General features: G+C 42.6%; 2 protein-coding genes, 1 long non-coding RNA gene, 2 other non-coding genes and 3 pseudogenes across 6 annotated transcripts; 7 read left to right on the forward strand and 1 right to left on the reverse strand.

Annotated features, from left to right (window-relative positions):
* Window positions 1-5,699: 5,699 nt before the first annotated feature.
* On the reverse strand, window positions 5,700-69,544 carry LOC150000723 (uncharacterized). The gene is made up of 3 exons (XR_016513311.1): window positions 69,467-69,544; window positions 68,973-69,094; window positions 5,700-5,808 (listed from the first exon to the last, which is right to left on the reverse strand). It is a non-coding gene; the product is annotated as an uncharacterized LOC150000723 (long non-coding RNA).
* LOC150000724 (glyceraldehyde-3-phosphate dehydrogenase pseudogene) lies at window positions 31,084-32,092 on the forward strand (annotated as a pseudogene).
* Window positions 36,401-36,571, forward strand: LOC150000725 (small ribosomal subunit protein uS14 pseudogene; annotated as a pseudogene).
* An 8,655-nt stretch (window positions 69,545-78,199) lies between the features above and the next one.
* On the forward strand, window positions 78,200-94,472 carry HSPA9 (heat shock protein family A (Hsp70) member 9). Its single transcript, XM_090288244.1, has 17 exons — window positions 78,200-78,380; window positions 79,787-79,845; window positions 80,449-80,536; window positions 81,406-81,587; window positions 82,371-82,495; window positions 83,003-83,076; window positions 83,181-83,287; window positions 83,808-83,970; window positions 84,483-84,575; window positions 87,716-87,925; window positions 89,034-89,261; window positions 90,142-90,246; window positions 90,847-90,964; window positions 91,399-91,493; window positions 91,836-91,928; window positions 92,117-92,257; window positions 92,563-94,472. The coding sequence occupies exons 1-17, from the start codon at window positions 78,300-78,302 to the stop codon at window positions 92,638-92,640; spliced, it is 2,040 nt and encodes a 679-aa protein (XP_090144370.1). The 5' UTR covers window positions 78,200-78,299; the 3' UTR covers window positions 92,641-94,472.
* Window positions 88,320-88,394, forward strand: LOC150000727 (small nucleolar RNA SNORD63). The gene has a single exon (XR_016513806.1). It is a non-coding gene; the product is annotated as a small nucleolar RNA SNORD63 (small nucleolar RNA).
* On the forward strand, window positions 89,737-89,820 carry LOC150000728 (small nucleolar RNA SNORD63). The gene has a single exon (XR_016513807.1). It is a non-coding gene; the product is annotated as a small nucleolar RNA SNORD63 (small nucleolar RNA).
* Window positions 94,473-108,717: 14,245 nt separating the features above from the next.
* On the forward strand, window positions 108,718-136,458 carry ETF1 (eukaryotic translation termination factor 1). 2 transcript variants are annotated; one of them, XM_090288245.1, is made up of 11 exons: window positions 108,718-108,856; window positions 109,019-109,122; window positions 125,916-126,091; window positions 126,461-126,600; window positions 129,914-130,052; window positions 130,383-130,573; window positions 131,571-131,700; window positions 132,243-132,398; window positions 132,824-132,888; window positions 133,647-133,794; window positions 134,156-136,458. In XM_090288245.1, exons 2-11 carry the CDS (start codon window positions 109,037-109,039, stop codon window positions 134,236-134,238), a joined length of 1,314 nt encoding a protein of 437 aa, XP_090144371.1. In that variant the 5' UTR covers window positions 108,718-108,856; window positions 109,019-109,036; the 3' UTR covers window positions 134,239-136,458. The 2 variants fall into 2 exon arrangements, with proteins under 2 accessions (XP_090144371.1, XP_090144372.1); XM_090288246.1 differs by lacking the exons at window positions 108,718-108,856; window positions 109,019-109,122 and adding an exon at window positions 109,167-109,248.
* On the forward strand, window positions 119,886-120,889 carry LOC150000730 (large ribosomal subunit protein eL8 pseudogene; annotated as a pseudogene).
* Window positions 136,459-144,179: the final 7,721 nt, after the last annotated feature.

Consider the following 144,179-nt stretch of genomic DNA (forward strand, 5'->3'; position numbering starts at 1 on the left):
CCTGATCTCTTTTCAGACAGAGCGGATGACTCTCCTTAAGTCAGTACTTCCGTCTACAAACAGTCTGATCTTGAGCAAATTACTAATTATTATGAAACCTCTATAAAATGGGGGTAATATAGCCCTTGCGGGGTTAAGGAGGAAGTAGAGATAATGTATCTTTAAAACCTACTATTGTGCCTGGCACATGATGAGGGCCAGAAAATGACAGGTCTTGGAACGATGACAGTGATAATATTTTCCAGTGGTCTGTTTATATATCTGTCATTTGTAAGAGACTATGAACTCTTAAAGGACAAGGGCCACAGTTGAGTCATTGTTGTATCCACGGCACCCTGTCTCAGAGTAAGCACCCAATAAAGGGGTAATAAATGTCAGCATTATCATTAGAATACTTCAAATAATACTAACTGGCCTTTAACGAGTGTTTACCATGTGCCAGGCACTGTTCCAAGCAATTTACCAGGGTTATCTCACTTAATCTTCACAACAATCCTATAAGGTGATGTCTCCATTTTATAGATGAGTAAACTGAAGGTTAGACAATTGGCCTGAAGTCCCACCATAAGAAATGAGGGACGGAGGCAGTTTCAGAACCAGGTCAGTCTGACTCCAGAGTTTTTTAATAACTACATACTTGACTGCTGAGCATGTTGTATATTCTATCACAATGCTCAGTCCACCTGTCTTCTCTTCTACCTGACAACAGGAACTGGATTTAGTTTACTTATGTAGTCCCTGACACTGGCACAGATCCTGATGCACAAACCCCCTCCCCTAGGCAATGTTTCTTGGATAAGTAGATGAGAAAGGAGAGGGAGAAAGGAGAAAGTCAAGGGCAAATGGTAGGGCTGGGCGGGGCAAGACATCTTTTGTTTTGAAGAGCAATGAGAGAAGAGGGTGGGGAGGAAGCTGTGTCCTGGCCCTCAGGTTCACACACCTCCTCAGGGGCACCCTGCCATTCCCACCATCCCAACTTCATCTGAAAGGGTGTTCCTTTGGAAACATAGAAGCTCAGAAAAATGTGAGCTGAGGGCTCAGGCAGCCCCTCCGCACCCCCAGAACCACTAACATGAGTTGTAGGAGATAGAGATATTTATGGAACATGAGTGAGCCAGCATTTGAGAGAAGAGGAAATAAAAGTAGGCCAGAGCATCTCTGTGCCTCAGAAAACTAGACTGCAGGGGAACAGGGAGTCACCCCCAACCTCCCCAAACTCAACATTCAGGGCCTGACTTCACTCAGCAGGGTCATGGCCTAAGGGAGGACAACCTTGCCAGAGGTACAGCTCTCCTGTGAGTGGGTGAAAGGTCTCTGTTCCTTGTCATCTTGTCAGCACTCTGGTGTGGGGGCAGGGCCTGTCTGCTCATCTGACCTCAGGGCCAGGGTTGTGGGGACCTTGGCCAGCTGTGTCCTAGCTTGCCCTGCTTCTTCAAGTCCAGTTGGGGCTAGGGAGGGAGAGGGAATTTTAATTTACATTTCTCCCCTTGATTCAGAGTCTGGGCAGCTATTTTGACTGCTTCACTGAAATATTCTTTAATTTTGAGTTTCTTTTTCTCATTACAACTCGAAAATTAAAATCTCTCTGCCTTGGGCAAGTAAAGGCTGAGTGCGGGATGGCTGATGCTGCTGCATATTTCTTACTTAAGTCAATTTGGAGACACTGGCTGCTTTCTCTCAGGGCAGATGATGGGGATAACGTTAGCCTCCCTCCCCCCTGAGCATCAGCATTAATCCTCCCATTATTCCTGCAGCCCTCCCTGACCTGTTCTAATCACAAAATTAATAACACTTTGCGTTTGAAAAGTTCTTCCTTGTGCACTATTTACAGCTAATCCTCACAACAGCTCTACAAGGAAAAAAAGCAGATATTCTTGTTCTCGTTTTTTTTTTTTCTAATGAGGGGACTGAGGGCCCAGAGCATTCTCCAGATGAGAAACAAAGCCCCCGAAGTCCATAGATGGGGTTGTGACCCATTCCCTTCAGTCTCCCTGCTTCTGAAAAGACAGCTGGGGCAGGGCTGCCTCTTTTCATTGCCCCCAGAACACTGACTGGGAGACCTACCCATTCAGGAGAGGTGTGATCTCAGGTAGCTTCTGTCCCTCCTTGAGCTTCAACTTTCTCATATTGAAAATGGGGGTTGCCCAGTGGGTACTCGAAATGTTGGGAGGGATCACTTTGTAAAACGATTGTCTACCTACTGTGCTGTACACCTGAAACTAAGAACAATATTGAATGCAAACTAATTGAAAAAGAAAATTACAAAAAGAGAAAAGAAAAAGAACAGAGGAGCTGCCCTAAATTTTGTCTAAAGCCACCTTGCAGCACATGTGCTCCGACCCCAGCGCCAGAAAGACCATGTCCTCTGTTGCTATGCTCAGTCTCTGTGTTTCTGGCTCTCTGTGCTCGAGTGGCATGGTGACTGCTGCTCCATGTCTTTGCCTTGCTCTGCTCTCCTCTCTGAAGACCTCTCCCTGATTTGCTCACAGAGTCTGAGAGGGATATTTGGTCCACATGGGTTCTCGCAGTAGAGATCCAGAACATCCCCTCCAAGAGGGGCCTGGAGAAGAGTCTGGTGGAAGGTGGCCCCAGGATTGCATCAAACCTTAGCAACACACTGATTTCTCTGAACATATCAGGAGGTGCCTGAGGCCTTCCAAGGCCTGGAACAGGCTCATTTCAGTGGGGGACACAAAGTCTAGGAATGCAGGCTGGGCTAAATCCCAAGCAGCACTAGTAGTTGTGACGGCCCTGCCACGAACAGCAGCACCAGCCTTCTAGGGGCATGGTCTGATGGTAAAAGTAGTTCCTTATTTCACTTTTGCCCCCATCCCCAACTCCCTTGGGGATCTGGTACTTTTCCATGTTCTTCTATTCCTTTTAGTACGACTCCAGAGAACCAGGAGCCCAAGGCACCATGTGACCCTAAACCTCTCCAATAACCTCATGTTTTTGTTCCTGGTGTGAAAATGAGACAAGATAGTAAGAAGCTAGGAAAATTCCTTGGCAAGTGGAATAGGGAAACTGAGACAGATAGCTGAACAAACTGGCCCAGTAATTTACAGCCAGATACAAAAGGTCACACCCCCAAGAGATAGCATCTAGGCCTCAGTTGTATTTGAGCTCCAGGCCCCGAAAAGAAGCAAAACCAGGTGGGCGGTACCAGAACAGCTACAATGACTAAATGAACCCCTGCACTGTCACTGACCAATCATTGCAGACCATCACTCTGAAAGGGCACATCTGGAAAACTGATGAGTAGTCTACTGAAACTCTCCCCTGAGACCTCCCCTAAGATTCCTGCCAGCAAGAGAGAGATACAAGACTCAAGACAAAGGGCCCAGGTCACGCTCTCCCTCTGGAGATAGCCAGCACCATTCCCTTTCCCCTCTTCTTCCCTCAGTTCTTCCCCCACTGGCAGGCACCTCCTAAGCTAAGGAATGCTGAGACTTGCAATCAGGGCAGCAATGGGAAGCAGCAATTTGTCCCAGGCCAATCCCTTGAACCTGTCCCCAAGGCCTCCTTTTCTCTGACTCAGTGAGCTAAGGCAGCCCAACCTAGGCTCTCTAGTTTCTTCTACGCTAAGCCGTTCCTTGTTTTACTGTCCCAAACTTTTTTTTCTCAAATAATAAATATACCCTCATAGTCACATTGTTGGAAACAAGGACATAGTGACTCCCAAACCAGTAAAAGGTCATTAGTAACAAAGGGCAAATGTAATTAAAGAATCTCTGAGAAGGGAGTTGACAGCATTAGCATATTCATAAATCACAATAGGGGCATTTAAATGAACACGTTATGTTATCTGGAGTATCCAGTCATGGAGAAACGGGGAAGAAGGAGAGGGGAGGGGGAGCTAGTTGTGTTAGGGCAGGGAAGCTAATCGCTCTCACTTTAGGGTGGCAATTTCAGGGTGGGGAAGCCAAAACTATAAAACCAGGTTCCTTTGTCTACTTGGGGCCCACATTCTCCTGGCTGTGAGGGTGCACCCAGCTCTGCAGACTCGTGAATAAAGGCCTCGCTTTACTGCTCAAGTCCTGTGTCCCGGTTTTTATTGTGAGCGTTTCTCACAACATGAACTCATGTTGTGAAATCTTTCCTACACGAAGTCAAGAACCCACACACTACAGTCTGGCCCTAGGCAGACCCACTCAGGGCCCAGCCCCTGCCCTGTAACATAGTAACGGCCACCCTCAGCCCCCTTTCTTCCTCCCTAGGGAGTGGGAGCTGAAGGCCAAACTGCTCTCAACCTCAAGGGCCACAAAGGGAACTCGAAATCTAACTTGAGGGACAGTCTGGGCAACCAGGGGCTTTCTAAGGCTGGTGCAGAAGGGAGAGCTGAAGGAAGGAGCAGGGAATGAGAACTTTCTGGAGATAAAGGCTTTGAATTGCAATTCAAATTGAAAAGCAGGCTGCAATGTTGAATCAGGGAATATCAGGCTGAGCTGGGATCAAATTTTAGCTCCACCTCACGCTATGAAATATTAAGCAAGCTCTGGAAAAGAGACCTCATTTTCTTCCTTCACTTTCCACAAAGGTGATTATCCAATGATGTTGTTACAGGATTGAATAAAATAACATACATAAAAACACTTACCAAAGTCTCTGGTATATATTAGGAACTCAGTAAATGGTTACTATTATTATTATTGGTATCAGTATCATTATTGATTCAGAAGTAGCAATTGAAGAGCTACTTTCCTGTTTGTGGAGACACTCAGCCACAGAACAGGGGAAGAAATCCTGAGACAGGGGGTCTTCCTCCACCTGACACTGCGGTCTCATGAAACCTCAATTTTACTTCTCTGGTTGAGTCAGACATAAATCCAAAGGCTTGTTTCCTGTGGCAGCTCAATTTACACTGGGAACAAACAGCATCTTGGGAAATTAGTCACAGAGACTGAGTAGTCAAGTCCCTCCCACTGTCAGATAAAGGGGCCCCTGTTCTGATTCCAGTCAGTGGCAAGGGATGATGCTCAGGCTGCCACTGAACTCAAGAGCAAAGCCAGAGGGTACAATGGTTGGGCAGGTGCCAAGGCCGTGGAAAAAAACTTAGGTCCCAACAGAGAAATCAGAGCTGCCCCAGTGGGTACTACCTTCCCCTTTGTGCCTCTCACTCTTTGCTCCACCCCCTACCCTGCCCTGTTTCTAGCTCTCCCATCCCCATTTCTAATAAGGAGGGTGGGACTATGGTGAGCCCTCACAGGGGAGACATTGGAGTTCCTCTCCCGGGATGGTAGTTTAGAGTGTTGGGCTCTCCCTTATACCACTAGGCCTGGGAATCCAAATATAATTGGAGAACAAGGGAAATGGGGGAGCAATATTGTAAGGGACAAAGAAGTCAGTGACTCTCAAACCAATAGAAGGTAATTAACAGATGAATCATGGAAAAGGGCCAGGAAATGACATTCCGCAGCTCCTCTCACATCACATATCTCTAGGATCAAAAGGAGGAAGACTGTCATTGTCAGAGGAATGGGAAGATGTAGATAACTTTGCAAATAAGTTGGAGATAGACCTATAACCAGATTACCATTAGTTAATCACACTCTTAGTTAATTAGTTAATCACATTAGATTGTGAACGCAAATTAACCAGTAATGGAGAAAAGAGGGAGAAGGAGAAGGGAGGGGGAGCTAATTGCATTAGTATAAAACCAATTTATTTATTTTGTTTATTTGGGGCGTGCATACCTTTGGCTGACTGTGTCCAGCTCTGCAGACGTGTGGATAAACAAATGCCTCACATTGCTGCTGAAGTCCTGTGTCCCAGTGTTTTATTGTAAACATTCTTCACAATCCTAAAATCCTGAGAAATGAGAATTCACAGCTGTCAACTTCACTTCACTCTGTCTCTCTTCCCCAATCCCAGATCCCCTGTCTCTTCTTTCTCTCTGACTCTCCCTTCCATTCTCTTTTCTCTGCTTCTTCACAGGATAGCTCTGCAAATTTGCAACTTCTGTTCCAAGACCCATCTAATATACACAAGAATGTCTCTCTTTTCCCTCGTTTCTCTCTGATTGCCTCACCCAAAAGCAGGGATTCCTGTCTTATCTGATAGAGCAGCGGTTTTCAACCTGTGGGTCACAACCCCTTTGGGGGTCGAATGACCCTTTCCCAGGGGTTGCCTAAGACCATCGGAAAACACATATATAATTACATATTGTTTTGTGTTTAATCACTATGCTTTAGTTATGGTTGGGGGTCACCACAACATGAGGAACTGTATTAAAGGGTCGCACGCAGCATTAGGAAGGTTGAGAACCACTGTGATAGAGGCTAAGCCCTAAGGTGTAGGCTCAGGGTCCTCAGGAGTACAGGGGCTGGGATGTGTGGCAGAGAAAAGCATGAATTGGCTCAGGAGAGCATAAGAATGGCATAGACAAATGGAATGCAGTATTGATTGGGCTCCCAGTGACTCACAACCTCAGAGGAAGAATCTGGGAGAGTGATGTCATTGCTGGAATTGGTGGTGACACTGGGAGCTGCACCTCATCCCTGCCCTAAGGCCTTTGCTTGCCTTAGCTTCTCTTTGCCTCCCCCATTACAGAGCAGGTCTGGGAAAACAGATTTCACCTTTAATGTCATTTAGGACCACAAAGTGGTTTTCTTAGACAGAGACCTTTCTTCCCACATCCTCACCTCCACTTCCTCTGCCTGTCTTAGGAGATGTACTAATGTGCACATGGGCATTCACTGTCTCACAAATGTGTGCGTACTTTTTACATGTATGTACCATTTACATGCATATGTGTATGTACGCGCACACACATACACACACTCACTCACTCATACACATTCCCACCTGCCATCTGTTTCTGTCAGAGAGGGGGGAAATCTGGACTTCCAAACAATGTTAGAGGACTCTAGAGGACTGATTCTCCCTGGAAGTGACCTGAGGAAGAAGTTCTTGTCTGCTGGCATCTTGATGCCATGTGCCTCTGAACTTCAGGGGCCACACAGTAAACGCAGCATTTGAATAGGCATGGATGTCCTCGAATACTGTATGTTCATTACCAACTTCATAATCGTAAGGGAAGGGATGAGGTTGGCAGGTAATGGTGATAAATGGAGGAACAACTTGAATAGAGCTAAAGAATTTAAAAACTGACTTCAAGACAAATGCATCATCATCCTCTTCTCCCACCCATGCCCAAATTGACTGTATTTTATCTTCAACATCTGGGAAGAGAGTTCAATCTCACATGTTAACTAAATACCAAAAATCCAGCTTAAACTGGGACAGAGGAAGGGTTCCAAATAGGAGTGTGAATATTAACGTTATGCAAATCACATGGAAACAAATTGAAAGCAAAAATAAATAGCTTGTGGGTCTTGAAAAGGAATAATTAGCCTGAGGTGAAGGCAGTGCAGAGGCCACAGCCTTTATAATGAGGTAACTTCCAGAGTCTGTGGAAGATGTGTCCACTCTAGTGCTCTGAAAAGCCTGGCCTTTAATGAGGTGAAAATCGTTTGTTATGGCTATAAACAACCAACTGACAAGTATTTGTCAAATGCCCACCTGATGTGGTGGCAGAGGTGGATTTTGTGAAGCTAATGAAGCTAAGCTTCAGGGCCCTTAGTTCTTACAGGCCCTTTTCAAAGCCTGCACTTAATTTTTTAAATTGAATTTATTGAGGTGACATTGATTAACAAGATGATACAGGTTTCACGGGCACAATTCTCCTGTACATCATCTGCACAGTGGATTGTGTGTTCACCACCACAAGTCAAGTCTGGATCCATCACCATTTATCCCCCTTATAGCCTCTTCCACCTTCCCCCAAAGCTGCACTTAATTTTGTTTATAATTTTATATTCGTTTTCTTAAAGAGGGCTCCCCCAAATTGGGGGACCCACAAAACTTGGGTCCACCTCTGCAATGAAGAGAATAAACTCTCTGTTCTTAATTTAATTAGCAGCCTTCTTTGAAACCATCTCTCTATCAGAGGCTCATCTGTCAGAATGACCCAGTATATCCCTCCCTCTGGGCAGAAGAGGATCATATGACCTCCAAGGCTGCTCCTAGCTCCAGAACTCCACATATTTCTGCCTTGAGGCTGGTGTAGGAGGAGGATAAAGGTAACTGCTTTGTTGTCAAAGGGAAAGTGATCTACTTGCCCAAATCCCAAGAACCTCAGGGAGCAAGTCGTCGTCGTCGGCAGCCATCCGTCTCGAGAGACGATGGTGTAGCTTCTTAAGAGTCTATCTGCACGCCGAGAATGGCTGTGCAGTCCAACTCGGGAGTGACATGGTATCTGTCTCCTCCCATGTTGAATCGACATCTTGTGATGACGCTGGAGTGTCCTCTCCAGTGAAGCTGAAGCTACAGAGCCTGGGCAGGGTGATATGGAGGGTCTGCTGTTGCCCATGCAGCAGACCCCCCCTCTCTTCGCAGCTGAAGGGTCCAAGGGAAAGACGGAGTCAATACAGCTTGGCTTCAGGTGCGCCGCAGGAGTTGCCGGTGTTGACTACAACGTCAAACCGCCTTAGGGACTCCGGCTCCAGATTTTCTGTCGGGGTTTACTCCCTTAGCCTTTCCCCTGAAGAGGTATGCCGAAGGGCAGCGGAGGTTTTTTGGAGTCAGAGTTTTCCTTCTCTGATGTGCCGACTGGAAGATCGAACCAGCGACACTTAGCTCGCAGGCCGACGCTCAATCCACTGAGCCAAACCAGCCAGGGCAGGGAGCAAGTACCTGATAAATAATAATAATACCTTACATTCGTAGTGCCTTTGAGAGTTGATAAAGGGAATGTGTCATTTTGTTACAGAACCCCTGGGCTGCTCCAGTTGAAAACAAACCCACGGGCTCTTTAGTTAGGGGCCCGATTGCCCACCGCCAAAATTATAACTCTCAATACCAGAGTTTGGTGAAAAGAAAAAGAATTGTTTATTTAACAGTTATATAGATTTAGTTATTCGCGGATTTCTGTTGTTAAGTCTTATGCTCTTTAAAATACCCACAAACACATATCCTTGCCTCCCCACCTTCCAGACCAGGCTAGTTTTAGGAAAGTCAGAGAAACCGTTTCCCTACTTTCCAAACACAGTTCAGCTTTACCAGCAGCTGCCAATCATTCAATCCTGATTGGGGAGGTCCTTTCTGTGCTGTAGTGCCCTCCAGCTCTCAATGCAGAACCACCTGGATTCTCAGCCTCCTTGCAAACTGTCTCCTTCCTGCAAACTGCGCGGATCTCCTTTCCTTCTCAAAACCGCATGGCGAGAGCCTCTTAACGCAGCCTGGAGACCCCTTCACCAAGCCACGTGGAGGGAGCACATGAGAGAGCGAGAGAGCGAGAGCGCGCGAGTGAGAGTCAGAGCGCCAGAGCCAGAGCGCGAGTGAGAGCCCGAGTCAGAGAGCGAGAGTCTCAGAGTGAGAGCACGAGCGAGAGCCAGAGAGAGTCCGAGTCAGAGCGCCAGAGCGAGAGCCAGAGTGCCAGTGAGAGCCAGAGCCCGAACGAGAGCTTGAGAGACCCGAGTCAGAGAGCGAGAGTGTCTGAGAGAGTCTCAGTGAGAGCACGAGCGAGAGCCAGAGAGAGTCTGAGAGAGAGTCTCAGAGTCTCTGAGTGAGAGCCCGAGCCTGCCAGAGAGAGTCCGAGCGCCAGAGCGCCAGTGAGAGCCAGAGCCCGAACGAGAGCTTGAGAGAGTCCGAGCGCCAGAGCCAGAGCGCGAGTGAGAACCCGAGTCAGAGAGCGAGAGTGTCTCAGAGTGAGAGCACGAGCGAGAGCCAGAGAGAGTCTCCCAGAGTGAGTGCACGAGAGAGAGCCAGAGAGTCTCAGAGCCAGAGTCTCAGAGTGCCAGTGAGAGAGAGAGCGCGTGAGAGAGTCCCAGCTAAAATGTCCGCAGCTGCTTATATATCGCTGACTGCGTCATCTGACGCAGTGGGCGTTGCAAACAGTTCTGACCATTCACAGACCCTTACGTAGGCTCTGTGTGATTTCCATACCGTCCCCTGGTTCAAGACTCCTCCCATCTGCCTGAGGCTTTGGATGCATTAAAGCCATTTGCATAAGAAAGACAGTAGCCACCAGCCTCAGGCATGTGGAAGCATTTGAAAAGCTGCTTACTTCTCCCCATCCCCCAGCAGCAAACTCTGGGGATTTTTGGACTCCCCTGTTTCTGTAACAATTTGATCTTCAAAACAACCTTGAGGCAGGGAGGAGATATATTATGTAGATTTGTTATAGACAAGAAACTGAAGCTCTGAGCTGAGGGGTAAAATTACAATATTAATAGCTCACATTCCAGGAAAGATTACAAATATTATTACGTACTATACTTCTTTAATCTGCACAACAACCCTATAAGGTAAGTACTATTATAATCTTTATTTTACAAATGGGGAAACTACACAAAGACGTTAAGTAATTTGCACTAGCCAGACTAAAGATTAGCAGACCAGAGTTCAAATTCAGGCAGTCTGGTTACAGAGTTCTTCCTCTTAATCAGCTCAAGCTCAATTAAGTCAGGAACGGTCCAGGTCAGAATTCAAATTCAAGTCTGTCTGATCTCAGAGCCCTTCCTCATCACCGTAAGCACAACCACCTCCCTAATGAACCAGAAAGGAGCAGCTGCTGGTGGCCAGGGCTCTGGAGGGAGGGACAAGGGATTAGTGGAAGTCCAAGTGATTTATCTAAGGACCAGGGTCTAGCCAGAAAGGAAGGCTAGAGTACCAGTGTTCCTCCTGGGCTGATAGCTCAGGGTGGGCAGAAAGCCAGCAATCACCAACCTACGAAGAACCTGGGGAGAGTTCTTCCCTCCTGAGCCCTCAAGAACCCAAAGTCTTGGACCATTTCTCCCCACACCAGCAATACCCTTGTTACAGAGTCTGTGGTTGGGGGATGGAGAAGGGGGCAGCTTTCAAGATTCCTTTGCATATCTATAGCTGGTAGCTAGTGTCTTAGTTATGCAAATACTTTCATTCTTCCAAGACCCCAAGGTGATGGGAGAGGTTTTGACCTTGGAATATTGAGAAAAGAGCATACAAGGTTTGTGCAAGGTTCTGTGAATGGTCAGAATCAGTTACCACGCCCACTGTGTCACAGGCCATGGTCAGGGATTTAAAAACAAGGTGGCAGCCACTTTGGAGTAGAGAGTGCCACCCGGTTTACAATAAGGTAGAGTAGGGAGAACCATGTCACTTTGAGAGAGTAGAGGAGAGCCACGTAGATTGCAGAGAGTAGAGAGTGATCCACTCGGTTTACAAGGAGGCAGGAAGGCACCATGTGGTTTTAGAAGAAAAGACAGATCCATGAGGCTTTGAAAGGGCAGAGAGAGAACCATGTGTGATCCAGTGCAACACGGTACATGCTTTCCTGGACTGTTATATGGAGGCTGATGACATCGTACCGCAGGACCTAAAGGAGACAGCTGACAGATAAGGGATGGGGAACTTCTGGGCATGTTTTTGGCTTCTAGCTTTTTGGGAAGCAAGGGAAGTGGTGGGTCTCGTGGGAGAACAGGGCTCTGAGCTGAAGTTCTCACTGCCCTCCCCAGGTTGGAATATTGTAAATAAAGACCTGTTTTCCTCAACACTAGTTGTTAGGTTTTACACCAAGGCGCCACGTGAAAGAACTTCCTTTCGGTCTGTAACACCCTGACAAATGAGATCAAGATTATGGTCAGAAGTGTGTTTAGGGAGGTCATCATGGCAACAAAGTAAAGAATATTGGATTGGGGTAAGGGTGAGTTAGGAAGGAGACAGCTGCAAAAATCCAAGAGAAAAATAGTGAGGTCCCAAATAAACCTAGGCAGTGACTGTTGTGAAAAGATGCTGCAGGAATCGTCGTCGTCGTCGTCGTCGTCGTCGGCAGCCGTCCGTCTCGAGAGACGATGGCGTAGCTTCTTGAGAGTCTATCTGCACCTCCGAGAATGGCTGTGCAGTCCGACTCGGGAGTGACAATCCCTGCCGCACTTGTTACAGGTGAAGGCAGATGGCCGTTGTTGCTGCTGTTGACGCTGCTTCCGCCTCGATCTTTTCTGGACCGCCTCCTCGTTGCGCGCAGCCTCTGCACGTGACGTACCTTGCCTGACCGCGAGCCTCCAGGCTAGGCGGTCGTCTGCTTGAACTTCCCATGTGTTGAGATTGATGGAGCATTGTGTCATGTCCTTTTTGCAGATGTCTTTGAACCGCAGTTTTGGGCGCCCTGTCATCCTCTTGCCTTCTGCTAGCTCGCCGTAGAGGAGGTCTTTGGGGATACGGCCTGTATCCATTCTTTTGACATGGCCGAGCCACCTGAGGCGTCTCTCGCTAAGAACTGCATGCAAACTGCTCATATTGGCTCGCTTCAGCACCTCGGTGTTGGGGACCTTATCCTGCCAGGCGACATGCAGGACGCGTCGCAGGCACCTCATGTGGAAGCTGTTGAGTTTCCTTTCGTGCCTTGCGTAGGTGGTCCACGTCTCGCTGCCATAGAGGAGAGTGCTGAGTACGCAGGCTTGGTAGATGCGCAGTCTGGTTTTCTCAGTGAGGCTGGAATTGTTCCACGCTCGCCGGTTCAGTCTGGCCATAACTGTGGCTGCCCTGGCGATTCTCCGGTTGACCTCCAAGTCGATTGACAGAGAGCTCGAGATGGTGGACCCGAGGTAAGTGAAGTCGTTGACAACCTCCAGGGTGTATCCGTCGATGGTGATGCACGGGGGAGTCCCCGTGCCTTGAGCCATAACATTCGTCTTCGTCAGGCTGATGGCTAGTCCGAACTCCTTGCATGCGTGGGAAAGGCAAGTGACTAGCTGCTGGAGTCCCTCTTCGGAGTGTGATGTCAAAGCTGCGTCGTCGGTGAAGAGCATCTCACGGATGAGCACCTCTTTGACTTTGGTCTTGGCTCGTAGACGGGCCAGGTTGTAGAGCTTGCCATCGGATCTGGTGTGAATGAAGACACCCTCGCTGCAGTCCTTAAAGGCGTATTGGAGGAGCATGGAGAAGAAGATGTGCCAGCAACCCAGTTAAGACCCAGCAATTCATCAACAAGATGGAAGATGCACTCGGCGAGGGAGTGGCGGCAGATGACATTATCGAATCCAATTGGCCACGTCTCCGCGACGCCATATACAACTCCGCCATTATTGCTTACGGGAAGAAAGAGCGGAAGAACGCTGACTGGTACGAGGCTCACTGGGAAGAAATGGAACCCGTGATCGAGGCTAAGAGGAAGGCCCTACTGGCTTACAAGGTCACGCCCACTCCCAGTACACTTCAAGCTCTACGGGCTGCCAGGAACAAAGTCCAGAAGACCGCCCGCCACTGTGCCAACACCTATTGGATAAACCTGTGCAGAAGCATTCAGGAAGCCGCCGATATAGGCAACGCACAAGGGATGTATGAGGGTATCAAGAAGGCAACAGGCCCAATCCCCTCCAAGATTGCTGCAGGAATAAATGAATGACAAGTGGATAGGGATGTCTTCTTCAAATGACAAAACCCACATTCAAGCCCCAGTGGAAGAAGGGGGATAGAGAATGTGGGAGGTATTTGGGGTCTGGGGCGGGCAATAAACATGAGGACTTTAGGATAAGCAGCCCTTGAGAGCTGCCAGAGGTGTTAATATCCCATCTTCTTACTCTGTGGGTCTCCAGTCAGGCTGGTCCTCCCACCCCACCCCCAGCTGTATGTGTGTGTTTGTGCATGTGTGTGATTGCAAGTGTCAGTCCTAGGCTCTGGGGCCACACCACAGGTTGGTGAGCTATGGGGAGCATCAAGGAAGTGATTTAGAGTCTCATTCCCACTGCCCTTCACTGTGCTGCAAGGACAGTTCAATGTAATATATAATTACCACCGCCCAACAAGGCTGAACTGTTCACAGAGCAGAGCTCCCCACCTTCCTCCCACTCCCTTCTGCTTGCCTGCAGACTATAAATCAGTTTTCAATCCTGAGTGCTACCTGTAAATGTTCAAGCTCAGGATCCTCACCTTATATTCTTACATCCCTGGGGGGTGGTTCAGGCTCTGAGTGCCCCCCATTCCCTCAAGCCTGATTCTGACATCCTTCTTATTTCCCGATTGATGGTGCGAGGGGCAGCCTAGAGCAGCCATTGCCTCTACTGTCGCTGGAGCCCTGGCTTAGGGAGTGGGGGTGGGGGGCTTTGTGCCTACCTGTTCAGTAGGTCTGAGCTGGGCACTGCCCAGTGTGCAAAACTATGGACATACTCCGGATCAACTGAGCAAGAAGGCTTTGAAACTGACCCCTACCCCCAGAATGGCAACCTCCTCCTTGTATGTATCAGAAGGAGGCAGGTGAGCACCCTCCCTGGAGAGTCTCCAAAAGACAGCACCATTATCATGCGCTGATGTGGGGATGAGGCGGCACCAGCCTATGTCTTTGCCCTGAGCAAGGGTGAGAAATCCCATGGTGTACCTTGGGTGTGGTAAAACGACAAATCGAGAGAGAAATTTTTTGATTTCTACCTACCAGGTACCTTGGGGACTTTGATTTTCCCTTAAAAAAATTTAAAAGTTGGCTGCTTTCCTTCTCTTACCTGCCCCAAGAAAACGAGAGGTGTTTTGACCATGAAATGGTGCAGTAAGAGCACACACAGCCTGCGTAAGGTTCTGTGAATGGTCAGAACTGGTTACCACACCCACTGCATCAGAGGATGCAGTCAGGGGTTTAAAAAATAGGTGGCAGACATTTTTAGAGAAGGTGAGAGGTTTTCCATGCGGGTTTAAAAGGAAAGGAAGAACACCATGCGGCTTTGAAAGGGCAGAGAGAAAACCATGTGTGATCCAGTGCGACAAGGCACATGTTTTCCTGGACTGTTATAAGGAGGCTGATGACATTGTACCCCAGATCCTGAAGGAGACAGCTGACAGATAAGGGATGGGGAACTTCTGGGCATGTTTTTGGCTTCTAGCTTTTTGGGGAGCAATGGAAGTGCTGGGTCCCGTGGGAGAACAGGGCTCTGAGCTGAAGTGCTCACTGTCCTCCCCAGGTTGGAATATTGTAAATAAAGACCTGTTTTCCTCAACACTAGTTGTTGGGTTTTACACCAAGGTACCATGTGAAAGAACCCCTTTCGCTCTGTAACATCTGCTTTCCAACACCTGCCACAGGCCCTTTGCACTGGCAGTTCCTGCAACCTGAAATGCTCTTCTCCTGGTTCCTACTTTTCCAGATCTGTTCCTATGTCACCACTCTTCTCTTATTACTCTATTTAATGTAGGTCCCCCTTTCTGTCTCAGCACCGTTTGTTCACTTTATAGCACTTATTATATACTATAAATTGTATTCCTCATTTCCTCACTTTTTTGTGGGTTTCCCAATTAGGCTGGAATCTCTGTGAAGGTAGGGCCTCACTGTCTTATTCACCACTGTATTTCAGGTGCTTAGCATAAAACCTGGCACATACCAGGTATTAATTATTCTTTGAAAGAGCTAAATGCATGGGAGGTGGCTGCCAGAGGAAGTTGTAGAAGTTGAAGCTGATTCTACCTACCATTGCAAACCCACCTGCAAGCAGCAAACAGATTTTTCCTTCCCTAGATCAGAGTTGCACTCGCCCTGGGGAAACCAGGAGGGTTCCCTGGGTCCTTGGTTCTCTTTTCTCTCCTTTGGGAAAACTCAGCTAAGACTCCTTCTGGCTGTCCCTGGAGCTGTCTCTCCAGGGATCACGGGTCAGAGGCCAGTGTTTGCCACCTCTCATTTCTCAACAAGGTCCCTGGGTTGCTGAAAACCATGGCTCAATCGAACTAATGCCTGTGCCCAACTGTGTGGGCAGAGGAAAGGAGCATGGAAGGAAGGGGTCGGGCGTGAGGGGTGGGGACTTAAATGTAGACAGTGAAGAGAGGCAGAGGAGGCAGCTCTTCCACACATTATATAATGTCTGTGAAGTAAATGCAAATAAACTAAAAGCACCTTTTGAACAAGTAGCTTTCCTTGAGGGAGCTGCTCCAATCTCTAGATGGCTTTATGACTGTGAGGAGCTTCCTGGCAGAAGACAGGGTAGGGATGGAAATGTGAACTCCCTGTCAGGAACCACAGCGCAGTGCCCTAGTCCCTGTGCTTTTAGATTCCAGACATGCTTCTTGTGGCTAATGGAACTCAGAGATCTCTAACCTCTGCTTCCATAGTCCATGGCCCTCTCCCACCCTGAGTCTGGGGAGCCTCACCTCTGGGCTTGCAGGATGCCGAGGCTGCCTCGCAGGTCTAGATGTCGCATGAACTGTAAGCAACTGAGTGTGGCTACAGTGAACCAGCTCTGTGGGCTCTCTGGTATAAACATACCTGGGCATGGAAGAAGTCCCTGTGCCTGTGTGTAAAGGTATGTGTGCCATATGCACTAGTGGATTTGTGTCCATTTACATGCACCTCTGGGACTGTGCACCTCTGTGTGTGTCTGCCCCCCATGGCTCCATCCATTTGTACTGCTCCTCACGTTGTCGGGGGCTGCCTCAGCTGGGAAGTCATGCTTTTTCAAGGACTAGTGGTTTTTATCAGAATGATAATGAACTGATGACACATGGAGGCCTTTGGGCTCTGGAGAGAAAGCAGAGAAGAACAACTAGGGACAGAATAGATGGTGATGCTTGGGGGCTCAAGGACTTTGTCTCTAGAAAGCCCATTTGAACTCTGTTCAGATTTTAGAGGGTAAGGTGATGGGGACAAAGGAGGCCCAGGCGATGTGGGAAACACATTACCAATATTCCCAGCCTGGCCTGCCTGCCTCACCCAGAACCCTCCATTCCTTGCTTTGCTGACTCTCTTGTCCTCCCAAAGCACTCACCTTGCCTATGGAGCTATGAGGCATAAGACCAGCTAATCCACTCTCCCAGCCTCTGCCACTCTGGCCCTCACCCCAAAGCAAGTCTGCCCACAGGTGGACAGAGGGGACGGCCCCTCTGTTTTGGATGACATAGAATTCTGATAGGGACAAGGACACACAAACAGGCCTTGGAGCGCAAAAACTGGAAAGTTGTCCCTTGGACATGGAGACTGTCAAGGACTTAGGGCCAGGTAAGTTATCACTGGGGAAAGAAGAAGGGAGTCCAGAAGCTTGCAGAACATCCACACTAGAGGGACCTTGGTTGCAAACAGAAACTCCTCTCATGGGTCAGAGCAGAATAAGTGCTACCTACCTCCTAAAGGTTTCAGAGAGACGTTATGAAGACCTAGGCTTACAGCACACAAGGCTCACCTCACTGCAAGCTCCTCCACCTCACTGCCACTGAGAAGCAGCCATTCTCCCCACACTGGAAAGCTGCACCTCCTCCAGTACAGCCTGGCACATACTAAGTGTTCAGTAAATATTAGGTCTTGTGAATATTAGCATAATCTCCTGTTGGAAAGTCTCTGAGGGTGGTCCTTGCAGAGAGGGCTGAGCCTCTAGGACTCTGGGAGTCAGGAGAGGCAGGAACAGTGCAAGGCAGGCATGGTGCCAGGATGCTCAGCTGAAGCACCAGGGAGGAAGGGGCCTGGCCTCCACTATGGGATCCCCTTCCCCTTCCCCAGCTTCCAAGGGGCGTCTGCTCTCTGGGGTCTACAGGGAGTCCTCCCTCTTTCCCAGGCAGGCCCAGTGACCTTTTGCTAAAGTCTGCAAATATATTCTTGGCAAGTCTTAGAAATGAAATTTGCTCAACATTTGTAGAGGGCTTTCCTACCGCCTAGCCCTTTACAGACATTAGCTAATTAAATGGAGGAGAAGGAGGAGGGCCTGGCCTGTGTAGCCAAGGACTCCAGGCCCTCTTGACCTGCGCAGCTCCAGCATCACTCCCCTTCTTCCCTTGCAAGCTTGGACTTACTCTAAAGAGGAAGCGACTCCTGGGTAATTGGCCACTGAGTCAGAAAGCTAAGGGAGGAGGGAGTTTGACAATATGTTGAATAGGTGACTGTCTTCCTGAGGACATTCTGTCCCACTGCCAGCCATATCCAACAACTAGCTGTCTGAAAGTGCACTTATGTATCTGCCATGAACAGGCCAGCCACCTTCTCCCCCTCTAGAGGAAAACATGTGATCAGACAGACTGTAACTAGAGCCAGATCAGGTTGCCAAAGTCTTCCCAGAGGGTTAAGAGGAGCAGGGCACACAGCTGTTCAGCTCGGTCTAGGGACAGGGCCAATCTCTCAGCCCTTCTGAGAGTCACAAACCTGGACAGCAGCTCCTAGCCTAGAGGGAATCATGTAAACCTCTGACCCCCTCCCCCCATGCTCTTCCTAGCCATGAAGGTTAAAGGGAAGCCATCCCAACATCAACGGAATTTCTTTCACTGTACACGCCCCCCATTTTCTTCCCACCATAATCAGACCCTGCCTGTGCCAGCAGTGAGTCAGTGAGTGGAGTTGCCCCTATAATGGGCAGAAAGTCAATTCTCATGGGGGTGGAGAGAAGGAGAAAGAGGGAGGGAGGGAAGGAGAGAGGAGGAGGGGAGATAGGGAGATAGAAAGATAGATAGATAGATTGATTGATTCAGGACTAGAACTGAGGGGAAAGACCAAGAGAGAAACAGAGAACAGTTATAAAGAATGATCTAAGGAAGAAAGGAGGCATATTTCAGACTGAGACTGTGGGGAAAAGGATAGGAAGAAGACTAGGAGAGAGGGAAGAAGAAACAGCACCATAGGTGACAATGGTGTCAAGACTGAGGATTTATTGGCACAGCCAGGTACAACCCCATGTAGGAACCTCCTCAGGAAGCCTGGGAGAGCTGCCACAGGTCCCTGGAAGGAGAGCCACACCTCTTCCCTCCTCCCTCAAGGGTAGCATTCGCAGGGGCCCGCCTCCGATGTGTGGGTTTCTTCAAGGGGCAGGCAGTGCACATTCTCCATCTTGATCCCATCACAGAGAGCAGAGCTAGAGACTTGACCCATCCTCACTGTGAGTTTATCTCCCCTCCTCCACCCACCTATCCCAGACCACCCTAATCTCAAATCAGTCTGCCTGGTGCTGATGGGAAAGTCAGCAATTGTGGAGGCCCCACCAAGTTCAGCAGAGGAGGGCTTGACTTCCCCTCACCATAATTATTTGGCTCATAAAAAATAGGCATTGAGGCAAAAAAAAAAAAAAAAAGCCTTGACTGGTGTGGCTCAGTGGGTTGGGTGTCGCCCCACAAACCAAAGGGTTGCTGGTTCGGTTCCCGGTCAGGGCACATGCCTGAATTGCAGGCCAGGTCCACCATTGATGTCTGTCCCTTTCTTTCTCTCTCCCTTCACCCTCTCTCTCAAAAACATTAAATAAATAAAATCTTTTAAAAAAGAGGCACTGAACTTCATAAAACCAATTAAGACTTCAGAGCCAGGGCAAAGGAGCAAGCAGGAGCCCGGGAGCTCTGACAACAATGACAGCCAACTCCAAGGGCAGAGCAGTACCTGACAGCTCCCTCCTCTCAGGCCCAGCCCCCAAAGCTGCAAAGCTCCAGCAGATGCAACAGAAGAGGATGAGGTCAGATCCAAGGAAGGACTGGCTGGCTGTCTGGCAGGAGCAGTAAGTACAGGGATAGTTTCTTTTCTTTTGAGACTGGCAGGCTAACAGAGAGTGGTTCCTCCCTCCATAGCCCTTTCTGGTTCCAGAAAGCCTCAAGAGCTTCCCATCAAGTTACCAAGGCAACCACAGCCCAGCAAGATTCACAGTGATGCTGGAGAGAGAGGAGAGACTGACAGCAACCCCACAACAGGCTGCCAGGGTGGGGGTACACATCTCAGAATGAGCAGGGAGGCAAAGGCTTCAAACCACAGCTAACATTCCCTGCCTCCCTGTCCAGCCTGTTCCAGGGTCTGTTTTCCTGCAGTTTGTGGGTTTGCACAGCCCAGTCCCAGGGGGGTGAGAAGACAATATCAGTTTCCCTCATTGTCAAGTGGGAATAGGAGGGCGCTCTCCGCTACTTCCCGGAATGGCAGCTGTTGCAGCTTCTGGCCCAGCCCATGGGCCCCCTGCTTTTAAAGGCCAGTAGAACTCTCTTCCATAACCACCTGCTCTCTCCATGATGGCCCCTTGGGAGGTAGTGTTACTAAGGGGTTATGAGAAGCACAGGCTGCTTTGGAATCAGAGAGAAGTGGATTTGGTTTGTGCTTGGTCACTTTCTAAGACTATGTGACCTTGGACAAGTTACTTCTCTCTCAGTCTGTTTTCTTAGCTGAAAATGAGGATAAGATGATGAATTCCCAGGACTTAATAATATTATACATACAATACACTTGTGTAAGGCATGGCATTGGGTCGGCTTAAAAAATTAAAGCTTCTAAAATTTTATCATTATTATTACTATTTTAATTGTTATTAAGTGTATACCCCAGTTTACTCATTTGCAAAATAGGTATCATGATTTAATGGATTGTTTAAAGATTATATAAGATAAAGCATGTGAAATGCTTAGACCAACGCCTTACCCATATAAAGTGCTCAATGAATAGGAGCTTTTATTATGATTTCCACATTCCCCTTCTTACTCCAGGGCCTTCAGATTATATACCAGGAGCCATCACTGAGCTGGGCCAAACTCCTAATTCCCTAAGCAGAAGGGGCCATGAAAACGAGGCTTCTGGAATTGCAGTGGGTGAGTGGGGGGGCGGGGGGGAGTGAGCATTCCTAATGGATGTGCTAGTGAACTTCCAACTCACTAATGGACAAGGAACAAGTCTTTGACCTCTGCATTCCCTTATTTCCCTCTCATGAACTTGAGGGCCCCTGAGCACTCTGATGTGCAGCTGATGGCCAGTGTACTGGAGAGAGGGATAAATGGTCATTTAGAATGGAAAGGGTTTTGACCCCTACACAGAGGGTCAGATGACACAAGAGAATGGATGGGAGGACCATGTAGGTGGGGCTACAATGCATCTTAAAAGTTTCTCTTTTGTTGGTCCAGCTGAAGCCTCATTTCCATAGGGAGATCTCAGATATGGCTAGCTACTGCAGACTGATCTCAAACTCTCACCATCTTCCTCCTTAAAACCAACTCTCCTCCAGGGCCCAGTAACATTTTTGACATTTGAGACCCATGAATAGGCTGATTTGGGATGCAGTCTTCTTCATCCTCATCCCTTTCCATACATCTGTGCCTCGCTGGTCCAATGGCACATTAATTGTGTAAGTGGGTGTCCCAGGGGTCTCCAGAGTGTGCCACAAGCTAAAGGGTGGGGTAAAACTATAGCTGGAAGAACTTATATAAAACATCAGGGAAAATATTCTGATTGAAAGAGCTGGTTGAAAGAGACACATGGAAAAGGCTACAGGCAAGCTACAGAATCTGATTCTCTGTAGATCTGTGATTTAAAAAAAAAAAAAAAAGCCTATCTCTAACCTCTATTGCACTAGAGAGCTTGAAAGGTAATGCCTCAGTGGGGGTGGGCTGGGGTTGCCAGGACCCCTAAGACATTGAGGAAGGTGAAGCAGTTCTTTTGCTATACCTGGTCAAGATCCCCAACACTGACATTGTCTTTCCCTTCCCCTAACCCCCCTCTTCCATAGCCTGGAATACCAGCTGCCTTAATGTTCCCAGCAACCCTAAAGCCCTGTGGGATGTACTGGTGCTCCCGCAGAACCAGACTCTAGGGAAAACTGGTGACTGGGTTCTGATATCAGAAACCAGATCTGAGGATGACTCGGACATGTCCTCCCCAAGAAAAATTCACAAACTTTGGCCTGTGCCCTCAGCTCTGTTGGCAACAAAGACTTTGTCTCCAGCCCAGAGATCCCATCTTCCACACAGGCACCATGCCCCATTCTTTGGTCCGAGAAGACTTGAAGGTGCTAGAGCTAAAGGTCAGGCTTTTCTATTGGGGCTGTGTTACCTGATACAGGCATCGTGCCCTCCCTGTACCCATAAATCAATGCCCACACAGGCCCTGTTACAGAAAAGGAGGAATTCCTGAGGGTCCGTGGCTTTGTGGTGACTGAGTGGGGATGACAAAGTCTGAGGGAGACAACTGGAAAGAAAGTAGGAGTGGAGTGTTGGGAAGCAGAGGCTGCTGCCCAGAAAGCCGTGGCCCTGTAAGCTGCAGGTCAGGAATGTGCCACACCCCATCAACCTGTTCACTTCCTGCCTCCCCTCTACCCATCTGACTCCCAAATAGGTCCAGAAACAGACACAGAGCACTGTGTTAGGTCTAGGAGAAAGAGAAAAGGCTCCCTCCAACCCCCTGCCCCGCCACAATGAAGAACCTAGTGGGAAGGGCATGGGCAATAGCAACACATTAATCTGGAAGTCATTTTGAAGAAAATTCAGCTCCCCAAAGATAGCCAAACCAGGGTCAGTTGCTGGGGACTGGCATGGGGCCAAGAGCTACACTGTGTCCAAACTGGGACCTACCTGGCATTGGCCATGGGCCGGGGTTGCAGACATATCCTACTACATGCCCTACTAGCTGATCTCCCAGAGGCCGAAGTCAGGTTCCTTCCTGCCCAAGGAATCTCAGTGACAAGTCAGAAAAGTCGGTTTTCTCTCAAGTCTCTTTCTCTCTATATGCTAGAAAAAGATTGCTTCCAGCCTCAAATGGCCTGCCCTGCTCACCCTCAGACTGGCAAGAGGACAGACAAAATTTCAAGTGTTCTGAGTCCAGGCTGAAAAAAAAAACCCAGCAGCCCTGAATCCTCTCCTGGGATGACCCAGGAGCGCCCCCTGCTGTCTTGTTTGGCTGAAGCCAGTTGAGTGAAGGAAGGAAGGTTAAAGCAGATTCCAGTTGCCCCGGGCAGAAGAGCCCTGGCTTTATGGTGCCCCCTCTATACGCTGCCAGAGCTTGAATTAGAGCTGGACTACCCCAGGGATCACTGAGGAGGGAATGTCCAGAGAGCAATCTGGGAGGAGGACAACAGACTGGGGCCCTGCAGCCTGGCCTCTGGGCACATGTCCAGAGCTCTGATGAGGGCTATCCAGTCTGCAGATGTCCCTGGCTTCAGGAGAAAAGTCATTTTCTGCATTGCAAAATCAACTTCCTTCTCTGAGCCTCAGAAGAAAGAAGCTGTTCCACGCTCAGTGAATCATCTCAGTGAGCACGTGGTAGAGGATCTGCTAGCCTTGAGGAAGCACAGGAGAGACTACACTTCTTCCCAGGTACCAGTGGGACACATCCAAATTTACCAATACAGATTATAACAGATAATAGCTGTTTCTAAAAGAACTTCAGGCTACAAAGTGTCTTCAGGTCTCTATAGCTCCAACATTCTATGAGTATAAGATTCCATAGTCCACCCCAGTAAGTAGCTGCCTTCTCTACTGACCATCCACTACTCCTCCCTCCTCATTCTTTCTTTTATCTGATTTAAATCCATCTTGCTGCATCCTGAATAGTGGCAGCTAGAAGAAAATGTCTTTGTTCAACACTTCCTATTTTCAAGATTAGAGAGGGAGAAAAACACTAAAAAGCCAAGGCAATAGGAAGAAGAAGCAAGACTACGGAGTAGAGAGATGACTGAATAAGACCCAAATAAGTATCTGAGAAAAACCATCTGAAAATCTGGAGAGCTGGGGAACAAGCCTCAGTATAGTCTCTAGTCATTTTCCCTCTAAACATGTCATAGCTGTATCTCTGCACTCACACTAAATGTAGGAGTGAGTGCTTAGATTGTTGGGAAGGCTTGGCTCCTGGGGGGCTGGAGGGGGCAGCAGTCCTCCCTTAGCCCAGAGAGTTCTGCCCCCACCTGCATAATTATCTTCCCTGTTCACATCCCTCCTACCAACCTACCAGCCTCCAAGCCTTACAGCACTAGTCTTTGTGCTTTTAAAACAGCTCCTTCCCTGAGTGCCACCTTCAGGAAGTGCCAGGCTGCTCAGATGAGGGAATGGAAGGAAGGAGAACCAGTCATCGCCTGTCCAGAGCACTATCCCAATACAAACAGACCCTCTTCACCTCCCTTGACCTCCTCTCCATTTCTTTCATCACTGCCAACAACAGCTACAAAAGCAGCCCTCCTCACCCTGAGCCGGGGGCTACAAGGAATATGCCTACTTCCCAGAGCAAGAGACAGCTGGGGGAGGGGTTTTGAGGCAGCAACAGCATTCCCAGCAATGCCAATACCCTCTGCCTCCCTTCCCTCCATAATTAAAGAACAAAAGGGAAAGCCTTCCCAGTCAATCTCTACAGCCATTGTGCAGTCTCCCATTTCCCTAGCCAGGTTGCCCCCAACCCTGCCCTCCCAAAGTGGCATCTGTTTCTCATACCTTGGAAAGTCACTCCAGGATAGCTCACCCTAAAAGACAGATCTGCTCTTGGAATGCAAAGAGACAGTGATGAATTCACCCATACATTAGCAGCCTACTTCCATTAACTCCTATGTTCAAATAATTTCTTTACATCACCAAGAACGAGGTTGGGGGAGGGGAAGGCAAGCCTGTAACATCAATCTTTAATGGGGATTCCTCCTTCAAACCTGGCTAGGGCTCGGCAGGAGAAAAACCCTGCACCCACAAACTCTGGGGGCTTCTGAGGCAAAGCAGTGGAAATGAGATCTCCCCTTCCCACTCTACCCCATCTGCCCACCCCATCTTTACCTCCCCACCCTATACTCACCTCCCCAACCCACTCCCACCACCCCACAGTGTCTCCTCTGACCTAAGTCATTTTTCACCCACTACCCTCCCTTGGGCCCTTGGAAAAACAACAGAGCTACCAGTAGTTTGAGTTATCTAGCAGGACCAAAAAGCATCAAAAGATGTCCTTCCTGGAGGTTTCAGGGCTCTGGCTGCTCTTGGGAAGGACAGGGCTACCCTCTAGGGGCATCCTGACCCCTCAGGCAGCAAGAGAGCATTTCCCATGTGACCAGGATCCAGGAGATCCAAAGGAACAGGGCAAGAGAATAAAATCAGTACTGCTATTCCAGGTTAACTTATTCCTTCTCAGTTACCCTACTTAATGCCCTAAATTTACAGATGAGGAAAGTGGAGTCTCAAAGGAATTGAATTGCGCTTGCCCGAAGCTACCAGCTAGAAAAGGAATATATCTACGTCAAGCACCGGTCTTCCATCTCTAAAGCCTGCTTCAGGGACATCATGTCCTAGTAGGAAACGGACCAGGAAGCAGGTGATATTTCATTTGTTAAGTGTGCCTACCTACTCTCGGCCCTAAAACACAGGATCATGAGTTCAAGGCCTACAGTTCTAGCTCCTGCCCAGCTTACACTGACTGCTTGCAAGCCAGCCTCAAGCTGGAAGGTTTGTACATCTTGGGGATGGGCCAGGTGGAGCCCAAAAGGAAGAGGGGACAGAGAGGGGAATGCTGGCATTTCTCCAGGACCCAGGAGCAGGAGAGGGGATGAGAGCTGGGCAGATGGGCCTGAACAGGCCATGTGGAAAGGCTGGGCTGCAGGAGAAGTGTGGGCAAAATGTGGCCTGGCTGAAACGTGGCTTTGCCCAGTTGGTAACCGAGCACTTCTCCCTTCCTCCATTCTCCCCATCTCTCTCCAAACTGCCTGCTTCAAATATAATTCTTTCCAAGCAGGCCCCTCACCCCCCATGAAAGGACTGGCACGTGGAGGATGCAGTAGACTGATTATTGGCAGCATAGAATTCTTCCAGCAGCAGCAGGCTGGGGAGCTGGTAGCCCAGACCACAATAAGAGCAGCTTGTGATGTTCTGATCTAGCAGATTGGAGAGAGCTCCCCACAGCTCAGGCCTGAGGCTAAGGAGCCAAGTTGAACAAAGCGGGAAAGAGGAAACTCCCAAACTCTTGGCCAATCAGTAGCTTATTGGCAACCTGGAATATAGGTGTCCATGTGGGCTCTCCCTGCCTAGAAGGAGAAAAGTCAGCATTGTCTAGCCCTGTGATACTCAAGGATGTTGGGGCTCAGTGTTGGGATCCCCATTAGAGATATTCAACCTATTTGGTGACAAAACAAAATGTGGGTTTTGGATTTTGGAGGGGGAAGCACGTGATGTGGGAGAGAGACCTTCATGCATAGAGGTGCTTAATAAATGCTGAATGAGGGTCACTGGTACAGGAATATGCTTCCAAAGAAGCCCGTTGTCCTTTAATGCGAGGAGAGAGCAGGCTAGAGTAGGAGTGGGGGTCTTGCTATTTTACCAAAGGTGATTACGGGTTCTACTCTGGCATCTCTACCAAAATGGAAATGGAAGGACATGTTACCATTAGATGGCATGAATCATTTTCAGGACACCTCTGAGCCTATCTGGGCCTTGATCTTGGTCTGCATGCTTCCTCTCCAGCTGATATTGGCACAGACACTTACAACCTCACTCTTCACAGTGCTGCTATTAAGAACCTGATTAGCAGAGCCCCATGCCAGGCTGCTAATGGGTTGGGGACATTAAGCATAAATGGTTTCCCAGACATCAGCATTGAGCAGAGCCCAGGAACAAACAAATATTTTAACTTCACAGAAACAGAACCATGGGTGGGGTGGGGGTTCCCTCTGTTTATTCTGCATCTATTGTTCTCCCACCCCCCCTACCTGTAAGAGTTCCTACAATTCTCAGGTCCAGGGATTCCCTACCCTAGGAGGAGCTATGTACAGGGGTTGGGGGTGGGAGTGTGTGCAGACAACAGATCTTTACTTACTCAGACATATGGGAGTGGGAGAGATTTTCAAAGATTTATGAGGAGGGAGATTCCTGGGACTGACTTGGCTTACAACTCTGATGGTCAGAAAATCCTTGACATCTAATTTGAGTTAATCATGTGATAACTCAAGGCCCACTTCCCTGTGTTTGAAGAGTGGGAGGAAAGGACTAGAGTGGAAAATCAGGTATTGGACATTTTTAGACCCAAATTAGCTGTTGTAGGCTAATGGTTTCCCCATTAGCTTGTGTGGTAGGGACCAGCAGCAACAGCAGCAGCAGCAGAGAACTTGCTATGAATGTAAATTCTCAGATTCTGCCCCAGATGTAATGAATTAGTGACCTCTGGGTATGATAACCGGCAATCCTGTTTTAACAAGCCCTCCAAACAGTTCCAATGCACATTTAAGTTCAAGAACCACTGCTCTTGGCATTTCCTCTGAGATGGAAGGGCAATGTCAAAAGAGAAAGAAGAAAAATTAGAAGAGGATACAACAAGCAGGCTTGTCCAAAGGGGAAAAAACTGGAACTTTCCCAATGTGGAAATTCAAAAGCAGGCCTCACAGGAGGCCTTTGATCTTCCCAGGCTGTAAATGTCAAAGCATTGTCTAAGTGGCCCTACCAGGAGGAGTCTGGGGAAAATAACCAACCCTGACCTTTTCCATTTTGCCCAGAGCAGGAAAAGATAATGGAGCAATTGTTTCAGGTAATATGTTTTCAATTAAGCTTTCCTGAGCTACCTTGTCCTCCAGCTGCAACCCCCAGACTCCCATCCCTCCCCTCCACCTTCCCAGCCCTCTGGTCACTCCACTTGTCTTATGTCCTTTCCTTCGTCCATTGATTGAGAACTGGTTCAAAATGCTTCTTAACCAGAACAGCAGTGAGTGAGGCCCTACCCCCCAGGGAGTAGGAAAAAGAAGTTCACTACAATACAGGACCATAACCTATAATGGATCAGCTTCTGTTTATACCCTACCCTCTTCCTCCACCCAGGCCACAACAATTCATGGTGCTCCCATAAATGAAGGAGCCACTCTTTCCCTGATATTTTACATTGTACCTCAACGATCATACTTGCAAAGAAAAAGAGAACGACAAAATTAAGGCTCCTAACCAACCTGTAAGTTTCCTGAGGATCAGTAATGGCCTACAGTTTATACTCCTTTTATATACACCTTACTAGATACCTAACACAATAGATGGCTAATGAATATTTGATAAATTGAACTGAAGGGAATCCTCGGAAGCATTCTCTGCTTCCAAACTGGAACCATGACAGAGGTCAAGAAATGGGTCCTCCATGAAATGATTAGGAAAGAAGCCCCTTCCTGCCATTGAGCCCAGACACTGCCATCTTCATCCATCATTCATTCAACAAGCACATGCAGCACACACACTATATGTGGACCCTAGATGTTATGTGCTAGTGAGGAGAAGCAGAGAGAAAGTAAGTAAACATATACTATTTCAAGGGGTATTCATTGACTTGTGAAAAAAGGAGGGTAAGGGGGCTAGAGATGGTGGGAATAGGGATCAAGAAAAGCTGCTGTGAGGAGGCAACATTTGAGCAGATATCTGAAGGAAATGAAGGAGCCAGACTTGTAGCTATTAGGGAGAAGAGTGTTCCAGGCAGAGGGAACAGCAACTGCAAAAGCCCTGTGGTAAGAGTATTTTGAAAGGAGGCCAGCATGGCTGGAGTGGAATGAGCAAGATGGACAGATATAGAAAATATTATCAGAGGGCCTTGTAAACGACAGTAAGAATTTTAGATTTCACTTTGAGAGAGAGATCATTATAAAATCTTCACAGAGAAATGACGTTATGATTTTACAGGACTATTCTGGCTGCTATGTTGAGAACATCCCGATGGAATGTGAGCAGAAGGATAACTGCAACTTTCAGGTCATGTTCTTAAAGGAATGGGTCTGCCCTCTACTTCTTCCTTCTCCCCTTTCCATGGGCTAGAATCTTATGGATGTGATGGTGGCAGGTGGAGCAGCTATCTTAGGCCACAAGATGAAAGTTACATGTTGAAGATGGCAGAGCAGCAAGCCAGGAGAACCTAAGATCCCTGACATTGTGAAGTGACTCTATCAACCCCAGACTACTATGCACAGATTCATACTTGAGAAAGAAGTAATCTTCTGTCTTACATAAAACACTGTATTTTGGAGACTCTAATATAGCGGCCTAATCTGAATTGTAACTCATTCAGAAGTGGTTGTAATTTTCTGGACAAGTAATGGTGGTGGTTCTGATGAGGGTGGGAGAGGTATAAATGACCAGATTCTGGAGATAATTTAAAGGGTAGACCTGACTGCATTTTCTGAGGAACTGGACAAGGGGGCATGAAAGAAAGAGAAAAGCCAGGAATGACTCCAACGTGTGGAACCTGGCAGAAGAGAGTTGCATTTATTGCAGTGGAGAAGACCGGGGACCAGTGTGTTTGAGTAGACTATGAGTGACGTTCACATGGAGATGTCAAGTAGCAGCTGAATATGATTCTAAAGTTCAGGGGAGATGTAGGGGGCGGAAGATATCTGTTTGGGATTTATCAATATGTAGCTGAATTTCACATCCTGAGATGGATGGGATTTCTTAGGGAGAGAGAGTAGATAAAGTAAAACAGAGATGTGATGGCAATCCCAGGTCATTCCAGAAATGAGGAAGATGAGGAGGAGCCAGCACAGGAGGCCTTGGATGTAGGAAAAGAATCGAGAGAGAAGTGTCTTGGAAGACAAACGAAGAGAATGTTTTAAGAAGGAATAAGTGAACATCCATGTCCAATGCTGCTACTAGGATGAGTAAGATGAGGATAAAGAGATGAACTCTGAAATTGGCAACAGGAAAGTCACTGGTGACACTGATACAGAATTTTCAGTGGAGAACTTCTGGCCAACATGGAAGCCTAGGCAGATACTCTGCACCTCCCTCCACAACTAAAAAGGAATACAACTGTCTCAAAACTAGAGACAACCAGAAGTACCAGAAAGTTGAGCTGCATGGAAGTCCAACAAACAAAGATATAAAGAAGAAATACTCATCCAGACAGGTAGGAGGGACAGAGCCAAGGTGGAGAGGACATGGTGTGGTGGTGGCAGCAGCAGTGGCAGCAGCAGGTTGCTGGAAAGCACAGTCACACATTTTAAAAGTAGGGAGGGACTCCTGGGGAGCACTCCCAGCACCAGACCAGACTGCACATCTCACAGTTTCAGCGCCAGAGAAAATAAAGTCACATTGCTTCTGACTGTGCAAACCAGTGGGGGTTGGGGCAGAGGAAGAAACTGCCAGTCTCTCAGCAGAGTCCATTTGTTTGAAGGGCCTCCATGGTCCTAGAACATCCGCAGACCCACCCACTCTGGGAATGATGGCCAGGGCAACAGCTAGAGAGGTTCCAGTCTCATACGGGAAGCTGGAGAAGTGTCTGAAAAAGGGGCAAGTGCTGAGCAAGCAGCACTGCTTCCTCTCAGACACCTCCCCTACATACAACACCACAAGGTAGTGAAATGGGTCGCCCATACTGATGAATACCTAAGTCTCTGCCCTTTACAACATAACAGGTGTGACAGCTCTATCTAAGTCACAGAGGGAAACAAACACAGGAGCCTGTCAAGATGAAGAGACAGAGTATGGCCCCAAAGAGGGAAGGGATCAAGGTTCTCGTGAGAGAACTAAGCAATGAGGAGATAGCCAACCTAACAAATGAAGAAATAGCCAACCTAACAGACATAGAGTTCAAAACACTGGTGATAAAGATGCTCACAGGCTTGGCAGATATGCTTAAGTATGGTAAACGCATAAGGGAAGAAGTGAAGGCTATGCTAAATGAAACAAAGAAAAACCACACAAAACCAATGGTGGAGGGAAGGACGCCGGGGTTCAAATCAATGATTTGGAACATAAGGAAGAAAAAAACAGTCAACCAGTACAGAATGAGGAAACAAGAATTGAAAAAAAATGAGGAGAGGTTTAGGAACCTCTGGGACAACTTTAAATGTGCCAACATCCAAATCATAGGGGTACCAGAAGGAGAAGAGGAAGAGCAAGAAATTGAAAGGTTAGGTGAAAAAATAATGAAGGAAAACCTTCCAAACTTAGTGAAGGAAATAGTCATACCAGTCCAGGAAGCACAGAGAGTCCCAAACAAGCTAGACACAAAGAGGACCACACCAAGACACATCACAATTAAAATGTCAAAGGTGAAAGATAAGGAGAGAATCTTAAAAGCAGCAAGAAAAAAAGCAGAGAGTTACCTATAAAAGGGTGCGTATAAGACTATCAGCTGATTTCTCAAAAGAAACTTTGCAGGCAAGAAGGGATTGGCAAGAAGTATTCAATGTGATAAAAAGCAAGGACCTACAACCAAGATTACTCTATCCAGCAAAGCTATCATTTAGAATGCAAGGGCAGATAAAGTGCTTCCCAGACAAGGTAAAGCTAAAGGAATTCATCATCACCAAGCCATTATTATATGAAATGTTAAAGGGACTTACTTAAGAAAAAGAAGATCAAAACTATGAACATTAAAATGACAACAAACTCACAACTATCAACAACTGAATCTAAAAAATAAAAACAGGTTCTCTGCTCCTCCAGTTCAACGGACTGCTGTGTTTTCCTTTGCAGTGTCAGCCTCAACCCTGAGACACAATGGTGAAGGTTGGAGTGAACAGATTTGGCCGTATTGGGTACCTGGTCACCAGGGCTGCTTTTTTACTCTGGCAAAGTGGGTATTGTCGCCATCAATGACCTCTTCATTGACCTCAACTACATGGTCTACATGTTCCAGTATAATTCTATTCATAGCAAGTTCAAAGGCACAGTCAAGGCTGAGAACAGGAAGCTTGTTGTCAATGAAAAGTCCATCACCATCTTCCAGGAGCGAGATCACACCAACATCAAATGGGGTGATGCTGGTGCTGAATATGTTGTGGAGTCCACTGGGGTCTTCACTACCATGGAGAAGGCTGGGGCTCACTTGAAGAGTGGAGCCAAGAGGGTCATCATCTCTGCTCCTTCTGCCGATGCCCCCATGTTTGTGATGGGTGTGAACCAAGACAAGTATGACAACTCCATGAAGATTGTCAGCAATGCCTCCTGCACCACCAACTGCTTAGCCCCCTGGCCAAGGTCATCCATGACAACTTTGGTATCATGGAGGGGCTGATGACCACAGTCCATGCCATCACTGCAACCCAGAAGACCATGGATGGCCCCTCTGGGAAGCTGTGGCGTGATGGCCTAAGGGCTGCCCAGAACATCATCCCTGCTTCTACTGGCGCTGTCAAGGCTCTGGGCAAGGTCATCCCTGAGCTGAATGGGAAGCTCACTGGCATGGCCTTCCGTGTCCCCACCCCCAGTGTGTCAGTTGTGGATCTGACCTGTCGCCTGGAGAAAGCTGCCAAATATTATGACATCAAGAAGGTAGTGAAGCAGGCATCAGAGGGCCCCCTCAAGGGTATCCTAGGCTATACTGAGGACCAAGTTGTCTCATGCAACTTTAACAGTGACACCCACACCTCCACCTTTGATGCTGGAGCTGGCATTGCCCTCAATGACCACATTGTCAAGCTCGTTTCCTGATATGACAATGAATTTGGCTACAGCAACAGGGTGGTGGACCTTATGGTCCACATGGCCACCAAGGAGTAAGAGCCCCCACGACAGGAAGAGAAGCCCTCAGCTGCTGGGGAATCCTTGCCCCAAACTGATCCCCCAACACATAGAATCTCCTGACCTCTAGTTTCCGTCCTAGACCACCTAAAGAGGGGAGGGGCTTAGGGAGCCCTACCTTGTCATGCACCATCAATAAAGTTCACTGTACCCAGCCAAAAAATAAATAAATAAATAAATAAATAAATAAATAATAAAAACAAAATCCAACTAAGCAAGCCAGATAGGAACAGAATCATAGGTATGGGGATCATTGGGAGGGTTATCAGCTGGGAGGAGGGAGGGGGAGAAATGAGGATATGGTGCAGGGATTAAGAAGCATGATTGGTTGGTACACAATAGATAGGGGGAAGTTAAGAATAACATAGGAAAGGGTGAAGCCAAAGAACTTATATGCATGACCCATGGACATGAACTAAGGGCCGGGGGGCTGCTGGAGGAAAGGCGGTTACTGGACAGAGGGGAGCAAAAGGAAAAAAATGGGACTACTGTAACAACATAATCAATAAAATATACTTTAAAAAAAAAAGAGTTTTCAGTGGAGCATAGAGGACAAGAGAGAATGAGGCTAGAGGAAGTACAGGCAACTCTGAAACCCCAGCAGGTAGAAATCACTGCAGCAATCAAATTTCCTTCCTATCACAGTTCCAAGCATTCTGAAGTGCATGAGGGCACCCAGCTGCCCTTTGCCACATGTCTTTTCTCCTGGATTCCCTGGGCTTCGGAGCCCAGGCCTCCCTGCAGCTCTGCCTCTGCCCTGCTGGCTCCTAAGGCTGCTCTCAAGGACTGCCTGTGCAGGCGAGGCAGCCAGGCCTGACTCTCCTGGATCATAATTAGTGCTGCTGCTAACCATGTTTGGCCCCTGTGGAATAGCAACCTGGGAAATTCTGATACTTCCAATTTTCCTCCTCAGTGCTTTCCCGGATGCAATTTCCCAGAGAGTGCCTGTGCTGCCTCCTCACCAGGGAGAATGAAGGCAGTGCCTCAGATGCCACTCCAGAGGGCCTAATCAGTTAGCTGAAGTTATGTCCTGGCCATTATTGTGGCATTATCATATTAACACAGGCACCAGCTTTGAGAAGGCAGAGAGGCTGCTATGAGGAACAGGTGGGGGCACTAGGCCAGCTCCACACAGCACACAAGGAGCATTGCTAGTGGCATGATCAGAAAACTGATGGCTAGAGAGAAAGGAGCCCTCCCAGAAGAGCTCTGGAGTTTCCAGCAGAGAAGCAGCTCAACCATTCCCTCTTCCCTGATGAGGAGCCTCATTGGTCCGGGGGAGAGAGCCACAGCAGTCAGAGCCTGGGACACTGTCCCATGACGTGGCATCCTGAGGTGTGGCCTGGTCAAATCTCAGACCTAGCTCTCTTCTTCCCCAGCAGCCTGAAGTCCTGGTCTCTTGCCCTGGAAAGTGCTTATCTCATAGCAGTCCTGCTCTCCCAGGTCTGGAGACTACTTCATTGCCCCAATGGGCCCTCAGCTCTCCAGGACAGGGTGCTATGGTGGGCCACATGTCTCAGGGTATTGGAGGAAAGAGTTGCCTTTCGTTAGAACCTCCCTCTGGTCCAATCACCTAAGGCAAAGGAGGTGAGTAAATGGTGGTTTAAGAAACTGGGGGTGGGGGGTGTCATGTGGTTTGTAATATGGCCTGCAGCCAACTTTTGGCCAGTACAGAGCCTCTTAAATGGGTCTGTGAAGTGGATGAGTAAATAGGTCTAATATACTATACTAAGTGTACAAGTTGCTTAACCTCTCTGAGCCTCACTTGTTTTCTCATTTATACAAATGGGACAATAATTCCAACCTCACAGGGCAGTTGTAAAGACTGAACAAGAACAAAAGTCAAAGTGGCTGGCAGGTGCTTAATAACACAGTAGGAGCTTAATAAATGTTGGTTTCCCTTCCTGCCTATAGAAAAGGTCACTTCTAGTGCTATAATGTGCTATATTTACCCCAACTAAAATAAATAAATAAATATAAAACTAAAATGCGATTCTGTTTTCTGCAGCAGATTAAAGTCTCCCTGAGGACAAACATCATGACTCATTTTCCTTTTGTCTTACTCTTGGCACCTCTACTTGATATCTTTTATTCTCTCTTGCGGAAATGGGCCTCCTAGGCAACTACCTAGTAGGAGAGAGATGAGGTTTCCTCCTTTACATTCATGAAAGGCCAGGACTGCTAGCTAACCTCCAAAAGCCATTGGCAGCATGAGTGATGGGGAACAAAGAGGGCTCCTATGTCAAAAGGAAGATAAATATGCCCCAGCCCTTAAGAGGACACCTTGATGGAGAGCCTAGGACAAGGTGGCATTTTTCTTTGAAATGCTATGAGATAATAGAAATGAAATAGGTCTTCCTCCAACCCAAAGGCCTGGGGAGGAAGACTTATTTTTCAATGGTTAATCTGTGCTCAGAGGAGTTATCCTAGGCCTCATTTGATCATTGACTCAGCAAATTACATATTTATAAAACGTCTTCTGTCATGGAACTTATGAGCTCATCAGGGAGAGACAATAATTAAACAATCCCACTCATGAATATATAAGTACAGGCCATGATGAACATTAGGAAGGAAAGAAACACATTCTAGCAGAGCATATACCAAAGAACCTGACCTAGATTGAGAAGTAAGACCATGTTAAAGATTTTGACCTTCATTGGAAAGCAATGGAGAGTTATTGAAAGGTTTAAGCACAGTTTTGGCATGACCAGATTTGTGTTTTTGAGAAAAATCACTCAGCTACAATGAAGAGAATAGATTGTAGGAGGGCTGTTGTGGTAATTCCAGCAAGAGATAATGGTGTCTTTGACTTTGATAGTGGTAGTTGTGGTGAAGATAGAGAGAAGTTATGGACTAAAAGGATATTTAGGAGATTAAATTAACAGACTGGTAGTTGATTATATAAAGGGGGAGGACAAATGCAGTAAGGACAAGGATTCTGGCTTGTAGAAATGAATGAAAGACAACAAGGGAGAAGACCACAGTGGTCTTAGACAAGTCACCGTTGAGGAGCTTTTGTAATATCCAATGTTGAATTGGTAGTTGGATACATGGTTCTGGAGCTCCAGGGAGAGGACTCAAGATATCAACTGTCATTTGCTCTAAGGTAGTTCAAAGGCAGTAGAAGAGTTCATCTAAGGAGAGAGTAAAGAGTGAGAAGAAAAGAGGACCCAGGGTCAAACCCTAAGGAAGTCATACATGTCACTTAGGGCAATGGTTCTCAAGGTGTGATCCATGGTCCCCTGGGAGGTCCCCAAGACCCTAAGGGTCAAAACTATTTTCATAACACTATTAAGACATTATTTACCTTTTTCACTGTGTTCACATTTGGTGCAAAAGCAATAGTGGGTAAAATAGCTTGCATCTTAGAGCAAATCAAAGCAGTGGCACTAAACTATTCCTAGCAGTTCTTATACTCCTTACTGCCACATATATGCAGTAAAAAAAAAAAAAATCACTTTCACTTAAAAATCCTTGATAAAACAGTAAAATATACTAATTTTTACTACATCTCAACCCTTGAGTACATCTTTTTAATATTCTGTCTGATGAAAGAGAAAGTACACATAAAACACTTCTGCTGTGTTCCAAGTACAATGGTTGTTGTCTCTAGGAAAAGCACTGCTGCAATTGTTTGAATTTCAAACTGAACTAGCTTCTTTTTCATGGAATGTCATTTTTACTTGAAAGAACTGAAAGACAAACTAACGTTATTCAGATTGGAGTGTTTGGCAGACAGTTTCCCAAAAATGAACAAAGTAAGCCTGTCACTTAAAGGAAAACAACTGAAAACATTTGCTGCCAATGATAAAATTCAAGCTTTCATGCAAAACTTAGAATTTGGAACACTTGTATCTGCCACTGTGAACCTGACATATTCCCAATGCTTAAAGACTCCTTTAAAGAGATTGATAGTGATATAATGAATGTGATTTTTAAAATATAATGAAATATATCAACATTTGGAAGATCTGTATAACTCAACGAGAATCTATATTTTCCAAATGACCACTGCATGATGTTACAAAATCTATTCAAAGTTCAAGATAAACCAATGGATTTTAATGTAATAGAACAGGAATTGATTGATATGGTTTGAGATTCCACATTGCAACTAACCTTTAAGAAATTACCATGTGTCAAGTTTTGGTGTAGTATCAAAGAAAAGTATCTACAATTATTTGAAAGCTTAAATACTCTTCCCTTTCCCAAGTCTATGGAGGTCAAATTTTCTTCATATACTTCAACCAGAACACATATTGAAACTGATTGATGCATCCAAGAGAATAAGATGAGTCACCAGCAGCTTTGTTGGAGACATCTGAGAAAATTCGGCCAGGGTTCTCATTTTTGCCCCATCTACTCAAATTGGCATGGTCGGATCCAAAAATACAGCTTCAATATGTGCTGCCAGTGTTTCCATTGGTACATGAAGGATAGAGGCTTCATTAATTTGGATTAAGTTAATTTCCGTGAGTGGGTCATTTAAGACATCTATCTTACCACAGAAATTATGCTAGCCAGCTCTTTTTGCATAAAATAGAATTTTTAAAACTTCAACAATAACAACAACAAAACTGATTGAATGCAAAAGTAGAAATGAGAATCCCCATGTCTTCTATTAAGTCAGAGAGTAAAGAAGTTTTTAAAAATGCAAAACATGCCCATCTTATTATTTTTTTCTTTCATTTTGGAATATATAGTTTTTTCAACAAAATATATTGTTTATTTTAACATATAATGGTTTATTGTTGTTATTTTTAAATGGATTAATATTCTTTAAATTTGTTTTTTTTGTTGTTGTTGTTTTTTTTTAAGAGAGACAATGACTTCTTGCTCCACTTATTCATGCATTCAGTGATTGATTCCTATGTGTGCCCTGATCCAGGATTGAACCTGCCATCTTGGCATATCAGGACAGCACTCTAACCAACTGAACTACCAGGCCAGGGCTAATTTCTCAGTTTAAAACTTTAATACAGTAACTATCAATAGGTATAATCCATATAAGCAAGAGCTCTGGGAGGCCCTCAATAATTTTTAAGAGTGTAAAGGAATCCTGAGACCAGAAAATTTGAGTAGTTCTGATTTATAAACTCCAATCCCCTCATTTTAAGGTCATTCTATCCATCTCTGAATAAACAACTTGGAATAAAGTAGCTCTCCTAATTTCTAATATCTCTAGGGAAAAGGAAACATTATGACTCACATATATTCACAATGTTTTGGAGCTGCAGAGATGGAACCCCATCAGTTCTCAAAAGGTACCAGAAAAAGTCCCCTACCAGAAAGCCCCTGCTCACCCTGTCCTTCTCTCTTCCCCCCAAAAGTAATGGTTCAAATGAGTCAGTAAAACCCAACATCTTACTCCACTGGTGCCACCACCTCTTCCCATCAGCACATCCTACCCTGGATTTTTCATTCTGAGGCTGGTCGAGGCAGTATGAGAGGAAGGGAACAGGAAGGGGTAGATAGGGTCAGATGTGTTTCTGAAATGCCAGCACATTCAATTTGTCGGGTATTTTGTGTGCATTTCCTCTTGAGTTCACAGGCTCCTAACTCAGCAGAATTAAAATGGAATGAAGTAATTAGAGCAGCAGGCTGTGAGGATGTTCTGGGTCTGGCATATACAGAAAATGTGGAGCAGGAAGAAAAGGTGGGAAGAGAGCCTTAAAGCAAAGGGCTAGGCAAGAGACCCCACCCATCCCAAGGACCAGCTCCTTGGGAAAGCCCCCTAATCTCCCTAGTCCCTAGGTCAGGAGCTTCTGTCCTCAGTTTTGCTTTCTAAGAATCTACTGCTGGTGTGGCCTCTCACAATCAATTCTCGTTTCAGGCACTCCTACCAGATGCACCTTTCCTCTACTCATACTAAACCCATCATTGTCCCCTTACAGCATGCTTTTTGTGCCTTTGTACCTGCATTTGTTACACTGTACTGAAATAATTGCTTATAGGTCTGACTCTCCCATGAGACAAGTGGCTCTCCAGCCTCTGGATTTCAAGCATACATTACATCCTACTCACTAAGCAATTGCTACCTTACAATAAGACTTTCTCCATTTGGTACCCAGACTGATTCCAAAATTAGTTTAAATCTACAAACCCTAAGTTATAATGAAGCAGCCTTGTTATAGTACAGTAGTTTGAGTTTAGGTGCTAAGCAACATGATTGCAGGGATTGCTATTGGTGGGTGGGTTATTTGTGCCATGGCCATGGAAATTCTGAATGCCTGGCTAATTTTGATAAAAGCTGCTGACCACATTTCATTACCCCATAAAAGTCAGGGCCAGAAGCATCCCATTCATGTTTCACAGCTTTTCCTGTTACACTTGCTGGATCTCTCTGTAGAATTGCTGACCTTCCCCTAACAAGATGAATTAAACCCAGACCTCCTGGGCTTATGGGCCTTCCTTTCTATGTTATCAGGAGGAGAGGCCACTCCCTAGAGAGGAAACTGCTGAATCCTGACTCTCTTGCGACCAGGGACTCTCCCTTTCCTCCATATCTGAGGGTAGGGAGGGTGGGAAGTGGCATGAGAGTCTGCTTTATCCTCAGTTGTCTCTGGTAAATCCATGTTTCCTGCATAGGTCCACTCCTTTGGGTGAAAAGGCCTTCACTTAGTCCCACATTGGAATAAGAAAATTAACATTTAACCAGTAAATTTACCTCACACACATCATTTTTGATGTACGACAAAAGATTGTTGGTTTTTCATTTTGCCAAGTAAGTAAACTGAAAACAAAACATAACAAAAACTACCATCTACTACTATCTTTTCAAAGTATGGACATACGAATACAACCTCACGCTGAAGAGGAGAGGTTTTTATATTGACTATGTTCAGCTTTATTTAAAGACTCATTACATTGCCGTTGTGTTTTCTCATTTCATCATGGCAGTGAAATGGACCAGTGAATATTCTAGTACGGAGTTTAGAAAAAACTAAACCAGACTGTGAGCTCCTCTGAGCAAGGAGTAGTTTTTATTCATTTGTGTTTTCCCGGGACTTAACTCAGAGCTTGGCTTATGATCACATATTTGTGGAAGAAAAGAAGAGAGGAATGGAGGAAGGACAGAATTCCCCAGGTGAGGACCATGATAGGAGATAGACGTGAAGCCCTGTTGTACGTGGGACCCTGAAACAAATTGTCTCCACTCCACTCTACTCTGTGACCTCCTTAGAAAGCAAAGAGCTGAGTATCCTACCCCCTTATTTAACAGCCTTCAGTAGTTCCCCACAGCCTATGTGATAAAATCCAAACTTCTTAGCATAGTATAGTAGTTCACCCACAACTGGTCTCTAATTTCCCTCTCTAGTCGTCTTTTCAGACACTCTCACAGATGTTCCTAACCTCTACTCATACTAAATTTACCGTTTTCCCTGTTCATCACGCTCCTTCTGCCTTTATAACTCCTGTTCCCTCTGCCTGAATCTGCCTTTTCCCTCCTTCCAGATTGGCCAATTCCCAACTATCCTTTAAGAAGACATGTGCACTCAGGGAAAGAAGGCCAAGAGGAAAGCAAGAGAGAAACAGTTGGGAAAAAAAAAAAAAAGAAGAAGAAGACATGTGCCTCTTTCATGTTAGGTGTTGGCTCCTCTGAGATCACGTTACCTGTGCAATAGCAATCACCAACCTGGATTGTAATTATTTCTATGCTGGTGTTCCCCACAAGATGTGCCTCTTAGGGGACAGGGACCATGACTTTTTCCATTTTCATATCTCCAGTGTTTGGCACTGTTTGTAAATGAATGAGTGAATGAATGAATGTAAAAACAAAACAAAACAGCTAACCCTTCCTTTTCTTGCTGGGCAGTCTAGAGTCAGAGACAACTGTGGATTAAAGTTGTAAAGTCAGGTTCCTTCTCCCATAAGGTGTGAAAAGCCAATAGACAGTGTCAATACTTGAAATCATTGACCAAAACCTTCATGCAGCCTTCACTACTTTTAGTGCCTGAGGCATTGCTGAGGCTGAGCAGGAAAAATTCAGGTATCATTTCCTCCACAAACTCACTTACACAAATCCATTGAAATTACCATTGCCAACAGGGGCCTTGGTGCTCAATAAAAGAAAAGAGAGTCTGGGCTGAGGGCTTCAAATTTAGATTTTGGTTGACACTGAAGTTGTAGCTGAAGAGAGAGTAGAGTCTGGGTGTGTTGATCACTCCCACACACTCACCATATGTAAAATGTGGGAAAACATATCTCTCCCATGAAACTATCCTTTCCTATGGTCTTTCCTGCTTGTTCCTAATTATTATTATAATTTTAATGAGTCACCACCCCCCATCAATTCCACATTAACTTGTCCCATGTCTTTTAGCCACAACACTTAAAAAGTGGGGACAGGATATGTTCTTGACTCATATCTTTAACATAGTTAGGACACAGCTAAGACTCCTCAGACCCAGGCTCCACTGTCTCTGATAGATTAGTTCATTTGAGCAGTTTCTAAATTCTGGGAAACCAGGAATACCCGTGCCTGTCTACTACCAGACACACTTACAGGACCACAGAATGTTAACCTCCCCTGGAGTCCTACAGCAATCTGGGGCCAACAGGACAGCCAGTTTATCATCACCCCAGGGCAGAAGGGGAATTGAAAAGACCAAGAGCCAAAGTACACAGAGGTTAGGAAAGATCAATGGGAGAGGCAGAACAAAGCGATTCAGAGAGGAAAATGACCAAAGGGAATGGGAAAGGGCCAGAAAACAAATAGGACAAGAAAAGAGGAGAAAGAGTGAAGAGGTAAATGATCACATAGGTGAAAACAATGAAGAGTGAACAGGCTGAATGAAGGAAGAGCCAATCCCATCAAAAAATACATTAATTTCCTTGAGAGTAGGTGGCAGTCTCATATTTGTTTTATGCATCTCCCATATAAGTATTTAATAACTACTTAATTGATTCCAGCACTGTTGACAGACAAGGCTTTCAACAGAATGTCTCTTTCTATCCCAGACTCTCAACCTTGTCTGTTAGAGGCAGGATTTCAGGCTATGTAGACCTCGTGTCAACAGGGTTTACCACAGGGGCAAAACTGCTGGCCTGTACACTCCAAAGGGGGCTGCAGACCTTGGTTAACCTATCAAGCTGTGATATTTGCCCACTTCTCCCAACTGTTAGTAAATAACACCCTTTGGCTGGATGCAGAGATTCAGATAAAGAATCTGAATGAGGATGCCTAGTCTCTGGCACACACTCTGCCTATATCCCCTTGCAGGGAATAAGTCTCACAGAGGACTTCTCATTTTTTCCCATGCTAGGTCCCTGAACCAACCTCTCTTTCTCTCCCCTTCAGGTAACTGTTTACTGAACTGTCTCTCTCCCCTGCTCTCTGGGCTGGCTTCTTCTTCTTTCTTTTTTGGGTGGGAGGGAGTTTGCTGGCTCATTTATTAATTTATCTTGCTTTCATTTATTCTCCCACTAAAAATTTTTGTTTGTTTGTTTTTCTATTACAATTGTCCCACTTTTTCCCCCCTAGGGCTGGCTTATTCTAAGGGAAGGAGTGAAGGCAGGATTGCTCCAAGTATTTGCTACTTTGCTGGTCTTCTCGATGGCTTGGTGAAGGTGTTTCCAACTCTTTCCCTGCTAGGTTCCCCAACCAATTTATCCCTAGCATTATCTTGGTAGAAATCCCAGCTTTTCACAACCTTCTCTTTTTATAAATTCTTACTTGATCTCCCTTCAAGTTTTACAGTTCAATCCAGTGGTAACAGTGAAATAGCTCATATTAAAAAAATCCTCCAGCAACTAGATGACTAGTCCTCAACTTACAGCCCTCTTTTCATAACCAAAGTATCCTAGAGCCTTTGAGTTTTCAGTACAAGCCCCTCTGAAACCTCTATGAGCTCCATCATTTATGTCTAGAAAAGTATTGAATACAGCAAGTGTGTAAGGGACAAAGAGCTGGTGACTCTCAAACCAGTAGGAAATAATTAGCAGCAAAGAACAAATGTAATTAAATCTTGAATCAGGGGGTCTTCAAGTCGGAGTCAACAGTATCAGCACACTTACAAGTTAGGAAGGGACATTCTGAAGCTCAGCACAAATGCCTCTAAGATCAAAGGGGGAAGATCTTCATCACCAAACACAGGGAAATGGGAAAATGTAGCTAGACAGCCCAGCAAACAAGTTAGGGAAACTTCAAGGGAGAGCTAGAGACAGACCTATAACCACATTACCCTTAATTAATCACTACCCTCAGTTAATTTAGTTAATCACGTTAGATTGTAACTCCAGATTATCCAGCAAATGGAGAAACAGGGAAGAAGGGAGAAGGGGGAAGGGAGAAGGGAGGTGCTACTCACTTCAGTATAAAACCAGTTTGCTTGTCTGCTTCCACACACACATACATGTCCCTGATATGGCTGTGTGTCCAACTCTGCAGACATGTGAATAAACAATGCTAGTGCTTAAGTCCTGTGTCCTGGTGTTTTATTGTGAGCATTTCTCACAAGAGGGCATGCTGACATCTGCTCGTCAGCAGGCCAGAAATGATGATTTCAGTTCCCTTCCTCATTTCATTTATTCCAAAGCTGCTCCTTCCCCACCTTCACATGCCAGTTCTTTTTTCAAAAAGTCAAAGTAATAAAACTGTTCTCCAGTATTCATTGGGTGTATGCTTCCTCCTTGTCACATATACCCTCATGCCCTCTCTTCCACCTCTTCCCATCACTTTCCTTTTTTCCCTTTGCCTCCTCTCCCTCACCCCTTCCAGAGGGAGTTCAGGGTCATTATCTTTCCTCAAAGTTCTACCCTATTCCTAGAACCTTCTGAAATTGTTATGAGCTGGTTTGGTGATCACAGTGCTAAATACATAATTTATGACACGCTTCGTGTTTGTTGATTTCCTCATGTCAATGTCCCAGGCTATACAGTTTTCAGAGATGACCCTACAAAAACATGCTGTCCTAAAGAGAATTGAAAAATCTCAAGAGGAGTCCTGGCCAGTGTGGCTCAACTGGTTGGAATGTTGTTTCTTAACCAAAAGGTTGTGGGCTCAATCCCCACTCTGGGCATGAATGATCCCCAGTCAGAGCACATACTGGAGGTAACCAATTGATTTTTCTCTTTCACCCTCCTTCTCTCTCTAAAACGAATGAAAAAATGTTCTCAGATTTAAAAAAATATCCCAATGGGGATTCATGAGCCATATCCTAACTGGGTTTATCCTCCCCATCTTCAAGATGGGCTGACCCTAAATACCAAGGCACTGGCCCTGCAGACTAGGTCTAGTTTAAGAGCCAAGAATTCTTTAGGGACAGCACTTCTGTAGGCACCTGCACAGTCAGTCCTCTTGTCGGCATGCTTTGACATCATTGGGAAGTAAATATAAAGGTACAAAATAGAGCATGTGGGGTAAGGCATGGGCTTTGGAGTAGAAACTCTGCCCTGACTCTTAGTGCCTACATGAATTTGGTTAAGCTACTTAACTTCTCTATGCCTCAGTTGTAAACAGTACCTCCCTGATTGGAAAGACCAAAGGGGAACACATATGTAAAGCATTTAACACAGTGCCTGGTACATGAGAGTACTCAGCAAATGTTAGAAGTTAATATGATCATATACGAATAGACATCAATAAGTCAGATAAACTGTTCAAACCCATTTTAGGCTTTTACATAAAGAAATACAACCTTACATTTTTTTTTTTTTAAGTATCACCTATAGGAGTTGCTTTAATGAATTGCTAGAAAGGAGTGATTTATAAGTACCATATTGTTGGAATGAAAATAGATATTTCAAAGGATGAGAAGTGACTTGTTTTCTTAAAAATTAAAAAAAATTATTAATTTGAGAGAGAGAGAGAGAGGTGGGGGAGAGAAACATCAATTCATTGTTCCACCCATTTATGTATTCTTTGGTTGCTTCTTGTATGTGCCCCAACCAGGAATCAAACCCGCAACCATCGCATAGCAGGACAACACTCTAACCAAGTAAGCTACCGGCCAGGACTGACTTGTTTTCTTGAGTGAAATAAACATTCCCTTTTGGATCTTGTTTGTTTACAAACTCAACTATTTTGTAAGCAAAGAGTACCAAGACGAACTCCAGTCCTTATTTAGGTGGAAAAATCACATAACTGTATTCCCGAGCTTTGAACAAATGAGGTTTTACTCTATCGAAAAGGAGCCACTGCTCATGAAATGCCCTAATTTCAAAAGCACAAAGAAAAAAGTCTATTTTGAGGTTTTCCTTTTACATATCTTTATTCTAATTTTATAAAATACTGGGTAATGGTCAACCTATGGCACAAATACAGTCAATTTTCAATTATTTATGAGGTGGGCTATCAAAGGCAGACCTCTAACCAACCTTGTGTTTGCTTCTTTCTGTTCTATCTGCCCTTTATCTGCCCTTTAAGGCCTCCTGAACACATACACACATATACACATTCATATACTAACAACATACACTCTCATAGATATACACACTTGCATGCATTAACTCTATTTCACATATATACAGAGACACACTCACACCTCACTTTGCCCAAAGCAAGCAGAGCCCAGAACTGTCTATTCTGGTGGTTACAGAAAATGTTGGTCCCTAGGAAAAGCATCTTTGTTTCTTTTCTGCCCTCACTGCAGGTCTCCCTTTCCTGAATATCATGAGGGCAGGGAGGGAAGGGAAGAAGGGAGGAAGAAAGGAAAGGAAATCGTGGCATGTGTCCCCTAGCCCTGCAGTGCAGACTGTGAGAAACAGAAGGCTCCTGTTCCCTGTGTGCTGGCACCTCTCTTGCCATTTTACTGAAACTTCAGGGTGTTTTTCTCTCTGCAGCACCCACGCTCCCTTCCTTTCTGCCAAAGCTCCTTGTGACAGAATGAGAGGCTGGTGGGTTGGGGGAGTGGAATGTAGCTAGGTAGCCTGAGGGTGGAGTTACAGCTCCCCCTCCAGGGGCAGGGAGGGTGGGGTAACATAAAGCTACACACAAATCCTAGAAGCCCCCCCCACCCCCAGTGCTAAACCTCATACAGGCAGGGCATCTGGATACACACAGAGCTGTGCACTGCCCCCCACCCCTACAGGCACACACACACCACAACTAAACTCGGCAGGCACTGCCATCCATCAGTAACACTTGGACAGGAAATCCCATGTCACACTGGCACAGATCTACTTAAAGCAACATATGCCCCAGGTCCCCCTCCCTTGAGTCCTCTTCTTTCTGATGGACTAGAGAATGCTGCTAGGTGGTTGGTATACTTGTGGTGTAAGAGAATGGCAAGTCTTGAGTGCATGACCTAGTCTGTTATCACTTGGCACTTCAAACAGAGGGACCACCAGTGGCGGGGCCAGCAGACTACTCAATCCTCTCCTCAGTCGTCTCTACTCAGAGCACCCATGGGCTCTCTCCCAGGACTCCAGAAGCACACCCTGAAAAACACAGACCCCAGTTCTGATTAGGGGGCAGAGAAAGTTTGGGCTACAGCCAGTATGCTGCACCTCCTCACTCCCCTCAGGCTTAGCTGATATCCTGGGCTTGTCTGACAGAGAGACTGCCTACATCAATGGTTCTCACCCTGTGGGTCACGACCCCTTTGGGGGTCGAACGACCTTTTCACAGGGGTCGCCTAATACCACCGGAAAACACATATATAATTACATATTGTTTTTGTGATTAATTACTATGCTTTAGTTATGGTTGGGGGTCACCACAACATGAGGAACTGTATTAAAGAATCGTGGCATTAGGAAGGTTGAGAATCACTACTCTACATTAAGGAAGGAAAAAGGATCCAATGATATCTCAAAGCTCAAAAGAAACAGGCAATGAAAGTCAATTGATCCATCTGAATACCACGCTAAAATACAGAGGACCAAACATTGTCAGGTTAGACCCTGATGAGGAAAATCAAAAGGAGGTCCTCAACTGCATGAGATGAGGCTTTATGAGCTCAGCTGCAGGTAGCTAGTCTGGATGGACTCAATCCTTCTTCCTAGCCACTGCTGGGCGAATACACTGTCTTCCCGCCTCCCTAAATCCTTCCCTTTTTTAGGCATCTACACTATTTCTTGCACTTTATTTTAATTTAAACAACTCCACTGGTGTTACTGTAAAGAAAGTTGAGAAAACCTGAGGTTCAGGGATTCTACTGAGTTGATCAAGATAACAAGGCTAGCAAGTGAAGGAGCCAGTATTGATGCCTCTGCCCAGGTGACTCCAAAACCCTTGCCCTTTCTACTGTTCCTCAAGAGCACTCCATTGGGAACCCTCCCATCTGCCTCCAAGTAAGTGTGAGACTGTGTCTGGTGGTGAAGACAGTGTTGAAGGAATTAGAAGAGGAGGAACCTTCCTGTTGACGTTCTTCCAAGGGAAAAAAAAGTAGTGCAGCCTGACTTCCAACATTTTGCTCCACCTCCAAGCATTGCAGGTTGAGTGCAGCTCCCCTGGAGCAGGGCCCTGCCCTGAGCAGACAGTGCCCAGTGGTATGGGGGGTTCATCCACAGCTGTTTGCCTTTAGGACCCCACACTTTCTTGGCCAGTGTGCTGCATGGCTGCAAAAAGCCCAGCCCTGAACACGCAGAGAATGTGTTGATTCAGAAACTGTTCAAAAATTAATCAACACATGATGATGCAGGCTGTTTGTTCAGGGTAATGTGCTGTCTAAGTTGTAATGTGCCAAATTCCTTCCTTCCCCTTCCTCTAACCAGCCCTCGCCCCCAGGTCCTGGCTGCTACCCCTGTCATTCTGGCAGTGAGCTTTGTTCCCTCATTCCCTCAAGGGTGACTGTTTGCAAAGCTCAACTTCCTAACTGAGCAGCTTCCTCAGGTGTGAGTGTGTCTGTGTATTTTGTTCTTCCTAAATTGAAAAGTGGTGAATACATTGGTTTCTCTACTTTCTGGAACCTGTCCTAGCAGGACAGGTATTTGGTTCCAGTTTCGAATCTGCTTTCAGGAAACAGGTATCAGCAGCTACTCCTTGAGACTAGAACTATAGGTTGGACTTTCTGGAGAATGATCATTCTGGAGATTACAGTAGTCCCCCCTTATCCATAGGGGATATGTTTCAAGACACCCCCCTGCCAGTGGATGTCTGAACCCCGAACAGTACTAAATATATTAAAAACATGTATGTTTTTCCTATACATACATACCTATAATAAAGTTTAACTTATAAACTGGGCACAATTAAAGATTAACAACAACCAAATAAAACAATAACAATATACTGTAATAAAAGTTATGTGACTATGGTCTCTCTGATAACTGATCTGATAATCAAGATGGCTACTACGTGACTAAGTGGCGAGGGGGGAGTGAGCAGCATATACAACATGAATGTGGTAGACAAAGGGATCATTCATGTCCTGGGGGAGATGGAGCTGAACAGCATGAGATTTCATCACCCCACTCAAAATGGTGCACAATTTAAAACTTATGAAATGTTTATTTCTGAAACCACAGTTGACTGTGGGTAACTGAAACCATGGAAAGCAAAACCATGAAAAGGTGGGATTACTCTATTCCTCCTGGAGGGACTGCCATCTAAAGTTTATCTTATCTCCTTCCAAATAGGGCTGCTCTTCCCTTCGGTCCATACAAGCATAATTCATTCAAACAGTCATTCAATAAGTAGTTATTGTGCACATACTATATAAGTCAGAAACTGTTCCAGGTGCAGTGATATGGTGGTATCAAGACAGAAAGCACCCTGCTTTCATGAAGCTTGCATTCTAGTGGCGGAAGGCAGTTAAGAAATGAGTAAACCAGCAATCAGTGCCAGAATGAATATCAAATAAGATGGCATGATAGAGCATGGATCAGCAAACGATGGCCCATGGGGCAAATATGCCCAATGCCAGTTATGTAAATAAATTTTATAAAGTAAATAAAGAATGCTCAGCAGGGGGCTACTTTCTTTTTTTCTTTGTATTTTTATATTAATTTTTTGAATAGACAACATATTCAATGAGTCTAAATTAAAAGAAAAAATAGAAAAGGATATGCAGAGAAGTCCCTCTCCCAGCCCTATTTCCCTGCTACCCAGTTTCCCTCCCTATAAGCAATACATGTTAATTTCTTGTGCATCCATCCAGAGATATTTATTTGTATAAAGAGCAGATACATGTCTATATTTTCCCCTGAGGAAGCTCCTTTAAATTGGAAGATTCAGGCTAAGACTCAAATGGTATGTAGGTACCAGCCAGGCAAAGATCTCTGAGAAGCAGCTTCCATGCTGTGAGAACAGATAGCACAAAGGCCCTAAATCGAGACATGGCAGGTCCTAAGATGAGAAAGGAGGCTCATTTCTTTGGGGCACAAAGGGTCAGAGGGCAGTGATTTGAGATAAGTTGAATAGAAATTAGGAAGCAGGAAGTCTCTTAAAGGCTCTATAGTGTCCATATATCTCTGCTCCTGAGTCTCCACACTGAAAAGAAGGAAGTCATTCCTAATATCTAACTCTAGTCTTCTTTACTATCCTCTTGAATCTTAAAGAGGGGCCATTGTGTCTTTTAATAATAGAATTCATCTGTATATGCTGTATATATTTGTATAAACATGCAGAAAGGTATAGAACAGGACAAGGGGATGGAAGGGGAAATGGGGGGTAGGTAACATGATTAGTGTTTCTAGAGGCAGGTCCTGCAATAAGAATTCTCAGTCTACAAGCTTGGTAAAGGCTTTGTAAAGATGATGACTATCAACCTGAATGAAGCAGATAGATTCTGTCCTGGTGGCCAAGGCAGAGAGTAATAACTAATGCTCCTTTAAAAAAAAAAAGTTTGTTTATTTATTTATTTATTTTTAGAGAGGGGAAAGGAGGTAGAAAGAGAGGGAGAGAAACACTGATGTTAGAGAGAAACATTGATTGGTTGTCTTCTGTACACTTTCCGACTCAGGACCAAACCTGCAACCCAGGCATGTGCTCTGACCAGAACAGAACCAGCAACCTTATGCTTTGTGGGGAACGCCCAAACGAGCCACACCAGCCAGAGTGCAATAACTAACTCTTCACCCAGGACACTGCTTAGTAAAATGTAGAAATTCTCAATTTATGCAATAGCTATGTGGCCAGAAAATTTCAGTCTCAAGTTATCTAGATAACCTACTATGTGTTCAGTATCTTGGAGAAGGCAAGTGAAGTAGAGCACCCCAAAGGAGTTTTTACTTCAGCTGGGGAGAGAGAAGTTGAGCTTGTGAAATAGTGGTGGTTTAGTTAGAAGGTGAAAACTAATTTAGAGAGGTTAGGAACCAATGTGAGCAAGAGCTATCAAAGGAGTTCTCATGGGAAGGTAAATTGTGAGCTAAGTCTTAAAGGACAGGGGGAATCTCAATAAAAACAATATTTTGATTAAAAGGAGACAATGTGAATAAAGAGGACAGCAATTGGCATTATAACCATTCAATAATGGACAGTAGCTGCCGCTTCTTTTTCTTTTTCTTACTGCTACTTCAGTTTACAAAACACTTTCTCCTAAATTACTTCATTTGATATTTATATATAATAATAACCTTGTGATTGATCAGGCAGGGTGTTACCATTTCCATTTTATAGGTGAAGAAAAGGAGGCTCAGGATAATTAAATACATTGCTCTAGTCACAGAGCAGAAACTGAAACTGAAACCCAGTTGCCTTGAATCTACATAGTGCAGATGAAAGCAAGCAGGCAATTCAAGCCAGCAGAACAGCAGGAATCAGAGAAAGAAGCAGGGAGCCTTGGTAAACCCAATTACATGTCAGTTGCACCAGGAGCTTTCTCTTTCTCTCTCTTTCTCTCTCTCTCTCTGTCTCTCTCTCGGCCTACCACGCTCTGCTTTCTCCCCCTATAAAGGGCCTATATTCCCAGGTCACAAGTCTTAGATCAGGAAAAGGAGAAATTTATTGGTGGACAACCTCAACAGAGTAGGAAAACTGTGACTAAGAAAAACTCACCATTTCTGCAACCTCATTAGCACTACAGACCTACACACACACACAGGGCATTGGATCTGCGTGTTGTCAATGGTAAGTTACTAAGCCTGAGGCCTGAAGTAAATTAGGCTGTGTCTCAGAAAAACAAGGTTATGTTACTCATATTAAGTATTTGGGTGGATTAAAATGCCATCTGTTCTGCGAGTCCTTTCTTTTCTCAAGATCCTGCTGAGTAGCTGGAAGGACTATCTTCCACACCCTTCACTTAGACCCACCTGAGCACATTGACCCTGTCCTGTCACTTCCCAGAGGGGATGGATTGTCTGTCAGAGCCCTGGAGCAAGGGGCTTCAGTGACTGCCTTTAGAATGAGGCTGCCTTGTGGCGTTGCCCCTGGCAACCAAGTTGCTCCAGTGGCTGCATCTCTTAGAGGAGACTTGCGAGCTGGAGGAGGTTGCTAAATCACAGGATGCAGTGAGCATGTCAATCATTGTCCTTTCCTACTCCCAGCCCCAGACCCCACTGTCCTGGTGAGTACCTGTGCTTTCCCCTCACCTGTCTTCCCTAAGTCAACAGGATCAGTCTAAGATTCTCTGTGAGGATTCTTCCTGAGGTAGGAAGAACAGTTCTGTTTTCTTTGCACTAATAATCTGGGTACCCAATACATCCTCAGCCAGTCCCCAGCACACCATTAAGTGTCACCCATTAAGTGTCAGCATCCCTTTCTCCAGGAAGCCTACCCTGAATTGCCTAGGTGTGCCCTAGGCAGGGATTAGGTGCCTGTGCCCCTGAAATCCTGAGCATCACTATATTACAGTACACATCACCCTGCATGTATTTGTCTGTTTTTATGAGCTGTTCGAGGTTAAGGACTGTGTCTGACTCTAGCACAGGATCTAGCATTCAGGTGGCACGAAATAAATGTTTGTTGAATGGGATAAGTGAACGAATGAGAACACAAATTTCTGAAGGAAATGGGGATCAGGGGTGGGGGTGGGAGGTAAATATTTTCAAGCATTAGGTGGAGAAAATAACACACAGAGAGCTCAGAGGGGCTCCAGAATGGTTCTGCTTCATCTAGAATATAGGACGTGAGGAACAAGTAAGGTAGGCCAGAGCCAACTAGGACAATCTTAAAAGCTGAATTAATACTTTTGGAACAGGAGAGTGACAAGCTCAAAGCAGCATTTTAGAAAGACTAATCTGACCAGGTGCGCAGGACAGACTGTAGTGGAGAGCCTGCTGGCAGGTAGACTAGTAAGGAGGCTGTTTTGACAGTCCAGACTTGACATGTAAAGGGTCTAGACAAGAGCAGTGACAAGGGGAAATTTAAACAAGAAATAAACCACCCAACTCCGCTGGATGTCTTCCTCGTGCAGCCTAGGAATGTCAGCCACTGCATCATCTTGGTTAATTAGCATCTTCTTGTTGCCATCTGAGCTGACCAGCCGCTGAGCATTTTATTGCTCTCTGCACAAATCTTAGCTGCCATCCTCAGTGCAGCCACTACCTCAAGTGGACTGAGTGGTAGTGGGATGGAGAGTAAGCCTAGAAGGACACTTCCCAAACCAGTCTTCCTGGAGCAGTGGTCGATTGTATGTTAGTAGGCATCTAGCAAAGAAAAGAATGAGTTCTCTGCTCAGATAATTTTAGGAAACTTCAGATTCAATGAAGGACAAAGCAATTTCTTTACTGTATTATCTCAAGGGTGCCAAATACTCCCTAGAGTTTATCAACCTTATATGGTAATGAAGGCCTTTTCGTACCACACCCATTCCTAGCTCCTAAAGGAGCACTGACAAAACAGCTGAAAGACCCTGGAATCGAATTTGTTTGCCTTGACTCCTGCAGTTTGTATCTGGGCTATATGTAGATCATAGCGTACACGCCCACCATCTTTGCTTAGAGGACTAGCTTCCCCATGGCCCTACCTCAGATGCTGTATAGAAGCTGCTTACAAGCTCCTGCTTTGAAGCCAGTCTGCCCGGATTCAAATCCTAGCTCTATCATTTAATAATTATCTAGCCTCTCTGTGCTTCAATTTCTTTATCTACATAATGGGTAAAATATTAGAACCAACTTTGGTGGGTTTGTTTGGACAATTATATTCATGAGATAAACAGTGAAGAGCACTGAATGCTGTGCCTGGTATATAGTAATACCTCAATAAATATGAGCTATTTCTTTTACCTTATGCAGCCAAGTATTCTACAATGGGAGTCCAATCTCTCCAACCAGAACTCTTGAACTGAGACAACCTGGTGAGGCCTGGTATGAAAAGGTAAGGGGGTCAGATGCTCTCTTTATGGAGTTAGGAATGGAACATGGCTAGAAATTTGCTGTTCCCACACATCCCCCTCCCCAGGTGCAATAATTTGCTAGAGTAGCTCATAGAACTAAGGCGAGCACTTTACTTACATGTAATGGTCTATTATAAAAGATACTATAAAGGATAAAAATGAACAGCCAGATGAAGAGGTACATAGGACGAGGTCTGGAAGGATCCCGCACATGGGAGCTTCTGTCTCCATGGATTTGGAGTGCACCATCCTCTTGGCACATGAATGCAGTGACCAAACCGGCAGCTCACTGAACTTCATCATTCAGGGGTTTTTATGAAGGTTTCATCATATAGGTAATCTCCAGCCCTTTCCCCTCCTCAGAAGTTGGGGAAAATGGGTGAAAGTTCTTGGCTTCCAATCAAGGCTTAGTCTTTCTGGTGAACAGCCCTCATCCTGAAGCTATCATATCTAGGGTCCCACCAAGAGTTGTCTCATTAGAACAAAAGAGGCTTCTGTCACCCTGGAAATTCCAAGGAATTTAGGAGCTCTGTGTCAGAAATAAAAGATGCTGCTATTACCTCTACCACTCAGGAACTTACAAGGTTATGAGGAGCTCTTTGGGAGAAACTGTGAAAAATAATCAAATATGTATTTCCTATTATATCACAGGTACCAACTCAATAGGTATTTACAGATTTTTACTGTATGAGTAAGAAGCTCATGTCACATCCTCTGTGACTTCAGGGGACTCTACATTTTTCTCTCTCCCTTCATCCCTACTTGCCCTCACCACAGACATACCTTTCCAGATGCCTAGCTGGAACCCAACAGCTTTCACACCTTCCAAGCTGAGGTCTTTGTCTGGATCAGAGAGAATGAAGGAATGGGGAAATAATTCCTTTCACCAATACAGCATTTTACAAGGTGCTAATTACCTGATTCTGATAAAGGCCCTCTGAGGGAGGTATTATTAGCCCCATTTTAGTAATGAAAAACTAAACTTAAAGAACTTAAGTAATAATTAAGGTCACACAGCTACCTGGGGTAGAATCAAGACCTGAACCCCAGCACTTGGGACCTCTAAGCCAGGGGCCTGTCCACTGTATCCTCCAATCTGGCCTCCACCCCAACTCAGGACATAGGGTCAAGTCTATATACTCGGGAATCACAGCCTTGATCTGACCTAGAACTTGTTTCTGGGTAGGTCATACTCAGGTCTGTGTATTTGTGGGTAGACAGCACCCTAAATACCAAGTTTTGCTTCTGGAAGTGACTTCCGAGAAGAGGTGAGGGGGCAAGGGCATTCAGGAGCAAAGACTTGGATCAGAGCTGCTCTGCCCATTCTTGTCACACACTTTCCTCTGGGGAAATCCCGAGCAGTTGTGATATGGTTGGGTTCAATATTCTGCCCTGACGCTGTCTGACAGCAGCTAAAATGCTGGAGTGAGAATATACTAAGACTGAAAATCACTCAGTGAAAAGAAACGTGATTTATTGTTACTCCCCTTTGTGTTCTCTGGGTACCAGGGACTCAGGAAGTCTCAGGCACCATGATTATCTGAGAATTTTTTGAGTCTCTTTAATTAGCCATGGTAAGAGCCATCTCATCCTTCTCTAGCCTCCAGAGAGGGCCCGAATCTAAGCACCCTCAAGCAGAAGATGGGTGTTTGCTTCCTTTGTTTTCCTCTTTACCTGTCCCTACACTCCTCCTGCAGTGGGAACCAGTTTCTTCTCACTCATGAACCAGCTTCTGAATCCTGGGACTCACTTTACCTCTCCATTCCCCTCTCTTCTCCTTATCCACCAGCATTCTCACGGAAGCTCTCAGAGGGCAGCCCATGTTTTCATCTTCTGAATTCCAGAACGTACACTTTCTTCATTTTAAGGGGAAAAAGATATATCCCTTCTCATCCCCCCTATCCTGTGGGGATCAGAAGGCAGGTGATTTGAGCCCTCAGTCTCCCCTATCCAAATTACTACCTTTCCCAGCTCCACTTCAGCTTGAGATGGCACACAGACTAAGAGAGCCATATAAGTTCCCCCAAGGGGACATGGAGGAAAGCTCTAAGATTTTTAGTTTTTCCCAACATCATATACACTCACTCATCTCTCTTTCTCTTTCTCTTCTTCCTTCTCTCTCTCCCCTTCTTCCTCTTCCTCCCCCTCTCCCCCACCTTCTTCCTTTTCTCTCTCCCCTTCTTCCTCTTCCTCCCCCTCTCCCTCACCTTCTCCCTTTCTCTCCCTCCCTCAATTCAAGAAGACATTAATGGAGTTGTCCATAAAATGCAGCAGCCTATCAGAGTGTTAGGCTGACCGGGCAGAGGCCTGAATTCATTTATTCCAAACAATAGCCCCTATCACATATCTCAGGTTTTTATATTTTCATTTCCACATTGTGTCTCAGTCAGGTCGCTAAATGCCAACTCCCAGTCTGAGAGGCCACATGCTTCCCTGGCGCACACCCTGATGCTTGCTTGTCTACCAGCCACAGAAGCAGTGCATAGAGACATGGGAGGGAGGATGGTGGAAGGGTAAATCAGTTCACATCTCCCAAAGCCCAGCCATGTTCAAGAAAATGTTGTTTTAAAAAATCCGATTGTGGAATCTTTCTCTGACATTTGTCTATAATGGTGACAATTTACTATAATGCCACGAAGTTTAAAAGTCACTTTCAAGAAGAAAACTGTCTGTTTTCTGAATACTCTGGACCTGAGACCAGCATCTGACTGTCTTTGCTATCTGGTACCTGCCCTGTCCTCTATCATGAGTTGTTAGAAGGTCATATGCAGCAAAGCACTAACTTGAATCATAGTATGGGAAAATCCTAGAGTGTCAGCTGTGTATATTCTGGCAAAATGTAGGAACATAGCGTGGTCAAAGAGTGAAACTCTGGCATAGTACAGGAGTTTGCTTTAAGCTCTTTGTTCTTCCTGCTTCTCCCAGCTTTCTCTTTGACCTGTGATTCTCAGAGAAGCCATTCCACAAAGAGTAACTGAGTGCCACTGTGTGTCAGGCTGCTCCTTCTGGCGCAGCCCTTGGGGTAACAGCAAGACCGCCTCCTGCTTACAGTTCTCCAATACCCTAAGCTGATTCTCTGGATGCTATGACCAGAGCCTCCTCAAACCAGTTGGACCAATTAGATCCTTTCTTTCTTTTTTTTTCCCCCCAGCAATCGCTCCCCAAGTCCATGCCCATGGATTGTACATACAAGCTCTCCCGCTTCACCCTTTCATATATTCTTCTTTTATTTTTTTCCAATTAGATCCTTTCTTGAACTAAGCTTGCCTTTATTCACACTTGAGTCTAGAAAGTACAATTCCCATTGACTGCTGAACCCCAAATTTGTGTTTCATATGCACTTTCATTTGAATGAGCAAGATGTAGTCTACAGTCAAAGAGGAGAGCAGACAATGCATGCTGTAAAGGATATATGTCTTCCCCAAGCATCACTTCCTTAGAGGATCAGTCATTCTCATTCCCTAGTTATTCTAAGATCACATGGTTCTAGAGAGGCAAGATCCTCCCCCAACCTCAGGAGTAAGGACATGACCCAGGCCTAGCCCATTAGATTACTCCCCACCTCTGAGCACAGCAACTGGTTCAGAGACAGACATATGACTCAAACCACACCAGTCACAGTCTTCTCTAGGCTTTTGTTGGAGCTACAGGAAAAGATATATATATGCTCTCTCCCTCTGTATTGGTGAATTCTAAGGGTGGCACTGGTTTCAGGCTGCTGGTGCCCATTTGGCTGCCATGTACAGAATGTCTGTCTAATAATGAAGCAATATAGCAGCCTGCAAAGCCAGTAGTAGACAGTCTACACCTTAATGCATCACTTGAACTCATGGATGTAGTCTTCCTGAAGCAAGTCTATTTTTTGTTAGAGATGTTTAAAGTAGAAAGCTACCTTTCAGTTGTCTGATAGAAGATCCTTATACTACCTCTATTTCATTCCCTGCCACAAAATACATTGGGAGAAAAGTTATGGAAATGCGTAAGAGTTGTCCAAAATTCCCTTTTTCACTTCTAGAGCTAAACACAAGATCCCAGACCTCTCAAGAACAAGAATCAGGAGCCACTCTCATTCTAAAAACAGCAAGTCAACTAAATAATTGCTAAAGAGGTTTAGGGATATTCGAGGCATGTCCCTAAATCTTTGGGAGCATCTGGACAAGTATTTACTGTGCTCTCTCCCCCATTTTTCCTGGGGCCACTATCAAAATAAATGGGCCAAGGTACGTCAGTGGCACGACAGGACCCAGTGGCATGTCAGGGGAAGAGTTCTTTACCCCTTTGCCTGCTCCATTCCTTCCTGTCCTCATTGTTAGTGGAAAGGAAGTTAAACTGTAAGAATTAACCAGAAGCAGTAAGGAACTGTCTTGTGGCAGCTTTCTTGGAAGAATGGAAGAATCTTCCTTCTTCCCCCCAAGTAGGGGCCAGCCCCAAATCTTACAGGTTCTGATGATGACACTGAGCCTGAGAGGGGGAAGCAGGGGGTAGAAAAGTAAGAGAGAAAGAAGTTAAAGGAAACTATTAGAAAAACAGTGAAAAAGAATCTTCCAAGAACAAAACAGCATCATGAAGAAGCCAATAGGCTGAGCAAAACATAGAAGAGGGATGACAGGACTTGAGGACCTGAAGCCCCCAATCAGAGCAGGCAGTTCCCTGGGCAGGTGATGGGCTTCTCCATTCAGGAGAAGTGACCCTGCCCAAGGGAGTGTGGAAGCTGGTTGGCTCCCAAATCAGAGCACAGACCTGCCTGATTGACTCTGCTGTCTAGTTGTGACTCAAGGGTTCTTGCAGTCAAGATGCTTCTATAACTGGTAAAGCCATGGAACCGCAGCCTGTGGCCTTATGCTAACAAGGCTATTTAAACCCTTGCTGGCAAGGAAAGCACAGCTGTTCACCAGATGCCTGTTGAAGAAGCTGCCTATGCGCTTTCTCAGAGGACCTTTATTCCTCTACACATTCTGGACACAGAAATAGGGGATGTTGTTCCTAATGTTCATTATCATTGGGCATTAATCATTACCACTATACTCACAAAATCCTTTACAGTCATTTGGGTTGCTCAATATTCTACTATTTGGGAGAGGTGCTCTCTTAAGCTGGATTTCCCAGAAACAGAGCCTGAGACAAAATTCAGGTCCTATGATTTATTGAGGTGTGCCTTTAGGAGAAAGAGAATGAAGAAAGCAGAGAAATGGTAGGAAGAAGAATGTGATTGCAGCTTTGTATCTTGCTTCAGCCTGATCCCACAGTACCAAAATAATTGATCTTTCCTTGATGTAAAGGGGATAGTCTTTGTAACCCCTTGGCTAAAAGCTGTAGGGAGGTACAGAAGGGGTCTTCCATCCACCAAGAGCAATTTTCTGAAGAAGAGCAGGCATCTGTGAGCCACTAGAACCCAACACAGCAGCGGAGAAAATGGACACACTGATGTGTAAATGAGATTTGGGCCAGGTACCAACAGCATTCACTAGAGCTACTATATTAGTGAGCTGTGGTTGCCATAAAAAAATACCAGAGACTGAATGGCTTAAATTTATTTTCTCATAGTTCTGAAGGTTGGAAGTCTGAGGTCAAAGTGCCAGTGTGGTTGAGTTCTTACAAGGGCTTTCTTCCCAGCTTGCAGAAGGCTGCCTTCTTGCTGTGTACTCACGTGGTATGGATGAGGTGGGAGAGATTACATAGCAGCCCCTCTGGTGTCTCCTCTTATAAAAGCACTAATTCCATCATGACAGTCCCACCCTCACAACCTCACCTAAACCTAATTACCTCCCTAAGGCCCTTCTCCAGATATTATCATATTGGGGGTTAGGGTTTTTTCATATGAATTTTAGGGGGATACAATTCAGTCCATAGCAGCTACCATTTTGTAAACAGGAAAATGAGATAACTGTTAGCCAGATTTGTTCAATAAGAGCCATTTTCCTTGCACCTAAGTTCTTCTGGAATCCCATTTATTGACTGATGCAGAAGTTAAACTCCAACAAGGTGAGCCAGGCCTAGGATCTCCCAACAGTTTTTTTTCCCCTCAATCTCATCAGGTACTGCTTCTTACTCTGAGAAAGTCAGACTGTGATTGTTTGCCAGTAACAGTCTTTGGTAAGTATTCTGTAGGTAACAGCAGAGGCATCTGTGTGTGATCCTATCCAGCTCAGGCTTTGAAGCTCAGGAGCAGAGCCATTAACATTCTCTTCAGCCACAGACAATTCTCTTCAGCCGTTGTTGGTCTCTTTTTTCTTCCCCTCCCAACCTTTTCATCAAGAGCAGCAGCTTTCTTGTTCCTAGAACCTTTCCTTCTCTTCAGAGATCTCTGGGCTCCTGGGAGGCCTGTAGCCAAGATACTCGTCAGATACTTCTGAATTCCCAATGAAGAACAGACTGTGCTGCCTGCTCTGCAGCTAAGAACCCAAGCAGGCCCACCTCCTCTCACTATAGGATTGAGCAAGGACCAGCTAGGAAGTCACCTTCCTGCTGGCTCCCTGGGCCATCTGCAGTGGTTAGACCTGGGGTTATGGAGGCTACCTTGCTGAGTTCCCCAATTCACCCTTACTTCTGCATTTGGGTTATTTACATAAAGAAAGTCGGATGGGAGGGGAGAGTCACAGGCCCTGCCCTCAGAGAGTAGGAATTCATCCACTGCCCATCCTCATTTTGAAGCCCCTTTCGATTCTATGGGAGGAGGTGGGGAAGACTCTTCATTTCATAGAAGGGGTTCTGTAGGCCTGAGAGGGGCAGAAGAGAGTTCTCAGTGAGAGCGCCATTCATACCTCCTTTATTTATTAAGAGCTGCCGTATATCCAGCTACTTCTTAAAAATAGAAAGAAGTAATCTCAGAGAAGCGTAAATTCTACTACTGGCCCCAAAGTAAATTTCCTAAGCAATCTACAAATTTTAGTAAGAAAAACTCCAGCGCCTACATTCCAAATAGACAAGAGTGAGTTAGGCAGGCAGTAATTCAGTTTCATTGTCCAAACTTTCCTCTTAAGACCGTCCTTCCCCATTAAGAGCCACTGCTGTATTTCTGTGTCTTCCCCAAGGTTTTTCAGGGGTGAGAGGATTGTGCCATACACCCCCACTGCCCAGGACTTGATTCTGTCATCTCTATATCTTCCTATGCCCCACAGTTATCTCAGGCATACAAGCACAGTCCTTATAATTGCTTCTGTAGTAATTCCAGAGAAGCATATGAAAACAACTTTCCCAGGATCATATTTTACCAAACTCTTCTGCAGACAGGACAACAGTTACAGCAATGAGGTGCAATCATTTGTATTCATTTCCTGGTCCCCTCCAGCCACAGGCTGGGCCCGGCATTACCCAGCATCCCAGCTCAGGTGGGCCCAGAGGCACAGAAAAGGACTGCTACTCCACCTGCTGGCTCAACAGCAGCTCTGGGCTACAGCCTTTGAATCCCTCACAAGGCAGGCTTTGGCTCTGAACCAGGAGACTGAAACGTCTTTTGATCATGATAAAGATATTCAGCCATTTTGTCAAAAGTGATGACATCTACCCGCTCCTACCTTAAACCCACAGATACAGACACAAATACAACTGGAAAACACAGAGCCAAGGATTATTGATTGAATAGGAGCTGGCTATGCTCTGAACAAGCATGGCTTTAAGGGCTATAGCAGGGACCTGCATATAACAAGAAAATAGCTCCAAACCAAGGCAGGGAGTGGTTAAGATGGAGTTTAGAAAAACACTGATGAACTCAGCATTTTCTTTTCTTCTTTCCATTAAGCCCTTCATCTCAACTCCTTTTTTATGGGAAAAAAAAAAAAAAAGATTCCTCTGCAGATTATTTAACTATTCCCAGGGCCTGTAGTCCACCCAGAGTCATTTTATGCTCACAGTTCCTTATTTCTCCATCCTTACCGAGGCAAAGGAAGGGTAGAGGTCCATTTTATAGATGAAGACAATTAAGGTTCCTCAACAGAAGAGTGATGGAGAAAACAATATTGCCTACACTTACCCAGAAATTAATTACTTGGTTCCTAAAATCAGTAACTACAGTAACTACATGGTTTTATTTGGAAGTTGACAGGCTCCACTATGTAGCATCCATGTCATACCAAAGTGAGGTACCAGCAAAGATGTTAATTTTCAGAGAAACCAATTGAAAAAACAATTATAAAACCCTAAAACCTTCACCCATGTCAAGGGAAAAAAAGAAGCTGGTGAATATTAAGAGAAAGTTTTTGGAAAGGATTTATTTGGTGAGAAGTGTTGGTGTGCAATGGGTAGCTGCCTCCAAAGAAAGGAGGGTACCTGTATTTCACCACAAGCCTAATTAGAAGGGTTTCAAGACAACCTCTCAGAGAGCTTGATATGTGTCTCTTGCAGTTAGAGGGGCAGACTGGACTAATTTCTGACCCCAGCCCAAGAAATTTAGGGGTCACTGTATGGGCTAGCAACTGTTTTGCAATACTGGAATCTGCCCATAGTCTCAGAACTCATATGAGCAAAGAACCTGTTTCTCATGGAGAAACTGAAAATGAACTGTTGAATTATAAGGAGCTATAGAGGAAGAAAGCAGCTGACACATACAGGTCAAGAGTGTGTGTGTGCCTGTGCACGCACGTGTGTGTGTGTGTGTGTGTGTGTGTCAGGTACTATAGATCTCCAAAGAACCCACAAAAGTGCCCCAGCAGAAAACCAAATGTAAACACTGGCCACTCCTGGAGAGCACAAAGCCACCTTCAACACTACGAGGCAAGGAAAATATTTCCTGCCACCTCTTACTTCCTTGCTCTAATTCTGGAAGGGTCTGAAACTTCAGGAAAAAAAGAAGGACTATTTCCCCTCTTTTCACTTGCAGCAAGACCTAGATGGGGAAGGACAAATAGCTGAATCTTGGAAAAAACTGGAAACATTGACAATACCTGGAATGAGCAGGTTATGTACTTAACTGAGATCACGTTTTACCTTGAAAAGTGACTGTAGGGCTTCCTAATACCTGCAAAAAAAGCATTTGTCCAGGAGCAGAGTTAGGACCATCCCTACTGAGCAGGTGTAAGGAATGGTGGGAGCCAAAAATAAAGTTTCTTTTATGATTACACCCTATGAGTCCTACTTGTCACTGTTCCAGTTACAATTGTAAAAGTTGTTCCTCAACCTTTATTTTAAAAAGTAATAAAAACACCAACAAAGGGGTCATAACAAGTAGAGCTGTTGTCAGAGCTAATAGTTCTCCTTCACATAACAGCACTCTAATGTCCTTGTGGAAAATGAAGCCTTTGGATTCAAGTTCTGCCCACTTCTCCCCTTTCTTCTTAATTTCCCAAAGTATCCTGTTTCCTCCTCTGTTACCCTGCAAGTATGTACCACAGTTCTTTTTTTATTTTTTTAAGGCTCCTGTTTCTTTCTTTCTTTTTCTTTTTTTATAATTTTATTTATTTTTAGATAGAGGGAAAGGGAGGGAGAAAGAGAAGGAGGGAAACATTGATGTGTGAGACTTATCAACCAGTTGCCTCTCGCGCCCCCTCAGCTGGGGACCCGACGCAAAACTCAGGCATGTGCCCTGACTGGGAATCGAACCAGAGACCTTCAGTTCACAGGTCGGAATTCCTGAGCCACACCAGCCAGGGCACATACCATAGTTCTGAGCAAAGTTACTTTTAACAATGTCCTAAAACCTCCTGTGCTCGTCCTGACTCACACCCTGCCTATCCTCAGGGACAACACAGGGAGTTAGAAGCTTCTCCACAGTTTCAGAGTCTCCTCCATGGTAAAACTGCCATCTTCTCAATTTCACCTCCTGATGAGATACATCCACATACAAAGCACTGTATACAAAGAAAATTATACAGATGGATTCTCTGCTCTCCAGTAAAGTACAGCTTAAAACAGCTAACATTAAACAGACAAGCATAAATGTATAGATAGCAGAAAAGCAGCAGTAACCCACACATGAATGAACAGTAAGGGAAACGCATGATTAAGAGGGGAAGCAGAATTGGCAAATGAATGTTTACTGAACAGCTACTAGGTGTCAGGCATAGGACTAGATTCTGGCAATAAAATTTTCAACAGAACAGATCGAGTCCCTGCATATGTGGAGCTTTCAAAATACCGGAAAGCTAAACACTAAACAAAACTTTACTAAAAAGTAGTTTAATGAATATAAATGCACAAAGTGCTGTGGCAGATAATATTCAGGGCTGGTCTGGGCATTAAGAATCTAATCTAGTCTAGGGGTTAGAGAAGCTTTCCTAACACAAGTGACCTGGAATAGGGTTAGACAAATGGCTGGTGGGGGGTACAGTGATCTAAGTAGAACAAAGGGCATATGGGAAGGCAGAAGGAACTGAAAGAAGGCCTGTGTGGCTGGACTAAATCGATCTATCAAGAGGGAAAGGGGCCAAGCTGAGGAGGCGAAAGGGATCAGCAGGAAGCTGGGGAATTTTAAATGTTGATTAAGAACAAAGCAAGTAAAAATTACAGAATCAAAGATTTGAGGGATTGAAGAAACTTAAAGATCTCAGTCCAGCTACCCACACAACACTGGAATCCTTTCTGCCTGTTTCCTATAACTGTATCAACATGAATGGAGGCCAGATAGGGCTTGGCATGGGGTCACAGGTGGCTGATGTAAGGGAGTAAGTGAAGTATCCAAGGAGCTGCAAGGGCTGAGGCAGAGGGCTTTTGGTTCCATTGCTCCATCCCCAGATGTAGGGGACTGCTCCTTGTGGTTTTGGGAATGTAGCCCAAGCTGTGAGCCAGGCCCCACCCTGGGAAGGCTTCTAAGTCTCAGCAGAAAACTGAAAGGCTGTGCGGCAGACAGGACCAAAGGCCACTCAGAGGGTTCCCATGGTAATTGGATTTAAAGAATGCTTATTATGCTTTAGAGCTTGCTCTGTTTTTCTTATCTCTTAGTTAATTATAAGCAATATCTAGCTAAAAATGTATGAGGCCTTGTACCTGATGTCAGCATGGCATCAGGATGTTTAGCAGACCCTAAAACCGACTGGTCACTGTATTCTCTATATTGATATCTGTAATCAGTAACTGTCAAATGTAACCCAAGCATCTAAAAGCTTATTGATGATTCATAAATCTTTACCTTGTAAATCTCCCGAATCTCCACCTCAATAAGAGGCATGGGAGACAGAAGTTCAGCACTCTTCTCCTCTAGAGAGATCAGCTGCCTCCTATCCCTCCAGACAAAATACAGTGTCCTGGATAAATCTGTTCCGCTGTGGTCATAAAACCTCTGCTGGACAGGGAGTTTCCAACTGAGCCAGGGTGTTGGAGGCAGCTCAGCCTCACCCAGAGTATGAGTTGGAACTTTCTGAGTAATCAGTTTGCTTATTTGTGTGAAGACAACCTCATAGGGATTGGCCAAGGAGATGCAGATGGCAACCAGAGCTTGGTGGAAGGAGAACCACTCTGAGCAAATGTCAGACAGGTTGGTTCATTTAAGAGGGCTTAGCTAGTTTGCATTCATGATAGAGAAACCTATTGTGAAGGGCCAGACAAGGCAAGGCAGCCTACAAAGAAGCCAAAGGAAAGCAAAGTCAGAACGCCCACCACCCAGTGGAGTGCTGGCCCATTTACTCTGAGAGTAAAATTAGTTCATCACTGTTAGGGCAAATGCTTCTCATGTTGAAGGCAAGACAAGGAGGCTACTTCTTGGTGGTACAAACCAATAAAACACTCATGTTTTTATGTCAGGAATGAAACCTGGACCCCTTTTCCCTTCATTTTCCTGCTTCTCACTGTGTGGCAGAGCTGGGTGTGCTCAGAAAGGGTCCCATGTCCATGTGATTATCATCATTAATCCACATTTAATAATAAGCACCCCACACTATAAAGACCCCTTTGGTGGCTCAAGATACAAGAAAATGGAGGTCTCCGCAGTTGAGAGGCTCACAAGTCCAGATGAGGAAGACAGAAACATGAATCAGAAGATAAACCATAACCTCAGACACTAAATGGATGTACACAAAAGAGCTAGGCTCTTTTTGTTAGAGTTTAAAGTGAAAGAGTTTATTAGTGAAGGAGTGGGACAGAGAGAAGGCTACTCCATAGACAGAGCAGCCAAGAGCTAGGCATTATGAAGGACTAGATCATTGTGGAATGGATTAACCCCCAAGCTTTCTGAAGGAGCTGGCATTTGATCTGGGAGTCACATTGGAGTCAGGTTTGTTGAGGAGGTGGGAAAGTGTTGGGGGATAGGAGAAAAGGAACTGGATCAGACCAAGGGCTTCTGACAAAGGAAGGAGTAATAGGAAATCAGATTTGAAAGGTAAAGAAAATCATGAAAAGTCCTAATGGCAGACAAATGCACTTGGATCTTTCATTTTATTATGAAGACAGGGAGAAGGCACTGAAGGTTTCTGGGCAGGAGTTTTAGAATAACTATGTTGATTGAAATGTGCAAAATAATTTGAATGAAGAAGAGGGTGGGGGAGAAAGGCAAGGAAGCCCACTAGGAGATCAACATATGGCAGGATTTGATAACTTAATATTTTTTCTTTTCTCTCTTTTTTCTTTTCTTCCTTCCTTTCTTTCTTTCTTCCTGAAAAAAACAGATTAAAGAACTTTCCCATGGAAATTTAAGGAAAAGGAAATAATATTTTGGTCATAGTGATAAAAGTTTGGGATTTAAAAAACCATCAAGATTACTGTAAAAGTACAATAAAAGCTAGAGCTTGAGGACAGGCCTCAGAGCAGCAAGATGCAGGGAAGTGCTCCAAGCAGACTAGAGACTCCCCTAGAATAGGCCTTGCTGCCTGGCAGCACCTGAGGAAGGAACACAACCCTAAAGAAGGCTGGTTCTATGATGTAATTAGGAGACAGGAGCCTAGACCACAGAATTCACAGCTTTGCCAAAGAGTCAAGGAGGAAGAACAGGCAGAACCTGGACTGGAAGGGATGGTGCGAATGACAAAGCAGCAAGCATCTTGGCAATAAGCAGCAATTCAAAGCCCCCTCTAATCTCCTGGCAAAATATAAGATCCTGGAACCAGAATTCAAGCCTAAAGATGTTAAAACTTCCTACCAGTCAGATGGGATAGAAGCATATAATTGGAGTTTAACTTTAAGATTTTAAATAAATGTGAAACTTCCCAGATACATGAATTTATAAACTGGGAATCATACCTGCTATAATTACTATAGTTCAAGCGCAAAAGGATGACACCTAGAAGAAAAAGACATAAAAGTCCTAGAGATTTTATGCAGGAATAAAGAACAGGACTTGATCTGCCCAGAATCTAAAGAAAATCATAGCACACACTGAGAATGCAGGAAGTTCTCTCGCCTCTGTCACTGTCTACCTTTAGGCATCCCTGTAGGGGACTTAAGTAAATGCTTTACACCTTAGTCAGTCTTAGCATCCATAAATTATGATGAAATGCAACTTTAAAAAGCTTTGTTCTCTCCCAAGGCTATAAGTTAGTGCGCAGGTATAGAGGGTAATAATAGAAAAAAAAATGATGAGACTTAAGTCACTGATTTTCTACATGTCAAATAGGATGGGTACTAGCAATACCAAGATTAACAAGGCTGTTCTTGTCTTTGAGATGCTCACAGTTTAGGGAAAGAGATGGACATGCTGACAAATAATTAAACTGCCTTATGTGTGTCATAGCAGAACTGTGGATAAATGTTCTAGAAGCACAGAGGATCAAATGACAAGCTCAGCCTCAGGAACCCAGGGAAAGCTTTACAGAGAAGGTGAGAATTAAGTGGGTTTTACAGAGTGAGTAGGAGCTCAACATTTGGATAAGAAAGAGAAGAGCATTCCATGTCATGGGAAAGGTATACACAAGGCATGGAGGCATAAAGAAAAAGTGAGTTTACAGTGGAGGAGGGGGAGAAGGGATGAAAAGGAAGTTGGAGGAATGAGCTGCCTAGTATTTTCAAAAGATTAATTAAATTACAAAGGTTATCAGCAAACAACAAGTGCTGGCAAGGACATGGAGAAAAGGGAAAACTTGTGCATTGTGGATGGGACTACAAATTGGTACAGCCACTATGAAAAACAGTATGGAGGTTCCTCAAAAAACTAAAAATAGTTATACCACTTCTGGGTAGGTATGTGAAGAAATCCAAAACACTAATTCAAAAAGATATATGCACTCCAATGTTCATTGCAGTATTATTTACAATAGCCAAGATATGAAAGCGACCCAAGTGCCCATCAACAGATGAGTGGAGAAAAAAGTAGTTAGAACATATCCACAATGAAATATTACTCAACCATAAAAAAGAATGAATCTTACCTTTTGTGACAACATGGATGAACCTTAAGGATATTATGCTAAGTGAAATAAGTCAGATAGAGAAAGACAAATGCCATATGATTTCACTTATATGTGGAATCTAAGAAACAACATAGCCTTGACTGGTATAGCTCATTGGGTTGGACGTTGTCTTGCAAACTGAAAGGTCACCTGTTAGATTCTCTGTCTGGGCAGATGCCTGGGTTGTGGGCCAGGTCCCTGGTTGGGGGCACACAAAAGATAACTGAGCAATGTTCCTCTCCCATAAAAGTGTTTCACTCCTTCTCCTTCTACCTCCTTTCCCCTCTCTTTAAAAAGAATTTTAAAAAATATTTAAAAAAATAAAATAAAGAACAGTATAGTCCTGGCCGAGTAGCTCAGTTAGTTAGAGCAATGTCCTAATATGCCAAGGTTGTGGGTTTGATCCCTGGTCAGGGCACATACAAGAAGCAGCCAATGAATGCATGGGTGGGTGGAACAACAAAATCAATGTTTCTCTCTCTTTCTCGCTCTCTCTCTCTTCCTCCCTTCCTCTCTCTCTCAAATCAATAAATAAAAAAACTTGAAAAGATTATTAAAAAAAGAACAATAAAAATGAATAAACAAAACAGAAGACTTATAGCTACAGAGAACAAAGTGATGGTTGCCAGATGGGATGGGGGAGGGGGACTGGATGAAAAAGGTCAAGGTATTAAGTACAAATCAATACTTACAAAATAATCATGGGATGTAAAGTATAGTACAGGGAATAGGGTCAATAGTATTGTAATAAATATGTATGGTGCCAGGTGGGTACTATAGTCATTGGGGGATCACTTCATAAATTATATAAATGTCTAACCACTATGCTGTATATCTGAAACTAATATAAAATAATAACTATAATAGACAAATAAAAATAAATAAGTAAATAAATAAATAATTTAAAAATCACAAAGGTCACATACATGATTTTGCAAATCCACTAGTAAGTTAGGACCTATTTCTAAGTCTCAGAGTTGGGATTCACAGGGTTAATGGGGAAAAGAAGAAAACTTGATTGCACTCTATCTAGAACTGCCTCCTACAATCATGATGAACACAGGAGGGGAGGCTGTTCACATATACACACCAAAAGGACTTGTGTGGTACACCAAAGAGAAGTCACAGGTCATCTGTGACATCATATGGCCCTCTGCTGTAGACTACATAAGGGGTTAGAGATACTTAATTACCCTTAGAGTACTTTACAGCCTCAGGCAAAGCTTCATGTTTCTATTCTTCTCTTTGAAGACCTCACCAAAAGCACTCATATGTTTTCCTTCTTCAATAATATCAAACCTCACAGCCTTCTTCACCTACCAAATAAGCAACTCTCAGGGAAAACAATTCAGTTTAATAATCACATTCCAGTCATGTGGATAAAACTTGGGAACTTAAAGGAGCACATCACAGTGCACAACTTTCAGTCCCGGGTAATCACTTCTCTTCATGCCTTCCTCCAACTTTGGCTCTGAAGACACAGGCAGTGTGAAAGAGGGCTATGCTTGCCTATTATCCATGGTAACTTCATATAAAATAATGACACAGGAAGAAAATACCCCCCAAAACTTCAAAGATTTTTTCCTAATAATGTGCCTGCTTCAAGATTTACTGAAACATCTGAATTTCATTTTCACCACTATAAAGTCTGGATTGCAAATGTACAGGTTATGTATTTTGTGATGGGTTTCTGACAGAATTCAGGAATTGGAGAAGAAAAAATATTATTATTGATAGATTCTTTGAGAGTGAAGAGAGGGTCCTAAAAAACTGACTTCAACTAAAAAGAGAAAGGTAATATAAAAATAAAATAAAATAAAATAAAAAATGCACTTGATCTTGAAAACAATCATTGAGACTCACATTTTTGTGTTTAATAACCACCTTGAATTGGTCTGCCTCAGCAGACAGAATGATTCTGGGCTACCTTTGCATGATTTATGGCATTCATGAACTTGGCAACTACATCAGTTTTTCTAAACTTGGCACCGAACACCATCTGCATGTTAAGTGAAGACTTATGATTTATAAAACTCAGCTCCTTATGCAGAGGTACATGAATTGTCTTATATGTGCAGTCTATAACATCCACGACAGATAAGGAGGCAGCTATGTCACAGAATTTATGGCTCCTTCTTGCCAAAGCTGAAGTTTGAGAGAAAAACAAGAGAAATAACTGACCCTTTAGAGAAAAATAGCTTTAGCTAATCATTACTCCCCAAATGATGAACCAGCTGTAGCCCACAACTATATCAGTGGAAGTCACTTTAATCACAGCACTGAACTATGTCTACATTTTGAATGTGGCAGTAATAGACAGAACCTAAGTGACTCTTTGGAAATATCAAGCACTTTCTCAATTTAATTTTTCCCCCAGTTTGGTGTCCAAGACCTCTTGCTGAGATTTCTCATCAAGTAGCCCAGACAGATGCACAGACGTGGAGAGAAAATTCAGTACCTTGGTATGCTCAATGGCTTCCTGCATGCAACCTCAAAGTGAAGAAAAGGAAATGCTTGTTTAGGTTCTGAAATACAGCTTGTTTTCATAGATATTTTAGAAATGCAGCAGATCTCCATACACTGCAAAAATAAAAAAAGTAGAAGCACAGAAGATTCAGTAGAATAAACTTATGAATCTCAAGAAAGAATGAGATTATATAGACAGCCATTAAAAATGACAAGTATATGGGGCCAGGTTGACAAGCAGATATCTTTAGATAAGAAAATGCTAAGCATAAAAAGCAGAACACAAAAATGGTAAGCATACATACCAACTAGAAAAAGGCAAAGTGACAGAAAAAAAAAAATGTTTTCTGCCTAGAGATTTTCAATATTATAAAGCTTAGTGAAAAACAATAAAATTTAAGTAACTTACTTCCAAATATCCCTGTCAATCAGAAAACAGACACATATAAATGGCTGCTAACTGCCCTGAATCCAAGAAGTACCTACCCTGTCGCTGTCTCCTCTGCAGAGTTCCTGAACAGCATTCCGCCCTCCCTGGCCTTTGAGAGTTTAGAACACCAGCACTCAAATACCTGACAGCAACAGAAGAAAGCTGAAAATATAAGTAGGAGTAGGAAAATTACTTGGTAAAAAGGAATGTGGGGAACCCACTTCCAACTTTAATAACTAATTATTAAGTCACTTGATTTCTGAAATGTGTCTGGCATTTGTCCAGTTCTGACCTTCAGCTCTAATAATATCCTATGTCTACTTGTCTTAATGTGGTTGCTCTAACTCATGAAAATGATGTTCTACTCACAAAATAGAACAACACTTTATTTATCAGGAACATTGAAGCCTCTTTGGCCACTAGGACTATATCCAAGAGCAGAGCAGATGCACAGGGAAGAACTGTATTTTGATTCAGGAACTCAGTCACTACTACTCATTAAGCTACCTGCAGACAGTTGACCACTCAAATGCAGCTGCTGTTTTCCAGGGTTGAGTTCTAGTGTTCTGTTGGCTGCTTTTAATCCTGAGAGGGAACACCCTAGCTCAGGCCAGGGAGTCAGGCTAAAAATGGAATGAGAGAGAAGTGAGGAAGCACTACACACACACACACACACACACACACACACACACACACACATACACACACACACACACATTCTGGCACAGCAGCCTGGAGCAGAGCAGTCTTCCTTCTGGGAAGCCATGCAGAGCTGCAGAGAGCCCACAGAGTCCCATCCACAGCTTCTGTGGAGTCACCTTTGCACTTCGCCATGCTCAGAAACAGTTCATGATTCTATGATGGAAGACATGTTTATAAGACCCATGGGCAGTTGTCATGCTCACAGATTCCCCCTTTCTTCTGAATGGGTCACAGGATTCCTTCCAGGTAAATTGCTTGTTTCACATCATGTAACACAGACACACAGTCACCACCCCCACCCCAACTGCTAGTTGAATAAAACGAGAAATTGGCACTTAAACCAAAGGCCTATGAGCTGATGCTTGAGACAACTTGGTACTTTCCTATGCCTTTACTCTGCCCAATAAAGGCTCTCTATAGGAATAGTGTAAGTTAAGCCACACAGAATAGTAGCAAGGGAGGTCCAAGCAGCCCAAGGGATACACTGAGGTACAGGAAGGACACATTCCAATATATTTATATTTATTTTTATCTTTTACATTTTTATTTTCTATTTTTATATATGTTTAATAATAGTACTACATATACATACAATTGACCCCTGAACAACATGGATTTGAATTGTGTGGGTCCACCTATATGTGGTTTCTTTTCAATAAATACCATAAATATATTTCTTTTCCTTATGATTTTCTTAATAACATTTTCTTTTCTCTAACTTACTTTGTTATAAGAATACAGTATAGAATACATATAACATACAAAGTGTAGCAGACTGTTTCTGTTATTGGTAAGGCTACCATTCAATAGCAGGCTATTAGCAGTTATTGACTGCCTGGAGAGGGTGGTCAGCACCCTAATCCTCACGTTGTTCAAGGATCAACTGTATACAGTTTATAAATACATAAATATACACATAATGGAGGTGTGTATTCAAATATTTTTTAATAGGGATGTGTAATGAAAAACTTTGGAGATCAGAAGACACAACTGTGCTTGAGGTGTTTCTATGTAAGGTGTAGTCCTGATTTTCCCAGCCCACCCCCATCAAAATCCCCTGTGAAAGTTGTATACAGATTCCTTGACCCACCATAGTCTATAGGATCTGAATCTCTAGGAGTGGGATGCTTTACAGAGCTTCCTAGTCTAATGCTACTGGAGTTTGGGAACTACTGCAATAGAAGAATTAGAGAAGCGGGCAGAAACAAGATGGGCTATGGAAGGGGTAGAGTCAGTGCAGCTGGGAACATCAGAAGCCCACTTATGACTTCCAGCCAAGACGGAGGTCTAGACAGACAAACTGCATCTCCATCCAAAACTAAGAAGGAATACAACTACCTCAAAACTAGAGACAACCAAAAGTTACAGAAAATTGAGCAGCATGGAAGTCCAACAAACAAAGATATAAAGAAGAAATACTCATCCAGACAGGTAGGAGGGGCAGAGCTGAGGTGGAGAGGATGCGGTGTGGTGGCTGCAGCAGCGGTAGCGGCAGCAGGCCGCTGGAAAGTGCAGTCACACATTTTAAAAAGCAGGGAGGGACACCTGGTGGGTGCTCCCAGCACCAGACCAGACCTCACAGCTCACAGTTCCAGCACTGGGGAAAATAAAGCCTCATTGCTTCTGACTGTGCAAACCAGTGGGGGTTGGGGCAGAGAAAGAAACTGCCGGTCTCTCAGCAGAGTCCATTTGTTTGAAGGGCCCCCACGGTCCTAGAACGTCCGCAGACCCACCCACTCTGGGAACGACAGCCAGGGCGACAGCTAGAGAGGTTCCAGTCCCATATGGGAAGTGAAAGAAGTGCCTGGAAAAGGGGCGAGTGCTGGGCAGGTGGTATTGTTCCCTCTCAGACCCCTCCCTCACATACAGCACCACAACGCGGTGAAACGGGTCGCACTGCACTGATGAATACCTAAGGCTCCACCCCTTACAACATAACGATGAGACAGCTCTACCTAAGACACAGAGGCAAACAAACACAGGAGCCTGTGAAGATGAGGAGACAGAGAAGTATGGCCCAAAAGTGGGAATGGATCAAGGTTCCAGTGGGAGAACTAAGTGACGAGAAGATAGCCAACCTAACAGACATAGAGTTCAAAACACTGGTGATAAAGATGCTCACAGGCTTGACAGTTATGCTTAAGTACAGCAAATGCATAAGGGAAGAAGTGAAGGCTATGCTAAATTAAATGAAGGAAAATCTACACAAAACCAATGGGGAAAGGAAGGAAACTGGGGTTCATATCAATGATTTGGAACATAAGGAAGAAAAAAACAGTCAACCAGTACAGAATGAGGAAACAAGAATTGAGAAAAATGAGGAGAGGTCTAAGAACTTTTGGGACAACTTTAAACGTGCCAACATCCGAATCATAGGGGTGCCAGAAGGAGAAGAGGAAGAGCAAGAAATTGAAAGGTTATGTGAAAAAATAACGAAGGAAAACTTCCCAAATTTGGTGAATAGACACACAAGTCCAAGAAGCACAGAGTCCCAAACAAGTTAGACCCAAAGAGGCCCACACCAAGGCACATCATAATTAAAATTCAAAAGTTTCATGAGAAAGAGAGAATCTTAAAAGCAGCAAGAGAAGAGCAGACTTACCCACAAATGTAAGGGATAAAGAAGCCAGGGACTCTCAAACCAGTAGGAGATAATTAACAGATGAATCATGGAAAAGGAGCCAGGAAATGACATTCCGCAGCACTTCACACATATCTCTGAGATCAAAAGGAGGAAGACTGTCATCACCAAATACAGAGAAAAGGAAAGATGTAGCTAGATAACTTTGCAAATAAGTTGGAGATAGACCAATAACTAGATTACCCTTAATCACACCCTTAGTTAAGTAGTTGGCCCTGGCTGGTTTGGCTCAGTGGATTGAGCGTCGGCCTGCGAGCTAAGTGTCGCTGGTTCGATCTTCCAGTCAGGGCACATCAGAGAAGGAAAACTCTGACTCCAAAAAACCTCCGCTGCCTTGCAGCATACCTCTTCAGGGGAAAGGCTAAGGGAGTAAACCCGGACAGAAAATCCGGAGCCGGAGTCCCTAAGGCGGTTTGACGTTGTAGTCAACACCGGCAACTCCTGCGGCGCACCTGAAGCCAAGCTGTATTGACTCCGTCTTTCCCTTGGATCCTTCAGCTGCGAAGAGAGGGGGAGTCTGCTGCATGGGCAACAGCAGACCCTCCATATCACCCTGCCCAGGCTCTGTAGCTTCAGCTTCACTGGAGAGGACACTCCAGCGTCATCACAAGATGTCGATTCAACACGGGAGGAGACAGAATTCGAATACCGTGTCACTCCCGAGTTGGACTGCACAGCCATTCTCGGCGTGCAGATAGACTCTTAAGAAGCTACACCATCGTCTCTCGAGGCGGATGGCTGCCAACGACGATGAGTTAAGTAGTTAATCACATCAGATTGTGAACCCAGATTAACCAGTAATGGAGAAATGAGGGAGAAGAGAGGTGGGGGAGCTAATCAGTGTTAGGGAGGGAGAGCAAATTGCATTAGTATAAAACCAGTTTTCTTTGTCTACTTCATGTGCCCCCTGGCTGGCTGTGCACCTGACTCTGCAGACTCGTGAATAAATGCCTTGCTTTGCTGCTCAAGTCCTGTGTCCCAGTGTTTTATTGTGAGCGTTTCTCACACAAAGGGGTGCCTATAAGACTATCAGCTGATTTCTGAAAAGAAACTTTGCAGGCAAGAAGGGACTGGCAAGAGGTATTTGATGTGATGAAAAGCAAGGACCTACAACCAAGATTACTCTATCCAGCAAAGCTATCATTTAGAATGAAAGGGCAGATAAAGTGCTTCCCAGACAAGGTAAAGCTAAAGGAGTTCATCATCACCAAGCCATTATATGAAATGTTAAAGGGACTTATTTAAGAAAAAGAAGATCAAAACTATGAACATTAAAATGACAACAAACTCACAACTATTAACAACTGAACCTAAAAGATAAAAACAAAATCCAACTAAGCAAACCAGAATAGGAACAGAATCATAGATATTGGGATCACTTGGAGGATTATCAGCTAGGAGGGGAAAGGGGGAGAAATGTGGAAATCGTGTAGGGATTAAGAAGTCTAATTGGTTGGTACAAAATAGACAGGGGGAAGTTAAGAATAATATAGAAAAGGGTGAAGTAAAAAAACTTATATGCACGACCCATGGACATGAACTAAGGGGGGGTCGGATTGTTGGAGGGAAGGGGGGTGCTGGGCAGAGGGGAGCAAAGGGAAAAAATATTGGGACTAATGTAACAAGATAATCAATAGAATATACTTTAAAATTGAAAAAAAACAACAACAAAAAACCAGCCCACTTCTGAGGAGAAAACCAATAGCTGGCGCCTATAAGCTGATCTTCCTGGGGCCTGACCAAGGAGGAGCCACCTTCCCACCTTCCTTGTTCTTCTAGAGCTCTGGTGCTAAAGGTACTGTATTGAGACAATGTCTGTACTTCCCTAACTAGCTTTCATTTAAATCCTCATCACTTAATGAAACCGAGGCACTTCCTCTTCTGATGTTTAAGGAGTAGGGATGTGGAATCTTAGGAACCAACAGTCCCTCACGTAGAGAGCATGTAATCCAGGTGAACTGAAAAGATAGCTGACATAATTTCACTTATGTATTTTATGGGATGAGAATGAGGTAGGAAGAAGGAATCATATTGCCCAGAGTTTTCTGTAAGCATTTAAAAAAGGTCCTGATTGAACATTTAATATGAAATCATGTGGGTGGTTTCTTAAAGGCTTACCAAGTAAAACAGAAGGCTGTGGAGCAAAAGCTATCATTGTCTGTGTGACCTTGAACAAATTACTTATTCTCTCTACTCCTCACCTATTAAATATAAGGTTAGACTTTAAGTGATCTAAGGTACTTTCGGTGTTTCTAGCACCTAAGTGCGGACTTAACTCCTAGTTCAGGGGTCCTTTTACTATATCATGCTGATCAAGAAAAAATTAAAATTCTGGCCCTTTAAACTAAAAAAATTTAGAAAAGGCTCCTATATCTTTAAGAATTAACTATTAAATGATAAAAAAAAGAATTGACTATTAAATGAATCTTCATAAAGAGAAAATCTCTGCTTTTGTCAGCCCTACCCCCACCCCCAGTAAGGACTTTATCTATAGGTTCTTGATGTATCCAATTGCCACCTGTTTCCCAAACCTGAATGAAAATCCAGAGTGAGATTGACTGATCTTTACCCTGTGCAATGAGACTGCATTATCACTGGGATGTAAATGTTCTATCTAATTAAAGTGTCATTTTATTTTGATATATTGCTGCCTTGCTTTTCTTTCAAGGTCACCTCTATTTCTTTTTCCCTCTATCTGAAGAAGGGCAGGTTGAGAGGTCACCAGGCATTGGATGAAACCTGCTAATTGTCACCACTACTGAGGACAGAGACATCACCTGACATAACACGCCCTATGCTTCAATAGGCTTGAATGGAGTGACACCATGTAATGCACTCCAATACAGTGTAGCTAATGCCAAAACAGAAAAGTGAGAACTGTTTCCTGAAATCTGCTACAGATACATGAAAAATTCCAAGGAGATCAAAAGTGACACATCCCGGCAATATGCCACATTTTTACTTCATGAAGATGGAAGGTGCCACAGCAGGATATTCATCTCAGGCAAGACTGAATAAAATGTCATCTGAGCCACCAGTTTAAAGAGATTTTACTTTAAAAATATAAACTTGATCCTATGAGTTATATTACAGATTGAGCTTTCTTTATGGTTGTCCTGGAACCTAAACTACTTAAAATTTTTAAAAAGCATTTCTAACATTTTTATTCCATTGCCTAAAATAACTGACAGTAATGGATTAGGCAGGTATTATAAAATTTATCTTCTGCATATGTGGAGGTAAAAGATCAGACCCAGTTTGGTTATGAGGCAGCAGAGCCTAGTGGTTAGCACTACAGGTTCTGGAGTCATACAGTCTGGCTTTAAATTCTGGCTTTATCATTCTATTATGACCTACATAACATACTTTTATGTGACTTACATAACATACTATTATGTGACTTACATAACAACTTTAAGCCTCAGTTTCTACGTTGGTAAAATGGGAATATCAATAGTATTTACTTGAAACTATTGTTGGAAGTATTCCATTAGCTAATGAATTTAGGACAGTATGTGACACTTAACACTTAACAACTATTAGCGATTACTATCTAATGGCAATTCTTATTAATGGCTGGGAGTTACTTAAACACTGAAACTAGTTTCCTATCTTCAAAAATGCTAAAATATCATGCCAGTTAGAATATAATTTAAAATATCTGCTCGGTCAAGTAAACATTTACTCACATGCATATAACGTCATGTACCAGCTCCTTTCACTTTCCAGTGTGACACTGAGATGACAAGAGACATGAAATACAGTACTGTGCTCTACGGTTAAGAATTATACCACCTGGCTGTGAATCTAACCATCCACTGTTACCCATTTGCACCCTTTTTCTTTTCAGATGCAGGTTCATTTCTTCAAGCCTTCAGGCTGTACTTCAGATAAATTTGCAAAGCAGTCAGTCCAGTAGCCTGTCCTTTAAACTGGGAAACACAATACAGTCCCATTCTCAGGCTCCACATCCCCCTTGTGGCCATGGCGAGAATTTGCCAGGTTCTTGGGAAAACCACCAGGAACACGTACCTACAGAATCACGGCCTCCGACATCCTTTAACTAACACTATACGATCCCTGATTCCTTTGATGAACACTTTGTAGTTTTTAAATGTACTCACCAAGAAGGAAAATAAAACGCAAACTCTAAAGATAAGTATTTGAGAGGAGAAAGAACCATTTGAGATGAGAACGTATTTACTCCAATTAATCCACTTGCCCTCCTCCCTCGCTGTCGTATACAACATAAGGATGTGAAGTTTTCAATTTCTATTTTGCTTCAATGTTTAATGTTATTTCTTTGTCATTCCTCTCTGTTCTTTTGCATCAATATATTGTTTTAGAACATTAATCTCTACAAACAGGGGTCAGCCTGTAACTTTGATGACCTTAGCAAATTTTTAAAAACATAAATGAGTGTTAAATAGACTAGAGAGGATAACATAATAAGAGCTAACACTTAAAGTGGAGGGGCACTTAAAAAAAAACCTGTATAATCTGTAACTAATGTTGTTTAAATCAGTGATTTTTTTTTTCCCCTTAAAAATCGGAAATCTGTCATAGCGCTGTCGCTACTGCCATTTACTTACAGAACCCAGTCTCTGTCCGTAGCAACCAGCACAAGATTTGAAATGGGTCTGAGGGGCCTCAATGAGACCCAACACAGCCGTGCGGGGGGAAAGCGTGAGCGCAAGTACTGTATTTTTCTCTTGAGTGTTTGCACGATAATCAGCCTAATGCAACCCTATGGCTATTATAAGTAGTTCGAAACCAGAGAACCCTGTGGTAAAATACAGAATGAACGTCTAAGGTCTTTCATGTTTCTGCAACACCAACAGGCAGCCAGAAAACGAATGAAAGACTGCGAGGAGCAACACTGTAATAAAGACCCGAACAAGATGGCGCCCTCCACGCTGACAGAAAGCAGGGAAAAGATCCATGCGCCAGGAGTGTGCACGCGCCAAGGCTAGTCCCCGGCTACATTCCGCCCAAACTCACATGCCCTGGGGCATCCAGTGAGTGCCGTAGATAGACTCCACCCCCCTTTTTCCACCACTCTCTGAGCACTAGCGCTTCAGGCACACAGCAGGATGCCAGTTGCGCAGGCGCAAGGTCCCTCCTCTCACGCAACTGACGCAAGGAGACTGTAATCGCTTCGCAATTTATCCCGTGTGACCTTGAGTCTTTGCTGCCTCCGAGGACCGGGGCTGTCCAAGGTATTGCCTTTATACTTCTCTAACCCTCCTCGACTCTCACTGTGCCCATACCTGCCGCAGCCAGAATGGAAGGACATACTTTTTCAACCATCATGGTGCGGAGTGTATTAGTTGTACACTCTGACTCCGGAAGCAGAGGTCAGGTAGTCTTTGGTCAGGCAGCGCAGGCATCGCCTCAGCGGAAGAGCAGGCCTCCAGGCCTCAGCGACCAACCCCCGCCCCCCCGCCCCACGTGGTTGGAGGTTTCCAGAAGCGTTTCCAGCGCCGCGCAGCGCAGCTAAGGCTGTCGGAGTGATTGCTGCCTCTTACTCTCACCATCTAACCGCCATGATAAACGCCAGCCGAGCCACGGCATCCCGTCTTATCGGCGCCGCAGCCTCCCGGGGCCCCACGATCCCCCGCCACCAGGTAAGAAACAGCTGGGCCTACCCCGAGGGTCTCACGGCCTTGGAGCGGCAGGCCCCGCGCCCTTCGGGGTCAGAATCCTCTGGGAGAGATCAGGTGGGAAGGAAGGTAATGGGACAGTCTGTAATCAGCGCTACAGGTTCAAGGCCTATTTCAGGGTTTTTGCCTCCGTGTCTCGGGCCTTGCTGAGTCACACCCCTTGCCAGCATGTAGTCATATTTCGCAAAGTGTTGGGTATGTGGCTCTGACAGCCCATTTGGTGGCTGATTGGACAGGTTTGGCCTTGAGAGCGAGGGATGCAGTTCTAGTTGTGGGGGGAAACGGTTGTTCTAGTTTGTACTTTGGCCTACGAGTCGAAGACTGCAGCACTTTTCTTGAAATACACTGTGCGAGGACCACATTCCTGTGATGAAATAAAGGAAGAAAGCACCTTAATAAATCGAAAGTCAAGTCAGATTCTTTTGCTTAGGAACGTTTGTGTAGTTATAGTTTCCCAGTCTTTGGGATAAGATTGTTCTATGTTATTTCAAAAAAATTAAGTAGATTAGGAAAAAGCCATGGTGCTCATTATCGTGTTAGTTCAAAAACATACATCCTTGGAGAACTGAAATTGTCTCACTGCTCTCACGTGGGGTTAAAGGAAGGGCTTGGAAGTAGGCTGAGGTTAGTTTGTAACAAAGGTCTTTCTTTGGTCCTGGTTGGAGGCCACTCCTGAAAAATTTTTTTTTCTAAACTAACTCCACGAGATTTGTAATCCTACTCCTTAAAAGCAGTTGCATGGCAGGGTCAGGGGAAATACCCTTGAATAACTTAAAGTTTATACCTACAATACACATATATGTGTAGGGCTTAGGTATACACTGCTCCTTACATTGAAACTGAGGAGTTTCTGAGCAGTATTTGTAATGCAGTGGTTCACAACCAGAAGCAGTTTAGTCTCCCAGGGGACATTTGACAATGCCTGGAGATGATTTTGGTTGTCATATTTTGGGGAGACATGCTACTGGCTTCTAGTGGTAGAGGCCCAGGATGCTGCTAAACATTCCACAATGCATAGAGCAGGTGCCCTCCCACCCCCAATAAATACTTGGTTCAAAATCAGTAGTGCCAAGGTTGAGAAACCATGTTGTAATTAATTCAAGACTATTTTATATCTACTTGATTTTTTTCTACTTATTTTCCTCTGGTTTATTTGGAAAATCATACTTTATTACATTTGTTTGCTCTTTCAGTACTACAGTGCTTTTTATGCTTGAAATATTTTATCATTTCAGTGTACTTTCTACATGACAGCTGCTTAGTTAATAGAATGGAAATCTCAGACCTTCATTTGTTCTTCAGAAGAATACTTGGAACAAGCTAAAGTTTTCATACCTAGTAATGGCTGATGCAATTTTTTTCTTTTTCAGGATGGTTGGAATGGCCTTAGTCATGAGGCTTTTAGAATTGTTTCAAGGCGGGACTATGCGTAAGTGTAACTTCATTTTCTTTGAAAGATAAATGTTAAACCCCAAAGCAGTGGTCTCTAAATTTGTGATTAATGATCTGCTCAGAAAAAATTACACATCTGTGTTTATTTATAGATTGTGTAATGTCCCACTATTCCCACAGTACCAAATATTTTCTTATATATTCCTATAATCATTTTGAAGACCACTACAGTAGTTCGTCTCTATATCATGGTTCACTTATCATCGCCTCACTGTATCACGGGATTTAAAAAAATATTATGGTTAATTATCGCAGATTTTTTGCTATATCGTGGGATTTTGCGGTACTGGATACATATGTTAAAGTTACGTGGGTATAAGAGTAGAATATGTTTAAGAACATAAGTAGTATTTATAAAAGTGTGGAAAAGGTTAATAAGGGACTGGGAACGGTTTCTAAGTGTGTGGGAAGGGTCTATAAAGCCTTAAAATATATATAAATACTAAAATAAATGTAAGGTTCCTACTTCGCGGATTTTCACCTATTGTGGGGTGGAGGGGTCTAGAATGTAATACCCGTGATAAGTGAGGGAATACTGTGTTAAGCTGATAACTGTAGTATTGTTTTAAATGTCTTACAGATCAGAAGCAATCAAGGGAGCAGTTGTTGGTATTGATTTGGGTACTACCAACTCCTGTGTGGCAGTTATGGAAGGTAAACAAGCAAAGGTGAGCATGATCGGAAGCTCTGGATAATGTGATAGTAGCTAGTACCCAATTTGGAATTCTGTGTCCTTTGGCTTGGAAAAGGGACATTTTTTAAAAGCTGCTTTTAAGTTTTTAAGGCTCTTGTGAAGTGAACCTTTGTGCTTAATTGCCTGGTGCTGATAATTGAATAGATTTGACTTCCCAGGATTAAGTGGGTCCTCCTGGATTGTATCCTCTTGGACTACTAAATTATCATTAGGAACCATTGGGATGGCTTGCAGATGGATTGCAGATTGCTTCTGTAATCATTCCTGCACTTTTGTAAGTCAATTGAATTAAGGTTGAAGGTGCAGGACCAGTCTAGAAGCAAATGGAGCTACACATAACATGGGCCACATTCTGTGTAAAGCATGTTCTTAGGTAGCCACTGTGGTAGAGGCTGTTCTTTCAAAAGCATCCTTATTCTTTTCAGGAAACCCTTATTCCTACTAGGTGGTTCTTGAGATTTTGAAGTGCCTGGGATTCTTGAATTGGTTCTTGGCAGTTTTTTTGTATGCCTGAAACCTTTAGCCATTACCAAAAAATTGAAAAGTAGATTTAATTCTCTGGGAAGGAAGGATTAACTTGTCCATACATTGACTGAAAAAGATCTGATTTATGTTCTGTTGTGCTTTTTTTTTTTTTCCTTATAGTTTTTAGTTATAAGTTGTTTCAAAGTAAAGGACTAAAGATACTGAAACATCCACTGTCTTTATTAGAAGAAAAGTGCCCATTAGTGCTATTCTTGAGCATTTGTTTTGTGATTTGGCAACTGTTTTTTCCTAAGTTGTTAATACAAAGACACTGGTGGTGACTGTAACCTCATTTTCTGTATTGCTTTGGGTTTTTAGGTGCTGGAGAATGCGGAAGGTGCCAGAACCACCCCTTCGGTTGTGGCCTTTACAGCAGATGGTGAGCGACTTGTTGGCATGCCGGCCAAGCGACAAGCTGTCACCAACCCAAACAACACATTCTATGCCACCAAGCGTCTTATTGGCCGGCGATATGATGACTCCGAAGTCCAGAAAGACATGTGAGTAATAGCAAAAGCAGTTATTTGCAGAGGCCACCCAGAGAATCTTCTTAGTAGGATCCCTGGAACACCTTACCTTAGTAATTTTACATGTCCCTGGGAATAAGCCCTGCCCATGCTAAAGGATACCTTCCAAAAAAATACACTTGTGCCTCCACAGGTAAGGTCTTTGCTGTGTATAGACATGGTATATGAAGATTTGGCTAGTCATTCCTGGACCATGTAAATTAGTGTTAAACTCATTAAGGTAGTTGGTTGCACAGGATTCATTATATGCTGATCAGATATGTTTTCAAGGTTTATTCATGTAGCATGTGTCAATACTTCATTACTTTTTATAGCTAGTAATTCGTTGAGCAGAGATATACTACATTTTATTTATCTTTTTATCAGGTAATGGGCATTTGGGTTTCATTTTTTAGCTATTATGAATAATACTGCCATAAACACTTAACATACAGGTTTTTGTGTGGACATACATTTTCATTTCTCTTGGCTAGACACCTGGTAATGGAATTTCTGGATCCTATGGTGGCAACTAATCGTTTTCAAAAGCAGCTGCATAAATCTTGTGTGTGGTGGGAAGTAAAGAATGTTTAGTTTTCATCAGGATGCTTTAACATGTTAATGTTTACTTTAAACGTTTTCATTAAATGAATATCTGAAGATCTCATTGGCCATGGATCTCTTGGGGGGGAGGGTGGGCATTCATGGTGTATGGTAACCTTGTCATGGTAGATTGCACTGGCATGTTCTTTCAAATACAGTTTTTGTGTCTTGCAGTAAAAATGTTCCCTTTAAAATTGTCCGTGCCTCCAATGGTGATGCCTGGGTTGAAGCTCATGGAAAACTCTATTCTCCAAGTCAAATTGGAGCATTTGTTTTGATGAAAATGAAGGAGACTGCAGGTGAGGTTTAGTTTACATCTGGGGATGGTTTCTGACATCATGCACTTTCATACCCTAGAGTCCCTTGGATGAGTCTCATGGCTTTTATACAGAAAATGATGAATGGCAAAGTTTAGTTACTCTTCGAACTTTGCCTGCAGGTTGGCTCTGTTTTCCAAGTTTCCCTCATGGTGGCTTTCCTGTTTCTTTTCCCAGTAGGGGAGTAGTGTATCTGTTAGGTAAAACTTAAAACTTCCTATTTGAAGAAACTAGCGGCATTTAAGTCATTACAGTTGGTGAACCTTCAGTGAAGTGTTAAAGGTGAGATCTTGATTTTTAACCAAGTGTCTCTAATTGGAGTATTTTTCTACAAGGTGTCTGCTTATTAGGTCATAAGCTAAAAAACTGATGAGTGCTGTTTGTGGCTTCAAGAGGATGACACAGGTTGTTAGGCTATATTAGTAATTCTGTTACCTATTTCATCTGACAGAATCTCATGATTGGATTCATTCCTTGATTCTTTTCCAGAAAATTACTTGGGGCATACGGCAAAAAATGCTGTGATCACAGTCCCAGCTTATTTTAATGACTCTCAAAGACAGGTGAGTCAGTTAGCATTTTTATTTAGGAAATTAGGGGTACTTGTGACACAAAGGTGGATAATGCTTCTCCTCTGTCTGTCTGTCTGTCTCTCTCTCTCTTTTAGGCCACTAAGGATGCTGGCCAGATAGCTGGACTAAATGTGCTTCGGGTTATTAATGAACCCACAGCTGCCGCTCTGGCCTATGGTCTAGACAAATCGGAAGACAAAGTGTAAGTCTGTAGAGTAAACTTCACCAACTTATCCCAAGTAATCATCTTGATTTCTTAGTGATTGAGTCTTGTATTTAGACTAAAATGTACTGCCTTGACTTTCTTCAAGGCTCTATAGTCTGTTTTTTATTTATTTTAAGACCTTTCCTTTGTTTATTTACTTTTTTCCCCTAAGTACTGGTTTAATAGGGTCATTCCAACCCCCCATGCCACCCCTGCCTTCTTTGGTATGTATGTTGGCAGGTATTTATCCAAAAGAGTGGTTGAACGTTGTCCCTTTTGCTCTTAAATGAATATTTCAACTGTATGTATACTTGACATGTAGCTGTTAGGACCATATGTTAATATTAATGTCACTTAAGTAATCAAATTTCATAATTATATTTTGTGTAAATAGCCAAGTTTTATATAGTGCCATAGGTTCCATCATGTGCTGGTCAGATATGTTTTCAAGGTTTGTCCATGTTATAGCATGTATCAATACTTCATTGTTCTTCAGGGTCTTCTTTTTCCTTTCTAGCATTGCTGTGTATGATTTAGGTGGTGGAACTTTTGATATTTCTGTTCTGGAAATTCAGAAGGGAGTATTTGAGGTGAAGTCCACCAATGGAGACACTTTCTTAGGTGGTGAAGACTTTGACCAGGCCTTGCTACAACACATTGTGAAGGAGTTTAAAAGAGAGGTTAGTTATTGGTGTGGTTGATATACAGACATTGGGATAGTGAAAATTTCCTTGTTGAGATTGCTGTCCTGAATAGAGCACTGATTTGATTTGATTTCTTTTTTTTTTTTTTTTTTTTTTTTTTGGTATGTTGCCCCAGATAGAGTACTGAAATACTTGTATATCAGTTTCATGGATGGACTGAACTATTCTGGTTACTGTAGCTTCAGATTGAGAATAAACAGATTGAAAGGATATGGCACTCTATATGCTATTGGAAAAAGAATTCTAGGAACTCCTTTTTTGAGATAGAATCCTATGGCTGAAAGAACTGAAATCAGTTCAGCCCTCTGACTCCAGGCAGATTAGCTTTTTTAGAAGAGGTTTTCTTTTCCCTACAGATTTTTAAAGATAAGTAATTTATGCTTGTTTATAAAGGTATGATTCCCTTTTGTGTTGTTAACAGCTTATCACTGCAATTTACGTAGTTCATCACCTCACTAATACTAGTATTATGTGTCTTCATTTTGTAGACAGGAGTTGATTTGACCAAAGACAACATGGCACTTCAGAGAGTTCGGGAAGCTGCTGAAAAGGCTAAGTGTGAACTCTCCTCATCTGTGCAGGTAAGACATGGACAAATCCCAGCAGTTTTAATAGATCTTTGCAGCCTGAGCTTTCTTGAATAGCATATTGTAATTGCCTTACAGTTTTCTGATGGCATTAAAAAGCTTTCCATGAGCAAAGGAGGAGGTTTTTTTGTTTTGTTTGTTTTTTAATGGATGAGCTAAATTTGTTTCCCATCCAAATCAGCAGTTATATATACTGGAGCTAAGATCTAGACTAGCAGTGTGCAAAATTAAAATTGCTAGCCTGTAACTAGTAGGAGACTCTCAGAACTGCAACTGTCTTCATTTAACTCGAGATACCTCTTTGTGTGAGTCTAATTGTCTCTCATTTAGATTAATTATTTGGATCATCAGTCTAGAAAGTGAGCTGTGAAACCTGGCTGAAGAATGCGGTTTATATACCTCTGGGCATCAGATTTGTTCAGCATCTCTTTAAGGTGTCAGCCCTTGCTGCTTCATTTCTAGGAAGTGAAGTTTCACTTTGCCTTAATCACTAAGAATAGCATTATAGAAAGCATGTTAGATCCAGGTCAGAGACAAAAAGATGGAAAGCAGGAGATTTAAATATGGGTTCTCTGGTGGCAGGAGAGAAGCAGAGCCTGTGACTGTTTTACTTGTTAGTTTGATTATCCACTGGGAAAGGAAGAGGTATTAACCTTCAGACAAACTTGGAAATTTTTTTAAGTAGCTATGAGGAGTGACAAAGTTGTATAGTCACTCATGATGTTGATGGTGTTGCTTTGTTTCCTGCTATCATATAAAGTGAAAAACTTTGCAACATGATGGGTAAGGTTAGGGTTGAAATGCCGTGGTACTGCCAGAGAACAGCTTCTAATTCCTTTCAGGGGTCTGACACTTTTGGAGGGAAGAGATTTGTTGGTTTTAGTGTGACTGTCCTCACTTAATGTCATCAATAGGTTCTGCAACTTGAAGCAAAATGTCGTATGAGGAAACCAGCTTTATCATAGGCTAATTGATATAAACAAGAGTTAAATTCCTATGATATCCCGTTAGTGTTACAACAAAATGTCATTATTCAAAGACCTGCTATATCCTATCAATAGGCATTTGGATGGTTTTCCAGCTTTTTGCTATTATAGCAAGGTATATTGAGCATCCTTATACATTAATATTTGTGCATGTGTGATTGTAAATCTGTAGGAGAAATTCCAAGAAACATTACCCTCATGGAGTTGAGTGTGGTGTGGGAGGTGGATATTATTTAGACATTATATTAAATGTCAAGTCAGAAGTAATAAAATATAGAGGTGAGAGTGGCTCTACAAGTAGAATGCTGGGGTTCAGTCCTATTTCATCACTTGTTAGCAGTGTGATCTTGGGTACATTACTTAACTTTTCTATCTTATCTGTAAAATGAGGGGGCTACTTCCCCCCGTTATTAAATTAATATACACATGTAACATTCTCGGGACAATGTGTAGTAAGTACTGTAAATGTAAGCTGTTAATTTGGTAAAATGGCAAAGTTAGATTTATAATTATAATAGAGGAACCTGATAGTTGACAGAGGTGTTTGACATAACAAACAGAGCTTCTGAAAAGTGTGTTAATCAGGAAAGGAGGTCAGGTATGAAGCGCTGGGGTGAAAGCATGAAAAGGGGTCAGTGTGGCTGGAATGCAGATGGGCAGGGGGCGCATGGGACATGAGGCTAGAGGCTTTATGGATTTGTGCTTTGGTGTCTGTCCTGAGATGAGTGAGTATAAACCACTGAAAACTGTTGGGGGGCAGTGATGTCAGATACGGGTTTATGAAAAGTGCTTTGGCCAAGGTGCAATAGAGTTTTGTTTCCAGTGGGGAGGGGTTCTGTAGCAGAGGGCAGCCTGAGTGGATGTGGGCAGTGACTGTATTGTAATACACCAGATGGTGAGAGGACTTGGACTAGAGCATGATAGTGAGAGATACTTGGTTGGATTTGAGAAAGGTGAAGGGCAGAACTTTGTGATTAACTGGTTTTATAGACTTAAGAGTCCTGGAGTTTTTCAGATTGCCATTAACTTAAAACATATAGAACTACACTAATAAAGTAGCCACGTGTGGGTATTTAAACTTAAGTAAAATTTTAAAATTCTGTTCATCAGTTGTACTAGCTGTATTTCAGGTGCTCAGGCACATGTGGCTAGTGCCTGCTCAAACAGCACAGATTATAGAACAGTGCTGTTGTCACTGAAAATTCTGTTGGATCACATTGGTTTGGATGATTAAATTCTATTTTCTGATTCGGGTTATTGACATTTTGCCAAGAAGGAAGGAAATTGTCAATAGTATTCAATAGTCCAGGTACTTTACCTGAAGAAAGGTAGTTAAGGATTTGCTCCCCTCAGTTCTTATGCCCTGCTGGCTTTCCTTTGGTGTGAAGTTGGAGGAGAGGCATAAGGTAATTCTGTTCCTTAGTGATCTACCCCTAGAACACCTGTGTTGGCATATTTAGTGATGAGTTTCTTAGTCCAGATATTTTTATTCCATGCCTTGTTAGGACTTGGGGTTTATTAAATACTAGATATTAAATGGTGTGACTGTGGCCACGTTAGCTGCTCTCTGTGGACATGAAGGCAGTCAAGTCCTTGTAGTTCTCTTTAAGCATTTCTCTTTATAGTTTTCTAACCGTCTTCCTGAAACTTACAAAGCCTTGGCTTGGTGGCAGGTTATTTGGTTCAGACCATACCTTTGATTCTTTTCCCCCAAATATATGAATCTTTTAAAAAACTTGGCGGAAAAAACAATAGCGTGGTTCTTAATATACAGGGTGGGGCAAAAGTAGGTTTACAGTTTGTATCAAAAATAATACAATAATTAAATACAAGAATAAGCTCTGTGTTACATGTATTCAAAATTGTAAATTTGCTTTTGCCCCACACTGTGTATTTAGTGGTAGAGCATTTCTTCTCCTGAACAGGGCTTTTTCCTGCCTCTCTCCTCTGTTCTTCATTGTTTAATAATAGATTCTGTAGTGTTTACCATTGGAAAGATAAGAGGTTGAATTTTAAGGAGCAACTGTCTTTGGTGGCTGTTCCTTTAAAGTAGGTGCGACCACTATAGCATTCAAAATCTTTCTGTCCTACAGTATTTAATTGAATAAAGAAACTTCACCACTACTGGTCTCCCTGCTTCCCTTGCAGACCGACATCAACTTGCCATATCTTACAATGGATGCTTCTGGACCTAAGCATTTGAATATGAAGGTGACCCGGGCTCAGTTTGAGGGGATTGTGTTTGAACTAATCAAGAGAACCATCGCCCCATGCCAGAAAGCCATGCAAGATGCAGAAGTCAGCAAGAGTGACATAGGAGAAGTGATTCTTGTTGGTGGCATGACTAGAATGCCCAAGGTATGGATGGACCCATGGAATTCTCAACATGGAGAGCAGAGAGGGCCAGCATATGTTTTTTTGGGATAAATGGCTTATGATGTGTAAGGACATGAATATGGGGCCTTTCTCCCACGTAACCCTGAAGGGAGAATGAATTTATACCCTAAAGAGTTCTTTTCAGCCTCTTTTAAATTCAAGGGTATAAGAAAAAGGATTAGGAAGGGCAAAATGTCTTTGGGGTGGTAACAGGGAAAACCCTGAACTTAGGTCTTAAAGAATTTTTAGGAATGAACGTTTGAGGTCAGATAACTTAAAACCTTGGTACTTATTAGTCTCTATGGGGCAATTTTGAACATGTATTTTTGCAGCGTAGTGTTTGAGGTTTCTAAGTGTATCTCTTCAACACAGATTTGTGCAATGATGCATTCTATTCATCAACACATCATTCTGAAAAGACAGATGTGTGGAACGCTAATGACTGAGCACAGAATCTGTTGAAGACGAAATTCTTTATAGCTTTCATAGAATTATCTTGAACCTTGATATTTTCTTAATTTTTTTAAGTATTTTTAGGAAAATACAGAATAAATCTGGAGAGAAAGGGAGAGGCTTTGGACCAAGAAGATAAGTTAACAGATTATCTTAGATGCTATTTAAATAGCACCTTTTTTTTAGCATTAGTTAAAAAAAAAAAAAGGAACGTCCCAACACCAATGTTGTTGTGTATGAGCACTACTGCTTTAAAGTTGGTTTTTAGTTGGTATGTAGAAGAGAACTTGAACTTGACAACTTTGAAGTCCCCATGCCTTGCACCCTCTATTTCCAATTTAATGTGTTGTATTGGAAACTAGATAAGAAACACATTCTTCCCAAATTTAAAAAGGGCTGTGAATGAGGTAGCATGTGAGTAAAATATATGAGTGTTATCTGCATGATACATACAGATCATTAACAAGAACTGAACAATGAAATACTAATAATTTGAGTGAAATCTTGGATCTGAATGAAGAAACCCATCCTGTGATTTGCTAGAGTCTTGGGACACACAAGTTTTCTCTCCCCTTCTTGGGCAATTAGTTGCTTTGAGTAATGGGTTACAGGTATTTTTTTTTCCCTTGATGCTCAGGTTCAGCAGACTGTGCAGGATCTCTTTGGCCGAGCCCCAAGTAAAGCTGTCAATCCTGATGAGGCTGTGGCCATTGGAGCTGCCATTCAGGGAGGTGTGTTGGCTGGTGATGTCACAGATGTGCTGCTCCTGGATGTCACGCCCCTTTCTCTGGGTATTGAGACTCTGGGAGGTGTATTTACCAAACTTATTAACAGGAACACCACTATTCCAACCAAGAAAAGCCAGGTAAGAACCTCCCCTCCCTAACTTGTCAGAGTTACTAGGTTCTGTGAGGGATGTGATTACAGCCACTTTTGTGACCTTTTCCTGGAAACTTCACTTTTTGTTTTGCAGTGTATACTAGTTGAATGTGGGTAGTTAGACTTATCTATTATCTTGTTTTTGTCAGCGAGCAGTGGCGATTGTAAGGAAGGCGTTAATAGTCTCTCTTTTGCAGAATTAACATAACTTAACAAAAGGAGCCTCATCACTTGGGACTAAATTCCCTGTACTTTTCTGTTCTCAAAGGCAATAAAAAGAATGGCCTGGCTAAGGCAGTGGAATGTGCTTCTGTTATGGATGAATGATGGATGTCCTGAGATACCAAGCAGGGCTATTTGGACAATGGCCTGAGTCTTAATTTCTTAATTCTTGGATTAAGAATTATTTCCTGAGTTGCCCAATTTTGATGTTTTTATGAAAAACTGGCTATTGCTATATTGTGCAGTGATGTATTGCCACCACATCATTCTGAAGAAAAGTGTGTAGTGACTTCCTATAGCTGAGTTTTCTGTAGCTGAGCACAAAATACATGTCCTGTCTGTGACCTGTTTTCCCAGATGAGCATATTTCAACATCTCATTTTTAGCTCCTCATAGGCCTTCTGTGCCAGGGCTGCATCTTTGTACACTGCATTTGCTTAGCAGAAACAGTAGCTGTTGCGTGCCCTTTCGCTGTGCTAATCCTACTCTTGTTCCCAGCAAGACATAACAAGCCTTTGTTCTGAAAATAGTTTACGTTAGAACTCTTCTGGTGTTGGGGTGTGAATTAATTTCTTTGACTTGTACTTTGTGTAAGGGTAGTAGTTTAATTAGACTGTCCACCCAGAAAGTTTCTTTTTCCCTAGGTGTTTTCTACAGCCGCTGATGGTCAGACTCAGGTGGAGATTAAAGTGTGTCAGGGTGAGAGAGAGATGGCTGGAGACAACAAACTTCTTGGACAGTTTACTTTGGTGGGTATTGGGAATCCTAAATATGCTCCTCATTCTTATTTACTGTAAGTGAGATTATATTCTGATCCCTATTAATAATTACCATAAACAGCTAAAACACAGTCTGTTACAGTGTACATAGTGTGCATGCAAATTCAATTTTTACCTGAAAGCCTTGCTTGTGTCTTAGGAACTTTAAGAATATTATAAATATAGGAGACAGGGAAATGTTTGTAACAATGCTAATAAGGGGAAATTCCTGGTTACTACTTTAAGAGATATTTGGTATTATTTGCTTCCAGTTAGCATTGCTGATTGGTTCTTGGTGAGATGAGCAATGATGGGGAGGGTTGCTCTTTTTCATTGTGTCCCCAGGTACATATAGCCATTGTGATTACTTGCTATACCCAACCTTCACTGGCATGAACCCTATTTATTTCAGGTAGCAATGGAACTGCTACCATTACTTACAGACTTTTATTTTGTACATTTAATTAAGTGAAGCTATAGCTTGTTCCCTGGAACCAAGTAGCTTGTGCCCCAGAAGACTATATAGCTTTGGAACTAGAGCACTGGACCTCTTTGTGAGAGGAGCTTACTTTGTGTATTTATTTATTTTAGATTGGAATTCCCCCAGCTCCTCGTGGAGTCCCTCAGATTGAAGTTACATTTGACATTGATGCCAATGGGATCGTACATGTTTCTGCCAAAGATAAGGGTACAGGACGTGAGCAGCAGAGTAAGTTTTCTTATTTATCAGGTTGTGAGAGTGAAGTAAGGGGCCTTGAAGTTCCTTTCTGTTGTGAACAAGAACCTCTAGGTTATATATATATTTTCCTTCCAGCCTCCAGGAGGATGATGAGTCCTCTTAACCCCTTTTCTCCTCAGTTACCGGATTCACATAGATGGATGTGGTGGCGTTTATTCCCCAAAATAGGCAAACACTGAGCCTCTGGATTGCTGAGCTGAAGTTTTGATAGGAGAGTTGGTCTTTGTATATATCAGACCTTTAGTTTCTTTCTGCTTATTATAAGACAGCATCATGGTATTTCTCTTCGTAATTCACATCATTGACTATCCCGAGCAGGAGTATTTTTTTTCTTAAAACAATAGAGAATGAGATGTATAATTTAACCTGTGAAGTAATAAAATGCTGCTTTCTTTTCACTACAGTTGTGATCCAGTCTTCTGGTGGGTTAAGCAAAGACGATATTGAAAATATGGTTAAAAATGCAGAAAAGTATGCTGAGGAAGACAGGCGAAAGAAGGTGATTAGTACTTTCTTCCTTTTCAACTGGGAGATGGAACTGGGAGTTTAAACATTTGTCGTTGATCTTATCTCTTTTGTTACCCTCAGTCTATCCCTGCTCCCTTTTCTCATAACTTACATGGAATGTCTTTATTATTTATTCTCAGTCTTCCCATATCAATTTTTATGTTACGGAATCGAATCCAGCTAAAATCTTACATGTATCTCAGACCAACCACTGTGATTCCTCGCCCTTACTGTTTTCACTCTTAACTGTATGCAGCAGTCAGCATGTTGCCTTTCTCAGTGAGAATCTTCAGCCAGTAGGTTCATTGGGAAGTCTTCACTTTCTCATTCTTAGGAACGAGTTGAAGCAGTTAATATGGCTGAAGGAATCATCCATGATACAGAAAGCAAGATGGAAGAATTCAAGGACCAATTGCCTGCTGATGAGGTAAGCCCTCTTTTATAATAGAATAGTTAAAGAAGTTGGGGACATTGTTAACCAATTTCAATGAAGTTTGTCTCTGTGAGTCTTGATAATTATTTAGTTTTTAAAAAATGTTTTTGAATATTACTGCTTTGTGTAGTAGGATAAGAAACCCAGAAAAAGTGAGGGTTTTGTGTATTTTTGTTTTTAAGTGCAACAAACTAAAAGAAGAAATCTCCAAAATGAGGGAGCTCCTGGCTCGAAAAGATAGTGAAACTGGAGAAAACATAAGGCAGGCAGCATCTTCCCTTCAGCAAGCATCACTGAAACTCTTCGAAATGGCGTACAAAAAGGTACAAGGACTGAAGGGTGTTTTGCTCAATTACTCTTTTGCTCCTAACTTGGTATTGATTGTAACTGCTCTTGATTATTCTCACTAATGGCTCCTTACATAGCCGTTCATAGAACTGTGAGTGTTGAAAATACCCTGCCTGCCTGCCTTCCCTCCCTCGGGGAGGGAGGGTGAGGTCAAAGGGAAGGAGTTACAGAAACCACCAGTAGTGTGTGTGGAGGGAGGGAGAGTGGAATAGTCAGGATATGGCTCCCAGGCTGTCAGCCCTAACATTAAATGAGTGGCTGTCAAATGTTTTCTTAACAGATGGCCTCTGAGCGAGAAGGCTCTGGAAGTTCTGGCACTGGGGAACAAAAGGAAGATCAAAAAGAGGAGAAACAGTAATAGCAGTAAACGTTGGAGCCAAAAGGACAACATATTATGACGCTTGGGAGTGAAGGGACTTCCTGAGCAGAAATGGGCAAACTTCAGTCTTTTACTGTGTTTTTGCAGTATTCTATATATAATTTCCTTAATATGTAAATTTAGTGACTATTAGCTAATAATCATTTAATGAGTGATAATTCCAACAGTACAAAGCTCACAATGTTCTGTCCCTAGCCTATCATTTTTCAGCTGCACGTGAATGGGAAAATGGCGTATTGATCATTATAAAGACTTAACATTGTTTTGTGCTGAAGTAACCATATTTCCAAGGGGTGAAACCATCCCACACAACAATGGAGGTAGTCAGTCAAAGACCTGGAATAAGACCATCTAGGGATAAGATACTTAAGTACTGCTGTACCAGTATGTGTGTACATTGGATCCTTCAGCTGAGGCCACATTCAGAGGTAGAGCAAGGGAAGCAAGGTCAATGGAAAACTAAGTATTTATATGTTAGGTACAGCTTTTAAAACAAGGCTTCCTGATTTTCCTATGGCATACTTTTATAGCTACCTTCTGGCCTTTGACACTTGTATCTTTGATTGATTTTTCTTTTTTTTTTTTTTTTTTTGATCCCATTCTGGATTTTTTTAAAAAATAAATATGAAAAGCATCTTGATCTCTTGTTTGTGAGGGGTGAGACTGAGATTGAACTTTAAGAAGATAACATGCATCATACCTTCCAATTCCCTGACCTAGGGTCACTTAGGTAAAACGCAGGATTTGGAAGGGCTGGTATAATGAAATAATAAGCATTGTCACCAAGGACAAGTCTTGTTCTGAAGTTTGGTGGTGGTGGTTGTTTTTCTTTTATAGCCCCATCTTTTGTTTGGAATGTTAGCAAAGTCTACATCTATCTGGCTTGAAAATTGGAGCTACTATTTTCAGAGTGCTTTTTGTTCTAAGTAGCTTTGTATCAGTCTAGTAGTAAATCCTAAGGTATTAAGGTATAAGTTTAGTGGCTCAGTAATGTTAGGGATTGATTCTTGCCATATTTTTGCTTTCACCCTCAGCAACTGCCTTGTCCTAAATTCTGATATAGTTCTGATTACCCCATGTGCTGACAACTTCAGAAGCAGAAATGTGACTGCATCTTTCTTGTATCTCATTTAAGTATTGAGAATTTGTTTTCCAAAAGTATTCCAATAGACTTCCCCTCATGTTTCATGGACTTATCGTAGGCCATGCCTAAAGGAATTTTAATGAAGAACTTGGGGCATAGATCCCATCAGAGGTAATACCTCCTTTTATTTCATGGTGATATCTAGAAATGAAATTCAATACAATGCTCAAATGTGAAGGATATTGTTTACATGATAATTACATTCCTGGAAAGTTGTTCATTAATGCCCATGTATATAGTTTTTGAGATTCACAATAAATAATTCTAGGCTCCAGTTCTCAGCCACATGAACAGTTGGTGGGGACCTTGTGGAATATGCAGTAATTCTTCATGACGGATTCTTTTGTGGTGTATTGTTAGATACTTAGCATCTGTTGTTGGCCCTTGCCCAGTAAATACCTCTAGTATCTCCTAGTATTTGTGGTAACTAAGCCCTTCAAGGATTTCCAAAGCACATCAATTAAGAGCTGCTGACTTATGACTCAAGATCCATCTTTGGGATCATGAAGAGGTGCCAAACATCCCCTGAACAGTAATGGATCCTATTAGGAAGAAGGGAGAAGAGCTCTGGGATAGGTACCCACAACTGTCTCAAGCGTTCCCCTGTGTAGTTAACATACAGTAGTATTCTAGTTACAGACCAATAAAACTGATACTGCTGCAAACAGCCTTGAAAGACAAAAAGATTTTTATTCTTCAGATACAGGTTCCCTTTGTGTCAAGTGCTTGGTAAGTCCTAAAATAGGTACTTCTGGTTTCCCTTCCTAAGTGGTCTTCCCAGTAAATATGCTGCTTAGAGTGCCCAAACCAAAAAAAGAAAAGATAAAAACTGGAATGAACCAATTTTAGCAACTTTGGAAGTATATCTAGATTCACCATCTTCACTCCTGCCACTTAGTATCAATTCCTACTTAGATTATTACAGGTGGTATTCCCCATTTAAAATTAGGCACCTTGCTACTTTGTTTCCACAGCAGGTAGCAATCAGCTTGCCAGTAGGGCTTCATATGATCAGTTCTGCCACTACCTCTTGGCCCCTACCCTACAACTATTTTACTTTGGTTTTTGCCCTCCTTTGCTGGAAAAGTTACCCAGATTTCCATTTGGCTCATCCCTCACTTTTTTCATAAGAATTTGAAATTTCATAAAATAGCCCCCTTTCCTCAAGTCCCTGCCATTTCCTATCCTCTTTACCCTACTCTTTATTTTTCTCCTTAGCGATTACTACCACCCAATTGGTTTTTCCTTCCCTCTACTACTATGGTCTGAATTTCCGTTGCCCCCCCCCCCCCCACATCCCCAATAGGTGTATGTTGACTCCTAAGTTAATGATATTAGGAGGTGGGGCCTTTGGGAAGAGAAAGAGTAGTGCCCTTACAAAAAGATCCCTTGCCCCCTTCTGCCAAGTGAGGAAACAAGGAGAAATCTTGACCAACAGGAGGACCCTCACCTGACCATGCTGGCACCTGATGTCCAGACTTCCAGCCTCCAGAATTGCCAGAAACATTTATAGGCTACCCAGTTTGTTATTTTATTACAACATTCCACAAGGAGTGACAGCCACCATGGAAGCTCCGTGAGGTCAGAAACTGCTCCTATTTCCCAACACCTAGAACAAGGCTTGATGCATAAGCACTCAAATCTTAATGTCAAGTTAGTGAATCTCTCCCACTGTCTAAAATGGTGAATTAAGTTACTTTATTTTTTAAATTTATGTCTAAATCATCTGTCAAGAGTACTGTGAGCAACTTATATCAAACCCAGAAACTAAAACTTAACTGGTAGAAGATAAAAAGCCAAGAAGTTGATTGTACAGTATCCTCTCACTTATCGCAGGTATTACATTCTAGACCCCCCTGCGATAGGTGTAAATCTGCAAAGGAGGAACCTTACATTTATTTTAGTATTTATATATATTTTAAGGATTTATAAACCCCACACAGAAACCGTTCCCAGTCCCTTATTAACCTTTCCCACTCCCTTATTAACCTTTTCCACATTTATAAACACTACTTATGTTCTTAAACCTATTCTACACTCTTAAACCTATGTAACTTTAACATACATATACATAACTGCAAAATCCCGCGATATAGCGAAAAATCCGTGATAAATGATTACATATATTTTTTAAAACCCTGCGATACAGTGAGGTCGTGATAAGAACTTCGATACAGAGAGGGACTACTGTAATGTGGCCCAAAGTTTTCCTGGACCAGCAAGAAGGGGTGGGAGGGGTGGATAAGGAGTGGCCAGAATAAATTTGCAATCTTTTATATTTAAACTTACTAGTAAAAACGGCCAATTTTGTTGCTGATGTATTTCATTCTAAGTGATCTTGAATCAACTTACGTTGCTGTTTACCCCAGGTAGAATTAACTTTTTCCTCAAATTTTTATTTTGAAAATTTCAAACCTACTCTTAGAAAAGCTGTAAGAATGGTATAATGAGCACACACAAACGCATACACCTTTCACCTAGATTCAATTAGTATTTTGCCATATTTGCACTTTTAAACTGTAGCATGGTTTTTCTGTTTTCTGAATGTCATGACACTTCAGCCTAAATATCAGTATTTCCACACATATTGTAAGAACAGAACCTTCTCCCTGCAACTATTAAACTCAGCAAATTGAATAGATATATTATTATCTCGTATGTAACTCACATTAAAAGTTACCTAATTGTCTCAATAATATCCTTTAACTTCTTTATCTAGGGTCAAAATAAAGCTCACACATAGCATTTAGTTCTATCTCCTTTTATCTAAGAATAGTTCCTTTGCCTTTTTTCGTGACTGACATATTTCAAGGTCAGAAGCCATTTGTTTTGCAGAGTGGCCCTTTGGATTCACATGATGATTTCCTTGTGTTCTGAGTCATGTATACATTATTAGTAGCAATACTACATAAGCGTTGTGTCTTATCAATGCATCAGTTACCAGGGAGAATAAGATGTCAGTTCTATGCTTGGCTCCACACTTCATTATAAAGAAACTTTGAATAAGTAATCTGTGGGGGTGGCTTAATTTTAAGTATAACACACGAGATTCTATAGCAACAGGAAGCAGTAAAGATAAAAGTGAGTTAAGAATGCATGAAAAGATGGAATGAAGAGACAACCCAAATTTTGGAAATAAACTATTTCAAGCAAAGACCCTTCACTATTTCAGATACCAATGCAACTGCATTCTCTAATCCTAAGACTGCTTTTTAAGAACTATGTATCCTCCTTCCTTGTCCTCTAATATAATCAGAACAACGAAATGAATGAAAGCCCTAGATAGAGGTGTTAAAGGGTGGCCTGCATTACTCAGTCTGAACAGTATGAAAGCAGTAATTTAGTAATCACAGAACCATTGAAGCACCTGTTTCAATTAGTCAAAAACAACTGAATATCAGCAATTTCATATGGTTAAACCAAATACAGTGCATCGTCAAATCCACTTGCAAGAGCAAGTCAGGAAGCAAAAGTATCTTCACACTAAACACTGCCACTGAACCCGCCTTTAATAATTAATTACAAGCTTCAACTCTGAGTGAGATAAGGAAACAAGGAAATAGTGTTCCACCTAAATCACAGGCTCTTTGTAGCACTTGACCCAGAATGTGGAGATTTAAGGCAATGGTGATGGGGGATGGGTAGCCCACATGAGTGACTTAAGGAAGTCCATAAACTACTGATAAAATTTTATTTATTTTTAGAGCAAGGGGAAGGGAGGGAGAAAAAGAGGAAGAGAAAGATCAATGTGTGGTTGCCTCTTCTGGGCTTCCAGCTGGGGACCTGTCGGTCAACCCAGGCATGTGCCCTGGCTGGGAATTGAACCGGCAACCATTTGGTTCGCAGGCCAGCACTCAATCCACTGAGCCACACCAGCCAGGGCTATAAACTACTGATAAAATGTAAGATGGTCAATATTAATTTTTCTGAGGAAATTGCTCATCGATTTCTTGAAGGAATCCGTGACCAAAAGGTTAAAAGCCATAGATTTCCTAAAGGAGAAATCAATGTGCCTTACTGGTGTACAGTAACTCCCTTGAATTCAAGTCATACCTTCCTGGTCCCATCACCCTTGCCATTTGCCATTCCTATTTTTCAAAGTATGTTTTTTATTGGTTAAGCTGTACAATTATCCCAATTTCTTTTTCCTTTGCTCCCCTCCTTCCAGCAACCCCCACCCCTTAGTTCATGTCCATGGGTCATGGATATAAGTTCTTCGGCTTCACTCTTTCCTATATTATTATTAACTTTCCCGTCTATTTTGTACCTACCAATTATGCTTCTTAATCCCTGCACCATTTCTCCCCCTTCCCCATCCCAGCTGATAACCCTCTAGATGATCCCCAAAGCTATGATTCAGTTCCTATTCTGGTTGTTTGATTAATTTGTTTTTATTCTAGATTCTGTTGATAGTTGTGAGTTTGTTGTCATTTTAATGTTCATAGTTTTGATCTTTTTCTTAAGTCCCTTTAACATTTCATATAATGGCTTAGTGAAATGGCTTAGTGATGATGAACTCCTTTAGCTTTACCTTGTCTGGGAAGCACTTTATCTGCCCTTTCATTCTAAATGATAGCTTTGCTGGATAGAGTTATCTAGAATGTAGGTCCTTGTTTTTCATCACTTTGAATACTTCTTGCCAGTCCCTTCTTGCCTGCAAAGTTTCTTTCGAGATATCAACTGATAGTCTTATGGGAACGCCTTTGTAGGTAACTCTTCTTTTCTCTTGCTGCTTTTAAGATTCTCTCTTTATCTTGAACCGTTGGCATTTTAATTATGATGTGCCTCGGTGTGGGCCTCTTTGTGTCTATCTTGTTTGGGACTCTGTGCTTCTTGGACCTGTATGTCTATTTCCTTTGCCAAATTTGGGAAGCTTTCCTTCATTATTTTTTCACATAAGTTTTCAATTCCTTGCTCTTCTTCTTCTGGCACCCCTATGACTCAGATGTTGGCACGTTTAAAGTTGTTCCAGAGGTTCCTAAGCCTCTCCTCATTGTTTTCAATTCTTGTTTCCTTCTGTACTGGTTGACTTTGATTTGAATCCTGGTTTCCTTCCCTTCACTATTGGTTTTGTGTTTTTTTTTTTATTTTTTATTTCACTATCTTAGCCTTCACTTCTTCCCTTCTGCGTTTGCCATACTCAAGCATATCTGTCAAGTCTGTGAGCATCTTTATCACCAGTGTTTTGAACTCTTTTGTCTACTAGGTTGGCTATCTCCTCATCACTTAGCTCTCCCACTGGAACCTTAATCTATTTTGGGCCACACTTCTCTGTCTCAACTTGACAGGCACCTGTTTGCCTCTGTGTCTTTGGTAGAGCTGTCACACCTATTACATTGTGGGGGGCAGAGCCTTAGGTAATCGTCAGTACAGGGAGACCCATTTCACCATGTTGTGGCGCTGAATGTAGGGGAGGGGTCTGAGAGGGAACAATGCCTCTTGCTCAGCCCTCGCCCCTTTTCCAGGCACTTCTCCCACTTTCCATATGGGACTGGTGCCTCTCTAGCTGTTGCTCTGGTTGTGGTTCCCAGAGTGGGTGGGCCTGTGGACATTCTAGGACCGTGGGGGCTTCTAAAACAAAAGGACTCTGCTGAGAGACTGCCAGTTTCTTCCTCTGCCACTGGTTTTCAGTCAGAAGTAATGAGGCTTTATTTTCCACAGTGCTGAACTGTAAGCTGCACAGTCTGGTCTGGTGCTGGGAGTGTTCCCCAAGCGTCCATCCCTATTTTTTTAAATAGGGTGGCAGCCTGCCGCTGCCACCTCTGGCATCACACCACTTCCTCTCCACCCCTATCTGTCTGGATGAGTATTTCTTCTTTATACCTTTCTTTGTTGGACTTTGATGCAGCCAGATTTTCTGAAACTTCTAGTTTTCTCTAGTTTAGATCATTGTATTCCTTATTAGTTGTGGAGGGAGATGCAGTGTGTCTACCTATGCCTCCACCTTGGCTGGAAGTTACCACTCTTCCATCTTGCTTTTACATTTCTTAAGCATTCTTGGCCCACAGTTCCCATGAATTCTTCCCCACTCAGCCTACACTGGCTTTTTCACTCAAATTCTTACCCTCTTGCCATGGTTGGTATGGCTCAGGTGGTTGGATCATTGTCCCATAAACTGAAAGGTCGCAAGTTTGATTCCCAATCGGCACACACTCAGGTTGTGGGTTCAATCCCCAGTCATAGTGTGTACAAGGCAACCAATTGATGTTTCTCACATCAGTGTTTCTCTCCCTCTCTAAAAACAATGAAAAAATTTCCTTGGGTGAGAATTAAAAAGAAGTTCTTATACTCTTCTTTTTCAACTTTTTAATGTTCAATTTTCCCACCTTTCCTTATTTTGAAGCAAATTCCAGAAATCATAATTTTACACTTAACATTTCATTATGTACTTCCAAAAGGATTTTTACAAAACATAATATCACATCTAAAAATATTAACAAATGTATGTGGGCATTTTGTGCCAATGCATTATGGTTGTGAGCGGGAGATTTTTTGAAATAGGCGCATGAATTTTGTTATGTAAAATCACTATAAATTGAAAACTACTTTGAATTTTATGAAACTTCAATTTTCTTACCTTAGAATGGATTCTTCATTGTTATTATGAAAGATAAAGGCACTCTATGGGCAGTTTGTGAAAAATGTAATTTTCTGTGTCCCACATACAATGTATTAACAACTGCTTAATATGAAACACTTGAATGTTAAAATTTCCCCAATTGTTTCATAACTTTTTTAACTGTTAGAATCAGGAACCAAATAAAGGCCACATCCTATATTGGTTGATAGTCCCCTAAGTCTCTCAAAGTATAAGTTTCCTGTCTCTTTTTTCCCTGGTTTGCATATTTATTTGTTGAAGAAAGTGGGCCACTGGGCTTGTACTCTCTTACATTCTACATTGCACAGACTGCATTCCTGTGATATCATTTAGCACATTCTTCCATTCCTGCTTGATCTGATTCAAGTTCAGTTTTTTAACAAGAACAGGTGGTATGTATTTCCATCAATGGGTACATACTTCTGGTGCTTCTATCGTATTAGCAGCCACTGATGATCTCTAATTTCATTAAAAGTATACTAGTTTACTTCTATCTTTTCTTCATCTTTTAGTTGGTATACCTTTATAGTGAGAAACTTATTCTCAAAGTAATTACCTAGTTACCCTGAGGTACAGTTCATATGGGAAAGGCTTTTTTATGTACTTTAGAATGAGTTGGTCCTGGCGATAATTTTTTGGATTGGATTTGACACTAAAAGCAAAGGCAACAAAAGCAAAAATAAACAAATGGGACTACATTCAACTAAAAAGCTGCATAGCAAAGGAAACCATTGACCAAACGAAAAGGCAACCTATGGAATGGGAGAAAACATTTGCAAATCATGTATCTGATAAGGGGTTAGTATCCAAAATATATAAAGAAATCATATAACTGAACAGCAGTAAGCAACACAATTAAAAATGGGCAAAGGATCTGAATAGATATTTTTCCAGAGAAGACATACAGATGCTTAACAGGTACATGAAAAGGTGCTCAAAATTACTATTGTCATAGAAATGCAAATCAAAACCACAATAGGATACCACCTCACACCTTTTAGAAAGGCTATTAAAAAGACAAGACATAACAAGCGTTGGCAAGGATGCTGAAATTTATGCACTATCATTGGGAATGTAAATTGGCGCAGCCCCTATGGAAAACAGTATAGAGGTTCCTCAAAAAGATTAAAAATATAACTACCATATGATCTAGCAATTCCACTTCTGGGTATTTATCCAGAAAACAAACTAATTTGAAAAAGATGTATGGACCCCATGTTCATTGCAACAATATTTACAAGAGCCAAGCTATAGAACAATTGAAATGCCCATTGGTGAGTGACAAAAATGTGAGATATAGATACAAATACACACACACACACACTATTCAGCCATAAAAAATGAAACCTTGCCATTCATAACATGAATGTACTTTTGAGAGTATTATGCTAAGTGAAATAAGACAGAGACAAAAAAAAAAAAAAAAAGCTCATAGATACAGAGAATTGATGGTTCTCAGAGGGGTGAAGGTGGGAGGCAGTAGTGGGCCAGGGAAATGAATAAGGGGGTCATAAGGTGCAAACTTCCAGTTGTAAAATAAAAGTCTTGGGGATGTAAATGTATAGCATGACTATAGTTAACAATACTTTCTGTGTACTTGAAAGAGTAGATCTTAAAAAGTTCTCATCACAAGAAAAAACTAACTGTATGGTGACATATTAATAACTTATTGTGGTGATCATTTCACAATATATACCAATATCAAATCATTATGTTGGCCCTGGCTGGTGTGGTTCAGTGCTGGCCTGCCAACCAAAGTGTCGCTAGTTTGCTTCCCAATCAGGGCACGTGCCTGGGCTACAGGCCAGGTCCCCAGTTGGGGGCGTGCCAGAGGCAACCAAACATTGATGTTTTTCTCCCTCTCTTTCTCCCTCCCTCCCTTCCCCCATTTCTAAAAATAAATTTTTTTTTAAAAAAAGGATGTTTCTATTTTTAAAAAATCATTATGTGATACAGCTGAACCTAAGAGCTTCTCTCTTGAAATGTTTCTTTCCCTGGCTCTCTAAAAGCCATGAAAAAATGTCCTCGGGTAATTTTTTTTTTTTTTAAAGTAGATTAAAAAGAAAAGGTCCCAGCAGTCTGTTACCTTCATTTCTTATTGATATAAGGTGTTTCAGGCTCACTTTGTTCATTTCTACTTCATTCCTATAAACAGCTGCTTCTTTTATACTGTCATCTATTTATTTAACTTTCCTACATCCTTTTAACCTCTAAAAAAAAAGACTGTAAACTTAAGGACTGGACTACATCTAAAACTTTTCAGCATTTTCATCCCAGTGCTAAACAGAAAAATGGTACACAATATTTATGGAACTGAACTAAAAGATTAGCACCTGTCTGAGTATTCTATCAGTATCTCTAGCGTCAAAAAAGGCAACACTGAAAACATTAAGCACTTTTTCTCCGCAGGTGGTCCAAGGGCATGGCTCAGTCTCACCCTGCTATTTTTTCATGCTATAGGAAGACCTACTCCAGCTAGTGAGGGCTCCCTAGAACAAAGGTTATTTAAAAAGGGGGCAGGGGGATACATATATATATTTCCAGAATAGGAGAAAAAAATAATCCTTTATGTGCATTGTTTTCTTAAAGTTGGAAATATTATGGGGTAAGGCATTTAACAGTATCTTCTTGACAAGTCTACAAATTCATATAAAAGTGTTTGGTCATACCCAGAGGAAAGCACTGCCATTCCTTAGTTGTATAGTTCCCCCTCCCACTGAAGGGTTACATTTCACCAGTGGGTGTCCACAAGAGTAAATGCTACCTCACACTTGCCTATTTCAAGTCACTTTCACACACATTGCACTCCATAGTTAAGCAACTGTTTTATGTCAATTTATACAAATTTTAAATCCTTTGAGTTCTACAATATACTGTACCACTATAACTTAGGTCTTCTTCACTGGCTTTTATTGGGTTGGCCAGAGTCCATTTAGTTGTTTCCATAAAATAAAATAATTTTTTTACCAACAGCTGTTGATTTGGATATTTTGAGTATGTGGGATATCTCCCACATGGTATAAAGTTGATTGTTCTCAATTAATGTCTCGATTTGTTCTCTATCAACTTCAACTGGTCTACATGACCCTGGAGCATCATCCAGCAAGAAATCTCCAGCACAAAACTTTGCAAACCACTTCTGACACATTTGATCAGTCACAGTACCTTTTACATACACTGCACAAATCTTTATTTTGCGTTTTTACCCATCTTGAAATAACAAAGAATAATATGAGAAAATGTTGCTTTTCTTCCATCTTAAATATTAAAATGGCTACACAAAAACTCACCAATTTTTATAATTTTTAAAATTATGATATGGCAGCTGTCACAATACAATCTAACAAAATTGTTTACAATGAGGTTAAAGACAACTAAGTGCTACTAGAGCAATTTTACAGAAAATAACAAACAAACTTTTTGGCCAACCCAGTATTTACCATAAGATTTCTTTATTTAAGGATAGAATTGACAGAACTGCATTACTCATATTCATTATGCTTAAGTACAGCCAGGAACTTCAGGACAGACTAGACATTCCTTTATTGATCTTCATCTACTTCATGAAGTTGTAAGCACTTCAGAGAGTCTAATCCAGAGATTTTTCTAGGCACAAAAGTTTTTCTTTTAACAAAATCTTACATGAAACTCTTTGACTGATGGATCAGGGACAGGGAAAACCCACACATAGCCATTAAAATAGCTAAGAAAAAGTCAGTCATTCTACTAATATAGTTAGGGTATAAAAATACCCAATATTTTAAACTTCAACTCTGAAAAGTTCCAAATTTCTACCAATTAACACCAGCCATCAAAGAAGGGGAAAGGATCCCAAAGACCTATTTCACTGGCTCCCTCTTTCCACCATGAGAAAAAATAAAATCCTAGAAATTGTACTTTGGATCTGCTCTACCTTTAGTCTCAACTTTATTTTCTGCAGAATGATGAAATAAGTAGTGTCACAGGTCCTAGAGGACAGAACAAATTAGGAGAAATTAATAAGAAAGCATTCACTTATGACATGCTTGCTGTAAATGGTACTAGGCACTTTACACAAGTAATTTAATCTGACCATAGTCCCATAAAATAGGCAGAATCCCTATTTTACAGATAAGAAAATTGAGATTCTGCAAGATTTAAGAAGTGACATGCCCAAGTTAAGAAGCAGTCGGCATTCCACTCTTCAGCAGCCTAGCTCCAGATGTCTTTCCTTAACCCCATCAAATTTCAGAAGTCTTTTCCATCTTGGCTACTCTTGAACTGGCTTCCACATTAGCAGCCAACTATCTGTACCTAACAGGACTGTATTCTCAAGCTGCTATTGGTATTTTCAACATCAAAACAATCCATCCCTCTCCTTTCTCCTCCTCATCCCTGACTAGGAATGTAATCTATACCCAAAACAGTATTTAAGTTTACTACCTAACATTAGAGCTAGGGAAGAAATTCTGAGGTCCATAAGTACAAATCCTTCATTTTTCAGAGGACAACCTGTGCCTAGAGGTTATAGAGTCTATTCTCACAATATGGCATTTTGAAGAAAATCTCTATTATCTTTATATCACACAAGGTTCCTCCTGGACACTGAATGGTCATGGTCCCATTTAAAAAGGCTTGTCTTTGCCAAAGGAAATATAAGGTTGGTGCAAAAATAATGTCCGATTTCAAGGTCTATTTTAAAAATGAAAAAGCCTATGATTATGAAAATATTTATTCATTAACATAACCTCCTTTGCTTTCTAGAACCTCATTCCATCTGTCAACTAGCTTATAAATGCCATGCTTATAAAATTCTTTAGGTTTTCAAGCAAAATATGAATCCAACTCATTTTCAGCCTCTTCTCTTGATGTCAACTTAAGACCATCAAAATGGTTCTGTAGTCCCAGGAACAAGTGATAATCAGGAGCAAGGTCAGGAGAATATGGAGGATGAAGCAATATTTCCCAACCAAGCTCTTTCAAAGAAATTTTTGGTGAGTCGTGCTGTGTGAGGATGAGCATTATCGGGATGGAAGATGGCACCCTTTCTGTTGACTAAGGAGGGTCGCTTCTGGTTCAAAGCTGCTCCAAAAGATGAAGTTGTTCACAGTAAAGATTAGCAGTAACTGTTTGTTGTCTAACAGTTTGTAATGGACAATTCCTTCCACATCCCGCCATACACTCAACATGATCTTTGGATGAAGTCCTCCTCTGGTTGTTGAACTCTTCTTCCTCCTCAACTGATCCATGATCGGTGGCATTTAACGTTATGGTAAAGGATCCACTTCTCAGCACCTGTAACAAGGCTACCTAAAAATGGTGCCTGAAGGTGTTGCAAAAGCAATGATTCACAGCAAGCAACATGCTGTTACAGATTCTCTGGAGACAGTTCATGTGTGACCCATTTTCCAAGGACTGAAAACTTTCCCATCCTTTTCAGTTGTAGCACAGTTGTATGGGCTACATTAAATTGTTCTGCAAGTTCCCTAGAGGTATTGGTGGGGTTTTCTTTGACAACAGCTTCCAACACTTCGGAATCAAGTTTTTTTGGATGACCCTCTTTTGGCTCATTTTTCAAACTGAAATCCCCACTTTGGAAATGGGAAAACCACCTCCTGTAACTTCTTTCAGTCACTGCATCATCCATATAAGCGCTCTGAATAGACTTTGCTGCCGTACTTGCATTGGCACCTTTATGAAATTCACAGAGTAAAACATTTCTAATGTGGCCTTTAGATGGGACAAACATGGGTGCAAATATTGTGGACAATTAAGAACAATACCTAGATAATCTGAAAAAATAAGGAATAAATTAGTCACTGTGACATCAAAAAATTATAAGAGGCACGAATTTAATAAATACTATCTAAAACTTTCTTTTAAAAAAGTCGGACATTACTCTTGCAGCATCCCTGTTCTATTCCTCCCAAATCTCTTCTGCTAGGGATCCATGCTAGCCTTTGCCTCTAACACACTAATTTCTAATACTAAAGGTGGAGGTAGTAACTGAGCAAGTTTTTGAGGCTAAACTGCCTGGGTCTACACTATTCTAAGAAATGAGTTGCATATCTTAGTAATCATCAAGTTTGAAGGATTCAAAGGTTGAGAAACAGTATTTCTATCTGGGATTCAGCATGTTTGCTTCTGCATGAATCACACAGAAATGCAAGCTTATGCCAAAGCCTGTGAAGCCATCAAACACGGACCTGAAACAACATTATAAACATAAACATAAAAATGAGCAGGAAAAGGAGATCAAGGCAACCTACTGTAGAAAGTAGTCATTGGGGCAGGGAAATGAAGCAGGGAAAAGCTAGAGACGCGGTAAACACCTAGTTAATAAGCAGTGTTTGTAACTATTTAGAAAGGCCCATTACTAAAGCACAGTGAACGGAGCACAGAAGTACAACAAATACTATATAATAAGTGAGCATATACCAAAAATTACAAAATGGAAACTAAAGAAGAGATTCTATCCTGGGAATGCATTTGCTAGGGGAGAAAAGACAATAGCCCTACAGGAAGTCTGTGTCCTCACCTTATGGAAATATAAGTAATGACGCTGCTGCATGATTAAGTGCACTCACCATGGAGCCCGGAAACCACAAAGTAGCTGTGAGACTCTAGAGGATCAAGTCCCTTTCACCTTTCTTTGCCTCAGTTTCCCAATCTACAAAATGGGGGTAACACCCTCCCTCCATGGTGTGGGCAGTCACAGTAAAATACAAAAAGGGCTCAAAGCCCACACAAATGCAATTGCCTTATATCACCACTTGCATGTATCATAAACAATCTCAAATACAAGCAAGATAAAATTTTTAATCATCTTCCAAAACCTGCTCATCTTTCCCATCTCAGTAAGTATACCCACGTCAGTCATTCTCACTCTTCCTCTACATCCAACCCGTTATCCAGTCCTACCCATGCTAAGCCCCGCGTATCATTCGCTTCTGTCTGCACTGTAACCACCCTATTCTAAGCTTCAATGATCTCTCACGTGACTGACGCAGCAGCCAAAATGATCTCTAGGCTTCCACTTTTGCTCTCTCCAGTTCAAGCAAATCCATCTCCTTAGAAACATAACTATTTTCATGGCACCTCCCCATCTCTAAATCCTTTGTTAAGCTGTGTACTGTTCTTAAGAGGCCAAACTTATCTTAAACCCAGTTTTCAAGGCCTTATACAACCTGTCTCCTGCTTCCTTCTCAAGCCACTCTCCCCATCCCCGACTTGGCTCCAGCACACTGGCTTGTTTGTAGTTCCTCAAATGTGCTATGCTTCCTCCTGACAAACTCCTGCTCATTCTTTGGGTCTCATTCCAAAGTTGGGCCCCCTTTCATTACACTCACAGCAATCTTCAGTACTTATTACATAGAAGAATAAAAGCAAAAACGGGTTTAAACCCAGCTATAAACTGAAAGCTCTACGAAGGTGGGCATTGTTATCTGGTTCACATCAGTAACCTCAGAAAAACTGGGTTTGCACAGTTTGGGACCCAATATTTGAATGAACCCAACTAAGGTGCGGAGAGACAAAGTGGCTAACTAAAAATCCTTCCTCAAAAAGATAACGTTCTAACTTCTATAGCTGCCCATTTTGCTTCAACACTCTCTCCACCTCCCCATTCAGATCAGACCAAAGCATTCATGGGATCAGATAGCTACCTCAGGTCTCAAAACTCAAATAGCCCCTGCCCTGCCCACCTTCCCAAAGTCCTGGGTCCAAAGTGAACACATCTTAGCACTGAGGCAAGAAGGAACGTGCCTCTTCTGCCCCTGCGAGTGGCGAGGTCCCGTACCACCCTGGGGAAGTTTCCTAATTCGGACGTCCGGGCCAGGAGTCTGAACACTAGTCCAGGCAGCTGTGACGCACGCAGGCCGGAACACTTCGTCAGCTGTGAAGCCTCGAGACGCTTCTTTTAGAGGCTCCTCAGGCGCGTCCCGGCCCGAGCCCTAGTCGCGTGTCGCACACCCTCAGAAGCCCAATGATTCAAGGAGACGGGACGGGAAAGACTAAGATCCACGTGCCTCGCCCTTTAAGAAACACCCCCGTTCGAGCCTGGCGGGGCGCTGAGTAAATTCTCGCGAGAGCCATCAGATTCCTCTCGCTTCCTCTTCCCGACTTGCCGGGCCGGAAGAAAGACGGCAAGTCCCCGCCCCCGGCCTTATCTCACAAGGCAGCGCGGTCCCAGCTGTGGCCAATCGGCAGGCTCATTGTAGGCCATGGCTCAGAGAGCCAATGGAAAGTCGCGGCGCGAGCCGACCTTTCCCTTTTCCGTACCGGCCCCCTCCCTTCCGCCCGCCGACTTCCACTCAGCCCCCTGGCGGAGGAAGTGATGTCACAGGCCCCATGTGAGCGGATTGCAACACATGCAGCTGCCTGGAGAGAGGGAGCCGGTGTCCTACGTCAGAGCCGCCGCCGCGGAGCCGCCGCCGGGGAGGAGCAGCCGCTGCCGCCCAGGACTGGGCCCTTAGGTAAGTCACGGGGAGGGAAAGGCCAGCAACCACCACGGCGGTTCGCGCGGAGCGGGAAGAGGAGGGCCTCTCGGGGGGTGGCAAGGAAGGGGGCCGCTCTGCCCCAGTGGCGGCGCTAACTCTGTGGTCTTGGTGTCTCCGGGCCCCGCCGGGCCGCTCTAGGGAGGAGGAGGCGAGAAGATGGCGGACGACCCCAGTGCTGCGGACAGGAACGTGGAGATCTGGAAGATCAAGAAGCTGATTAAGAGCTTGGAGGCGGCCCGCGGGTGAGCGCTGCGTCCAGCCCCCCGCGCCCTCTTGGTACCCGGACCCCTCAGGATGGCCGCCCCCGCGCCGCATGGCCGGATGAGAAGAGCCAGGCACTAGCCAACTCCCGCCTTCTGGACCTTTGGGTAGTTGTCCCTGACCCAAGGGCTAGGGTCTACGTGATTGGCCCGCTTGGGGATAAGAGGCCCGGTCCCGGGGCTCGGACCACTCGACCCCCTCGTGGCAGGCCACTGCTACTTTTGTACCCCTCCTAGGCTTTTGAGTTCAGCTTCTCTCTCCTCGAGCTCCTGGTGCTGCCACCCATCTCGGGTGCTGTTGGGACAGAGGGCTCGGCCTTCCTCTCCGATCGCCCTTCCCTGATTTCCTCCCTTTTTCTCCTTTCACGTTCTTCAGCCCGGCCTCATTAAAATGGCCTCTCCCTCCCGGGCTTCTGGGACTCGGTTGGGTGAAGTTTGCGTGGGGCAGGAGGGAGAGGTGGTCAGGGACAACCTCTTTCTGACATTGCCCGATTTCTCTGGGTCTTGAAACTCTCCCAAGATGACTTCCTCCAAATCTCCTAATTTCTCCGGAGCTTCCTGGTTTTAGCTATTCACGACCCACCTATGAACTGAAAATGCCAACGTGTGTGGGGTGAGGGAGTAGGGGAGGTTTTGGTTGGCGAATCTATATCTGTATATACAGAAAAAGTCCGGATTATGGGGCTGCTGATATCAATTGTAACAGGGTCCCTTTTGGCCTCTGTGGAACTTCTAGGGATAGAAGTGCCTGATTCTTGTTGAAATTGGGAGTTAAATTATGAGGGCTTGAGTCTTCCTTTATAAACTTTGACTAGAAATTGTTAGGAGCATCCAGTGTGGGAAGGGTTAACTAGTTTAAAACAGACTATATGCTCTTTTTATATATTTTAAATTACTCATTTGGGAAGGTGTGTCAGAGGTATTCCTGTTTTCTTAATTATTTTGTTCCTTTCCCAGTCGTGGAAACTTTTTACTTATAGAAAGTGGCAAAAAAAAGAAGAGAGAAAGAGTGTTTAGGGCATTACATATCTGTGGGGTTGAGCATTTTTTGAATAGTAGAGTGACTTGTCCCAGGCCATTATGAAAGTTTTCAGCCTAGGAATTGAACATTTTGGTTTCCAGCCCAGGTTTGTCCCTGATTCATAGATTTGCAATAAGATTAATTAAACTCTTAATTGTTATAGCTTATGAAATAAAGTGTACTTAGTTCCACGGAAGGGCCAAAGTTACTACTGGTTTTGCCATAGTCTTTTGTTCTTAATAAATTAATGACAGTTCTGCTTGGGATGAAGCTTCTGAAAGTTTGACCCTATTCTGTGACTTGGGCTTTTTTGCTCACTCTACTATACACTGAAGTAGCAGCTTATTTTTTATTCTTTAGGTTTGTTTTTCTTTGAGCTTAGTAGAATATTCAGACCTCGTTAATGATCTTATAGGACTTTGAACACCAATAGTTTTGTGCCACATGGTAGAATGAATAGTTATTCCCCAAGTGTGAGAATACTGTCAGGAAGGGTAATATAGGTCATGACCCATAGTGATGCACTACCAGGAATTAGCCAGGTTCTTTCGTTTCACTAGGATCTGCTGTTGCGTTATTTGAATCCCTCAATTGAGTTGTGACTTTTTAATAAATTGCTGTTGTTGCAGTGCTGTTTAAAATTGGCTGTGACCTATAGATTTGCTCTCCTGCTTGACTTGGAACCATGTTCATACATTAGAATTGGCATACAGTATATTTTCTGAATAAGTGTAGACTGAATTCACAGCTGTAATTGGCCTGTTGTCTGAGGGAAATGACATTGAAGAAATAACACTGCTTGTAAGTAACAGCATTTCTTTCTACTGCTTCAGGAACCTCATTCTTAAAATTTGTTTCTAGCCACTTGAAACTTTTAAGCTCCCCTTTAAAGCTTTTAAAAGCTTTTTCCCTTTGATTAGCAAAGTTCATTAAAGATTAAATGAAGTTCTTACATACAGCTTTTCTTTCAAGTGGTGGAGTTAGTTTTGATGTTTTAGGATTAAGCTATTTAAAATAGCTGGGGAGTAGGCTTTATCTAAACAAAGTGGTTGATAATCTTGTCTTACTTTGCCTACTTTTATTCAGGTTTTGGTTGCACCTTGAGCCCATGAAAATTTAAAATCTTGGCCATCTCTAGGTATCAGTAAGGGAGTCACACGTTTATTCTGTTTGCTTCAGAAGTTTCCCAGTACATACCAGTTTCTTTTCAGGAATAGCAAGATTGTGTTTTCATGGCTGAGTTGTGTTACAGTCACACTCATATTATCATAGTGTGCAGTGAGAATGTTTTTTCTTCTTTAACCAGTACTAAAAAATTTTAGGGGGAAATGTAATGGACTTCAGAGACAGGATGGCAAAAATGAATTTGTGTTATCAGGGGTTTCAGGACAAAACTATGGTTGTATTCAAGTGTGGTTATTAGCCCTAGGTAACAAAACTTAGTGGTGGATTAATGGAATGTGTGAGTTGAAAGGGGTATTACTTGTATAACTTGAATTTAAGTTGGGTGGGACATCCGTATTTAGTTTCAGGTAAGTCTGGTTGAATGTTTCTGTGTGTGAACTAGTAAAATAACAAACCCAGTCTTTTGCTATATAAATCCCACTGAAAGGTAATAGTAGTTTCTTCCTGATTTATGATTTCTCCTGGTATATTTGCCACAGTTGATACAATGAGTATAAATGTGTACATTCGCCAAAACTGGAGCTAAGGTCATGTGAATAGAATCATGGTTGCAGGTATTCTGAATACGAAACTAAAGTAGATGAATGCTAAGTGGGAAGTTTGGATAGTTTTTTCCTAATGTTTTCTGAACTAGCAAGAAATAGTGTTGGAACAATATAATCAATAAAAAACATTAAAAAAAAAAAGAAAGAAAGAAAGAGTGTTGGAAGCTTTATGGTTTTCAGGTAGTAAAATCATAACCAGAGTCTGTTCTAACCAAATCAGTGGTGAATGTAGGAGAGCAATAGACAAGGTTAATTTGGGCTAAGTTGTGTCTGTGAGTGTTAAAAATATTTGTTCACTTATCTTCAGCAGGGAGCCTTGTATATTTCATATATAACGAAGGCTCGGTTAGATAATCTATGTTTGAAGGTCAGTGAAGTTTGTAAACTTCATTTGGTTGTCATCTGTTGTCTTTCAGTATTTTTAAAGTTTACTGTTCAGTTAAAATAATATGTAGCCCCAGCTTGGTAGCTCAGTTGGCTACTGTGACATCCTGATACACTAAGGTTTTGGGTTTGATCCTGGCCAGGGCACATACAAGAATCAACCAATGCATGATGGATGAGGGGCACATCTCTCTTTCCCTCTCTCCCTCCCCGCACTCCCTCCCTGCCTCCCTCTCTTCCTCTCTCCCTCTCTCTCTTCCTCTCTCTCATATCAATTAAATAAAAATAACTTGTAAATACCTTGACTTTGAAGGAAGTAGAAATTACCTGGCTGTATGTGACTGTCTTTCCTGCCCCCAAATGTAATTTGGCAGCGGGGGGAGGGGGAGAGCAACACAGGACTATTCTCTGCTCTCAAGAATTCTGATACCAGGTATGTCGGTTTTTTTTCCCCATATCAAGCAATTCTCCAGTTCTTAGCAGACACCAGCTGAGTGTCCTACAATTCAGCTCGCTTCTGACACTACCTGAATTAACATCAGGTCCCACAAGGTAAAGGGCTCAGTACCACAAGACTGCCCTACTTCTGACCAACAGGCTATAAATTTAGCATTCAGTAATTTGCTAGAATTGCCCACAGAACTAAGGGAAACACTTTACTTTGTGTTTACTGGTTTATTACCGAGAATACTATAAATACAAATGAACAGCCAGATGAAGAGATCTGGGCAGGGTCCAGAAGGGTCTGACTGGGCACTTCTACCCTTTTGGAACTAGGGTGCGCCACCTGGATTTACCAATTGAAAAGTCAGTTCATCTTCAGGAATTTTATAGAGCTCAATCTATAGCACGCCACCCCCCATTTTCCCTTCTCTGAGGTCCATGGGTAGAGCTGAAAGTTCCAATCCTGGATTCACTGGTTTTTTCTGGTGACCAACCCCATCCTGAGGCTATCCAGGAGCTGGCTCTAAGTCACTTAATTAACAAAAACACTCCACCGAATTCTAAGGATTTCAGGAGCTTTGTTGAAAGCCTGAGACAAAGACCAAATTTGTCATTATACCATGTAATTTCTTTTTAATCTCCACAAAATTCCTTACGTTGTGTTGAATTAAGTTAGTAATTTTGAGACATTGTTGAATAGGTTTTGTAAAATTCTTAAAGACAAATAATATGTACAAATTCTTAATATAATTAGAATAAATTAAAGAATATTAAGTGTGTTTGAATACCTTCCCCGAGTGAAAATTGTTGATTAACAGAACATTCACTTAAATGATACTTAGAATGTTCTCAGAGCATGAATTTAAGAGATAGTAAAGGGAAGAGGGACAGAAAAGAGTATACTTGATAGGGTGTGGTGGTGTTCCTCAGTCCACTTCAAGTGTCACAGGCTGCTTTCCTCAACTCTGAACTTGTCCTAACAGCCCTTGTATTCTGGCATGGTGTTCTGTGCACTGTGAACCCAATGAACAATTACTCTCTTTGAATTTCAACTCTTGACAGACTTCTCATTGTAATAGCAGATATACTTATCCTTCCAGGAAAGGAAGGCCTACTCTGGACACACTCCTAGGTAAGCAAGAGTACCTAATTAGAATACCATTTAAGGCCTACTGCAATCTGGGTGGTAGGTGGCCACCCCCTACCCCGTGTCTCACATACACACACCAGCTGAACCCTTTTTAGTAGAGGGCCCTTTTTCTTTGAGCTTGTGGTTGAGTGTGTGCTCAGTGTGGCCCCTGGTGCTGGGAAGGTGTTCGATTGTGAGATCATTTAAAATGTCAGTTTTGCAGCAGGACTAATTTGTATTTAATCCTATTTAAGAGTCAGAGGAGAAATTTGCCTGTTTTCCATAGATGTCCTGCTAGAACTGTCCAACTGAGAATTTAGGACAATAGAAATTTCTTTCCAATCCAACAGATTCTCCAGGGATCTCCAAATAGAACCTTCTGGGTTACATCCTGTAGGTGTCTCTTAGTTCTTCAGCAGCTGGCTCTCAGTGAGGGGGGAAAAGGGATTAGGGAGGTTCAAGGCTCTTCTTTCAGGTAGAAAAATAGGAGGTTTCTCACCTTGGGGCATTGTTCTCATAGAGCATAATGAAGCTCCCTCGGATAACAACTTTATCTTATGACACTGGACACTTTGAATCCTTGCCTACTGTCTGTTAGAAAAGAAAAATTGCCTTTTTTCTTATTTTTCCACTTTCTGAGAGCAGGTATATTTTTCGTCCTTTGACTCTAAATGAATGCAGATCAATAAGAAGAATGATTTTGCTTTTTACTCTCAACCCAAAATATAATTGAGTTTAATTAAGAGCCATAATTTTATTTTCTTGTAGATGAAACATTAAAATAGACATTAAAGCTTTCTGTGTTTTAATCCAGTCCTGTCTCTTTCATCTATCTAATTTGAATGTGATAATAGGTACCTTCTAAATGTGAAAGTTTGTTTTTTTGATAAAGCCTCCACATTACTTTATATCTTTATTTTAACACCAGTTTTCAGACATGTGACTTTTCATCCACTGTAAACTATGTCTTTACTTTTGTTATCATCCTTCCTACCCAGTTCAGAAGACTTCACATTTTCAGATGCCTGACACTGCTTCTTGTCATAGAGATAACTGGGGGATATTGGTCCTGTAAGTCTTCATTTGATTCTCTTATGGTCTCCTTTAGAATGACCCTAGTCAAAACAAAAGTTTGTCTTTTCATGCCGTATCTGTGGCCTTCTAAATTGGGTTTTTCCCCAGACTCATCTAGGCATGTGAAAAATGAAGCCCACAAGTGCATTTTTACTATTAAACAGACAGCTTACAAATTTCCTCAAACATCTGCTGTTGAGTTGGGCACCGGACATTTTTATTTTTTATTTTCTTAAGATTTTATTTATTCATTTTCAGGGAGAGGGGAAGGAAGAAAGGGAGAGAAACTTTGGTATGCAAGAGACATATTGATGGGTTGTTTCTCACAGGCCCCCAACTGGCCCGCAACCCAGGCATGTGCCCCAACCAAGAATCGGACTGGTGACCCTCGGTTGGCAGGATGATGCCCAGTCCACTGAGCCACACCAGTCAGGGCTGGGCACTAGACATTTTGGAAAAAATGTGTAATACAATGAGAATATGGTATATGACACAGCCCTGGTGTGATGATAACGAACCATATTAGTACAGAATAACACAGTACATGTGAAGGGGGTGTAGTGTAAGCAAATGATTCTGCTCTTGAATCAAGTGTTGGAAGTTTCAGTAATCAAAAGAAATTTTGTAACTACTCCAGCACATTTCCTAAAAGGCATGTTTTGTCAAAGAATGTTACTTTAGGTATTGGCTTTTTTTGACTAATACAGTATCATTGATAGTGATGGAATGGAATTATAATTGAACTGCAACTTTGATACTATAATTGAAATTCATTCTGGATTAAAAGCCAGTTAGCCTAAAATTAGATCCAAAAGCTTTGTGTTGCTTGATGGTTGGTGAGCTGTCAGGGTATTGAAATAGTGCAGATCATTTACACATGCATACCTTGGTAAAGTTGGCATGGCAGAGCTTACAGCCATGCCAAAACAATTTTCTCTCAGCCCAAATAAACTTCAGTTTGCAAGTAATGAAAATTTACTGGTCCCCTAAACATTAATTCCTTATCATATCTGGATATTTTTAGCCTTTTACTGAAAAATTTAAAAAGTCATTTCTGTCTACCTCCTTTTCTGGCATCTTAGGGCTTTATGACTCCACTTAAGCAAAGAGGATCCTCAGGGAAGACTCGAGTTAGAGGTTCATAGCCAAAATATGTCTTAATCAAGTAATTAAACTAGTTTTCTGAAGATGAGTTGAATAACATACAGTTTGACTCCTTACAGCAGCTCTGTGAGGACAGCTACTATTGCCATTTTGTGGGGGAAGAAATTGAAATACAGAGAAATTGTCATAGCCTAGTAAGGGGCAGTGCTAGATTCTGTTTGTACTTACCGGATTTCAAAGCCTGTGATCCCCTAACCATTATACCACACTGCTCCTGCTCTTTGATTAGTATTTCTTTTGCTGAATAGAAACATCTTCCATTCCTTTCTGAAAGGAGAAGGCCCGGTACCCAGGAGCAAAGGTAAAAGGAAAACAGGCAGCCCTGGTGGGTACCTCAGTTAGAGCGTCATCCCAATACACCAGAGTTGTGAGTTTGATCCCCATGTCAGAGCACATATAAGAATCAATCAGTGAATGCATAAATAAGTGAAACAACAAATTGCTGTCTGTCTCAATACATAAAAATTTTTTAAAAAGAAAGAAAACAGATATGCTATTAGCATTCTATCCTAGGAAAATCCTGGGTACTAAACATGTTTGTTCTTAATGAGCATCCATGATGAGGGAAATAAGTCACTTTTAAATCCCTCCCCAGAAGCTTATATGTATATGAGAAAGAACATTAACAATAAGGCGATGCCTTTTGTTTTACTTGAATGGTACTTACATAGTGGTCAAGAAAGATATGACCTGGATTTTCATTTATTAGGGTCGCATGTAGAACACTGGTAGTGATTTCCTAATGCCGTTTGAGATTGCTATCTCTTGGCTTTGCACTGATGTGAGAACACTAGGGAAATTTTCCAGTTTCTGCTGCTTCCTGGTGGAATATTCCACGACGTTAATTTTGTGAAGCTGTTAACATTTTTTTTTAAGCAAAGTAAATGCCTGTACTTGTAGAAAAAATAATATCCTATCAGACATATATATTTTTGTTTTGAATAAATAAGTAATCCTAGTGCTTTTGAGGGTAATACTAAAATGAACCTTTGTAAACTTTTCTGCCTAAAATTTTTTGGGTCAGCTGAATTATTCTGTCCTCTAGGGTAGAGGCTGCTTTATGTTAGGAATTAACCATTTATTCATTCATCAAATGTTTGAACTTCCGCTATATGCTAAAATGATTTCTGCCTTAAAGAAGCTTGTATAGACCTAGTATAAGCAATGTGTTGTTTTATTGATACTTGGTAGAAGAGAAAACAGGTCAGATCTTTGAAATGACTGATTCTGGGTTTATCAAAATACTGAGCCCATGCTATAGCTGTAGAATAGAGCTCACTTAAGCTTTTATGTAATATAACTATTTATAAAGTTTTAGAGGAGAATGAATTTTACTCCTTTATGATAAATTACAAAATATTTTCTGGTGTTCTGGCTATATTGTTTTGAACTACATTTTTGGTTCAGGGCATTTATTCTGTTGGAAGATTTGGCAAGTCCTATAATCCAGTCAAGGTGATCACCTACCACAAAGTCAACTTTCTCTCTCTCTCTCTCTCCCCCACCCTCCCCCTCCCCCTCTCCCTCCCCCTCTTCCTCTGACTTACTCAGATTCAAATAAGACTTCAACACCATTAACAGTGCCTTTTCCTGCCTTCTAGTTGTGCTATCATAATTCTTTCTGACTTATACTATAAAAGGGCAGGAGGGTAGGGCACAAGGAGCTGGAGTTCTATCTAGTTACCATTTAGTGAGCAATGTCTAGGATCCATGCTAGGCATTTGATATACATTATCTTTTAAAAATTTTTTTTATTGTATTTTTTTCCATTAACATTTAGCTTCCTTATACCTCCCTTTCCCTCTTGCAGTCGCCACACTGTTGTTCATGTCCATGATACCCTTTTCCTTTTTGCTTGATCCCTCCACTCCTTAACCTCCCCACCCCCATAGCTGCTCTCTATCTATAGGAGTTTGTCTCTGTTTTGCTTATTAGTTCAGTTTGTTCATTAGATTTCATAGATGAGTAGAATCATATGGTACAGTAGTCCCTCTCTGTATCGCAGTTCACTTATCACAGCCTCACTGTATCACAGGATTTTTAAAAATATTATATTTAATTATCGCAGATTTTTCACTATATCACCGGATCTCGCAGTACTGTATATGCTGTTAAAAGTTATGTAGGTTTAAGAATGTAGAATATGTTTAAGAAGATAGTGTTTATAAAAGTGTGGAAAATGTTAATAAGGGACTGGGAATGGTTTCTAAGTGTGTGGGAAGGGTTTATAAAGCCTTAAAATATATATAAATACTAAAATAAACATAAGGTTCCTACTTCCTGGATTTTCATCTATCATGGGGGGTGGGGTCTAGAATGTAATACCTGCGATACGTGTGGGAATATTGTATTTGTCTTTCTCTGGCTGACTTATTTCACATAGCGTGATATTCTGTTCCCATCCATGCTGTCACAAAAGGTAAAGTTTTCTGCTTTTTTATGGCCAAGTAGTATTCCATTGTGTAAATATACTATGATTGTTATATCCATTCATCTACTGATGGACAGTTGGGCTGCTTCCATATCTTGGAGATTGTAAATAACACTGCAGTGAACATAGGGGTGCTTATTGAATTAGTGTTTTGGGTTTCTTCAGGTATATTCCCAGAAGTGGAATCGCTAGGTCAAAAGGCAGATTCATTTTTTATTTGAGGTATATATAATGCTTTCCAGAGTGGTTGTACCAGTCTGCATTCCCACCAACAGTGTAAAAGGGTTCCCCTTTCTCCAAATCCTGGCCAGCAGTTGTTTGTTGATTATTTTTTAAAAATTATTTGTTTGTTTTTTTATTTTTAGAGGGGAAAGGAGAAAGAGAGGGAGAGAAACATCACTGTGTGTTGCCTCTCACTCGTGCCCACCAAACTGGGGACCTGACGTGCAACCTAGTTATGTGTCCTGACTGGGAATCAAGCCAGTGACACTTGGTTCGCAGGCCGATGCTCAATCCACTGAGCCACACCAGCCAGGTGTTCGTTGATTTTTTGATGATAGCCATTCTGACAGGTATAAGGTGATATCTCATTGTGGTTTTAATTTGCATTTCTCTGATGATTAGTGACGTTGATGTTCAGCATCTCTTCATATTATCTATTGGCCATCTGTATGTCCTCTTTGGAGAAGTGTCTGTTCAGGTCCTTTGCCCATTTTTTAATCGGATTGTTTGGGGTTTTTTTGGTGTTGAGTTTTGTAAGTTCCTTATAAATGTTGGCTATTAACCCCTTACCAGATGTTTCAGTGAATATGTTCTCCCATTCCGTGGGTTGTCTTTTTATTTTGTTGATGGTTTCCTTTGTTGTGGATATTTTATTATATTAATAGAATCCTCCTGGCCTTGTAAAGTAAGTAGAAATTGAGGCCCAAAGGGATTTGTGTAATTTTCCCTCAGTCACGTAGATAGGACAGGACATGAACCAAAATCTGTCTGATTTTAAAAGCTTTGCTCACTCATAACCATCCATCCATCTGTTCTGTTCCCATATTAAACCATATCAAAAGATTGCTTTAGTCTCAAAGTTTAAACTTAGCTTTGTGCATTTGGTGAAAGAAGGAAAATGGAAACCCCATGATGAATTAAAAATAAGGTCATAGGTTGTAAAAATTGGAGAGGAGCTGATTTTCACCTGGTGATCCATATAATATGGCTAGCTTATCAACTCCCAGAATGATCTGAGGGTTTGGTTTTGTGTTTAAGATTTTACTTATTTATTTTTAGAGATAGGGAAAGGGAGGGAGAAAGGGAGAGAAACATCAATGTGCGAGAGATACATTGATTGGTTGCCTCTCACACCCACCTAGGGACATGGCAGGCAACCCAGGCATGTGCACTGGCTGGGTATGGAACCAGAGACCTTTTCAATTTCCAGGCCAGCACTCAATCCACTGAGTCACACCAGCCAGGGCTGATCTGTGGTTTAAGTTAAGCTTTGTGAGCTTGAAAAGGGTGTGGTGGCAACTTTAGCCATCCATATCCTAGTCACAACCCAAAGCTGAAAGGAAAGAAGACTAAGAGGAAGAAGGTGGCACTGGCCCTTGCTGTCATGAAGCAGGAGGCCAAGAAGGTGGTAAATCCCCTGTTTTGAGAAAAGACCCAAGAATTTTGGCATTGGACAGTACATTCAGCCCAAAAGGGACCTTCCCTGCTTTGTCAAATGGCCCTGCTACATTAGGCTGCAGCAGCAAAGGGCTATTCTCTATAAGCGTCTGAAAGTGCCTCCTGCAATTAACCAGTTGACCCAGGTCTTGGACTGCCAAACAGCTATTCAGCTGCTTAACATGTTAAGCACCCAGCCTGTTTTGTCTTCCTTTCCAGAAAGTATAGTGTCAGTCACCGGTGACTGACATGGCGCTTAACGTGTTAGGTTAGCCCACAAGTGCAGACCAGTGACAAAGCAAGAGATGAAGCAGAGATTGTTGGCCTCTGGCTGAGAAAAAAGCTGCCAGCAAAGGAGGTGTCCCCATCAAGACACCACTTGTCCTTCAAGCAGGGGTTAATACTGTCACCACCCTGGTGAACAAGAAATCCCAGCTGTTTCATTGCACACGATGTGGATCCCATCAAGCTGGTTGTCTTCCTGCCTGCCCTGTGCCATAATATGTCAGGATGGGGTGTCTAGTCCACAGGAAGATCAGTACAACTTCACACAGGTTAACTCAGAAGACAAAGGAGTTCTGGCTAAGCTGGTGGAAGCTATCTAGCCCGGCTAAAACGATAGATATGATGAGATCTGCTGCCACTGGGGAGGCAGCATCCTGGGAACAAAGTCAGTGGCTCACATTGCCAAGCTGGGATTTGTACACTGTTAAGTTTTCTGTACATAAAAGTACAGAAAGCTTCTTGGAGAGCAGATTATCTAAATTCCACTTAGTGTAGTAGGCAGCCTCTAAAATGTTCCTGGTCCTAACCTGAATGTGATTTTATTTTATTATGTCGGGGTGATGAGATGGATGGCAGGGCATTTCATGGGGAGTGAGTGAATGTTCTGGCTAGAGAAAGTTGGACATCTCTGAGCCTTGACCATTCAGTGGTGGTTAGTGCTAGAGTAAATGACAGCAGCTCACCTGTGAATTTCTTTTTAGGAGGGGGTGAAGTGGAATCTCTCTTGACTTCTGCTGACCAAGACATCTTGCTTTTAAAGACGTAGAAAGCAAGTCGGACACATTGATTCTCAATCCTAGTCGTGCATTAAAATTTATCTGATTCTATTTAAAAATCGAGATTTCCCCTTACCCACCATCACCACCCTCACTTACCTATTCAAGACCTATTGAATTAGAACAATGGAAGGGGAGCTCTTTTTGTATCTGGATTATTTGGATTGTTTTGGTGTTTGGGAGGGGGTTGGTTATTTGTTTTTTTGTTTTGAAAACTCCAAAGATTCAGGCTCCTTGTGCAGATTGGTCAGTGGACAAGCTTGTGGAAACCACATTTTTTACACCTACCTTCCAAAGTGTTATTGAGTATTGTTAATGATGATGATTTGCAGTGTAATATTTACAGGTCAAAGAGTGCTTACTACATTTTCTTGTTTGCCTGTCATTAGGACTGACCAGAGAGCACCTTGCATCCAAAGTCTGGAACTCTAAAATCACACAGACACCACAGCCCAGGCTTGCTTTAATTACCTTGAGTTTTTTTCCTTAGAAACCTTTTAGTCCTGACAGTTCCAGTGACCGAATGAATGTTTCCCTGTTCATCAGGCTCAGGGGCCACGTAATCTTGGAATTGGATCAGTAAGTCGTGGTACGACCCTAACCTCCCATCCTAAGGAGATTCTTCCTTCAGAGGTCTTATTTGAGAGTGGGGATAAGAAAAGCTGTTACTTGCTTTTTTAATTCTCTTTCTTCCTAAGTCTTGTCTAGTTTTATTCTCTCTATTGAATCTATTCACAACTACTTCCTGTCTCAGCTGTTCTATTTCTCAGAAGTTAGACCTCTAGTTGGAGGCATTGATGAACCCTTCTTTGACAAGAAGTGTCCCTAAAATGAGAACAAGAAAAATCTGAGAACAGAGGTCCCTGGAAGCCCTTATGTTAGAGCACATTGTTATATGTTGTGTCTTGCTTTTCCCAATGTCTACAACCTGCATGTCAGTCATTGCTGTCCCTCATAATTCACTGGCTCTGGAATGAGGGCCTTTGATTTTGAAAAAAGGATGGTGACAAAGCAGAAGAGTGGATGAAAAATATTAAAATTTAAAAAGGGTTTGGTTTGCATATGTAGTCAGCAGCTATTTCACTTTATTTCTCATGCTTTCCTGGGGTTGTTCACTCTACTTTAAAATGAAATATTCATTTTCCATGGTTTTATTTTGGTGTTTACATAAACTGGTTTAACTACTTTGATTGACTTGCCTGTGGAGTAAATGAGTGTTTATTTTGTTTGGAAACTTTCCTGGAAAAAACTTTAATCTGTTTGTATTAAACCCAAGATACAAAACATCAGATTATAAAGTAACTTTTAAATTTGTAAAGTAGAAGCCATACATTTAATAATACTTGTTTCCTCTTTGACAATCAAGTGTCTTATAATAAAGATGAATTCAGAAACTTTTAAGGTAGGGAAAGTCACAAAGGGAAACTAGTGAAGGGAAATTTGTTTTTTTAATCCTTACCTGATGATATGTTTATTGATTTTTAAAGAGAGAGAGAGAGAGAGAGAGAGAAACATTGGTTGGTTGCCTCCTGTGAATGCCCCAGCTAGGGATTGAACCCACAACCTAGGTATGTGCCCTGACCAGGAATCAAACCCATTACCTTTTGGTATACGGGACAACACTCCAACTAACTGAGCCACCTGGCCACGGTGTGAGGGTAATTTTTTAAATATTAGTCAAAATTCAAAAGGAGTAAAGAGGCCAAGAGTAAGTTAGGGTAGTGTTTCAGATTTAGCAACTTGGTGGAAATATACCAAACAATTTTTTGGCAAGCTATACTTATGAACTTTTTTTCTTTTTTAATATTTATTTTATTTTTAGAGGGGAAGAGGAGGAGTGAAATATCAGTGTGTGGTAGCCTCTGTCGCATCCCCAAGTGAGGACCTGGCCTGCAACCCAGACATGTGCCCTGATTGGGAAGTGAACTGGTGACCCTTTGACTTGCAGGCCAGCACTCAGTCCACTGAGCCACACCAGCCATAGCTCAAACCATTTTTTAAGTTGAATTCTATAACACGATTATGTTCTTAGGTATTGTCACTGCTTTATTCCCTCTAGAAGTTACTTAGATATGAGTGTAGGGTTGCCCAACTCTGGTGGCTGTAAAGTAAAATTGCTTAATGAATGCTTATCTTAACCTATCTGCTGTAGGAAGTAGATAGTTGCTTATCTTAAGGTCCTTGCTTTGTCCTCCACATGATTATCTTGCTTTAAGGATTTCCTTCAGGCATTTTAGGTTCACTCAGTTTATTTGTCCCAACATCCTCTCTAGCCTCAAATTTTCCTTTTTTTTTTTTTTTTTTTTTTTTTGAGCATTTTTATAAGAGAGTATTTGAGCCAAACTGACGACATATGCAGGGGAGGATGTCAGATGCTCCCCAACTTTTCTGTCCTTTGGAGTTTGGTGACTTTTCGCTTTCTGAGTTCTGAGCCTTTGCTCCTGCTATCCTTGTAGCCCCTTTTCATTCCATTCCCTACAGATTGCCTCTTTGCTAGTTCCATCTCCTAGGAAACTACTCTGTAAATCAGAACACGTCAGCTTTTAAAAACTGAGCCCTTTTGAGAAATAACTCCCTTGGTCCCTAAAGATTCCAAGAGTCTCTCTAGGGCGAAGAAACATGCTGTCAAGAATTATTCTTCTGAAAGGAAGCACAAGCCAGTAACGTCAGTATTCAAACTTATTCATCTTCTTTTTTTCTTATCTTATATATTTTCATACTATACATTTGCCTAAGTTGACAGTCTCTTTGTAGAGACAGGTAGATGGCACCTATAGTGTAGACCTTGTTTGAAGTTATATGTATTTGCTAAGTGTTTCCACCCACTCCCAGAGCAAACTCCTTTTCTCCTTCTTGGCCTGTAGTGTTTAACATAACTCCAGAAAGAATTATCAGAAACATTTTTTTAAATTCCTATAGGAGCCTAGCAAAATACATTATTGGAAGAAAAGCAGTTTGTTAAATACGACTGCTTAAAAATAGGACAAAGGACACTCACTGATTGTAAAGAGCTCGTTCATGCTACTGCTACTTTTTGTTTTATTTTTTCTTGTAATAAAAGATAACAGTTTGTTTTATTTGGGAATTCTTTATATATCTAGTTCAGAAACAGGAACGAGGCCACAGGTGGAATTTTATTTGTGTCTGATTGTTTGATTTCTGTGCAATTTGTCCTGGTTTTTAAAAGTTCCTTTTATGTAGTTGTGCTGTGAAAATCAAAATGATAGATATTTTGGAGAGTGATACACCTGACTGTGTGTGTGTCTTTGTGCACGCACCCACACACACACAAGCAAGGGAGTGTTCTGGATCACTGGTTTGTCAGTATTAGATTGAAATTTTAGCTGATATGAATATTGAGAATAACATGTAACTGAAGAAATAACTATGGGTCAGCTTTGGAGTTTGGAGATTTATCTTATATGAAATGTAACTTGTAAACAGCTTTGTTTTATAATAATCATTTTGCTTCTGTTTTTGATGACAACTGAAACTACATATAAATTTGCTTGATTCTCTGGTTTGGCTAGAATACTTGCTCCCATATCCAATGGGGTGGCAGCATAGCACACTGGCACTGTCATTAATCAACCTCTGTTCATTGGGGGAAAGTATCACAAAGGTTATGAACCAGCCCTCTAGGTTTTGAGCAGAAACCCCAACAGAAACAATGCTGGTTTTGGAGCTATAACATGAGTTGGCAATCTGAGAGTAACTATATTGGTAGTGGAAAACTTGTAAAGAAAACTTGTCTGACAAGAAGACCTGTGGAATTTACCACTAGGAGAAAACTTTCAGAAGGCAGGGTCTTGTGTAAATGAGGTCCTGTTCTAGTGCTGATGCTGGGGAGAAACAAATCCCATAGTGCATATTTGTGAAATTAATTTTACTGTATGAAGATGCTTCCATTTTCAAACCCCTATAATTACAAAGCTAATATAGGGGTTTTTTCCCCTAATTTTTGTTATTGTTCCCCTGACTGCTTCACATCTTTCTTATTAGTCACTTGACACATAAGCCCATTGGACTTGACATTGTACCCATCTTTCTAATTTCTTTATCTTGTCAGCTTCCACTGGACACTGGATATGTGAAATTCTATTAAAGTTGGCGTGTTGGACTACTGTGAAATTCTGCAAGCTCAGTAATTAGTGGAAAGTTTAGGCATTTTTGACAGCCTTCCCAGTTTACGTAAAGAAAGCCCTCACCTGTTTCCTCATGATACTAGTACATACAGTGAAACCCCCAATCCCCGTTACCAGTTATTCCCCATTCCATGTTGGCAATCACTCTCCTTTTTCTTTGTCTGTGTTGCTTGAAGTCCACTTGATGTAAATAATCTTCTACATAGTAATTTTCCATGCTCTTTGGTTGTTACTGAGAGCTTATTACATTTGCATTTCCTAAACTAAGAAGAAAGTCAGAGGTGAGAAAAATGTCTTATGGAATGCCACTTACAGGAACTTTTTTTGAAAAGGAACCACCTAGAATGACCTCCCTGGGTGGTTTTAATGTACAGTTAAGAGCTTCTGTTATAAGGGAAATGTGTGTTTTAGCTCTTTGATTACACTGGTATGGTCCCTATCTTCCTGGTCACTTTGAGAGTGATCTATTTCTATTTTAAGGAAATCTTACTTACGTGATTCTTGAACCTCTGATGTTATTCTTTCTTCCACAGCAATGGCACAAGCATGATATCATTGATCATTCCTCCCAAAGACCAGATTTCACGAGTGGCAAAAATGTTAGCAGATGAGTTTGGAACTGCATCTAACATTAAGTCACGAGTAAACCGCCTTTCAGTCCTGGGAGCCATTACATCTGTACAGCAAAGACTCAAACTTTATAACAAAGGTAATCTGGAGCTTGATCATTTTCCTCCTGCTTTGTTTTGTCTTGGTTATATTAATATGTTCTAATTGGATCCTGTCATGATGCTTTTGGTCACTACTGTTTCCTTTAGCCAACTTTCTCAGCAGTGTCTCTTTGACCTTAGGATTTAACCCTTCTTTTAAAGTTATTTTTTGAAAGTTAATTAGTATTAGTATTAAAACATCTTGAGTAAGTTTCAAAATCCAGGCTAGAATTCTGCCTGAGAGATTTATAGATACTTCTGCTTTATTTAAATTATGATTTAAGGACTGTAGGCTGTGGAAATTTTTCTGTTGATGGGAGGAAATTAGCTGTGGCTTTAAGTAGAAAAATCACTTGTGTTTTTTGCAGTACCTCCAAATGGCCTGGTTGTTTACTGTGGTACAATTGTAACAGAAGAAGGAAAGGAAAAGAAAGTCAACATCGACTTTGAACCTTTCAAACCAATTAATACATCATTGTATTTGTGTGACAACAAATTCCATACAGAGGTAAGAAGTTCAAACAGAATATTTTCATCACCGCCCAAAAACATCCTATACCCCTTAGCAACTAATCACTCCCATTCTCTATTTCCCCACCTCAAGGTCCCTCCTCTCTGGGCTACCACTAATCTATTTGCTACCTCTATAGATTTGCTTATAGTGGCCTTTTGTCACTGGCTTCTTTCACTTAGCATAATGTTTTCAGGGTCCATCTACGTTGTGGCATGTAGCTGTACTTCATCCCTTTTTATTACTAGGTATTTGTCACATTTATTTATCTGTTTATTAGTTGATGGACATTTGTGTTTCCACTATTTGGCTATTATGACTAATGCTGCTTTGAACATACAAATTTTTGTGTGACCATGTTTTCATGGGGGGAAGTATATACCTAAGAGTGGATCATATGGTAATTGTGTTTAACTTGAGGAATTGTCAGACTTTAAAATAATTGTATCATTTTATAAGGCTGGCTTTTAAAAAATTTATTTAGTTATTTATTTATTTTTAGGGAGAGAGGAAGGAAGGAAGAAAGAGAGGGAAACCTCAATGTAGGAAAAAACATTGATCAGTTGCCTCTGGCATGTGTCCTGACTGGGACTTGAACTAGCGACCTTTCGGTTCCCAGGCTGACACTTAACCCACTGAGCCACACCAGTCAGGGTGAAGACTGGCTATTTTCAAAAAATAGAAGTTTACATTTATTAGACACTGAAAGGTATCATTCAGCATGTTTGGAGTGCTAAGCTGGGCTTGGAAAACTAATAGAGGTGAAGAAATAATTGGCTACATGATCTCCATTTCACCCTATGTACCCATGATACTTCCCTGTATTCCTTGAACCCTTTCATGCTCAGAAATTATAAAATCTTTAGTAGCAAAACTATAAGAGCCCTTTTTTATTTATTTATTTATTTATTTTGCATGAAACTTTTGAGTGGCATAGCTGCTATAAGATGAACTTTTAAGGGTGGAAAAGAAACCTCATTAGAGTGACCTAAATTAGTCAACAGTTGAACAATCAGGAATTCACAGCTGGCTCCTCTTTCAGTCTCTTGCTTTTCATCAACATAGGGGAAAACCTCTACAGTGGAATTAGAACTGACATTTGTCAACATAGTTTATAATGGATGATTTTTGCTAACTTGACAGGAAGTACAATTCCAGTTGGGTCTTGGTTGGATACATAGATGGTTAAGACCGTTCTTCTCTTGGGTATCACAGTCTCCTTCCAGCCAGACCTTCACTAGGAGGCTCTTTGGCTCCACTACTTGTGTCTGATTGGATGAAAGCAGGTTTTGAACCTTATTGATTTAAATAGTACCTGGTACTCATCTAGCTTACTAAGTTAGCTTCGTCCTACAATGTACCATTTATGCTTGCTAGCTTTTTTTATTTTGACTTTAGTTGATATGTTTACTAGATATAAATGTGCATATACTGCACAATGCAATTTATGTCATGTTTAATCAGGATAGTTATACCTTTTTATGAGGAATAAGTCTATTCCCTGATGAGCAAACTTTTGAAATCCTAATTTAAGCTACCTAACACATCATTTCAGTGAAGCAAAAATTCTAACATGTGTAATATTTATGTCAATGCTAATTATCAAGTATGGTTTGGTTGATTCTTAGGGATTAACCTGTGTTCTCATCAATTCTTGAAGAAGCTATCTTCTTCCTTAGTTAAAATGGGATAGATAATTACTTAGCTCTAAAAAGGCTGCCACCTAGCAATTGGTCATCTACCAAGCCTATAGTATTCAAACGCCATTATGAAAATTCTTGTCCATCTATGAGTCCCAGGACTATTTAAATATTTGCTTTTTCAGGAGGCAGAAATATAGGGATATAATACTAACCCAGAAGAAGAGCTTTCCCCATGAAAACTCAGAATCTTTAGCTATAATACCTTTAAAATAAAATTGAGTATTGTTCAACAAACAAGTGCTAGCAAGAATGAGGAGAAAGCACCTGGCTGCTGTGGCTCAGTGGATTGAGTGTCGGTCTGTGAGCCATGTGTTGCTGGTTTGATTCCCAGTCAGGGCAAATAACTAGGTTGCACATCAGGTCCCCAGTGAGGGGCAACCACACAGTGATGTTTCTCTCCCTCTTTCTCCTTTCCCCTCTCTTTAAAAATAAGAAAAATAAACAAGCAAACAAAAAAATAGTTTGTTTTTAAAAAGCTATGGGCCTAAATATTAAAAAAAAAGAAGAAGAAGAATGAGAAGAAAAGGGAACCCTAGTGCACTGTTGGTGGGACTGCAGACTGGTGCAGCCACTGTGGAAAACAGTGTGGAGTTCCCTCAAAAAATTAAAAATGGAACTGCCTTTTGACCTTGGGAATATATTAGAATCCTGAAACACCAATTCGAAAGCATATATGCACCCCTAGCAGCATTATTTAAAATAGCCAAGCAGCATTATTTAAAATAGCCAACAGCATGGGTGGACCTGGAGATTATATGCTTAGTGAAATAAACCAGTCAAAGAAAGATAAACACCATATGTACCATTGATCTCACTTATATGTGGAATCTAATGAACAAAATAAACTGATGAACAAAATAGAAACAGAGGCACGGACACATGGCACAGACTGACAGCTGTCAGAGGGGATAGGGGAGCTGAATGTATAACCTATAGACACAGACAGCAGTGTGGTGATGGCCAGAGGGAAGGGGTGTGTGGGCTGGGTGGAGGTAGGCAAAGCAAGGATGAAATGGGGACATAATGTAATAGTGTCAACAATAAGTTTTTTATAATTGAGCTTTGTATCCTTATATCATTAATGATGCCCAAGACATTAGAGTTAAAAAAATATTTCCAAATTAGATGTTTCTATAAACAGTGTGTGGGTTTTATACTCATGTACTCCTATGCTAGAGGTGATTTACAAGGTATTTGCTACAGCGAGAGCTGCCTATTAATTCTGGGGTTATTTATGGTAACAAAAAGTCAACTTTTGGAGGTTAGACTTTTAATTTGAACATTATGTTCATGCACTACCATCAATCTAAGTCAACTAGGAAGAATTTCAGCCCTAAAACTCTGGGTTTTGTAATCTTGTGCCCACGTCAGTTTTGTTGAAAGGCTTCACATCAATATCATTGGCTTTTTCCTGCATCAGGAATTCGTGTGTGTGTGTGTGACATATTTAAAGCTTAAGTCTATAAATTACTTCATAAAATGGTTTTTCTATGGTATTTATTCCATTCTCAGTGGGGTGAAAGAGCTCATATGTGTCCTTTCAGAATTTGTCTTGACCCTGTCAGAGCTTTAGGATTTATTGTATGGTACTTGTGTTTGCTTTTCAGGCTCTTACAGCACTACTTTCAGATGATAGCAAGTTTGGCTTCATTGTAATAGATGGTAGTGGTGCACTTTTTGGCACACTCCAAGGAAACACGAGAGAAGTCCTGCACAAATTCACTGTGGATCTCCCAAAGAAACATGGTAATATAGTAAGAGGATATGAGCCCATTTGCTTTGTGTCTGGCAGTAAGGAAAAAATTGTATGGGGCAGGGGAGGGAACTAGTTTATCCAGATGATGGGGAAAGTATCATGAAATGACTTAGTGGTGTTTATGGCTCTTCTTTCAGCAAGAGAATTAGTAGTCATTTCTGAAAACAAAGGTTTATGCCAAACTTGATTTAGTTGAGGAAATAGTGATTTTTCTTTTTGTCCTTGTTTTGGGGTAAGAGCATGATTATTTAGTTAGTTTTTAATTAGCAGGGCATCTTCTATTAATAATTGACTTTTTCCTCTGCCACTTTTGTGTCAAGGTAGAGGAGGTCAGTCAGCCTTGCGTTTTGCCCGTTTAAGAATGGAAAAGCGACATAACTATGTTCGGAAAGTAGCTGAGACTGCTGTGCAGCTGTTCATTTCTGGGGACAAAGTGAATGTGGCTGGTCTCGTTTTAGCTGGATCGGCTGACTTTAAAACTGAACTAAGTCAATCTGATATGTTTGATCAGGTGAGAAGTAAATGCTCCATTATGTAATTTTCTGGTGGGAGTAGTGGGTCCTCTGAGCACCGGGACATGCACATTTTATTTTTTCTAGCGCTGAGTTGACAGGATTTCAGGTGTTTATTAGGAAACATTCCCCTGCGCTTTTCTGGACCTTTTCTCTTGAAATCAGCAGTGTTTAGTTAGGATCTTTCTGGTCCTATGGAGGCCCATGGTTGATTCAGTTGCCATACTTGGCTTTAAAATGGAGTAAGGTTGATTTAAAAGAATCTAGGAGCTATTTTTTTCTTTTTCTGATTTTTTTCTTGGAGGTAAGTAAAGTAGTGATATAATAGCTGATTAAGACTAAATTCTTTAATCCAGAAAGATCTTTTGGTTTATGACATGGGCTCAGCCATAACACATATTCCCAAGGTGTTGGGGGTGGTGGTGACCTTATAGTAGAGGCTCACCAAAGAAGTTAGCTGTCTTGTACTATACCACCTTGTGTAGCAGGAACTAATAATTCTCCCTTTCCTTCACAAGAAATTTAGTTTTGTTTGTATTTAATGAGTTAGCCTTTTATAGGTCTAATAGAATGTGTGGTATGATTGGCTGGGGAAGTATATCCCAGCAGTGTTGCTCACTGAGATTTAATTTAATGAATAAATAGAGCTCTTTCCCCATATTCTCCCTCTTTAGACTTTAGTGATCACGTTGCTGAGTTTTACATACCATTAAGAGGTAGTGGGTCTTTCCCTGACTGGTGTGGCTCCGTGGATTGGGTATTATCCTGCAAACCAAAGGAACACTGGTTCAAATCCCAGTCAGGGAACATGCCTGGATTGCAGGCTAGGTCCCCAGTTAGGGGTGTGTGAGAGGCAACCAATAGATGCTTCTCTCCTCTTTCTTCCTCCTTTCCCCCTCTAAAAATAAATGAAATCTTTAAAGGAAAAAAAAAAGAGGTAGTGGGTCTTGGTGAAGGTGTTTTGAAGTACTAATTATGTTTTTTTGTGTGTGTCAGAGGTTGCAATCAAAAGTTTTAAAATTAGTTGATATATCCTATGGTGGTGAAAATGGATTCAACCAAGCTATTGAGTTATCTACTGAAGTCCTCTCCAACGTGAAATTTATTCAAGAGAAGAAATTAATAGGTATCAGTGAAATGCAACTTATTTACTTATTCTGTGAAATGTTTTTATATGTATATACAAGATTGTATGAAACACAGTGCTGAAAAGGTAAGAGGAAGATTTAGCATTTTTATGTAAGATCTTCCTCAGTGGAATCATTTTTAATTTTTCTTTAGTCATTAGGGCTAATAATGTGTTTATATTTCCACTATTTTTACCCTTTGACAGTAGGAACCAAACTTTAGTCTTATTTCCCATGTTATCCTTTGTAATAGAGTGATAAATAGCCTGAATTAAAGATTAGCATGGCCATTGTTTGGCTTTGTTTCAGATTTAACTGAGCACACATATTTGCAAATGGTTCTATATTTGCCCCAGCTATTGCCTCTTTAGAGTCAATTTCTGGAGTCTCAACCAGTGGTATCATTTTTTCATTGATTTTGGGCACATATTCATTTTTAAGTTGGGTTTTTACCTCCCTCTCTCTGATTTTGAATATAAAAGGATCTGTATCTATAAAGAAAACTTTAATGTTGTCCTTATTGGCCTGTCCCTAATCACAGGACGATACTTTGATGAAATCAGCCAGGACACGGGCAAGTACTGTTTTGGAGTTGAAGATACACTAAAGGCTTTAGAAATGGGAGCTGTAGAAATTCTAATAGTCTATGAAAATCTGGATATAATGAGATATGTTCTTCATTGCCAAGGCACAGAAGGTATGAGAATTAGAAATTCAGGTTGCTATTTGTTACTGACCTGTGTATTCAGGAATCCTGGGGTGGAGATTAGAAAGATGGCTGGCTGCAAGAGCAACCAGAAGGCAGAGCTATACCTTGTTCCCATCTCTTTCATTCTGTAGCATTTTCCTGCAAGATTTCTGCTTGAACTGATAAATGTTTCCTTAAGATTATTAAATTTTTTTAGGGGAGGACTGTATCTTGAATATCTTTGATGTTTCCTCTTGATAGGAGCAGGGTACCTGGTAGACACGCAGTGCATGCTAACTAATAAACATGAATAAAGGGTTGTTAGAATGAGTTCAGGAGTCCTTTCATCTAACCTAATTCCTCTCATGGGACTTAAACTTGTTAGTATATGAGAACTAGGTTAACACATTCCCCCCCCCCTTCCAATATTACAGAGGAGAAAATTCTCTATCTAACTCCAGAACAAGAGAAGGATAAATCTCATTTCACAGACAAAGAGGTATGTGATTGTTTTCTTGGTTTGGTGACACATGCAAGGAAAGATAAATTCATATGTTAAAGCACTGACAGCGTACAGTACCCACCTGGGAAACCAAACCTGGGATTTGTCAATTGAGGGCAACAGGAGGTGGTCAGCTCCTATGTGCCGCATACCAGTCTGGATTCCAAAGAAGGAGGCCAAGTTGTGGTTATTGTGGTTCCTTATTTTTAAAGTGGTTTAATATTCTCATCTGCCCCTCCTGCACCATGAAACCTGTGCTGCTGTTTTCACCTGCTGTATTAGCTCTTCTACTGAAATGGTTACTGCAGGTTTGGTATAAATGGATCACTATGGCTTAAGGTGCCACCTACCCAGTACAGGTCCCCTTATGTGGTATCTTCCTCCAATTCTGAGGGGAAGAACTTTTGATGTGGCTGCTCCAAAAAGCAATTGTGGCCTTTCTCTTCTGGGCTATTGAATGCCTGGAGACAGTCTACAGCAGCCTGGCTTCTAGAGACAACAGGATTTGTAAGTTGAAAAACTACAAAGTATATGTTGACATTTCATTATTGAGGCCAGAGCCGGGGGAATAACATTGTTTGAAATAATTGGAATTTCTCTGCTGTTACAATTATGCCACCAGAAACCAGAATTCACTTAGAGAGTTTTACACACATACACTAATAGAGGGAGAATGGTGGCAGGCAGGGTCGAGGATCACGAAGTCTTCATATATTCTAATCCCATTGTTTCTGTATCTCATGGTTGCCCTGAAGACAGGACAAGAACATGAACTCATTGAGAGCATGCCCCTGCTGGAATGGTTTGCTAACAACTATAAAAAATTTGGAGCTACATTGGAAATAGTCACAGATAAATCACAAGAAGGATCCCAATTTGTGAAAGGATTTGGTGGAATTGGAGGTGAGTAGCCAATTAGAAAACTAAACTTAAAGCCAGAGTTAAGGCCAAGGCTTTTCCTGGACATCCCAAAATAATGTTACTTCTTCCCCCACCCCACCCCACCCCCATTGATTTGAGAGAGCGAAACATTAGTTTGTTGTTTCACTCTTTTATGCATTCGATGGTTGATTCTTGTATGTGCTCTGACCAGGGATCAAAACCCACAACCTTGGTATATTGGGATAATGCTCTAACCAACTGAGCTACCCGGCTGGGAGCATTTTTTAATCGATACCTCTTGGTTTTCTATAATTCTGCAAGGGAATTGGGCCTTCTGCTTTCTGTGAACATAGGTGATTCACTCTTTGGTTTCTGTCTCCAGGTATCTTGAGGTACCGAGTAGATTTCCAGGGAATGGAATACCAAGGAGGAGACGATGAATTTTTTGACCTTGATGACTACTAGGTAGTCGACATGGGTCCGGCAAAATGTGCCTCACCCTCCAGCATCCAACCCAAGGAGCATACCCGTGGTGGAATCCAAACAGATCCCTGCCTTACAATTGGAACATTTCCAGAACTTAATCCATAAGCATTGGATATTGAAGAGAAAACCGAAACAAAACCAGACCCAACCCTACACTTTGGTTTGTCATGGTGTCAGCGCAGCAGCCTACAACTAAGTTCCTAAATGCCACTTTGGACTAATTTAAATGAGAATCCCAGTTTTTACTTTTACTTGATGGTGAGATTGGTTGCTCTTGTATTTTATGGGGAAAAAATGATTTTTTTAACCTTCATACATAGAAGCAAAAGTACCTTAACTGCTGTAAACCTTCAAAAGTTAATAGAAATGAGATCATACTGGTTTGTTTCTTATTTTGATTGGAAAAAATTAAATTGCTGCATTTCGCAGTGACCCATTTACATGGCATTCTCAGCTTAGACTGCATAAGAAGAAATATATGTGGTGAAATGTTGGAACCATTTCTCTCTTGGTCTCTTGTTTAATGTTGTGAAAGGATGAGCTAATAGGTGATTTCAATTTCACTCCCTCACATTACCCCTCCCACCTCCAGACGGTCAGTACAAGGATGCAAATTGCATTGTAAAGTCAAGCTGACACATGAAGCATTTGAGCCAGTGCACTGTTTCCTTCCATCTGTTTTGCAGGCGCATTTGTGCCAGGGGTTTGGGAACCCTTAGCATCCATTGCTTTGACAAGGGTTTCCAAAATGTTAGCCTACTAGAAACCAGTTTGGGATGGACATGATGGGGCTTCTGTGCTACTGCTGGGATTGGGAGAAATAAAACATGCAATTTAAGTGGAAGCAAAGAAATTTAAAGATATTTTATTTTGCTTGGGTCTATCCTTGGTAAAGGGGAGGTGGTCGTGTTTTCCTTGTGTTGGATGGCATGAGATTATGTGTTTTGATTTTTTTTTTTAATGAACTGCAAGGTTTTTCACAGGAACGACAGATAAGACATGTATGACTGCATGTAATTATAAACCCCTGACCTCCTGGTGGGGTTGGAGCATCTGTTTCGAATATGGGACTTGCAAGCACCTCTCATGAGAAATTATGGGAGCGGGGTGGGAAGGGCAGGGGTGGGAAGGGATGGGACACAGCTTCTGGCACCAAGGACTTAACCTTCTTGGGTCCAAAAATGGGCCTGAAAACCTGAAGCTCATGCTTCACAGCTGGACTGTGAGTTGAACTTGACCCCAGCTGACATGCAAGGTCATGGCGTGCTTGAAGTGGTGACTGAACAAAGTGTATGGGATGTGCCCAGTGGTAGCAATGGAGAAAAGTATACCAGATGGACTTTGAAGGACCAAAGGTTTTAAAAGTCAATTGGTATCACCCCCACACTGATAGGGTAGTGGGGGGGCATTCGGTTTTCAAATTGGGTACTTTCAACACTTTAGTGCCTGACTGCTGTTCTTCATTGACTTGACTCAGTCACTTGTAGCTTTATTGGTCTGAACCAGCTCCTTGTTCCCAGGTTGCAGACCTGCCTATCGTTCCAATAATCCTGTTTCACTTGAATGAAGGGAGTATGTCTTAAATGTAAAGTTTCTGGTTCTCACACTGTACTCTTGAGGTCCAAATGACTGTCGATGTGTAACCTGATGTCTCAACCCCCCAGTGAGAAGAGTCAGTTCTTTGGTATTCAATGCGGAGGCTTCACTGGAATAGGCTTTTGCTTTGGACTCTGCTATTTTTTTGCAGAACACCCAAGAGCAAGCAAACATGCACTCTTCGCAGCAGTACCGTAGGGTTTTGCCATTGTAAATGGGTCTAAATGTGATATGACAAGACCAGAGAAATTGGATGTAAATTTACATTTTTGAATATGCTTGTTGTTTCACATGATACATTTAGGGTATGCAGCTCCTTTTGTAGTTTTTATTTTTACTATTTAAGTTTGGAAATGATGCCAAATTTTTGTATTTCTTTAATCAATGTGTTCTCTTCGGTGATATATATTGCATTATATATTGATGTGTGTATCAATATATACTGATATGTATTACACTTAACATGCAAACACATCAATACGAGGGGGTAAAAACCGTAGCCTTTGCATTCTCTATAGCCTCTACAGAGAGATCCTAAGCAGCAAAATCTTGGTGTTGTGATGTACAGAAATGGAGAAGAGTATTAAACCATATTTAAGAATATACTTTGTGTGCTTCAGATTCTTTAGGACTGTTCCTAGAAAGGCCTGAATGTGAAGATTGAGTGAGCTCTTTAAGGCATGTGTCAGTCTAGTCATGGCTGATAACTTTTCAGCCTTAAATTTTAGTTGTCTTTGCTACATTTGCCTTTGGAAGGGTATGTACAAAGGGATGTCTGAAGTCATGATCTCAAAGTTCATACCAGAGGAAGGAGGTTCAAGTTGCTGGGGCCAAACTAATTTGTATCTTCTCCGATTCCATGTGCACACCAAAGGAAAACCTGCCCTCACTTTTTTTAAAGGTATTTCAAGTATATTGTCCCATGTAACTCAACATTCCATGGAGGTAAATGATGTACTCCATTTTACAGGTGGTGAAACAGGCCAGAGGGTTAAGTAGCACTTCTTTAGTGGCAAAGCCCAATTTTATTCCAGGCCTATTTTCAAAATTGATTCTCTTTCTACATCTGGTTTCCTTTGAGTCAGAGTGGCACAGATGGAAGGACAGAAACTAAGCCTCCCACTCTTCAATCTTGCATATCTGGCACTGGGTAAGAGAGTAAATAACCTCATCCAAGAGCAAGTCAGTGGCTGCTCCAGTGGGAGCACTGGTAGGTCAACAGCAGAAGATTAGTTTAATTTATTTCCCCCAAAGGTTGAGATGCTGGAGCTCCTGTGTGGTACTTGAGGAAGCCTAGAACCTGGGTGGTACACAATTTGCTTTCTTCAGATTTAAGAAAACCTTTTCAGTAAAATTGACCTATAATGGCACCTGTTCTGTTTTGTTTTTTCAGCATATTTTGGCCCATTTTCTAATCTGATCTAGATGATAACTTTGATGAAACCCAGTCACCCTCTGGGGAAGGCAGACCTGCCTGCACATGCCTTTCCTCACTCATCCCTAGGTGCTGTTTGAAGTGAGAAGTTGGAAGGTTGCACAGTGGTGCCGGATATGTGGGCTGTTGTGCTTGCCTGTCTGGGCCTGCATTTGCCATCTTTTGTTCTCTGGCTCCAGTTCTCATGCCATGATGCTCCCAGACAGGCACAGTGGATTCAGGGCTGAGCGCCAAGGTGGAATTTTAAACCTGTGCCAGCTTCTCCCTTGTTGCCAATTTGAGTGCCTGTTGAGACTCCCACCCTGATGGGATTGTGCTTCCAGAGACAATAGGGACTGACCTGCCAGAGAGTGTGGAAGCCAAGGAGGATTCCAAAGTTGCTGAGGACATGGGTGAACAACAGGAACTAGAGGTACATGTGAAAATTTACCTCCAGGGTTCTCTGATAACCAACTCCAAACTCTGGGAACTGTTGCGAGTAGAGTCTGAAATTGCTTGGCAGGTTCATCCTGAGGCTCAGTTAAGAGCCAGGGCAGAGTTGGCGCTGGATAAACATTTCTGGTTCTGGCTTTGCCATTAGCTGGGCTTGTGGTTTTAGGTAAGTCCCTTTCTATTCCTGTTTCTCTAGTGTAAAGAAGGTTGTGAGGCTAAAGAGCCTTTCCAGGTGTAAAGCTATCAGGATAGTATGGTGAGCAAGATACCTGACATCTGGCTCTGCCAGTGAGGTTGACAAATTATTTAATGTCGGAGCAGCAATTTTCCTACTTCTAACAATGACTACTCCATTATAATTATGGTAAGGATAAGTGCAATAAGATACATGAAATGCATAGTACAGTGCCCTGGCACTTAGCAAGGGCTCAAAGATGGGAGCTGCTCTGTCTGATAATGGTCCCACCACTACCAACCTTGGTCCTCCAGAAGTGGCCAAAGTGAGTTTCCACTGGCAAACCACAAGGGGGTGCTAGAGTTCAGAATATTGGCTGCGAAAGAAATTTGTTTCTGGTGGGGAGAGTTGTGACAAGCATTAAGATGTGCCTGGTATAGCCCGTCTACCCTTAAAACTTGGAGGAATGGAGAGGGCAAACTTCCGAAGGAAGTAGGGATGAGTAAACAGGAGAGCCCAGGAGTCTCGTTCAGACTACCCATCTGTAAAATAAATAGTTACCATGTGCCAGGCAGGGTGCTGTGTCATGTGCATCATCTCATTTAATCCTTAGAAGAACAGTGAGGTAGAGTCTGTTTTGTATCTGCCTGTCCAAGTTCATAAGCTACTAAGTGGCAAAATGTGGGACTCAATGACAAGCCTATTTGGTGCCAAGGCCAGTGGAAATGCAGGCCATTCCTCACTCAAGAAAGGAGACGACAGTTGCTGGTACTGCCGAGAAGATAGGTGATGGACTCACCTCACCAACCATGGTGTTTTCAGAGACAACCAACGGCTCAGATTGCATCTGGAAGGCACCCAGCTTAACAGTTCTGATCTTGCCCAACACACCACACTTTGGTCAGCTCAGCTTATGTACAGCCACAGTTGAAGATGGATAAAAGGAGCTCCCTTGGACTCTTAGAGGACCCCTATAATTTAACATCTTCAAAGAAGAATACATATGTAGTGAAATTTCTCAAGAGACTAGGGCATTTGCCCCTGCTTTTAAATGTTGCCAGCAAAACAACGAAACTGGAATGTAGACTATAGATAAAAGTATTGTATCAATGTTATATCCCTATTTGATAACTATACTGTGGTTATGTAAGGATACTCTTTTCTATAGGAAATACACATTGAAGTATCAAGGGGGTTAAATAAGACATTTGTATTTTCAGAAATGCTGAAGAAAAAGGTAAGAGCATCATTTAACTGTCTTTAATAGTTTAGGGTCATCGTGACCATCTATTAATGAATTAGTGTGATCTAAGTGTTTAGGATCTAACTGGTTCACAAGGTACTTAAAACACAACTTTGGTTTGATTCTTTATTCAAGTTTGGTTTTCACTCAGTTTGGGTTTGAGTCAGAGGTCAGCATTTAGAAGAGCTAAATCTGCTAGAGGGTGTTTTCTGTTCAGGAGAAATCCTTATTCTGAATCAGCTGAGCCCCCACCCCCACCCCCCCAGGTGGGGCCTGAGCCTGGGATTTGGGCCCAAACCGAAAAGAAGAGGAGCAGAGGCAGGACCAGGAGAAGAGCTGCTGTCACATGCCTCAGAAATGAAGTCAGATTTGGGGGTGGCTGCTGCTGGGTGTGATGGGGTTGTATCAAGAGCAAGGCTTTGTGAGGAGAGGGGAAGGAACTTTGGGGATGATGGGAAGAAGAGCTGCACCTAGGAGCCTAGGGCCCATTCTCAGAAATGACAGGAGTGTCATTAGGCTAGTCCTTTGTCTACAGCCACATCCTTAGGTAGCTTGGTTGCTCCATGCTTTCACTTCAAGAATCATTTTAGCACCCGAAGGGGACCTTACATTCCAATGCCCTCATTAAAGAGATACAAAGCTGAAGCCCAGAGACCTGTCATCCTCTAGCAGCAAATTAGAGCCAACGTGAGCACCTGATGTTACAGCTCCAAATTCAGTGCTCTTAACACAGGGATGATCTTGTTATTCTTCAAGTAAGCTTTTTTCTCCCCCTTGTCAGGGATGAGAAAAGGGAGGATCAGAGAGAGTGAGTGAGCAGCCTGAAACCAAAGACAAAACTGGGAGGGGAAAGGTGGGGCTCTGAAAGCTGTTTTGAAGTCACTTCCCTGTGAGTCAGGGTTGGCTTGAGTGTATAGATTAAGTTGCTTGTCCAGCCCCCAGGGTTCCAAATTAGCTCCTTGTAGTTTTCACTGCCTGTCAGACTTCTGGCTCTTCCACTACGCTGAGGCACCCTACCTGAACTCGGACCCTCTGTTCTCCATCCCCACTCAGAGGAAACCTAAAGGGCAAGTCCATTGCCAGGAAAGCCTGAAGACCAGGAAAGGAGGATGGAAATTTCAGAAGAGGCTCTCTAAGCAGGTATGGCAAGGAATTTTTTTTTTTTTTTTTAGGTAAAAGCAAAGATTCAGTAATATTCTGCTTCATGGGGAAAGGGATGTGGGAACTGGGCTTGAAAATGAGGAGAAATCAGGGCTTGCTGCTGAATGCCTGACCAATGCTATGTGGCTGTACAGACCCAAGTACATTCCCAATGGGGCGAGGTGGACCGGCCTCCTGACGCAACTTCACTGAATGGCCTGCAGAAGGAGACTCGAGTAGGGCAGGGTGTTGCCTGGGGAAGAGGAGTTGAAGCTCCTCTAGGTAAAAGATGCATTCCTGTGCTCAGGGCTAGAGACCCTCCCCAACCCCTGTCAAACTGATTCTGAAGAGAGGTGGTCTGAAAGGAGATCTGCCCCTCCCAGGGAGCTGAGCAAATGCCCTCATTAACCCAGTCTCCTCCAGCTTCCAGTTTCCATATACACAGCCCACTGCTACCTCTATTCCTTATATTGGACTTGGGTTAACCCTGGTCCCCTTTCCTCATTCAGCAAGTATGTACAGACATTTCCTGCATACTGGGCCCTATGCAACATGCTGGGATACAGTGGTGAACAACAGGCGTTATTCCTACCCATCAATGCTTACAGTCCTGCAGGGGTGACAGCGAGGAATGACAATAAAGATGAGGAGTATGAAAGGACAATGGGAGGGCAAGGTGGCTCGCACTTCATCTGGGTGTGCCCAACCGGCCTGGTGAACAGGAGCCAGCCTGGAGAGATGAGAGGTGAGCTTGGAAAGGCAAATGGGCTGGTCCTGACTTGATCTAAATCCCAGGAAGCCACTCGGATTTCAGAACATTGATTTGTTTCATCCTGGTATCATTTTTGTTGTTTATTAACAGTTTTATTGAGATATAATTTATAAACTATAAAATTCACCCACTGTATATCATTTTTTGAAATAAATTTGTACAGTTATGCAAAATCACACAACCCAGTCTGCATCGCCCCAAAAGGTCTTTTGTAACCTTCGCAGTCAATCCTTGCTCCCACTCCCAGCCCTAGGCAACCACTGACCTGCTTTCTGTCTATCAGTTTTGCCTCTCCTAGATAGAAACTTCATATTACTGGAATAATACAATATGTAGTCTTTTACATCATCAAGCTTCTTTTAACTTGGCTCTTCCATTTTATTTTTATTAAATTTATTGGGGTGACATTGGTTGATAAAATTGTATAGGTTTCAGGTGTGCAATTCTATAACACATTACCTGTATGTTCCTGGGTCTGAACCGTATACGCAGTTGTTTTTTTAAGATTTTATTTATTTTTAGAGCAAGGGAAAGGGAGTGAGAAAGAGAGGGAGTGAAACATCAATGTGTGGTTGCCTCTTACAAGCCCACAACTGTGAGCCTGGCTGGGAGTTGAACCAGTGACCCTTTGGTTCACAAGCTAGCACTCAATCCACTGAGCCATACCAGCCAGGGCTAAACTGTAAACTCAGTTTTAAACCCCTTTATTGTAGGGTCAAATGTATATATTTGGTCCTTGTACCCAGTTCGTGACACAGTTTCTGGGCGCCCCTAGAAAGCTTCAGGACAGGGACTGGTTACTGGAAAGATACGATTACAGGGTTGGAACTTCCAGCTCCACCCCAAGGGAGGAGAGGGGGGCTGCAGGTTGAATTAATCACTCACCAAGGGCCAATTATTTAATGATGCCCCAAAAATGGCACTTCCATAAAAACCTCACTAAGAGGGTTCAGAGAGCTTCCAGGTTGGTTTGTAAGTACTTTGAGGTACTAGGAGGGCTCCTTGCAATTCCACATGGATTTAAGGATCAACTTTTCCATTTCTGCAAAAAGGCCATTGGGATTTTGATAAGGATTGCAGTGAATCTGTAGATTGCTTTGGGTAGTATTGCCATCTTAATATTGTCTTCCAATCATAAACATTAATGTCTTTCCATTTATTTATGTCATCTTTAATTTTTTTCAGCTGTGTTTTGTAGTTTTCTGTGTACAAGTCTTTTACTTCCTTCGCTAATTTTATTTCTAGGTATTTTATTCTTTTGAGTGCTATTGTAAATGGAATTATTTTCTTAATTTCCTTTTTTTGTATTGTTCATTGATATCATCCTGGTTTTGATTTGAATTTTCCTGGTGACTAATGATGAGCATCTTTTCATGTGCTTTTTAGCCAGTCATAGATCTTTTTCAGTGAAGTGTAATCTTTCAGTCCTGGCTGGTGTGGCTCAATGGATTCAGTGCCAGCCTGCAGACTGAAAGGTCGCTGGTTGGATTCCTGGTCAGGGTGTAACAGAACCCTTGGGCTGTTTCGATTGAAACAGAACCCACGGGCTGTTTAGTTAGGGGCCCGATTGCCCGCCGCCAGAATTATAACTCTTGAATACCAGAGTTTGATGAAAAGAAAAAGAATTGTTTATTTACACATAGTCCTGCCTCCTCCTCCCAGACCTGGCCAGTCTTAAGTCAGAAACACCATTTCCCTACTTCCTAGGCGCAGTTCAGCTTTACCAGTAGCTGCCAATCACTCAGTTCTGATTGGGGAGGTCCTTTATGTGCTGTGGTGCCCTCCAGCTCTCAATGCAGGACCGCCTGGATTCTCAGCCTCCTTGTAAACTGCCTTCTTCCTGCAAACCGCATGGATCTCCTCTCCTTCTCAAAGCAGCCTGGCAAGAGCCTCTTCTTAAAGCAGCCTGGAGATCCCTTCTCCAAGCCACATGGAGGGAGCCCACAAGAGCCAGAGAGTGAGGGCGTGAGGGCCAGAGAGAGTCTGAGAGAGAGAGCCTCCTAGAGCCAGAGCCAGCCCAAAATATGTCCGCAGCTGCTTCTCTCTTCCTCCCTGCCTCCTCTCTCCCCCTTCGTCCTCTCACGCAGTGGGTGTTGCAAACAGTTCTGACCATTCACAGAACCCTACGTAGGCTCTGTGTGCTTCTTCCGTACCAGCCCACAGTCCAAGATCCCTCCCATCTTCCTGAGTCTTGGAAGTAAGCGGATCTTTGCAACAATGTTTCCAGACACTAGCTCCAGGCATGCAAGGGCATCCTGAAAGCTGCTTCCTGCTCCCTATCTCCCAGCCCAAACTCTGGGGTTTGTTTTTGGACTCCCCTGTTTCTGTAACAAGGGCACATGCCTGGGTTGTGAACCAGGTTCCCTGTTGAGGGCCTGCAGGAGGCTGCTGATCCTTGTTTCTCTCCCTTTCTTCCTCTCATCCCCTCTCTCTAAAAATTAATAAATATTTTTTAAAAAGAAATGTGATGTTTCATTCTTAATCTCCAGCTCTGCATTTCCATGTGTGAAGAGAGAAGTCCTTTCTTCTCTTCTTTACTTTCTCTTCGCTTTCAAAAAGCACTCTACAGCCCTGGCCTGTGTGGCTCAGTTGGTTGGAGCATCATCCAGTACACCAAGAGGTTGGAGGTTCAATTCCCTGTCAGGGCACATACCTAGGTTGTGGATTTAATCCAGTTGCAACATGTATGGGAGGCAACTGATTGATGTTTCTCACATTGATATTTCTCTCCTCTTTCTCCCTCCCTTCCCTCTCTCTTAAAGAAAAAACAACACTTAACAGGTACAGGGGCAGCACAGTGCAGTGAGTTAACAATGTGGACATTGGAGTGACACTGGAGCCAGATGTCCATATCATTTACTAGCTGTGTGACCTGTGACCCTGAGCATGTTACTGCTCTTTCAATTTAAGTAAGGTGTTTTTGTTAAATGAACTAAGCTTCTATTTCATTTGTTAAGTAAAAGCAACGACTACAGCCAAGCACTATGCTAGACCCTAGAATATAGTCATTCGCAAAGAGACATATGAACTTTCAGGCTAGTGGGTCACTCCAATGAATGGGAAATCCCTACTGAAATTAATATGGGAAGGAAGGCCACACATGAGAATCTGTCAGAGGAATTGGACC

The sequence above is a fragment of the Furipterus horrens genome, unplaced genomic scaffold (genome assembly GCF_987537825.1).
Source record: "Furipterus horrens unplaced genomic scaffold, mFurHor1.1.pri manual_scaffold_10, whole genome shotgun sequence".
Lineage (NCBI taxonomy): Eukaryota > Metazoa > Chordata > Mammalia > Chiroptera > Furipteridae > Furipterus > Furipterus horrens.

Bases quoted from the DNA above. Each gene is read 5' to 3' on its own strand.
- HSPA9 (XM_090288244.1), top strand. From the start codon at position 78,300: ATGATAAACGCCAGCCGAGCCACGGCATCCCGTCTTATCGGCGCCGCA. The intron at 78,381-79,786 runs GTAAGAAACAGC...TTTCTTTTTCAG, and splicing joins CCACGATCCCCCGCCACCAG to GATGGTTGGAATGGCCTTAG. The intron at 84,576-87,715 runs GTAAGACATGGA...CTTCCCTTGCAG, and splicing joins AACTCTCCTCATCTGTGCAG to ACCGACATCAACTTGCCATA.
- ETF1 (XM_090288245.1), top strand. From the start codon at position 109,037: ATGGCGGACGACCCCAGTGCTGCGGACAGGAACGTGGAGATCTGGAAG. The intron at 109,123-125,915 runs GTGAGCGCTGCG...TTTCTTCCACAG, and splicing joins AGCTTGGAGGCGGCCCGCGG to CAATGGCACAAGCATGATAT. The intron at 126,092-126,460 runs GTAATCTGGAGC...TGTTTTTTGCAG, and splicing joins ACTCAAACTTTATAACAAAG to TACCTCCAAATGGCCTGGTT.